Genomic DNA, 144,179 nt, shown 5'->3' with positions numbered 1-144,179 from the left:
TTTATTTGACGCGCAAATGTATGTGGTTATATTTGTTCATTGAACGCAAGAAACAATTTCAGTTTATGTGACGCTAAGTGTAATTGACTGGTAAGATAAGTAAAAAACTTGAGATAACTTGGGAAACTATACAATACACTGTCATAGAAGTGTTAAAATACCTAAACCATTGGTTAAGGATATGCGAAGGTCAACCGTACACATTCACAGAGGTACTAAAGCGTGGGATACAAGGTAAGAACGATAAGCCCTAAAGGCTTAGCCACCTACGTGAAGGCAGGAGCAAGAGGTATAAATCGACATCACGACTATCTTAGTGTGTGGAAACTTGGTTCCAACATCCCCCCATACTGCTTTGGGTGAGACTTTAGTCCGCGCTCCACGGGCTGATGCCGAAAGGGCTAGTAGTGTAGGGATTTGTTTGGCTGACTAACACTGAACCTGGGTCATGTCCCACAAAGCCAACAAATGGTTCCATTACCCGGACTAGAATCTACATGAGAGATGTGTAACATCGTATCACTGGAATCCAACTAAGAAAGAGATTGAAGACTGGTTGGATAGAAATATCCACGAATTCACGGCACAGGAGAATAGAAATCCATGGCTCACAAAGGAATAGTGGCTAGACAAGTATCTATATACAGATATCCACAAGATATTTTTATGTTCCTTTCCAGTTGGGTATAGAGACTAGAATCCTTTGAGGATAAGGTCACTCACATTGTCAATCATTGGCTCAATCGCATCATAGGAGGGTTTGTGACAATACCTCAGTCAGTTACAATGAGGCGGAGCGGTGCTTTTTCAAACATCCGCGAGATAAGTACTTGAAGTCTTTAAATACTTGGATTAATATGTTATTTTGTGAATAACGGGTTATGTAGCTACCTTGATGGTCAGAGCTATGCGAAGTGGAAAGACTTACAAGGACGAAGGAAGAAAGGGTCCTGATATAGCCCATTGATTTCACCTCCTTTGAGTGACGAAGAGGGAGTAGGTCAGGATTCCCCATGAAGTGTAGTTCAATTGATAAAACAAAGGTTCCTGTGACTACCACGTCCACCCATAGCACCTCCGCCTTCACCACCATCGCTTACGACTTCACCCACACCACCACCACCTCTACCATAGTTCAACATGGTGAATTCAGTGAAGCTACCATTGTTTAGGGGCTTGGGAAATGAGGACCCGGACGAGTTTTGGTTCATCATAAAAGTTGTATGGGAAGCTCAGTGCATCCTAAAAGAGGTTCACGTGCTAACTTGGTACATCAAGTACTTTAATAATAACCCAAATGCTAGGTTGGTAGAGATCCAAACCGCACTGAATAAAGAGTTCAGTAGCCCTAAATCTGAGGCGCAGTCGATTGTGGGATTCAAGGAAATCATGATGAAACAAGGTGAGACCCCTAGGGAGTTGGATCAGAGATTGAAGTGTAAAATCCACAAAGCTAATATGAACTTAATAGATGGACAACACCGCGAGTGGTTCGTGGCTTGGCTCCTGCCTCCTAAGGGTTGCACTATCACAACAGAAGATTACAACTCAGGCAGAGGCCTTGGAGATTGCAATAAGACTGCATGAAATGCCAATGCAAGATCCAAATCTAGGGGTTCAACAGATCCATGTGCAGTTGCAAAATATTTGCCTCGAAATGTAAAGTCTGAAGCAGGACAAAACAGTTCGGCCATAGGCATGCAAAAAGGTATGGTGCCTAAAATGTAAAGGTCTGGGGCATGACAATGACCACTTAATGGTCTTTGCGAACTATACTATAGGAGGAGGACAAATGCCTTTGAAGCCGGAAGCCCAAGCAGGGCTGAGCATGGGGCCTACGTTGTGGTGCAATATATGTCAAGTAGCAGGGAAACATACAACTGATAATTGTCATTTGCTACAGAAGTTTGTACAAACACCACAACAATTGTTCTGCAACTTTTGTAGGTCGAGAGGGCATGATGAGCACAATTACCAAAGTAATGAATTGATGATGGATAGAACACCTGCCTATAGAGTTCAGGTAGAAACACGACCTCCTCACTAGGGTACTAGGATGGCACAGATAGGATTTTAGGGGCGTGGATGAGGCTGAGGTGGAGGAGGACCCAGTAGAGGTCGGGGACAACTGATATGTTACCATTATGGAGGACCAGGAAACTATGCCCATGAATGCACTAACCCAACACATCCATCGTGAAAATATTGCACTCGGTTTGATCATGAGACTGAGGATTGTGCTAGATTAATAACAAGGATATGCGATAAAGGGGTACTACCACCGCATCTAACTCAGAACCTGCAGATGATGAGGGTTGAGCCTCATGAAGAGGATCTAAATGTGAATATCATGCTTCAAAGTGGAATTGCAATAGGCGACGATAAGGGGAAACAACCTGAAGACAGTTCATGGGTTCGCAAAGCTCTAGAGAAGGAGTCTAAATTTGATTTGGAGCGCACACGAGAACATTCATGGAAGCAACGAAGAGCTTTGTTGAGGCCTCTACCTCAGGGAGTCGAGATAAACATGTTAAGGAAATGGACCCTTCAATGCTTACAACCTTTCTAGAGACATGCATGAAGCTATTGCGTAATAGAAAGGCTATGAAGGGGTTATAGGAACCTATAAATAGACACACTGAAAACACTCCTGGTGAAGCGCGCGTGGTACAGAAGATTGGTAATCATAAGGCAAGGACAGGATGAGAAATGAGACTCATCACACAAATAGGAGAATACAAAATGGATCAAGTTATTCTGGATCTGGGGTCAAATGTGAACGTTTTTCCAAAGCAGACTTGGGAGCGGATGGGGAGACCCGCGTTGCAGTGGTCTTCGATCCAGTTAAGGATGGAAAATCAGTAGAAGATCATCCCCATGGGACAACTACAAGGAGTAAATGTAGATATTGAAGGCATAAGCACATTAGCTAATTTTGAAGTAATACAAATTTTGGATGATAGCAACCCCTACCCTGCGCTCCTTGGCATTGATTAGGCTACTGCTCAAGGATCGCGCTATAATGAACCTGTCTGCGATTATGAAAGTGATGATGATTTGGACTGCATATATAAGATAACAGTGCGAGACCAAGATTGGGTGAATCTAACAGTGGATGGATGAATTACATGGGATCATGAGAGTTCCTATAACTTAGACTCGGATGAGGAATTAGAGCACTGGCAGAATCGGCTACATGAAGTAACCATGCTGAGTTGTAACATGATGACCCAGTCACTGTGTTGTGCGTCATCAGAGGTAAGAAATCTGCCCACTTATGATGGCTTGAATGATGTGGATGTGTTTTTGGATGCATTTGAGAGGGAATTACTAGAGAAGCAGCGCTTCTAGGATTTGGACTAGGCCCTGTGCGCTATGCCCATAAGATGGTGGGGTATGCATAAGGGTAGTTTTGATGATGGGTGTGAGTTGAGGAGGATGATGAGAACACTCTTTGGGAAGCCGAAGGTACAAGTGACAGACAAGTATGATGGGAAGGATGATCCGCATGCACACTTGGCGAAATGGGCTAAGGCCTATGGATCAAATCCCCAACTTGAATGGGTGCACATGTTCTATCAGACCCTGGATATCATCCCGATGAATTGGTCCCTGGAGATAGAGCTCTGCCATGGCACAAGAGAATGGGATATTTTGTGCGAAGGGTTCATAATGACATTTAGCTTCGAAGATAGGGTTGACTGTATTGGTGAAGCACTACAAGATGTTAAATCAATGATGTTTAGGATACCGCAGGATGCTTTGGATATGATTCAACCTAATTGTACTACTCAGCTAAGCCACACACTGGAATGCTATAACGTGACTACTATAGAAGAACATGAGGACCCACAAAAGATTAATATCCCTGAAACTGAGGGTTACCACGAGGTCGAGGGACCACCGATCGAGAATCCTGATATAACTGCGCTGAAGACTAAATAGATAAATATTGGTATGGAGGTGGAGCCCAAATTCATGAAAATTGGAGATTATTGGGATGACACAATGGTAGATAAGGTCACTGAATTGCTCCACAAATACCAAGATTTGTTCCCTACCAATTTTACAAAGTTAAAGGGGATAATAGGAGACCTGGGCATTATGAATATGACATGAAATCTTGACGCAAAGCCGATTAAGAAAATACCTTACCGTCTCAATCCGAAGTATAAGGAGAATATCCGCTTAGAGTTACAAAGATGCTTGTGGAAAGCATCATAGAGCCTGTAGAAGAATCTGATTGGGTGAGCCCAATGGTGGTACAAGAAAAGAAGCAGAAGGATGAAATAAGGATATGCATAGATCTCACAAAGTTGAATGATGCTTGAGTGCATGATCCTTTCCTGACTTCATTCAGTGATGAGGTATTAGATACTGTAGGTGGCCAGGAAGCGTACTCCTTCACTGATGGGTTCTCTGGGTACCATCAGATCAAAATTGCACCTGAAGATAGAAGCAACATGACCTTCGCAACTGAATGGGGATGTTTTCAGTACACCATAATGCCTTTCGGATTAAAGAATGCGCCTAGAATTTTTTCACGTGTAGTCATTGTTGCATTCAAAGACTTCATTCATAAGTTTTTTGAGATGTTCTTTGATGACTGGACTATGTTTGGTTTGGTAAAACTCCATGTGGTCAGTTTGTGCTTAATGCTAGATACTTGTCGAAGGTACCAAATTGCACTCAATACAAATAAATGTTTGTTTTGTGTCCCTTTTGGGACTTTGTTGGGTCATGTGGTATGGAGACAGGGATTGATGGTAGATCCTACGAAGATCATGGTGATAATTAATCTGGAGGCGTCTAGGAGTATGAAACAGTTGCGCACAACATTGGGAAATATTGGGTACTACAGGAAGTTTATCAAGGGCTATGCCCAGATCACCGTGCCTATTAATAAGTTGTTGGAAAAGGATGTCACATTCTGTTGGAATGAGGACTGTCAGAAAAGCTTGGATGTGCTGAAGGGAAAAATGGTCACCGCACCGATTTTAGTCTTCCCAGATTGGAAGAAGGCATTTCACGTACATGTAGATGCGTCATGTATAGCACTGGGAGTAGTTCTGACACAAGCTGGCGAAGGAGAATTGGACCATCCTATAGTGTTCACAAGAAGGAGGTTATCCAAGGCTGAGAAGAACTATTCCACCACCGAGCGCGAAGGATTAGCAATGGCACATGCGCTCTAGAAGTTTAGACACTATTTGCTGGGTGGACATTTTAAGATGTATACAGATCATTTTGTGTTGAAATACTTGGTCAATAAGCCTGTGTTGGGGAGGAGAATCTGCAGGTGGTTGTTATTGTTCCAGAAGTATGATTTTGAAGTTATTGTGAAGATTGGACGATCGAACACAAGACCAAACTATCTATCACACATTTGACGTGTAGCTCTTTGCAGTGCACGTTGTGGATGGTCACTTTAAAGACATCATACACTTCCTAACGACTGGAACTGCCCTGGAAGGCTACACCCTCAAGCAGAAAAAGAAGTTAGTGGTGTGTGCGCAAGACTTTTCTATCATTTCCAGACATCTATACAAAATGGTTTTTGATGAAGTATTACAATGATATGTACCGGAGTTTGAAAGGAGCGGTATCCTCACAGATGCTCATGTGGGTGCCGCGGGAGGGCATTACATGGGAAGGGTGACCGCACAGAAGATCCTACGCGTATAGTTGTGGTGGCCAACCCTCCATTAGGATTCAAAAGCCTAATGTAGGGAGTGCGATGTGTGTCAAAGGACTGGTAGGCTATTGCAGAGAGATGAGCTACCTTTGAACCCACAAATGATGTTACAATCTTTCGAGAAATGGGCGATAGATTTTGTGGGACCCATTCAGTGTCAAGGAAAGAGTTGAAAAAGGCAACAAGAAATGCTAAAATTAGAAGTGCTAAAAATAGCACTGCCATAAATAGCAGCTTGGGTATCAGTGTTGGATTGAGCAATAGGGAATGAAAAATAGAAGTGCTAAAATAACATTGTATTTTTAGCATTTTAGGATGCATTCCTATTTTATTCAGTCCCTGGACTAAAAACAGGAAGTAAAATTTGAATTTGAACTTAACATCTATTTGAAAATAACTAATTAATTCTCCATGAGTTAATTAGTTGTGAAAAATCAAACATGAAGTCTATGTGAGGACATGCAACAGTTTATTTATCAATTGAGGAATTTATCCATCAGTTAAAGAGATAAGGATGAGTTCTAATTATTTGGCTCAGTTAACTGAGTCAAGTCTAGTTAAATTGATTTAAATAGTTTGTTTAAATTAATGTGAGTTCGGTTAGTTAATGCATGCTCGCATATAATTGTTGTTCTTCAGATAACTGAAGATTCTCTCATGAATAACTCATGCATGTCAGTTCAGATAGAGACCCAGTTGAGATCGGAGAAGGGACAAAGTACTATCAGTTAGATGAATATTTTTCCTATAAAGGAAGCTCATCCATGATAAGGATTTATCTCTTTCAGGACTGCGCAGTTGGACTTGAGGTTACAGTGAGTGTGATGAGACCTATTCACACATGTGACATCATTGGACCCCAATCAGAATTATGTAAAGAAATAGGAGGCCTGGAGGGCAGACCAGAGGTTAGATAGAGGCCTTTAAACGTCTATGAGCATCAAAGGTATTACAGAGAGAGCATGATAGCTTTTGAGTTGATTCCTTTTGTAATACTTTCTATATTTCCACTTGTATGATAATACAGAGATGGGGTTTTAGACTGAGGCTTTCCCTGGGTAAATTCTTCTGTGTTATGTTTGATTGATCTCTTCTTATCAGTTATGTGTGTTCTTATTGATATTGCTCATGTTCGATTAAGCTTCTGCTAAATTGTTTGTAGAAGTAGATCAAGTGTTTTGCTTTAGTACATTGCATTACCAGGTGATCTACAGGTGGGAATTTCTACATCGTATCAAAGCTAGCTGATTTGTAGAAAAATTTTACATGGTATCAAAGCAAAGGTGATCAAAGGAGAGAACAGTATACTGAGAGGAGATTTCAAAGTTTTGAGTTTTGGGCCGAGAGTTTTCAGAGAAGATATGAAAATTTCTGTACGAAATTTTCAGAAACAAATAGCAGACTTGGATTCCTTGCGAAAAAATACCCAAATTCAAAAAAAAAAATCGGCTGAATCGGAGTTCGGATGAGGGAGATACAGATGATTTAAAGTCATCTCTTTTTCCAAAATATTTCGTGACGGCAGGAAATATGAAACAGATTGGTTTGCTTGCCAAGAACTTGTATGCACTTGAGGTACAAGATGCATGAAAAGCCTTGAGGAGCAAGGAAAAGGTTAGATACATCATGGTTGAGAGGGAGAGTATATTACCTCTCAACATGCAGCACTAGAAAGTCTTAGATGATTGTGGAGGAGCCATGATTGGTGTAGCAGCTTCAGGAGGTTGTGGAGTAGCCACAATAGGGAAAGCTGAGTGGAGATCGAGTAGAGACATTTACTCATGCAGAGACCTTTAGTAGGGGAAAACTTCCAACCAGATGGGATGAGGTATCACATGCAGCCATATGTCCAGGTAGGAGGTGGGGCGATGTGGAGTGATTATCCCAAGGAGGAGGGGAAAGATCCTTGAGGTACCCAACCTCCTTGATTCGACTTGGCTATAGGAGCCCCAATGAGGAGTAGCAAGACTGACTGGTTGGGTAGAGACAGATGAAGATGGAGTGATAGAGAGAGCTACAATGAAGGAATCCCAAGACAACACAGAGCTAGTACGATGCAGCAATGCGAGAGGCACAAGTGTGTTGCGCTAGTGTAGGATGGCACAAAGAGGTGTGCAATGGTGAGAGATGCATGGAGATGTTGCAGTAGTGCAGAGGTTATAGAGGGAGCACTTGTTAGTAGCAGGTAGAGCTTCAACATCAGAGTATGTTTCTATCCCAACAGAGAGGTCAGTAGGGAGTTTTTTTTGTTCCGAGAGTTGCTGGAGCAACCATACTTGGTAGAAGTGTTGCATGCAGAACGTTTCAGAGTTATAGGATAGGGTTTGAGTTGAAGCCTTTCTTGTTGAGAGGGAGTGTTAAAAGTGGCAACAAGAAATGTTAAAAATAGAAGTGCTAAAAATAGCACTACTATAAATAGAAGTTTGGGTATCAGTGCTGGATTGAGGAATAGGGAATGAAAAATGGAAGTGCTAAAGATAGCATTCTATTTTTAGCAGTTCAGGATGGATTCCTATTTTAGTTAGTCCCTGGACTAAAAATAGGAAGTAAAATTTGAATTTGAACTTAACAGTTGTGTGAAAATAAATTAATTAATTCTCCATGAGTTAATTAGTTGTGAAAATCAAACATGAAGTCTATGTGAGGACATGCAATAGTTTATCTATTAATTGAGGAATTTATCCATCAGTTAAAGAGATAAGGATGAGTTTTAATTATTTGGCTCAGTTAACTGAGTCAAGTCCAGTTAGATTGATTTAAACAGTTTGTTTAAATTAATTTGAGTTCAGTTAGTTAATGCATGCTTTCATATAACTGTTGTTCTTCAGATAACTGAATATTATCTCATGAATAACTCATACATGTCAGTTCAAATGGAGAACCAGTCGATATCAGAGAAGGGACAATGTACTATTAGTTGGATAAATATTTTTCCTATAAAGGAAGCTCCATGATGAGGATTTATCTTCTTCAGGATTGCACAGTTGGACCTGAGGTTACAATGAATGTGATGAGACCTATTCACACATGTGACATCATTGGACCCCAATCAAAATTATGCAAAGAAATATGATGCTTGGAGGGTAGACCAAAGGTTAGATAGAGGCCTTTGACTTTCTATGAGCAGCAGAGGTATTGCAGAGAGAGCAGGATAGCTTTTGTGCTGATTCCTTTTGTAATATTGGCTATATTTCCACTTGTATGATAATACAGAGATGGGGTTTTAGGCTGAGGCTTTTCCCAGGTAAATTCTTCTATGTTATGTGTGATTGATCTCTTCTTATTAGTTATATGTGTTCTTATTGATGTTGCTCATGTTCGATTAAGCTTCCGCTAAATTGTTGTAGAAGTAGATCAAGTGTTTTTCTTTAGTACATTGCATTACTAGGTGATCTATAGGTGGGAATTTCTACATGGTATCAGAGCTAGTTGATTTGTAGAAAAATTCTACAGAAAGAAGATGAGAGCGGGGTACATTATCACTGCGACTGACTATTTGACTCGATGGGTGGAGGCACAACCTATGAAGGACTGCACAGGCGCGACCACCGTGAAGTTTCTCTTTGATTATGTACTAACATGATTTGAGTGTCCAAATATTTTGATGAGTGATTGTGGTATACACTTTTAAAACGAGATGATTAGCATGCTAACAGAGGAATTTCAGGTATATCACCAAAAAAGCATGCCTTATCACCCACAGGCTAATGGGATGGTGGAAGCATTCAATAAGGTACTAGAGAATGCGCTGACCAAGGTTTGTAATGCTCAACGAAGTGATTCGGACCTACACATACCTGCAGTACTATGGACATATCGAACGGCATGAAAAACATTAACCGGACAGACACCCTTTAAGCTTTTATATGGAGTCGATGCAGTAATTCCCATGGAATACATTGTGCCTAGTCTGCGCATAGCGACACTCACAGGTATGACGGATCACAGAGTCCTGGAAGAGAGGCTCATGCAGCTTGGTAAGCTTGACGAAGAAAGGTTTCTAGCTGGATTTCACCAATAGGTCCAAAACAAGCATGAAAAAGCATGGCATGATCGACACATTAAACTGCACACCTTTAAGGTAAATGATATGGTTTTGTTATATGATAGCAAGTTTGACAAATTTCCAGGGAAATTCAGGATGCATTGGCTAGGGCCCTATGTCATTAAGGAGATTACCAATGGTGGAGCAGTTCATTTGGTTAAATTGAATGGAGGTCCCTTCCCAGGAAAGGCGAATGGCAGCTAATTGAAGCCATACACCAATGATCCGGTTAGGTGACTATATGAAGGTAGCATATTCTTAGCACTCCAGGTAGCTGAAAGGAGGCGAGGGACTATAAACTACACTACCCAGGTTGGGGAACTGCATGATTGGAGGATTGTGTGGAACGAGGAGATGTCACAGGGTTTGTGACAATGCAGAGAGATTTGCGCCACCCGGGGAGAAATCACGCAGGTCAACTATAAAGTGACCGTTAAAGTCATTGTTTATGATTTGGCGATGAGAATGTGTCCAAATGGAGCGGGCGACCAACATTTAAGATGAAATTTATGGGTAATATCTTTGAAAATCTATCGCCAATCCAACATTAATGAACTGAATTTGGGGGGAACGACCAGATTTGAATTCAAAATGGCCTATAAATTACATGTGGCTACCCAACGAAAAACACTTGGAATTTTGATGATTGAGTTGGTAAGCTTTCATACATGCATGAACCGCGCAATTTTTGAAGAATTCCTTGACTGCCCATCATTTGATCAATTTCTAAAGTCTGACAGCAATTTCATCCTTGACATGATCCTAGGATCAGAAACTATGGATGTCGAAGCAGTGACGGCCAAGGGGCTATGCCAGAGGTTGTTATGGAGGAAAAGGGAGATGCTCTGGAGGTTGCAGAGGTATTAGCTGAAGTCCCCAAGTCACCACAGATGCCTAGACTAAATCCACCCTGACCAAGGAGAGTGTGAAGGATAAGAAGGGCAAGCAGGTTGTGATACTGGTCCATGCGTCGCCTAGAAGAAGCCACATAGGAAAAGGGAAAAACTATTAACTTGGAGCTGGAGGAGGAAGAGGTTGAGGACATTCCTAGGATGATGAGGATTTGGGGGTGGAATTAGAGGACGTTGAAGTCGAGGGTTCTGACCCTATAACTAAATTGCCCGAATACGTCCCTCCATGCAAGGGAAAGACCAAGGTGCCGAAGGACATTGACAAAAGCAAGGTCGCCTTGCACATACCTCTCCTACCAAACAAAATTGTCTTTCAAGGACCGTGCTTGGATCAGGTTCTGCTGTTAAAATTGGAAGATTGGTACTTAGCTGACACTAAGAAGTTCCCTCACTTGGTGACATCACAGCTAATGTACTACGTTGTTCACACAACCACTGGGATGACTGCGTGAGAACCACGGAAGTGGCTTAGGGGTGTAGACAAGGTAGGTCTGCTCAACCTGTTATGGGTGTTGCACTGCAATCGCACACCCATTATAGTATTGGTAATCAAGAAGCTACAATGCTTAGTTCATGATGGGTGTTTGTCGCTAGAGAATCCGATACCCATCACCGATAGGTAGATCCATAGGATCACATGGCTGCCTTATACAGGGAAAAATATGGCCATGATGTTTGGTGGAAAGGGTGGCAACCAGACCCTCATGAAGACCATGAAGGAGGAATTCAAGCTCGGGAAGAAGCTGCGACACTATGCCATCTCGAGTATCTACGATCCTATGGTCAAGGTGGTCACATAGATTTTCATAGGAAAATTTATGCGGAAGTGTCACGCAAATGAAGTGTCAGCACCTGTCATCACTCTAGCATCCAAATGCACCAAAGGAGTTTAGTTTAATTAGGCATGCTATCTCTGCGGTGAGTTCCTTGCGAACTGCCACGAGGCATAGGAGCTCAGCAAGACCTTCCACTATATGTGGCTCTTGCTCTCCATTGTGCTGGTAGCCTAGGAGCTACTTGAAGACAGTCAATTCCCCTTTGTCACACCAAACCTGCCAAAAGCAACGAAGTATGCTTCGTTGTGGGTGACCAAGGATGCTCAGCGCATCAAGAATAGCAAGATCTTCTCGATCTTTATGGAAATGAATATATGCATGGCTATCAATCGCAAGACGCGATTGTCGCCCACTGTGTTTGCCAAACTGCAAGAGTACATGGAATTCAAGGTAGACTTTTAGCACGTATCGATCAAGGCATGGAAGGACGCTGAGCAAAAGTGGCATGAATTGCCTTACTTGGAAACTAACGACGTGATCAATGCAATTCTTGATCGCTGGCCGACAGAGTGTCGCACTACCTCAGACTCGGCGATGGGATCGAGTAAGTTTGCCGCGTAGCACAAAAAGGAGGAGGCCAAGCTCAAAATGGCACAGATGGTCAACAAAAGGAAGAAGAAGGCCAGTGACAAGGCCTAGGTAGAGCGCAATGCCGAACAGCAGTTGGAAGAATAGATAGGTGGAGCAGAGCGCGGCTCTGACAAGGGTGCGAGGTCGCCCTCGCTCAAAACAGAGGAAGAAATGGACGAGAAAACAGAGAAGCACGGAGTGGACCTGCAGACGGCATCATACCGTATCAAGCATCCTAGAGGATATGAAAAAGTTGGCCCACAGAAGAGATCCAACGCTAGTAAAAACGTCGCTGGACCCAATCACCCTAAGAGAGGGAGATTTGAATGACACTAGAGATACGATGTGGCATGTCACCGCGAAGGTCCTCCAGTAGTTCGAGCAACAACAGTAGCAATTATTGGGGGCTATCCAAAAATGTCTACACGAGTTGCAGATCCGTCCATCACAGGCTGGCATTGTGTCTACTAGCCTCGCATCAATACTTCAGAAGCCGCCAAGATGATGCATGCGAGGGACTCCTGAGCAATAGTGCTACCAGAAGGAGAACTAACCACAAAGATCAAATTTGATAGGCCTATTGTTAGTTCCCTCAGGGGATTAGGGCTGAACTTGGCAGCACTTCCTGGTGAGGCGCTCCACCTACGATTAGATGAAGTGATCGTGAAGATGAGGGCCTGCAAACAATGCACTTTGTAGGTGATCAGTGAGCAACAGATCAATAATGTGCAAATGGCCCTACAGTGAGACTCTGCCATTGCCACCATGAATGATGTAACCAACTAAAATGATAACATAGTTCAGGTCATGGAGGAAGCATTCCGAATGGTCCCGGAGTTGGCCATTCCTAAGGGAGAATCGGTAGAGTTGCGCGTTCGCAAACTTGCTACAAGGGTGCGCGACACTTGCACAGAGTTGGCTAAGGTTTAGTTGGAGCTGAACCTCCAGATTGTAGAGTTGCAATTGAAGGCCCAACATTCAACTCCACCCGAAGTAAAGGAGCAGCGCACAACCGCTATCACAGAGGTGATAGAGGCAGTAGACAATGCAGTAGCAGACTGCACACGATTGTTTAAATAGTCGTTCGAGGTCCTGAATGGGCTGCAAAAGGATCCTAATATACAGAGGCCAGAGATAGAGGTGCACGAACTATAGTAGCACTATGACGAGGTAAAAGGAATAGCATGCATCGTCGCCCTCACACAGAGACTTGCGAAGCTGCAAGAGGCCAAAACATTGAAGGAACGGGTAGATGTAGCGCAGTACAAAGAGGCAGTGTTGAAGGAATGCTTGAAGCCTTGGTTGCACAAAGCTTATTTTTTCATGGCCTCCATTGAAGGCAAGCTTGCTATTATGTAGGCGACTTAGCAGAAGCTTCAGGCTGACAATTCAGGACAAGCGATAGAGCAGATGGTTGAAGAAGTGAAGCAGGCGGCTGCGCAGTGCACCGCTGAGGTTGCCATCATACAAGTTGAGTTGGGAAGTCTTTGCGCCAACATCTCCATGCCCACAGAGTGACTCAAGGGAATGTCACCATGTTTGTGTTGAGGGCCTATTGAGAATGGGTTCCCCCAAGAGTAGTTTTGGGGCTAAAATCTCATGTTTTGGGACAATTTTGTAATAAAGTTGTAAAGTCTCAGCATTTTGTGGTCATGGAGTACGAAGGTGTCAAGAGTCATAAAGGGTTGTCTACCCTTATTTTGTAAAGTGTCAAGTTGGTTGTAAAGATCTACCCATGGTCTGCGGACCATGGGATTGTATAAAAAGGAGCTAAGTAAGTAAGCTCTAGGCAGCTAGAACAATTAAGATTGGGAAGGTTTTGGTAGAAAAGTCTAAGTGTTTTCGAGTCTTAGTGTAGGTAGAGGCTCTACAGCTGAGTGTGCAAAGGCCTAGGGTGGAAGTCCACAACTGAGTGCATGGACCCCTGCAGCTATGTGCGCAGGGCAGATAGAGTCTGTATTAAAATGGAAGATATCAATAAAAAGAAGTATTCCACAATTACTGTGTATTTAGTCTCTGTTAATGCATCTGATTATATTGTGATATGGGTTTATTTTACAATGTTTATTTGATGCGTGAATGTATGTTATTATATCTCTTAATTGAACGCAAGAAAGAATATCAATTTACGTGATGCTAATTATAATTGATTGGTAAGATAAGTAAAACACTTGAGATAACTTGGGAACCTATACAATACACTGTCATAGCAGTGCAAAAGTACCTGAACCGCTGGTTAGGGTTACGCGAATTTCAACTGTACACATTCATGGAGGTACTGAAGGGCGGGATAAAAGGTAAGAACAATAAGCCCTAAAGGCTTAGCCACCTGTGTGAACGTAGGAGAAGGACGTATAAACCAACATCACAATTATCTCAGGGTGCGGAAACTTAGTTCCAGCATCCCCCCATACTGCCTTAGGTGAGACTTCAGTCTGCGCTCCACGGGCTGATGCCGAAAGGGCCAGTAGTGTAGGGATTTGTTTGGCTAACTAATGTTGGACCTAGGTCAGGGCCCACAAAGACAACAGGATGATGCAGATCCTTTGACCAATAGCTTGACCTAGGTATTTGAATGGCCTTCCTGTTGTAATTTCTCCTCTACGAAGTGGCAACTCGATGTGGATACCTCCAAAAACCTTCACAATTGAATTACTTGACTCTCCTGCTACACCAAGCATGCAGTCTCTCCCACTGTGACCCAACTTCTCCCAAACTGCATCCTTCCTCGCCAAGATAGCATTCTCCTCTGTTGGGTGATCTTCTCTCTGTCTCCAATGGGAAAGAAATCCCTCCTAGGGTGGCACTCGAAATCCACCGAGGAGAGGGACAAGATTCACTCCTTGGGAAGCTCTTGTGTTGAACAACACTTGTAGGTTAGCTAAACAACCAAAGAAACAATGAAATTCTAAAATTATCAAAAGCCCCCAAATGTTTCTCACTTCCTTCTATTTATGCTTTCTCCCTTGGGCCCCATGTTGGTCCCTCAAATATTTTGATCCCCACTTAGTAAAATTGAAATGTATTCATGGAGTGTGTATTTTGGGTGGGTTTGTGGCCCCCACAATCCACTAAAAGGCACATTGACTCCCTTTCTCCTTAGTTCTCCCATCAAATTTTCCTTAAGCCAAAATAACAAAATTTCCAAAATTGATTTTCTCCTCACCTTGGGAAAATAATTAGGAAGGGAGATTGCAATAAAAAAAGGTATTCCTCCTTTCTGTTGATTCAGAGTTGGTTCTAGAAATAAGTAGTGGAGGACAATCAAACATACAATATTAGAGAAACAAATGTGACAATCATTTCCATTGAAGACTATTTTTTTGAATATAACCCATGCTTCTGAAGTCTTCTTTTCCATATGGGATAGGTCCATCACTTTTCTTAAAAGTTGAGAAATCTCTTGACCCCATCCTTTACTAGAATATGCTCAGAGATGATACAAGTTTCTGCTGCAATATCCTTGATGGAGTGGAGCTTTGTTATCATCTCTGTGTGCTCTATCCTTGGCTCTTTCATCTTCGTCAAATTCTAGAAAACTACAAATGTTACATATTTTTTAATAAATTTAATGGAAAGTTTCATTTGGAATGATGAGTTGAGATTATCATTTATCTGTGGATGCAAAAGAGAAACAAAAAAGGGCATCAACAATAGCTCCGGAAAATTTTTGATATAGATAATCATGTTACAGTGCCAGAGCTCAGTGTTTCCTATACCCAGGGTTTTGATTTTGTTGAGAAGTATACAACCCCGTTGGCTACCACCCCACCTCTGGACCTTTCCTTGCCTTTATGGCAAATCCATGTTTTGAATTACAAATCAATAGAAGCTGAGGCCAATGTCATTCTTAAAATACATCACTGTATAGGACACTGCATATCTCTCATGTCCCTATTATTGGATTTTACCAGAAAAAATTGTCAGCCTGAATCCATGCCCTCTATACCACATATTAACCGATACAGTGGAAGCAACCTACCCATATGGAATTTAATAGGAATTCTGTAGGCATTATGGGGTGTGATGTTTGTGTTTTGGTGTACAGTTTTGCGTATTTTCCAATTTATGGTTATGTTCTTGTAGATGAAAGACAACAAAATGCTCAGAGGTCCTCTAAGAGTAATTCATCATCTAAAGACCCTTTCTCATGTCAAGGTTGATCTTGAAGAAATTCCATCGTCACAAAGGCTATTGACAGGGTTTTTATATGTGTTTCCATTCTCATATATTGCATTGCTTTTTGCCTTGTGTTTTTAAATCTTTTAGCTAATAATAACATCTGACCTGATAATCAACATTTCATTACTGTGTAGATAGTTAATGATCTTGTTATTGGGATTGTTGGTGTAGTATTTTCACGGTATTTTGACCATTTATATGGTAATTTTTCATTAATTTTGGGTTCTTATTCACATTTCATTTCAATGTATCTATAAACTATGTTACCATAAATGGGAAAATGAATGAGAAATGGGACTATAGGGTTTCATGGTATAAATATGTGTCAACCCTGTTATGGTTACTAATATTCTCCTTTTCTTTTAAGCGTTATTATAAAAAATGACTAATGCTAAATGACATACATGAATTCCCAAAAACATCTTAAATATTTTACATACCTTACAAGGCTCAAACACGTCAAAAATATTTTTCATATTTTGCGATAACCACTGTGCCAATATTTAATAGCCATGACTGCATTACCTAGAGTTCATCAGCATAATTCTCGTAGTTGAAAGGCAGGATGTCCTCATCACCAAACTTGAGTGAAATTATTCCCCAAATTCCTTCCAATATTGAGAAAACTCACCATAGCCTTTTTTTTAGAAAAATTATTTAGAATTCACTCCTTTGGTATCATCCGAAACCATAAGGGTTGCATCCATGATTTGGTCTTTGAAGATGATTCTGTGGGGAATATTAGATGGTATAATTACGTGTAACATGTCTGCGAAAGTTTGGGTCTCTAAATTTTTCCATCCACGTGTATTTGTCATATAGAAGGTGGTAGACTGGATAATCTGTGAACATATTTTCTAAAATTAATACCTTTTTACAATGCCATATTATAAGTTTGTTTCTATCAGGTTTCGAACTTTTTTTCTCTTAAACTAAAATGATTATAAAAGACTAGCATATTAAGATGATGAAATTGTGCCCAACCATTCCCATAGTAAATGTCTATTGTAGGAACTCTAATGTAATGCAAGAAAGTAAAGTCTGAGCCTCCTCCTCCTAGTCTACCAATCTGATATTCAATCATAGCAAAGAAACCAAACTAATTATAATATTATCAAGAGACTAAAATATTAAGTTATAAATTAAAGAAAACTAGAACATCAAAATATATGTATAGCATACCATAGCTGGCTCATATTTATTGTTAGTTTCAAACCAGGATTCATAGATAGTTTTGGGTGCATAATCAAGATCTACAACCTAAAAGCAAATATAGTAAGTTATGAGAAGGCAAAAATAATATACTAAAACAATTCTGACATTCACATTCAATAAGCCCTGAATAAATTCATCAGAATAATTATGATTATTTCCTCAATACCATATACTGAGAAAAGGATCAAACCTACTTGGTTGCCTCCTTGAGAAGATTATCTAGTTGGCGTGTAGCAGAAGCAATAAAACCTAGCCCTATGACTGCACAATCCACATTGATATACTCGACTTCTCTTGAGTACCATAAATCATAGGTCTCCTCTACCCAGTCCATGGATCCTACCCATCCCACATCACCAAATATTGGCTTTCAATGGTCCTTTCTTAAATAGTTAACAAATTCAAATTTGAATATGGATCCAAATTCAATTTGATACAAAAAAAAAAATTCCTCTGCCCTGTTATGGATATAATGTTTTAACAATATATACATTATGTATTATGTTATGTATATAAGTTGTTTTATGTTATGTATATAGGATGTTTTAACAATATACATTATGGATTATGTTATGTATATAAGTTGTTTTATGTTATGTATGTGTCAAGATAGGAAATGAAACTACAACGCAATGAAAAACAAGGTCTCCCAACCAAGTTTATTGTACTATGATATGTTCATAAGTTTATACATTAAACCTACTTGGTTTCCTCCCTGAGAAGATTATCTAGTTGGGGTGTAGCAGAAGCAATAAAACGTGGCCTTGCAACTACACAATCCACATTGATATATGCGACTGCTCTTGAGTACAATAAATCATAGTTCTCCTCTACCCACTCCGTGGATCCTACCTATCCCACATCACTTTCAATGGTCCTTTCTTACATGGTTAAGAAATTTGAATTTGAAAATGGATACAAATTCAATTTGATATGGAAAAAATCCTTCTTTACCCTCTTATGTATATAATTTTTTAACAATATACATTATGGATTTTGTTATGTATATAAGTTTTTTTTTGTTATGTATATAGGATGTTTTAACAATATACATTATGGATTATGTTATGTATATAAGTTGTTTTCTGTTATGTATGTGTCAAGATAGGAAAGGAAACTAGAACAGAATGAAAAACAAGGTCTCCTGATCAAGTTTCTTGTACTATGATATGTTCATAAGTTTATACATTAAATTTTTCTAACCATAAATATTTTGAAAAAGAAAAAATCTTAGTCTATTGGTTTTCCTTAACCCTTTCAAGAATTTTGAAGTTCTTAAGAGATCTGTGGTGGGTAAATTTCTCCATGGGGACTTCATTTTCTATTTTCATGTTTCATGAGTGTTGCTAGCTACAATCAAGCATTGTATATATTCTCTGCATCCAACAACTCTTAATATCATTGGTTTGTGTTTCTACAGTGGTTAAAAACTACACATATTAAATTTCTATCAAGCGCAACTATAAAATTATTTGTTCAAATTAATTAACTTCAAACACATGAAGAAGTTGAAAAATTGGACAGACTAGACCTACCCCCAAATGGCTGGTGGCTCTCCCACTTTGTTACATGTTTTTCACTCTCACCTACATACACTTTTTATTTGCTAAGCTCTCTTTCCTTGCCAATCCAAATGACCTACATGCCCTTTTTAAATGACTGACACCCCTACCTTATTAGTACCAACTTATCTACCTTCCCTTTTACCATTGGGCATCCTTAATGTACCACTACCAAGAATTACATGCCCTTTTCATGTTGGGCATCCTTACTGTAAGTGATCAAGAGTTACATGCCCTTTGTATACTTGTTTCCCTCCCCATATGGCTTAGCTAGCTATACACCCTTTTCATCTTGGGTACCCTTATGTATTGTTGGGCTAGGAACATGCCCTTTTATATTGGGAAGTGGGAACCCTTGTGTATTACTGAGCTAAATACATGCCATTTTCATGTTCGAGACTTCCATTGTACAATTAAGTTGCCACATGCCCATTTGATGCTAGACACTCTGAACACACTACTAAGATACATGCCCTTTTCATACTAGGTAGCCTTGTAAAGTTCCTTACCGCTGAGCCACATTCCTCTTTCATGTTATGCATCCTTACCATATGATCATGCCCTTAATTCTGATCACCCTTAATCTACCACTACCAGGTCAGTTATATGCCATCCTTAATGTCGGGAACCATTATAGCATAATCTAATTCCATGCACATTTCACGCTGAACACCCATATGGTACCACAACCATTGAGCTCCATGCACTTTCATTGTTGAGTGCCTTTCTATATGCCCTTTTCATACAGGGCACCCTTACTATACCACTGAATCAAACATGATAGATCAAAGTTTTATTAACATCCATGACACTGCTTGGTCTATGGGACAAAAAGTTATTTCCTTTTGAGGCCAAACCTTTATAGAAGTATGAATAGTCAAATGTAGGTATGTTAGATTAAGGAAGTAGATAAATTATATAAAGCACATTTTTAAGTATTTTTGAATAAAAACATTTGACTGCTTATCTGGGAAACCCCCTTGGGGTAGGTCATCTACTCTATTTGGGTGCTCCTATACCAATTTGTTCTTGATATGCATCACCCTTGATGCCCTTCCTGCAATGTCATCCATTTTGTTGTAATGAGATACCATTTCCCCACCAATTATTTCCCATCTCAAGCATTTTTTTAATGTGGTTATATGCCTTCAATTGGAGAAAAAAATTTTTTTTGATATCTACTTCCCCTACCTGAGGAAACAAGTTGTTAAGTTCCCAGTAAGAAGCTAAAGAATGAAAGTGTCAGAAACCTGACAAGTCCTGTTGTCCCATTCCTCTATGGGTTTACTCTATCTACTTGTCTCATACTATAACCATAACCTATGAGATTTTCCTAAATTGAGCTAATGCATGTTTCCTCTCCATGGTATATTTAATTTAGATATCTTTGTATCTCAATCTAGCATATTGCGGGGTTGAACTGGTTGATATGCTATTGTTACTTTTAGTACAGTTTAACTGTCCTATGGCAATGTTTTATGTATTTTTTCATCTCCTTTTTGTAAATTGGGAATTCTCTCTTTTATGAAACAAATTTTGATCCATTTTATACATTGTATCTCCCATTTTTTTTCATTCTGTGAATGAATTCCTTGTTGATCTTACATGGGAGATGCTTGCTACGCATATTATCCACTATTTTTTTGTAAAGAATCAACAACTTTATTTCTTCCAGTGCAAGCGAGTATGAATTTAACATCTTGGTTTATTTATGTCAACCTCCCAAGCATAAAATTTCTAGTGCTATGAGGTGGTCTATTAAGCTTCAGAGTGTTCTTGCTGCTAAGATGGCATCATCTGCACATAGTAACATTTTTAATATTACTGTGATGTTCAGCCCTTCCCCAAAAACAATGTTGGGAAGAATAGGTACCCTTTCTTCACTCCTATAACACTGCTAAAACAGTCCAACACACCCTCCTTGGTTCAAATTTTGGCCTCATCCTTATCATGCAAATCGTGAACTACTGCTTTCCCTATCGGCTAGGAAGCCTAGCTTGGAGAGTCGATCCCATATCTATAGGTACCACATTAAAATATTTTCTGAAGTCTACTATATAATACCACAAGTCATCCTTTGTTACAACTGAACTTAACTGGATTTCAAATTATGAGAATATTATGGAATCTAATGGAAAGGAATGAAGTCAATTGTTTCACCTCACTCTTGTTCATAAGATTTTGGAACATTTCCAGAATCTACAATCAAGATAAGGATGGCTATCACCTACCATGTCATCTATGTCATGTACCATCACCGTTGAGATATACATCCTTTTCATGTCGGGCACCCTTGCTGGTTCAATGTCAACGCTAGGACTAAAAAAAATATAAATCAGTAAATTGAAGAAAATTGGTTGAGTACTCTGTAGCTTTTGTTTTCTCAAAAGTCCTAAATTGCATTACTTTGGATTCCAGAGCAGATGATGTTATGGAAATATTTGTTTTGATGTTTAAGAAATATTTCTAACATCAAAACACTTGACCTTTTGTAAAATCAACAGCCAAGGATAGATCATCCTACCAGAAAGCATCAAACTTTCAAATCCAAGCACTCGTTCTAGTGAATATGAGACCGTCACTAGGACTCCATGTGAGAACACACTGCATCATGAATACTCTATTCAAATTCTTTTGCTCCTATCATTTACTTCATTCATGTTTATGATTTTCTTTTAGCAGTATCTTAAATACATGATGGAGAATCCCCAAGAAGCAAGATGGGGGAATGAATTTGCCTATTGGATGCCCCTTGTTCGATTACATAAGCACCAATAGGAGGATGTCTTCCTTCAGTATTTCCTTGTGGCAAGAGTTGAATTAAAGAGGAAGAAAGAATCTTACCAGCCTTGATTCAACTTGTTTCTCGAAGGCTTATTTCCCCATGCTTTTGGAGTTGATGTATTCACTGACCATTGCATTAAACATTATCCAATGGATTTCGTTCAGCTATTTATGGATCAAATTTCATAAATTAATAAAATATTATCAAACTATTGATGATAGACTATAATGAAGACACTATACGAAGTATGCAAGAACATGACTCTTTTATTTTCAAACGTCGTAATGGGCCCAGTGGGACCAGTTCAATTCTTTGATAATCCGATAACTCATATCATCACCACCATCACTAGAATGCCTTGGGTGGATATTTAAATTTGAGTTCCATATGTAATTTTCAAGGTTTCAGGTCAGACGATAATTATACGTGTTGTATCTTTTTTAAAAATTTTGATAATTATACCTGGTATCTCTTTTTTCATATTTTCCTTTCTGGTTTCAGGGCCTAATAGTACATTTCTAGAGTTATGCTTGGAAAGAAAAGCTTACAAAAAAGGTTACAGAGGATATTAGCACTTTTTTCCCGTGGAAAGAATCTCATTTCCCACAGATATGGCCATTATATTTGTACTTGGACTACACCCAATCCTATGTTGCAGAGAATTTGTTAAGGCCACATGAGACCTCATGGAGCCAATGCTCCAATAAGCAATGATATATTGATAATATTTTGGTATATCATACTTGCTCCCATGTATGTTGTGCTCAAATTGAAGTAAAAACTACAATGGGTAACATATATCACATATTTCATAAAGCCCAATTAAGAAAAAATAAATAAATAAATAAAATCTATCAACTTTGTGATCAGAAAATTTACCTCTGTTTCCAAGCTTTCAGGCCAAAGGTAGGGAAATTTACGATGCTGCAATTATCACCACCAGTGAAGAACCACTGGAAAAAACTCACAGAGGAAATTGAATGTGAAGTATTTAGCAAAGCTGATCCAAGTGGATATTGGTGGCCACCTGCCAAGTCCACTTGGACCCCCACCATTGTTCCTCTCAGCATTTTAAGTTTCCTTAATTATAGCGCAGTTTACTATTTTTAGCAGTTTTTCGGGTCCTAAACTTCCGGAGCCGTTTTGAGGCCATAAACGACGTTTTTTGGGAAATCTACTACCAGCGATTTTTTTGATAAAAATCGACTTTTCTGTCGTATTCCTCGGAGAGATCTTTCCAACGGGCTATCATGCGCGTCAAACGGAAATAATACGACCAATTCACGACCCCAGGAAGTTGGCTGTCCAACTCACCCTAAAACGGGGCCCACAATTTGGCATTTCATCTTCTAGGGTTAGGTTTTGGGATGTGAAGGGTTTTCGATTGTTTCTCAATAATAAATAGGCCTTCAAGCCTCATTGTAACACAGTTCAGAATAGTTCAGAGGCATGTAGCCACCACATCTCTTCTCAAAGATAAGCTACCATCGCCCTAGCTGGTTTATTTCCATTATTGTCTGTAAGCATATTTTAGTATTTTATATTAATGAAATGAAGTATTATTTCCACTGCATATCTGTGTTTATGGTTATCTCTGTAATTTGTTGCATTCCTGTTTAAATCCAGATCAGTGGTATCAGAGCGGTCTGCTTTTTCTCTGTTTTTCTTTGCATGTCCCCAACGAGGTCAGAATATAAGGAGTTAGGGCTTGAACTAGTCAAACCTTTGCAAGACCAGCCTCGCAAATCCCGATGACCTCCAATGGTGGATGAGAAGAAAGACGAGGGGGCAGGAGATCCTATCAAAATCTTGCTCGAAGAAGCCCTCGAGCGACAACGGAACACGATGATGGACAACTTTGCCCAGATCCTTCAGCAGCTACCCAGAAGCGATGCATCAGCTTCCAGCAGCTACTCTAGAAATGCCACGCCCTTTAAGGTACAAGTTAATTTTGAAATCCCCATATTCGAGGGTCAGATAGACGCCGGTGCCGTAGATAAATGGTTAAATCAGCTAGAGGGTTATTTTTCTGTTCATGAATTTTCGAGTCAGGAAAAGATTGTTTTTGCTCTTCTCAAAGCAGCCCCCCACGTCAAGGACTGGTGGGAAACCTACTACGAGCAGAAGGATGAAAATAACGACTCACTATTTTCAGCTGCACCCACTTGGAATTCATTCCGGGATGCCATCAAGGAATAGTACTACCCTGTCGGAACCTATGAGGATGAATACATAAAGTGGACCACGTTGCGGCAGGGAAGGGACCAAGATGTGTCAGAGTTCACCAATCTTTTCCATACCCTTTGCGCAAAGTTGGGTATCAAGGATACAAAGCAGCATTTGATACTCAAATACCGCGGCTGCATGCACAAGTACATCCAAGAAGAAATAGAATTCCTGAACATCCCCTCGCTTGGCACAACATACCAATATGCTGTCAAGGTCGAGCAGAAGTTTAAACAAAAGAAGCGTGACTTTGGATCTGCGAATCTGAAGCAAGGGAAAGATGCCCCTAAACCACAAAACAAAGGACAAAGCCAAGGCGGGACAACCCAAGACAACCCAATAAAGCTGCAAGCAAAGAACAACATCGCAAAGCCAAAAAAGGATACGGGAAAATGGTGTGAGTTCCATAAGAGCTCCACTCACAACACAAGTGAGTGTCGGGCCAAGCAGTCATTGGTGGCTGAGCTAAAAGTTTCAGAATCAGATGCATGTTCCAACTCTGAGTCAGAACCCAACAAAGGAAATGACAAAGGGAAGCAGATCATTGATGCGGATCCCAATGCAACTATTGCTACTGCCAAGATCCAGAAAAATGAACCTGAAGATCCAGAGGAGGAGGAGTGTCTCTTCCACTCCCAGATGTGGGTAAAAGGCTACCCGCTACAGTTTATCTTCGATAGTGAGAGCAAAAAAACCTCATTTCGGCAGAGGTCGTGAAGCGGTTGGGCTTACCGACCATAGCACATCCACAACCATACACCATCGGGTGGCTTCATCAAGGACAGGATCTTCGCGTGAGCCAGCAGTGTCGCCTTCCATACAACATCAAGCCCTTCACAGATGAGGTATTGTGTGACATTTCTCCCCTTGAAGTTTGTGATGTATTATTAGGACAACAATACTTGTGGAAGTGACATGTTGTGTATGAATCAAGGTCCTGTGCTGTTATCATTACAATGGGAAATAAGTTGTATAGGATACCAGAGGTAGCACCACCTACCGCCATCTCTTTGATCACAGCAAAACAATGTAGTAAGCTCATTTCCAAAACCGGGAAATTTGTTTTCCTGATAATACGCCCTCAAGGAAAGAAGAAGACGGTGGCCACGACCTGCAGACAGGGCCCCTCTACACGACAGCTATAGATGGACAAGGTCGTGGCAAAGTACGAGGACATCTTCACCTCCCCTGCAGGGGTTCCTCTACACTATCAGGTCAAGCACTCCATCGATCTAACCCCAAGTGCGCCGCTACCCAATGGACCAATTTATCGGTGCTCCGTTCTGGAGAATGATGAAATCAAGAGGCAGATTCAGGAGTTGCTGCAGAAAGGTCACATATGTCTGAGTTCATCGCCTTGTGGGAGCCCAATCGTGTTGGTACAGAAGAAGTATGGGACTTGAAGACTCTGTATTGACTATCGGGCGCTGAACAAGATCACTGTTCATAATAGGTACCTGATCCTGCGGATTGATGACCTCCTGGACCAAATAAAGGGGGAAAAATATTTCAGCAAGATAGATCTAAAGTCAGGATACCACCAAGTGCCAATCGAACCCTCTGATGTGTGGAAGACTGCCTTCAAAGCCAAGGAGGGCCTTTTCGAATGGTTGGTTATGCCTTTTGGATTAACGAATGCTCCTGCAACCTTCATGAGGCTAATGGATCACATCTTGTGTCCATTCACCAACTCATTTGTAGTGGTATACTTGGATGACATTCTGATCTTCAGCCAGAGTTGGGAAGAGCACCTCCACCACATCCGACTGGTACTCCAAACACTGCGGCAACACAAGCTATGTGCCAATTTGGAAAAATGCACTTTTGGCATGACCCAGGTTCTATATCTGGGATACATTATTGATGAATAGGGGGTGCATGTGGATCCAGCCAAGATCCAAGTCATTCGGAATTGGCCATCTCCAACCACTCTGACAGAGCTCCGCAGCTTTCTAGGTCTTGCCAACTTTTACCGCAGGTTCGTGTTGGGGTTTTCTCATATCACTTTGCCCTTGAGTCAAGTCACCAAGGGAGGAGCGAGAGCGAAATTTTTTTGGTCCGAATCTCAACAGAAGGCATTCATAGATTTGAAAGATCGACTCTGCACAGCACCCGTGCTCGCGTTACCAGATTTATAACAACCATTTGAGGTCGAGACAGATGCCTCTAACTATGCTATTGGGGTAGTCCTTACTCAACACGGGCATCCGGTGGCATATCACAGTGAAACACTTTCAGACACAGTCCGGAAGTATCCCACTTATGATAAGGAAATGTATTCCATTGTGCAGGCTTGTCGACAATGGAAGCATTACATTTTGGGGAAGGAAAGTGTTATGAAACCAGCTAGAGAAAAGATAGAAAAGAAAGATCAACGCCTTAGAATTCAGCCTCTTCGAGGGGGCAACCTCATTTACATTACATAAATGAACAATTCTTGGATGCTACAAATGACAAAACCTCCTTTCTATATATAGGAGTCTAAGGAGTCACAATATAATCCAGCCGACCTAACAATAATAATATAAAGCCACAAAAATAACAATAGAGGGATTCTATGGGGCACAGAAATAACAATATGGGGGTAATAGGGGCACAACAATATAAATAAGGGGTATAACTACAATAGTAATGGGGTAATCACTAGTATTATAGGGACCCAACATGCCCCTCTCCTTCAAAAAAGTGTTGTCCTCCACACTTGAGCAGTTCTGGATACTTCTGCATAAAATTCTCATCCTCCCATGTGGAATCTTCAGCGGATAAGTTCTTCCACTTGATAAGATACTCTGAAATTGATCGATTTCGTGGCTGTCGAGTTCTTGTTTCTATGACTGCTTCCGGTTCCAATATAATTTTTCCTTCCTCCTCAAGTTCTGGCAATATTGTTTGAACTGGGAGCTTGTCGCCTATAACCTTCTTTAAACATGAAACATGGAAAACTGGGTGCAATCGAGAAGCTGCAGGAAGCTCCAATTTGTATGCCATAGTCCCAATATTTTCCAACACCTTGTACGGACCATAATACTTTGGTGATAATTTATTATCCTTCTTAGCTTGCTTTAGGGACATTTTCTTATATGGTTGTAGCCGTAGGAACACCCAATCACCTACATCAAAACTTCTTTCACTGCGATGTTGATATGCCTGTTGTTTCATTCTATTTTGTGCCAACACGAGGTTATCTTTTAAGAGTTGGAGGACTTGTTTTTGATGTTTGATGTGATGTTCCACTGCCTGAACCTTAGAATTTTATCTTAAATATGATGTGATTGATGGTGGTTGGTACCCATAAAGTGCCATAAATGGGGTCATTTTTGTTGCTGTATTGAAGGAAGTGTTATAACACCATTCAGCCAGAGGCAACCATTTAACCCATTGTGTCTGTTTATCAGATACAAAGCAACGAAGATATCCTTCCAAACATTTGTTTACTATCTCAGTTTTCCCATCAGATTGAGGATGATAAGATGAGTTATGAGCTAACTGAGTACCAAGACAAGAAAATAATTATGTCCAAAAATTTCCAGTGAAAATGGGATCTCTGTCACTTACAATAATCTTTGGGTTTCCATGTAGCTTTTGAACTGTTTCCATAAATGCAGTAGAAACTGTACTGGCTTTAAATGGATGTGATAATGCACAAAAGTGTGCATACTTGGTAAGTCTGTCAACTACCACCATGATGACACTCTTTCCCTCAGACTTGGGTAAACCTGTGATAAAATCCATTGAAACCTCCTCCCAACGTTGGCTTGGAATGGATAAAGGTTGTAATAGACCCGGTGTCTTAATTTTTTCAACTTTATTTTGTTGGCAAACCAAACATTCCGCCACAAACTTTTGAATATCTGATTTAAGGCCATCCCAAAAAAATTCCTTCTTAACCCTGTGGTAAGTTTTTTAAAATCCTGAGTGCCCTCCTAAGGGAGAAGTGTGCAATTCCATAAGAATCTTTTGTTTTAGCTGGGAATTCTTACAGAGGTATAAGCGATCTTTGTACCATAATGAATCATTTTGCCAGCTAAATGTATCAGAAGTACTGGAATCTTGTTGTAGCTTTCGAATAAGTGCCCACACTTCTTCGTCATTCTTCCATTCCTCCTTTGCTTCGTTTATCCAATCTGTTGGATAATAGAAATGGCACACAACAATGCTTCCATATCCTCATCCTTTCTTGAGAGTGCATCTGCCACCACATTTTGCTTCCCTTTTTTGTAGATGATTTCAAAGTCATAACCCAACATCTTTGTGACCCACTTTTGTTGCTCTTCAGAGGATAATCTTTGTTCTAAAAAGTATTTAAGGCTATCATGATCCGTTTTTACCTTGAAGTGTCTTCCCATTAGGTAGGGTCGCCATTTCTTAAGTGCATGGAGTATTGCCAACATTTCCTTCTCATAAATAGCTTTGCTTAAAAACTTTCCCTTGATTGGACGACTTTCAAAAGCAATGGGTCTTTCATCTTGCATTAGAACATCACCAATTCCATTTCCTGAAGCATCACATTCCACAATAAAGGTTTTTGTGAAGTCTGGTGTAGCTAAGATCGGTGCTTGGCACATTGCCTCTTTAAGATGTTTAAAGGCCTTTGTTGCTTCCGGAGTCCATGAAAATGAATCTTTCTTCAATAATGTTGTTAGAGGTGCTGCTATTCTCCCATAATTCTTAACGAACTTGCGATAATACCCTGTCAACCCAAGAAATCCTCGCAGATGCTTTATGGATGTGGGGATTTTCCATTCCTTAATGGCTTTAATTTTGCTAGGGTCTACCTTAACTCCTTCATGAGATACAATATGACCCAAATATTCCACCTCCTGGACTCCAAAGAAACATTTGGATCTTTTTGCATATAATTGTTTCTCCTCCAATAGTTGTAGCACCTTGTCAACATGTTCAACATGATCCTTCCAAGACTTGCTGTAGATTAGTATATCATCAAAAAATACTAACACAAATTTTCTAAGGAATGGTTTGAAAATTGAATTCATCAAACCTTGAAATGTTGAAGGTGCATTGGTAAGGCCAAAAGGCATGACCAAAAATTCATAATGACCCTCATGAGTTCTAAATGTCGTTTTCGGAATGTCTTCAATCTTCATTCTGATTTGATGATATCCCGAACGAAGATCCAACTTGGTGAAGTAAATTGATCCATGCAATTCATCCAGTAATTCATCAATGACAGGAATGGGGAACTTATCTTTAATAGTGAGCTTGTTGAGCTCCCTATAATCTGGACACATGCGCCATGATCCATCCTTCTTGTGCACCAATACTACTGGAGCTGAGAAAGAACTTTGACTCGGTTGAATTATACCAGCCTCTAGCATTTCTGCAACCATACGTTCAATTTCACTTTTTTGGACATATGGATATCTGTACGGCCTGATGTTTGGAGGAACACTTCCTGGAATCAGATGAATAGCATGATCATGATCACGCATAGGTGGGAGACCTTTGGGAGTCTCAAATACCTTGGAATGATTGTCCAGGACTTTTTGGAGATCTGGAGAAATAGATGATTCCAATGTGGAAACATCTAGCGAACATAATTGTGCAATTACACCTCTTTGCTCCTTTTTTAGAAGCTTTGTCATGCCATTAGAGCTGATTATCTTTCCTGGTTTCCCTGCAATACCCCTTAATTCAACTTCCTTTCCTTCCACAGAAAATTTCATGAAAAGTTCTTGAAAATTAAAAGCTATTGTACCCAAGGATTGTAGCCATTGGACTCCTAGTACAACATCAACACCTCCCATTGGAATGGAAAGCATTGGGCTAGTCAATACATATTCTCCCATGGATAGCTTGATATTATGGCACTTTCCAGAACAATTTATTGTTCCTCCATTTGCAATCATCACTTGACACTCTGGTGCTGGATATAGGAAGCAATTCAATTCTTTTGCTACCCTACAATGAATAAAATTGTGGGTGCTTCCTGAATCAATCAACACTATTACCTTTTTCTTCTTGATTTGTCCTTCTATCTTGATGGTTTGAGGAGTGGTAATTCCCGCCAATGCATTACAAGATATGGTCGGATTTATTTGTTCTTCATCTAGGCTTTGTTCCTGGAATATATCCTCTTCTTTTGACCTTTCTTGCTCCTTTTCTTCTTCCTCTTCACAATCTATGTAGAATAATTTCTTCTCAGCACACTTATGACCTTTTGTGTATTTGCTATCACAATTGTAACAAAGCCCTTTTGCTCTTTTTTCTTCCAATTGTTGTGGTGTCAACCTTGTAGGTTGTGGAAGACTATGGGCAACAACACTTCCGTCTTTATAGTTGTGAATGGTATGCTTCCTAGTTGCCATAATTTTGCTTTCCATTTTTCTTGCTAACCTGAATGCCTTCTCTAATGAATCAGGTTCCCAAAGGCACACATCATGTTGGATATTATCCTTTAAAGACCCTATGAACACATCAATCCTATGCTCCTCTGGAATATCTTTTACCCTTATGTTCAATTTTTGGAACTCCTCAATGTGCTCCATTATTGAACCCTTTTGTTTGAGACTTATCAATTGGCTAAAAAAAGTGTTGCTTTTTGTATCCTCATAATGTGCTATCAATTCTTCCGTAAAAATTGCCCAAGTGATAAATTGTTTACGAGAACAAAGCCATTGATACCATACAAACTGATTTGGTTCCAAATATAAAGTTGCCATACGTACCTTTTGTGTGTTTTGCACATTATTGAGATCGAAGAATTGCTCCATCTGTAATATCCATGTGGCGGGATCCTTGCCATCAAACTTCCTCATATCGATTTTTGGAACATGGTGAGTCTTCGATCCAACATTAGAGTCTATGGAATCATGATTAACATTTCTTTTGTTCTCATCATGAGTTTCCTTTAGTACTCTTTCACCATTAGTGACCATTTCTTGTAGCAACTTATTCATATTTATCTTCAATTCGTCCATGTCTGTCTTCAAATCTATCTTCAAATCATCCATCTTAGCTTCCACGTCAATCATCTTAGCTTCTACGCCTTTCTTTAAACAGTCCATCTTAGCTTCTACACCTTTCTTTAAACCATCCATCTTAGCTTCTACATCTTTCTTTAAACCATCCATCTTAGATTCTGTTCCTTTTTGTGCAAGGGACAGTTGTTGCACTTGGTCTTGTAATTTTGATATATCATGTTGCATTTCTTCCTCTTCTTCATGAGTCATGCTAGAGCTTTCAGGTTCCTTACTAGGCGTTTGCATTTTCTTTCCTCGGGGCATCAGTTACCGATAATAATTCTCTACTATGCCCTTTGAATTCCTTCAAAATAAATTTTCAAACCAAGCATAAGAAAAAATTTAAAAAAATCTACACACCTTTTTTCACTTTGTAGGAGCTTGATATTGCCTTTGATGTATCTCTGTACTTTCCAATCATATAGTTTTTAAATTGTGACCTGTAGTAGCTCTCTGTGTACTCTTTCCAATGCCACCAGTCTGATCCAAATTGGATTCTCCAAGAAAGAGTTATGCACAATCTCCCAAGATGACCTGATTATAGACCTTTCCAGAAGAGTGAACTTGTATGAAGTTCCACGTGTACAATTTTCGACCTTTGGTTCTGAAAACGATATACAAGAAACTAAATTCCATCCTCTTTCTGTACCTTCTTATGAAATTTCAATCCGATTCCCAGAGAGAAAGTTATGACGATTTTCCACAGGTCAGCTGTTTTGAATGTAATTCAGGAGTCTGCAAAAAGACCAACTTCCTCAAAGCATATCTCTGCAAATATCGCGCGAAAAGATCTGAAATTTGGCCCAAGGTTCAGCGCGATTTCTTCTCAAATGGGTTTTTTTTTAAACTTCTGAAACGTCATAGAAAAAACGTTATAGCGAAAATTCCACGATGACCTGTTTGGAGCAGCGAAACCCTAGAATCCAAAGCTCTGATACCAAATGTTATGAAACCAGCTCAAGAAAAGATAGAAAAGAAAGATCAACGCCTTATAATTCAGCCTCTTCGAGGGGGAAGCCTCCTTTATATTACATAAATGAACAATTCTTGGATGCTACAAATGACAAAACCTCCTTTCTATATATAGGAGTATAAGGAGTCACAATATAATCCAGCCGACCTAATAATAATAATATAAAGCCACAAAAATAAAAATAGAGGGATTCTATGGGGCACAGAAATAACAATATGGAGGTAATAGGGGCACAACAATATAAATAAGGGGTATAACTACAATAGTAATGGGGTAATCACTAGTATTATAGGGACCCAACAGAAAGGGTCATCCACACAGACCATTGACCCCTGCAGTTCATATAGACCCAAGGGAAATTGCAGAATGATCGCCATCAGAAGTGGTCTACATACCTGCAACAATTCCATTTGAATATCAAGTATAAGAATGGCAGCACCAATAATGTTGCAGATTTCCTCAGTCGACCACCGATCATGGCATTAACCACTGTGCTCAACTCTTGTGGGCACGAGACTTCTGATTGGCCACATCTCTAAAAAACTGACCCAGAATTCAGCCACGCATACCAGACACTCTTGGAGGGTCGGCATGTTCCAGTTTTTCACCTCCAGGATGCCTTGTTATGCCATCTGGGTCACCTTTGTGTTCCTTCAAGCGAGCGTTCCAAGATGATTTGGGAAGCACACTATAGTCGAGTTGCTGGTCATTTTGGGGTCGAGAAAATGGTGGCAGTGCTGCAAAAGTATTTCTATTGGCCGAATCTTTGACAGGATGTTGGGAAGTACATAAGATCATGTAATGCCTGTGCCATTGCCAAACTGACCATCAAGAAGCAAGGCCTCTATAACCCACTGCCTACCCCTAGCCAACCTTGGGAATCCATCTCCATGGATTACATGTCTGGCCTTCCTTCCGCTAAGCATGGAAATGACTGTGTTTTTGTGGTCATCGACAGGTTCTCGAAGATGGCCATCATGGCAGCCTGCAAGAAGAACATCACAGTAGAAGCCACTGCTAAACTCTTCTTTGAACGAGTGTGGGTGCACTTTGGGATCCCACAGTCTATCATCTCAGATCGGGACAGTTGGTTCCTCAATACATTTTGGTCCAGTCTCTGGTCAATGTTGGACACCAAACTCAGTAAGTCCACAACCTTCCATCCTCAAATTGATGGCCAGACAAAGGTTGTCAATAGGATGATTGTACACATTCTGTGCATGTACAACTCAAAGCATCCATGCACATGGGACGAGAGCCTCCCCTATGTTCAGCACAGCTACAACTGAGCTCTTCACAGCTCCACTGACCACAACCCTTTTTAGGTGGGCTTGGGATTCCAGCCATTATGCCCCATCAATGTGGCCATGCCATTTGCAGCTACTCACACAGATTCGGCTCATGTCCAGTCTGAAACAAACAAGGCAACCAGCTTCATTGAGCACATCCAACATATCCGCCAGCAGGTCCAGGACATTCTGGAGAAATCAAATGACAAGTTCAAGCAGCGACATGATCAACATCGAGTGCCACACAAGTTCCGGGTGGGTGACAAAGTTTGGTTGCATTTGCAAAAGGAACGCCTTACTGGAGCGTATCGGAAATGGAGACCACTCCGATATGGTCCCTGCTAACACCCAGGTTGTTCCCTTTGACTCTAAGGGAATACGGCCGGGGTAACCACTAACCAATCTTTGGATTACAGTTTCTAGCCAAACTGTAATCAGAGAGGGCTCTCTCTTTAAGGTTTGTCTCTGTTCTGTGAAAATATTAGGCTAGCTATGAGGTGAGGGTTTTTGGGTTTATGTTTTGGTTGAGGGATATCTTTCTGTACTACTGGTGAGAAAATCTGCAGATGAGTTTAGTTCATTGGGCAATGGAGTTTGTGGCTACAGGTGGTTTGAAATACTGAGATGATTAACTGAAATTACAGGGCCATTTAAATACTTCATAAAACAAAGTTAGATTGTGATGATGATATGTGAACAACCAGTGAAAAGCAATTAAGAATTTTCCACTAAGCTGGGGTGTGAGAAAGAGATAGATGCCTCAGGAGCAAACTTGAATTCCTGAAACAACTATCACTGTGAGAGATATAGTGTGAAAGTGCAGCAATTAAGAATTACACCTTATTTACTCTATCTGGAAGAAAACATTTATAACAGCTTAGATTGAGTTCAGGGTAATCTGTGATTAAATCCTGGAACTATTCTTTTTCCTTGCCATTAACAGTAAAGCTCATAAACATGAAAGAAAGATGAAAAGACTGGAAAACACATAACGCAGAGTTTTAAAGAAGACTTATTGTGTTATGAAATACGCAGGAATCCTGTAACCTTCAGCTAGACACCACAGTGCATCAAGAAACACAGAGCTTTGGAAATTCCATCAACCTTTTGTATTATTTCTCTGAGACTTTTACAGCAACAGAAATCTAGAAATGAAATCAACAACAACCCTTGCAAACTCATGCGAAGGGGACTTTATAGAAATGTTTCATACAAAATATCTCAGGCATTGAGTCATCTGAGAGAGAAATATCTTCATCACTTCGTACAGAAAAGTAGATAAGAAGTTATTACAGCTTTGAATATAGCATAACTGCTCTTTATGTATGTCAGAAGATATTTTGACCTTTGGAGGCCACTGAGTCGGTTAGAACGTTCTGCTTTAACGCTGGAAAATGTGTCTTTACGGCTGTCGTGCTGTAGTCTTCTCGGCCTTGCCACCTGTGACTGTGCTTGCTGCTGTGGTGACCGAATAGCTCTGCTGAGTTGGCTCAGCTTTCATCTTTTCTTTGCATGCTGATTTTATTAAGTTTTCCTGTGCATGATCATTTATGAAATTGCAAAACTTGATTTACAGGTTCTGGTTTGATAATATTAACTGTATCAATCTAGTCCAGACTTCCTGTGTGGGCAATTGGTGCCTCAAAATTGCCTCTATGGTCTCATCTGCCTCTGTATATTTATAAAAGTTTGGAGGCACATCAAATAGATGATTGATTTCATTCATGATAAAAAACAGGTTTTCCACCCTGTTGTAGAGGATCTGCCCTGTTGCTGGCCCTGATTCTGCTGAAGTGCTGGGTTGTTCTGCAACTTGACTTGCAGCAAAGGCATTGACCCTTTTGGCATAGTTTTCATGGGTAAGCAGTTTTCCTACACTGCTTAGTATGCTGGGGAGACCTCTGTTCTGTAATGCCTGAAACCTGTCCATGAATCTATTGATCTCGGTCTGCATATCTTGGCTTCTCCTTTCCAATGTTCCAATCAGGTTTCTTAATGTCAGGACCCTTTTAACTATTGAGATGGTCTCAGTCCTGTTGGCGATTCCCATGGTGGTCAGCTGAGAGCTTGTCCTGTGATTTAATATATTGATCATTCTATTGGCAGCATCAGGCATGTTGCCAAGGTTTGCCCTTGCTCTGTGTATCTCCCTATTTGCCTTTGTAATGAGCTCTGACTGCTCATGTATGGTCTCAATGTAATGCCACTGGTCAGTAATGGACTGGCCAATGTTGGCCCATAGTACTGTTCTGATCTCAGCTGTCACTTTATCAAGTGTAAGCTCTTTTTCTAGCTCAGTTATTCTCTTTTTGAGAGCTTTTATCTCTCTTTCCTTCTCAGCCACATTCTGTTTGGATTTGTCATATCTTTCATTTATTTTAGCCAAAGATTCTTTGGTTTGATTAAGCTCTAACATTTGAGCTTCCAGGACTTGAATCTCATTTTGAAGCTTCTGCATATCCAGACTATGAGTCTGCTCTGTTGTTGGTGCAGCTACTGATGCAGATGGTGCTGTTGGCTCTGTTTGTTGAGGAGGAGGAGCAGTAGTTGGAGCAGCTTCCTCAAGGTTAATTATTTCAGGAGGAGGCTGGGAAGTATGACTTTCTTCTTTTTGCTTTAAGGCTGCCTGTAATGCTGCCTGTGCAGCCTCTGTTTCTCCCAGCTTTTCTTGGGTCTGGATTAGCTGCTTATATAGAGATAACAACAAGGCTGTGGCATCTTGATCATGTCTTTGCAGGGCAACTTCATCTGTTTGAGGGTGGATTGTTGCTGGGAGTTTGATCTTTCTCCTCAAAGCTGCCATGTCTGCATCCCTCAACTTCAATATTTCTTGTATGCCCTTGATATCTTTGGGATCATGCCCAATCTCTATGATTATGTCTTCTAAGGACCTAATTCTGTTGTCCTTTGCTTGAGAGGATGCTCTCTCCAACTCAAGCTGAGCAGCTGTATTGTTAAGGCTATTCTCTAGCCTATAATTATCCAATGTTTTATCTGCCAAGGAGGCATACACCATCTCACCTGTTTGCTTATGCAATTCAATTTCGTCCATTGGGTGGATGTCCTTGGTGAGGACCTCAAGGTTGGTCCTCAAGTAGTCAAAGGCAGATTGTGGCTGCAAGGTAGTTGGCACAAAATGACTCATGATCATCTTTCCTTCCTGCACATCATATGCAGACATGAGTCTTTGTTGATTAGTGGGAGCCATTTTCAATAAATGGTTATACAGCTGTATTTTGATGGGCTCATTCCTCTTCTTTATGTCGATGAACTGCTGTTTGATGCCCAATTCACCTTCTCTCTGCTGACTTGAGGAGCTCACTTCTCCTCCCACTGTTCTGTCCTGTTCCTATTGAAAGGAACTTGCGGATGCTTCCCTATTGGGTGGGGCCATGCCAAAAAACTGTCCCATTGGCATTTCTTCCTCTGAGAAAGGATTGATTCTTTGTCTTTTCTTCCCATGAGTTGTTGATGTTGTAAGGGGAGTCTCTCTGTCCCTTTTCCTGCTTGTATCCTCCTTTTGTGGAGTTTGGAGGATTGATGCTTCAGCTGAGGTTTCTTGCCTTGGAGGCACAGTTTGTTCAGTGGATTTAGGGGCTTCCACTGTTTGCTCTTGCTGGACAGGCTGCTCCTGTCTTTGTTCTTCCTGCTGTTGATGTTGTGGCTGTTGCTGCACTTCCTGCTGCATCACTTCTTCTTGTTGTTCCACTTGTGTTTCTATTTTCTCTTCAGTCATAGGAGGTGGCTGCTCCTCCTCCATCTGCTTCTCTTTGCCTTTGCTGGATGTCTGCTGAGTGTTCATGGCAGCTTGTTGATTTGTTGAAGATGAGGCAGCTGCTCCAAGTTGCCTTTGATATGAGAAGGAAACCTTGCAAATGGCCGATAACAGGTTGGAACTGCAGGTACAATGGAGGCGCTGACAGTCATGGAATCAAATTTGGCAGGTTGGCGCTGGTTTGAACGTAAACAGCATGCAGAAATAACAACAGTTTCTTTTGGCAAAAGTGGAAAAAACATGAAATTTTGGCCAATATATCGATTTTTGGCATATTGGCGCGTTTTTGGGATGACGTCAGCATGACGTCATCAGGTGGGGTCGAAGTCGGATGACGTCAGCATGACGTCACTGGTGAGGTGGCAGGCTGTGATTGGTCCACGGGGATAATGAGGTGGCGGACATATCAGCGCAGGGGCGGACAGAGATGCTGACGCGACGGCGGGGTGTCAGTGACGTGGCTCTGACGTGGAGATGACGTAGACCCAGTAAAACTGGTGGTAAACAAAAAGGCGGTAATGGTTTTCTCGGACCGCCTACGATACGGCGATGGTTTTGTCAGAGGGCAACCCGAGAATTTGTGAGGGCGACGCGTGGCCGCGGCCTGACGTAACCCTTCGTCATCTTCTCGGGCGCTAAATCTCCGACGTCGGGTCCAACCCGATATGCATTTGGACCGTCCGATCAAAGGTGCCTGATCGGACGGCGGACGGATCGCTGAGTTGATCGAATAATACGGAAGGGGGGCGGGATTATAATAATATATCCCTTGGGACTAGTGCTCGGCGGAAACCTTTGGGAAGTGGCGGATTTTGATGGTTTTTTAATGTATTTTCAATAAAACCCATATAGCGCCCGAACCATTGGATAACATGAAAAGTGGGTTTTTCATGTATATTTTTGTAAAAATGCGCCCGGTGCTCAGACTTTGGATAAAGGAGAAAAGTGGGTTTTTTGAGTGTTTTTGCAAATGAAGCGGGTTAGGGGGACAAAGGGGTCTTTCATAAGGTTTTCTTTAGCAAATGAAGGTTTAATGGGTCAAATGGATTCAGAAGAGGGGAGAGGGGTAAGGCTTAGGCTTATCAAACTGACCAGATGTCCATTTGATCCCTGACAGAGAACATATGGCTATAATGCCAAGGGGGGGATACTTATAGAGTGTTTGGGGTTTATACACCATGGTGTTAATAATAGTAGGGAAAGGGTAACATAGGGGAATTAATTAATAGAAGTTAATGGTTAATATGGGGGGAATGTAAGTGAGGAGTGATGTCACTAAGTATACTTGAAACTTACTTAGTTTAGGAAGTAGATCAAAATGAAAAGAATCTTAGACAATAAAAGTGGCTTTCTAATGAATAAAACCATCATCAAACCTCAAGTTTTTCTATGAATTTCAACTGATGAGGGGATGTTAGTAATAAATGGGAAAGGGGAAAATTGGGAAGTTAGACATGCTTCTTTGCCTTGCTGCAAGCTGATGGAGAAGAAGATCTTCTCAATCCATTGATTTTGCTTTTGTGAACAAGTTAGCACATATTCAATTGTAAGAAATGACATTTCTGCAACCCCTATCTGCCTACCCATCTACTTGCCTAGCATTTTTTGTTTCTTCTTGGAGGGTGCATTTAGACTTGCAGACCCTTTGTGTGCCTTTTCTTTTCCTTTGGCTTTTTCCTTTGACTTCCTATCTAGTACTGCCCTTATTCCTTCCAAGGCCCCAGATTAAATAGTTGGGAACCTTAATTCTCTACCTAGCTATTTGTCTGCCAAGATTAAACAGTTTGGACAGACTTCTTTCTCTATTCTACAACAGAAAATTTAAACATGGCATGATCCAGATTAGGCTGTTGGACCATCCATCAAAATTTGAGTAAACATGAACCTATTTACACACCTTGCTTTCTTGGAAATATGGGATCTTTGTGCCATCAAAGCAGAGCATATTTGGCTTTTGAATTTGCCAATCATGAAATATGAAACCTATTGGTATAGGTATCCAACAGTGGCTCCACATGGGAATGGTTTTTCTTCTTGAAAGACCAAGAACAGCAGGTCAGAATGCCTTGGCTTTTTGACTTTTCTTTAGCAAAACTTGGAGTCTTTTCTTCTTTTGAAACATCAAAACTGTCAACTGTCATATTTACAAGACTTGTTGAGCTACAGCCCTTTCTTGCTTCTGCAAGATCCTTGAAACTAAGTTATTCACATGCTAAAAAAGAACACTACACACAGTAAATTATGTACAAGAGAACAGCCAAGCTGTATTCATGGAAGGTGGTCAAAATAGTGCTTCAACATCCTGCCATTCACAGGACCTTCATCCAAATCAGTTTCATCAAGATTCTTAAGAAAGTAAGTGTTGTTTCCTTGTACTGCTTGGATGATAAATGGTCCTCTCCAAAGGGAATCAAATTTTCCATGTTTACCTTTATCTTCCCTTCTTGAATCCCACTTGAGAACTTTGTCACCCATATTGAAATCCTCAGCTTTGGTTCTTCTGTCAAAAGCTTTCTTCAGCTTCTCTTGTAGGATTTGAACTCTATTATAAACTTGGTCTCTAGTTTGCTGTAAACAGATAATTTGATTGACCCTCCTTTGCATATCATTGGGCTCAGCTTGACTCTCTTGCAGTAGTTTCATAACAGGAACCCCTAGTGAGGAAGGAAATTTGGCTTCTAGCCAATAGACTAACTCATATGGGCTGACCCAAATGGACCTTTTGGTTGTTAGCCTATCTGCCCATAAGGCATTCACTAGTTTCTTATGCCAATTCTTCTTGTTTTCTTCCAACACTTTCTTTATGATGTTCACCAGGCTTTTATTTGATGATTCAGCTAGGCCATTCCCTTGGGGGTAGTAAGCAGTGGAGTGGCCCAAAGTAATCTGAAATTTATGGCAGAAGTTGACCATCTTCTTGGATCTAAAAGCAGCAGCATTGTCTATTATTATCTTGTTGGGGCAGCCAAATCTAGACAATATGTTATTCTCTAAGAACTGAATAATTGTTGAATCATTTGCCTGTCTACATGGGATGGCCTCAACCCATTTGGTAAAGTAGTCTGTGGCTGTGAGGATCCATCTATGTTGGCCTGAAGATGAGGGATGAATTTCTCCAATGAAATCCAAGCCCCATTGCTGAAAAGGTCTTTCTGTTGCAATAGGCCTCAAGGGAAGTGGCAGCAATTTTCTTTTTCCCTCAAATATTTGACACTTATGGCATGAGGTAGTAAAATTCTTAACATCAGAGAACAAAGTGGGCCAATAGTAACCAGCCCTCAGTATTTTATCCACAGTGGACTTCCAATACAAGTGTCCACCACAGTCACCTGCATGAAATTCTTCCTTGATCTTGTTAGTTTCATTTTCAATCAAACAGTTTAGTAAGATACCCTCATGGTTTTTCCAAAGCAAATTGCCATTTATAACACAGAATCTTGAGGCTTTCATTTTGACAAACCTACATTTAGTTCTGGACAGTCCTGGGGGAGCACACAGGTTTTGTAACACATAGCAGATATTAGAATACCAGGGGGATTGTTCAAAGGCTACATTGATCTTTGGAGTCGCCAGCTCGGTTTCACTGTCCAGTTGGTTGATGTCTAAGGCTTGGAAATTTGATTCAGACATTAATTTGGCCAAGCCCTGCCCTTTTATCAGTTTTGTAGGTCTTATTTCAATATCAAATTCCAAAATGTTGGCAATCCATTTTCCTCTTCTACCTTCTAAGTTTTCTTGAGTAAGTATATCTTTCACAATTGGGCTTGGTACATAGGCTATAACATGGGAGTACAGGATGTAAATCCTAAAGTCTTTAATAGCTTTGACCAAAGCATATGCTTGTTTTTCCATGATCTGGTATTTCAGGGGTGCATTTCTAAGAGCTTTACTAAAGAAAGCAATGGGTTTCTCATTTCCTTGGTCATCTTTCTGTAATAAAACAGCTGCAATTGTGTGTTGGGAGGCAAAGGAAAATATGATAAATTCCCTATCGAATTGTGGATTTGTTAGCACTGGAGTTTGGGTGAGGGCCACCTTTATTCCTTCAAAAGCTTGGCTTGCTTCTACTGACCATTTTACTTTTGAATCCTTCTTCAGCATGTTATTGAGTAATCTACTCAATTCGGCCAGATTTGGGATAAATCTCCTTAGAAAGTTTATTTTTCCCAAAAAGGCTTGTAATTCCTTCACATTTCTTGGATAAGGCATTTGTAAGATGGCCTGGATTCTGTCTGGGTCAATCCTAATGCCATCTTTAGAAATAATGTGACCCAACAGTTTGCCTTCCTCCAATCCAAACAGGGATTTCTTGGGATTTAGGGAAATTCCATATTTTCTACAAGTTATAAAGATTTGTCTTAGATGTTTCAAATGTTCTTGGTCAGATTTGGAAAAAGGTGTGAGGTCATCTAGATAAATGACAAGGAAGTCATGAATCTCTTTGGCAAAAGCAATATCCATTGCTCTTTGGAATGTAGCCCCTGCATTTTTCAACCCAAAAGGCATTTTAACATATTTGAAGGTCCCCCATGGGGTTGTAAATGATGTTTTGTCCTGATCATCAGGATGAACTAGGATCTGGTTGAAACATGAAAATCCATCAAGTAAAGAAATTCTTGAGGCCCCCACTACTCTCTGCAAAATGTGATCCATCTTGGGTAAGGGGTAATTGTCTTTTAAGGAAACTTGATTCAAGTTCCTTAGGTCAACACAAAGCCTTATCTCACCAGTTTTCTTTCTTGTAGGGACTAAGTTTGAAATCCAATCAGAGAATCTGATTGGTGTTATGATGCCAGCTTTAAACATCTTTTGTACTTCTTGTTCCATTGCTGGGAGAAGCATAGGATTGATTCTCCTAAGTTTTTGTTTAAAGGGTTTTTGATCTGGTTTGAGAGGGATGGTGTGTTGAATCACAGAGGTGTCATAGGATTTTAAATCCTCATAACTCCAAGCAAAGACATCCTGGAACTCCTTGAAAAGGTCAATGTATTTAGGCTTTTGATCAGGGGGTAAAGCAGCAGACAGCTTTATGATTTTGGGTTGTTCAGCAGTCCCAATGTTGCACTCTTCTATGGTAGTGTTGAGGGGCTGCATCTTAGGTTTGCTGGGAACATCATTAGAATCAAAAATATCTTCTAAAGGAGCTAAGCCAGTGGGAAGAAAATTGTCCTTCAATTGTATAACTTCAGCTTCATCATCAGTTGTCTCTTCACAATCAATTTGTTGAATTTCTAGTATGTTATCCTTATTAAAAATTGTGGGATGTAGCATTTGGTTAGGTGTTTTAGGTGATATTGCTTTATTGTCCTTTTCATATTGTATTTGTGATTGACTTGCTCTATCAGTGTCAATACTTAGACCTGAAAATTCTTGCTACAAAGTCAAGAAGTTGTTTATTTGCATGTCATCATCAAACACTTTCCAATCTTTAACATTGTTTGGGACAAATGGTCTGTGTTTTATCTCAGCTGTAAAGCAGTGGTGGGGCTCAAAAGGTAGCTTACAGGTACTTGCAAATGTGGCCAAGCTATGAGCATGAAGGTTCTGAGTCCTAGGAATTTTGGTAATCTGAAATTCAGTGAATGAATTTAATAGTTCAGCAGCAGCAGACCTATAAGACCTCAGTCTTTTGTCATTGGTGACAAAACTACCCTTGACTTGTTGGATAACTAGGTCTGAATCTCCTAGGATTGAAACTTTTATAGCTTGTAGGGATTTTACTAGCTTGAGACCTAGTAAGAGAGCCTCATATTCAGCCATGTTGTTAGTGCATCTGAAGTTCAATCTATAGGCTCTGCCCTCTGCATGACTGTTTTGTTTATTATGTATCCAAATTCCAGCCCCTGCCCCTAACTTGTTGACCGATCCATCAAAATCCATGAGCCATAAGATCTGTTGTTCTAGGGGAGGTTTAATAACTTCTCTATGGTCTGGGATTGTGAGTTGAAGTTCTGGTTTTTCATTTAGTTCATCCTTTAGAACAGTTTCATCACTTGTTTGGATCAGCTTTACTTCTAGGACAGTAGTATCTTGTTCACTACAACCCTGCTCTTGTTCTAGTGTCTTGGTTTCATCATTATTTGTTAGACCTGAATTATCATTGAAGAGAATGTATGAATCTATATCAGAATGGACAGCATATATGGGAAAGTTTTAAGGTTTCTCTTCACTGCTGACCATATATTTCATGAGGGATTCTCTATATAGTCTCTTGGGTTGACCAAAGACTATGATTGTGGCATATGACATGTCTAACTGTAAGGAACCTTGGAGTTTAGCCCCCCATGATCTAGACAACAACATCCCATATTTGGGTGGGATATCAGCAACTACAACATCCATTAAGATTGTTTTATTTGGGTATTGGACAAGGGAGACACATAAGTCTTTTATCAAGCCTAAACACTTAACTTGGCTGGAGTCAAATGAGAATAGGTCCTTATATGGTCTTGTAATGTCTAGATTTAGCCTTTCCATCACCGATTTGGGCATGAGGTTATGAGAAGCACCTGAATCAAACATTGCATTGTGTAGTATTTTGTCATGCACATGTAAACTAACATAGAAAGGTAATATCCCTGTGACTGCTATTTTTCCATCAACCTCTGGACCGAACAGCAATTCTGGGGTGTCATCCAACATATTTACATTATCTTTACTATGAGTGAGTTGAAGGGATTTCTTGATCTGTTGTTTGTAGATATCATGTTTGGCTAATTCTGAGAGGGGAATGGCCACTTTCAGTTTGCCAATTTCAGCTTCCAAGTCAAAAGGTTTTTCAGTTTGACACTTAGTGGTTTGGGCAGCAGCCTTTTCTTTGTTCACTATGTTTTCTTCTTGGTTCTTACCTTGATCTTGAGGCTTGTTTTTTGTACTCATCTCTTGAGGAAGGTCCCCTAGATTAGGCTGCAAAGAAGGTGCAGCCAGTGGCTGGTATGTTGAGGACATTTGTTCAGTAATCTCTTCCACAATTGCCTCTGTTGAAGGTAAATCAGTTGTGTTGATTGGTTGAGTGACTATGGCTTTTTTAGGCTGCAGCCTATCCTTTGGTTTCTCAGGCTGTGTTATATTTACAGTTCTGCTCCTTAATTTTTATTGTTTATGAACTTCATAAACAGCTGTGTCATAGCCCTGTTTCAAGTCAAATGACTCACCTGATTTGGTTTGGAATTGTGCAATGTCATCATCTTGATGATCTTCTTGACTTAGGAAAACTTGATGCCCATCATTCAAACCCATCAGGTTGATGTGGGTGTCATCTTCTTGCTCATTTGAAGTGGATGTTTCAGCATAGTTTTCTTGGAATGGAGGTCTGATTTCAGGATCAGCATTGGCCTTGCCAACATTTGGGTTTGGATTTCTCCTAAAGTTTGGATTTCTAATGGGGTTGTTTTGTGGTGTTTCCCATGATGCTTTCCTCTCAACTGATTCCACCCTATCACCCAATCTCTTCATACCATTAAGTATTGCATCAAGTTTTTGATCAAAAGTTGAGGGTTCTTCTTTGTATATGTTTCTCTTTTCTAACCTTGCCCTATTTCTTTTAGCAATCAGGTTTGCTTCCACAGTGACAGCAACCTTTTGGGCTTCTTCTAGGCTTTTAGGGGCTCTTTCCTTCAACTGATATGCCATGTCAGGATCAAATCCATCAGGGAATTTGTACAAAGCCAAATCAGGAGGAGGTCTTAAGTTTTGTGGTATTGCATTGTATACATTGTTGAATCTAGCACAATACTCCAGAACGGTCTCTTGAGGACCCCTCTTGATTGTGTCATATTCACCAAGTATGTGTAAGGGATCTTTCTTCTTCTCCCATCTGTTAGTGAATGCTTGATAAAGCTCATCAGGGGTTGTGATAGTGTTTGCAGCAAGTGACCTGAACCAGGTTCTGACATCACCTGTCAGGCTTTGGACAAAAATTCTCATCCTCACACTGTCATCATCTATTTCATAGTTTTCAAAGTGATCTTGCATCCTCTTAGCATGTTGAATAGCAGAATAGGGGCCAGTGGAGTCAAAGTATGTGATCTTGGTTTGGTAATCCTGAGGTAAGGCTGCAAGATTGGCAGGTAGCTGCAAGGGTGCATATTTATTGGCCATATTTACAGGGTTTAGAGGATTAACAGGGGCAGATGGGATAATAGGAACAATGGGTACCACAGGGGTAACAAGTAAGGGTGAACCTAGAGTGTTGGTTAAGGGGATATGTGCAGTGGATGAAGATGTGAGAGGAGGACATTGAGATGAGGATGGTGAACTAGGGGAACTGGGGGTAGACCGAAAAAGAACTTTGATTGGAGTTGAAATGGGGTTGGGCTGAACTGTATCTGGGGTCAAATCAGCTGGCTGCTCCTGCCTTTGATGCTTCCTAATGATTCTAGGGATAGTGTTTGGATTATCAACAGTGATGGGCGGATTAGGGTCAGGATTTGCCCTAGTATGCCGTGGATTTTTCTTGGGAGCCAGCTTCTAAATGTTTTTAGGATTTTATAGGAAGTTTTTTATATCTGCAAGGACTGGATAAGGATTTTTGAATGGCTATATATATTTCAAAGGTGAGATGAAGATTCACTGAAAAATCTCTTCCCTAAAGCTGTCAATGTGACACAGAAATAGTTTTGAAGGCCTCCTGACTGATTTCAGGCTTGATTTGTAGCTTTGAGAGATGTATAGAAACTGGAAAATCCTAAGAAGTCCCCAGCAGAGTCGCCATTTATGTTAACACCCAGGTTGTTCCCTTTGACTCTAAGGGAATATGGCCGGGGTGACCACTAACCAATCTTTGGATTACAGTTTTTAGCCAAACTGTAATCAGAGAGGGCTCTCTCTTTAAGGTTTGTCTCTGTTCTGTGAAAATATTAGGCTAGCTATGAGGTGAGGGTTTTTGGGTTTATGTTTTGGTTGAGGGATATCTTTCTGTACTACTGGTGAGAAAATCTGCAGATGAGTTTAGTTCATTGGGCAATGGAGTCTGTGGCTACAGGTGGTTTGAAATACTGAGATGATTAACTGAAACTACAGGGCCATTTAAATACTTCATAAAACAAAGTTAGATTGTGATGATGATATGTGAACAACCAGTGAAAAGCAGTTAAGAATTTTTCACTAAGCTAGGGTGTGAGAAAGAGACAGATGCCTCAGGAGCAAACTTGAATTCCTGAAAACAAATATCACTGTGAGAGATATAGTGTGAAAGTGCAGCAATTAAGAATTAAACCTTATTTACTCTATCTGGAAGAAAACATTTATAACAGCTTAGATTGAGTTCAGGGTAATCTGTGATTAAATCCTGGAACTATTCTTTTTCCTTGCCATTAACAGTAAAACTCATAAACATGAAAGAAAGATGAAAAGACTGGAAAACACATAACGCAGAGTTGTGAAGAAGACTTATTGTGTTATGAAATACGCAGGAATCCTGTAACCTTCAGCTAGACACCACAGTGCATCAAAAATACAGAGCTTTGGAAATTCCATCAACCTTTTGTATTATTTCTCTGAGACTTTTACAGCAATAGAAATCTAGAAATGAAATCAATAACAACCCTTGCAAACTCATGTGAAGGGGACTTTATAGAAATGTTTCATACAAAATATCTCAGGTATTGAGTCATCTGAGAGAGAAATATCTTCATCACTTCTTAGAGAAAAGTAGATAAGAAGTTATTACAGCTTTGAATGTAGCATAACTGCTCTTTATGTATGTCAGAAGATATTTTGACCTTTGGAGACCACTGAGTCGGTTAGAACGTTCTGCTTTAACGCTGGAAAATGTGTCTTTACGACTGTCGTGTTGTAGTCTTCTCGGCCTTGCCACCTGTGACTGTGCTTGCTGCTGTGGTGACCGAATAGCTCTACTGAGTTGGCTCAGCTTTCATCTTTTCTTTGCATGCTGATTTTATTAAGTTTTCCTATGCATGATCATTTGTGAAATTGCAAAACTTGATTTACAGTTTCTGGTTTGATAGTATTAACTGTATCAATCTATTCCAGACATCCTGTGTGGGCAATTGGTGCCTCAAAATTGCCTCTATGGTCTCATCTGCCTCTATATATTTATAAAAGTTTGGAGGCACATCAAACAGATGATTTATTTCGTTCATGATAAAAAACAGGTTTTCCACCCTGTTGTAGAGAGTCTGCCCTGATGCTGGCCCTGATTCTGCTGAAGTGCTGGGTTGTTCTGCAACTTGACTTGCAGCAAAGGCATTAACCCTTTTGGCATAGTTTTCATGGGTAAGCAGTTTTCCTACACTGCTTAGTATGCTAGGGAGACCTCTGTTCTGTAATGACTAAAACCTGTCCATGAACCTGTTGATTTCGGTCTGCATCTCTTGGCTTCTCCTTTCCAATGTTCCAATCAGGTTTATTAATGTCAGGACCCTTTTAACTATTGAGATGGTCTCAGTCCTGTTGGCGATTCCCATGGTGGTCAGCTGAGAGCTTGTCCTGTGATTTAATATATTGATCATTCTATTGGCAGCATCAGGCATGTTGCCAAGGTTTGCCCTTGCTCTGTGTATCTATCTATTTGCCTTTGTAATGAGCTCTGACTGCTCATGTATGGTCTCAATGTAATGCCACTGGTCAATAATGGACTGGCCAATGTTGGCCCATAGTACTGTTCTGAGCTCAGCTGTCACTTTATCAAGTGTAAGCTCTTTTTCTAGCTCAGTTATTCTCTTTTTGAGAGCTTTTATCTCTCTTTCCTTCTCAGCCACATTCTGTTTGGATTTGTCATATCTTTCATTTATTTTAGCCAAAGATTCTTTGGTTTGATTAAGCTCTGACATTTGAGCTTCCAGGACTTGAATCTCATTTTGAAGCTTCTGCATATCCAGACTATGAGTCTGCTCTGTTGTTGGTGCAGCTGCTGATGTAGATGGTGTTGTTGGCTCTGTTTGTTGAGGAGGAGGAGCAGTAGTTGGAGCAGCTTCCTCAAGGTTAATTATTTCAGGAGGAGGCTGGGAAGTATGACTTTCTTCTTTTTGCTTTAAGGCTGCTTGTAATGCTGCCTGTGCAGCCTCTGTTTCTCCCAGCTTTTCTTGGGTCTGGATTAGCTGCTTATATAGAGATAACAACAAGGTTGTGGCATCTTGATCATGTCTTTGCTCGGCAACTTCATCTGTTTGAGGGTGGATTGTTGCTGGGAGTTTGATCTTTCTCCTCAAAGCTGCCATGTCTGCATCCCTCAACTTCAATATTTCTTGTATGCCCTTGATATCTTTGGGATCATGCCCAATCTCTATGATTATGTCTTCTAAGGACCTAATTCTGTTGTCCTTTGCTTGAGAGGATGCTCTCTCCAACTCAAGCTGAGCAGCTGTATTGTTAAGGCTATTCTCTAGCCTATAATTATCAAATGTTTTATCTGCCAAGGAGGCATATACCATCTCACCTGTTTGCTTATGCAATTCAATTTTGTCCATTGGGTGGATGTCCTTGGCAAGGACCTCAAGGTTGGTCCTCAAGTAGTCAGAGGCAGATTGTGGCTGCAATGTAGTTGGCATAAAATGACTCATGATCATCTTGCCTTCCTGCACATCATATGCAGACATGAGTCTTTGTTGATTAGTGGGAGCCATTTTCAATAAATGGTTGTACAGCTGAATCTTTATTGGCTCATTCCTCTTCTTTATGTCGATGAACTGCTGTTTGATGCCCAGTTCACCTTCTCTCTGCTGACTTGAGGAGCTCACTTCTCCTCCCACTGTTCTGTCCTGTTCCTGTTGAAAGGAACTTGCAGATGCTTCCCTGCTGGGTGGGGCCATGCCAAAAAACTGTCCCATTGGCATTTCTTCCTCTGAGAAAGGATTGATTCTCTCTCTTTTCTTCCCATGAGTTGTTGATGTTGTAAGGGGAGTCTCTCTGTCTCTTTTCCTGCTTGTATCCTCCTTTTGTGGAGTTTGGAGGATTGATGCTTCAGCTGAGGTTTCTTGCCTTGGAGGCACAGTTTGTTCAGTGGATTTAGGGGCTTCCACTGTTTGCTCTTGCTGGACAGGTTTCTCCTGTCTTTGTTCTTCCTGCTGTTGATGTTGTGGCTGTTGCTGCACTTCCTGCTGCATCACTTCTTCTTGTTGTTCCACTTGTGTTTCTATTTGCTCTTCAGTCATAGGAGGTGGCTGCTCCTCCTCCATCTGCTTCTCTTTGCCTTTGCTGGATGTCTGCTGAGTGTTCATGGCAGCTTGTTGATTTGTTGAAGATGAGGCAGCTGCTCCAAGTTGCCTTTGATATGAGAAGGAAACCTTGCAAATGGCCGATAACAGGTTGGAACTGCAGGTACAATGGAGGAGGAGGAGCAGTAGTTGGAGCAGCTTCCTCAAGGTTAATTATTTCAGGAGGAGGCTGGGAAGTATGACTTTCTTCTTTTTGCTTTAAGGCTACCTGTAATGCTGCCTGTGCAGCCTCTGTTTCTCCCATTTTTTCTTGGGTCTGGATTAGCTGCTTATATAGAGATAACAACAAGGCTGTGGCATCTTGATCATGTCTTTGCTCGGCAACTTCATTTGTTTGAGGGTGGATTGTTGCTGGGAGTTTGATCTTTCTCCTCAAAGCTGCCATGTCTGCATCCCTCAACTTCGATATTTCTTGTATGCCCTTGATATCTTTGGGATCATGCCCAATCTCTATGATTATGTCTTCTAAGGACCTAATTCTGTTGTCCTTTGCTTGAGAGGATGCTCTCTCCAACTCAAGCTGAGCAGCTGTATTGTTAAGGCTATTCTCTAGCCTATAATTATCCAATGTTTTATCTGCCAAGGAGGCATACACCATCTCACCTGTTTGCTTATGCAATTCAATTTCGTCCATTGGGTGGATGTCCTTGGTGAGGACCTCAAGGTTGGTCCTCAAGTAGTCAAAGGCAGATTGTGGCTGCAAGGTAGTTGGCATAAAATGACTCATGATCATCTTGCCTTCCTGCACATCATATGCAGACATGAGTCTTTGTTGATTAGTGGGAGCCATTTTCAATAAATGGTTATACAGCTGTATTTTGATGGGCTCATTCCTCTTCTTTATGTCGATGAACTGCTGTTTGATGCCCAGTTCACCTTCTCTCTGCTGACTTGAGGAGCTCACTTCTCCTCCCACTGTTCTGTCCTGTTCCTGTTAAAAGGAACTTGCGGATGCTTCCCTACTGGGTGGGGCCATGCCAAAAAACTATCCCATTGGCATTTCTTCCTCTGAGAAAGGATTGATTCTCTCTCTTTTCTTCCCATGAGTTGTTGATGTTGTAAGGGGAGTCTCTCTGTCCCTTTTCCTGCTTGTATCCTCCTTTTGTGGAGTTTGGAGGATTGATGCTTCAGCTGAGGTTTCTTGCCTTGGAGGCACAGTTTGTTCAGTGGATTTAGGGGCTTCCACTGTTTGCTCTTGCTGGACAGGCTGCTCCTGTCTTTGTTCTTCCTGCTGTTGGTGTTGTGGCTGTTGCTGCACTTCCTGCTGCATCACTTCTTCTTGTTGTTCCATTTCCTTTTCCATTTGCTCTACTTGTGTTTCTATTTTCTCTTCAGTCATAGGAGGTGGCTGCTCCTCCTCCATCTGCTTCTCTTTGCCTTTGCTGGATGTCTGCTGAGTGTTCATGGCAGCTTGTTGATTTGTTGAAGATGAGGCAGCTGCTCCAAGTTGCCTTTGATATGAGAAGGAAACCTTGCAAATGCCCGATAACAGGTTGGAACTGCAGGTACAATGGAGGCGCTGACGGATATGGAATCAAATTTGGCAGGTTGGCGCTGGTTTGAACGTAAACAGCATGCAGAAATAACAACAGTTTCTTTTGGCAAAAGTGGAAAAAACATGAAATTTTGGCCAATATATCGATTTTTGGCATATTGGCGCGTTTTTGGGATGACGTCAGCATGACGTCATTAGGTGGGGTTGAAGTCGGATGACGTCAGCATGACGTCACTGGTGAGGTGGCAGGCTGTGATTGGTCCATGGGGATAATGAGGTGGCGGACATATCAGCGCAGGGGCGGACGGAGATGCTGACGCGACGGCGGGGTGTCAGTGACGTGGCTCTGACGTGGAGATGACGCAGACCCAGTAAAACTGGTGGTAAACAAAAAGTCGGTAATGGTTTTCTCGGACCGCCTACGATACGGCGATGGTTTTGTCAGAGGGCAACCCGAGAATTTGTGAGGGCGACGCGTGGCCGCGGCCTGACGTAACCCTTCGTCATTTTCTCGGGCGCTAAAGCTCCGACGTCGGGTCCAACCCGATATGCATGTGGACCGTCCGATCGAGGGTGCCTGATCGGACGGCGGACGGGTTGCTGAGTTGATCGGGCAATACGGAAGGGGGGCGGGATTATAATAATATATCCCTTGGGACTAGTGCTCGGCGGAAACCTTTGGGAAGCGGCGGATTTGCTGGTTTTTTAATGTATTTTCAATAAAACCCATACAGCGCCCGAACCATTGGATAACATAAAAAAGTGGGTTTTTCATGTATATTTTTGTAAAAATGCGCCCGGTGCTCAGACTTTGGATAAAGGAGAAAAGTGGGTTTTTTGAGTGTTTTTGCAAATGAAGCGGGTTAGGGGGACAAAGGGGTCTTTCATAAGGTTTTCTTAGCAAATGAAGGTTTAATGGGTCAAATGGATTTAGAAGAGGGGAGAGGGGTAAGGCTTAGGCTTATCAAACTGACCAGATGTCCATTTGATCCCTGACAGAGAAGATATGGCTATAATGCCAAGGGGGGGATACTTATAGCGTGTTTGGGGTTTATACACCTTGGTGTTAATAATAGTAGGGGAAGGGTAACATGGGGGAATTACATAATAGAGTTAATGGTTAATATGGGGGGAATGTAAATGAGGGGTAATGTCACTAAGCATACTTGAAACTTACTTAGCTCAGGAAGTAGATCAAAATGAAAAGAATCTTAGACAATAAATGTGCCTTTCCAATGAATAAAAACCACCATCCAACCTCAAGTTTTTCTAAGCATTTCAACTGATGAGGGGATGTTAGTAATGAATGGGAAAAGGGATAATTGGGAAGTTAGACATGCTTCTTTACTTTGCTGCAAGTTGATGGAGAAGAAGATCTTCTCAATCCATTGATTTTGCTTTTGTGAACAAGTTAGCACATATTCAATTGTAAGAAATGACCTTTCTGCAACCCCTATCTGCCTACCCATCTATTTGCCTAGCATTTTTTGTTTCTTCTTGGAGGGTGCATTTAGACTTGCAGACCCTTTGTGTGCCTTTTCTTTTCCTTTGGCTTTTTCCTTTGACTTCCTATCTAGTACTGCCCTTATTCCTTCCAAGGCCCCAGATTAAACAGTTGGGAACCTTAATTCTCTACCTAGCTATTTGTCTGCCAAGATTAAACAGTTTGGACAGACTTCTTTCTCTATTCTACAACAGAAAATTTAAACATGACATGATCCAGATTAGGCTGTTGGACCATCCATCAAAATTTGAGTAAACATGAACCTATTCACACACCTTGCTTTCTTGGAAATATGGGATCTTTGTACCATCAAAGCAGAGCATATTTGGCTTTTGAATTTTCCAATCATGAAATATGAAACCTATTGGTATAGGTATCCAACAGTCCCTACACCATTACTAAGGCTGTGGGAGACAATGCATTTGAACTCAGCATTCCCCCATTCCTTGGCCTGCACCCAGTGTTCAATGTGGACCGCCTTTGGCCATACTTTCCACCATTGCTAGACACATCCAACATTGCAGAACAGCTCACACCCACAGAATTAAATCCAGATTGCATGGAACAAGCTGCAACTGATCGAATCATGGACACACAAATCAAGAATACTTGCCAAAAAAATATTCAACTGTATCGAGTTGTCAAAGCAGGCCAACTTCTTCACAATGGCAAGTGGCTCACCAAGGACCAAGTTCAGCAAAAGTTTCCCCATCTCATGGAGGAACTCAACGCAATGGGGACCATTGCTTCCTAAGGGGGGAGGAATGATCCAGGTGGATATTGGTGGCCACCTGCCAAGTCCACCTGGACCCCCACCATTGTTCCTCTCAGCAATTTCAGTTTCCTTAATTATAGCGCAGTTTACTGTTTTTAGCAGTTTTTTGGGTCCTAAACTTCCGGAGCCGTTTTGAGGCCATAAACGACGTTTTTCGGGAAATCTACCGCCATCGATTTTTTCGATAAAAATCATCTTTTCCATCATAGTCCTCGGAGAGATCTTTCCAACGGGCTATCATGCGCGTCAAACGGAGATAATACGACCAATTTGCGACCCCGGGAAGTTGGCTGTCCAACTCACCCCAAAACGGGGCCCACAATTTGGCGTTTCATCTTCTAGGGTTAGGTTTTGGGATGTGAAGGGTTTTCCATTGTTTCTCAATAATAAATAGGCCTTCGAGCCTCATTATAACACAGTTCAGAATAGTTCAGAGGCATGTAGCCACCACATCTCTTCTCAGAGATAAGCTACCATCGCCCTAGCTGGTTTATTTCCATTATTGTCTGTAAGCATATTTCAGTATTTTATATTAATGAAATGAAGTATTATTTCCACTGCATATCTGTGTTTATGGTTATCTCTGTAATTTGTTGCGTTCCTGTTTAAATCCGGATCAAAAGCATCTATTTTTTTTCCTACATATACATCAACAATGGCATAAAAAATATCAAATCATTAATCACATGATTTAAACACTTTCATTAGACAAAGGGATTGAAATATATTTCAATCTCATAAACACATGCTACTTCTAACTACTCTACCTAGATTCATGTTAAACTTGAATTTTATTAATCATAGTGAACAATTGGAAAAAATCAGAATCCATCTTAACTCCAAATCTATGAATCTATTAAGCATTAAGAGGGATTTTAAAAAATCAGGACCAAAACCTCTTTATATGAATCTATACCAGATCCCCCATTAGAGAAGCAATGATAAAACTTATATAAACCTTACCTTGCTAATTTGTCTCCCTGAGGTGTCTGGAAACCATTCATGAGCACAATTGTTGCAATACCACTTGGATAAGTTAGCTTGTTGTTAATAATCAGTACTTGAAACTAGTACAATCCATTAAATTCAAATAATCTGGCAATGCCATTCATAACCAACATTAATATGTTGTGAAAACTGAGTTCATGGCTAGTAATCATCATCTTTCTTAGAGGTACCAAAAGTAAAATACGACCGAAAGTGACCAGGAAAAGGAATCCAACCATCCAGCCAATGTTGGGCTGCTTTATGGTATTGGGAGGATTCCCTTCAACATCAATTCATGCTTTTTCATATGTCTTCCTATTCATTTCCAACAAATAGGATCCAAATCCACCTAAGATCTTCAATCAACAAAGGTTATCATGAGCCTCAAAAATGCTTTCACCATTATCTCAAATTACTTAAAATTATGTGTTCAACAAAAATCTAATCTTAATATGAATGAGTGTGGTGAGCCCAATGGCACACCTCCATAGGTAGTGCTATAACATGCCACAATGCAACTCTGTATAACAGTGTTCTCTTGTCTTGTGAACAGAGCATTCAATAACACAGTCTTGTCCAATACTTTGCTCCAAGTTCTCATGAAAACAAAACCCAACAATCCAATAAAGATATTAAACATGACTAAATCAAAATGAACACTTTCACCTTTCCAAGTTGCCACCCTATCTTTCCAAAGTGAATGTATGCATTTGTTTGCATCTTCACCTTTGGAGGGTGACTGCAGACATGTCGTCGATGCTTGTAGCATGTCTAGATGAGCATATCTAAATAGATTTTCTTGAAATACCGTGTCCTCCAACTTGAACACGGTTTATAAGAAGCCTATTAGGGTAGGATTGGAATGTCTAAACATAACTGAAAATATAATCCCTCTACCATAGTTCAAACCTACTGAATTCTCCCTCAGTTCGTACAATATCTCATGCATTTGGAAATTGCAGGGAGAGTCTTGATCAAGACTATTGCTTTAATGCCCCTTCTAGGGACTTCTAGAGCATCTTGTGCATGCTCAAAAAGAATATTCCATGGTGCAAATTCCTTGCATTTGAGTCAGATGTCATATTCAATTTAGATCAGTGCCATGATGCTCTAAATCAAATACAAAATGCAAAGAAGAAGGAAATTCTAATTAGATTTCATGGTAAATGTAAATGAGCAATGCCACAATGATCTGAATCAAATACAAAAGGTAAAAGAAATGGAAAAAACAATGTTACAGAAACATAAAAATTTGGCAAAGGTTTTGGATGGTTTTGTTAATGCAAACCTAGAGTGCTCCCTTTTGTGGAGATAAAACAAGAGGCTAGATCCTCCATTTTTCAATTGAAACATTGCATGATCCTGAAAGGAAATGAAACTAGGTCAAAAATGTAGGCCCCTCTCAAATAAATAATGAATAGCTAAATCTTCTCATTACTAATATCATATAAAATATCAATTGTGAACCTTTGTGCCTTGAAATCTTTCATTACTTCAAGAAACTCATCATACTTCTCCCTCCTATCCTTAAATATTTCTTTAACTACTTTGAGATAGGCCATAGCAACATCAGTTGTTAGCTTTTGTGACCCTCCCAAATGTTGAGGTGGTCCAGAGCTATTTCATATCACACAAAGACAATAGAAAGTTAGTAATACTATCAGTCTGTAATATACTACATCTATACACAATAGGGCCATATTTTATAAATCAACGACTGATATTCAAAACCTATCATGCACTTAAAGACTCACAAATTTTAAGAAATAAAAGATGTAAAATGTAAAAATGTTGTGAATGAGAAAGGTAAAAGGACTATCAACTTCACAATAAAAATTGATTTTGACTATAAAAAGAAATGGTTTGAAGATAAATCTATCAAAACTTAGATCTCTTCATTTGATTGAACAGATCCATTTGGCTAGCAATGAACTCTAGCATCTTATAGGAGGATTGTCCTCCATTCTGTAGGTCAACACCAAATCAAATACCTCTATCATGGAACTAAATATATCACAAAGCCAAAAGTCCCTCTCTACGGAATGGGCCCTCCTCACCATGAATATTCTTAAATCCATTCTCATCATTTGTATTGCCAATCGACACCATCATTAAAATATGGAAGAATACACCATATACCCAACATGCTTCTTGATAAAAACCTACAATAGAATGAAGGAAAAGGAATGAGAAGAGTATAAAAATAGAGCATTCAACACAAAGGGAAAAAAATACAAGCAAGAGTGAACATAGACCTTACCTCTCATATATTCAACAATAATGAGTATGGTATCATTTAAACTTCGAGCTCTCCATAAACCTTGGCTAGGAATTGAGTGGCTATTAAGACCTTCCCTCAGGCCTCTCATGAAAAAATCCCTACAAATGTGAAATTTTGTAAAAGAAAATTCATTAAGGATAAGAATTCTTTCTGAGCATTATTTTAATGGTGAGAGCACTCTCAGTCACCCAAGGAAACCTCTAGGCTCACCTAGGGAGTGATCTTGTGTTCACTCCAAAAGCAATAGAAGAGTGCACTTTCTAGAGTGCCTCCCATGGAGGATGGAGCACTCCTTATAACCCAAAGAGTGCTCCCAAATAGATTCATTACAAGAGTGTGCTATCAAAGGTGCTTCCAAATCTATGACACTCAAAGCACTCAAAGAGGTCAAGAATCAACAATTGTGGGACCAATTCATTGAAGCAAAAACAACAAAATTCAAACTAAGCAAGTGGCATGAGGTAGCAACCATGTATCCAAAATGAAGGAAACCATAATGTAGAACAAGGTCGTTGTATCTCAATTATTCTACCTTGGGCTCAGATAGTCAAAATCAAGGAAAAACTATATGACTAGAACCAAATGGCCACAAGTGACATGTTTTCACTTCTCCAATGGGTGGAACATACCATAACATCAATTGACCTACTATGCAACATTGAAGACATCAAGGTCCTATGTGAGAAATAGAAGCACAAAAGGTAGACATCAAAAAATTCATTCATAAAGGTTCAACTACTAACAAACAATATGAGAACCACCATTAAGAATGCCATGAAATTTGCAAAGAGAAATAAATTACCATTTTCAGCTTTTGTAGTGAACAAAGCAACAATGTGATGGGAGGAGGAAATCCAATGATGTTTGAAATTGAAAATAGAAAAATTCATGCAAAAGGGAATCAAAATCTTAGTAAAACAAAGATTTCTTTGCAAGATTTTCTACCATGACACTACAACAAATAGAACAAATTAGTCAAACCAAACAATGATTGTGCAACACAATCTTTAAACTTGCTAAATAGAAATTATACAATACTAACTCTAGATTTGTGAAAATTATCACAAGGCTATCGAGACACATGCACAACAACCACCAATAGTAATCAATCTCAAGGAATTAACAAAGCAACTCAATTTCTTGACTATGGAATCTACACTAACTTTAGCATCATTTACTTTCAAATCTACAAATCATGCAAAGCCAAGAGGCCTTCAAACTTTGCAAGATTCATAAATCAATGTTTAACAAAAAAGAGTTGGGAGCAAAGCATTCCTAGGGACATTCTAAAAACATATATTTATATATTATAATGCATCTATTTTCTAATAAAAAGGGCTTGTAAAACAATACCTAGCTCATTGGTAAACCAAGTGTGGTGATACTTTGTCCACCCCACCCACGCTAATTACCAAAAACAGAAACAAAATAACATGTTATCCCCTTATAAACCATCATGGTTGTGAAAATGGAATGAGTATTATGATGAATGGAGTTCCTAGCCTTAGTGACAACACCTTTAGAAAATATATATAATTCCAAATAAGTTGTCAAGAATGTAGACTTTAATGCTAATAATAGGAAATATGATATTATTAAGAGCTTAGAAATGTGATTTATAGTACATTAGAACATCAACAATTTGGTACAAGCATCAAGACTTTGTAACTAGTGGTAAACTATTTAGAAGTTACAAAGTCAAAATAAATAGCATGAAGTATAATAGGAAATGAAGTTGAACCAAATAACATCAGCCATTTAACAATTATAAAGTTATGAACCAGATTGGAAGGCATAGAATATGAAATGTAATAGGGCATCATCACCAAAGAGTTATAGCATGTATAGAATAATGTTTACAAAATAGGCAATGTGCCTAATTTATAAGAGATATTGGAAACTGAAAATATAAATAGAGTTGAAGTCTATGACAAGCTAAGAAACCAGATTCATCCCCCGCCCCCCAACCCTCATGTTCCAAATCCCAAAAATTGGACACAATTCTTTAGGAAACGTGTGTGATTCTTGTGTCCAACGTGTCATGGAGCATGTCTAGACTCCAACATGTCCTAGAACATGTCCAGTGTGTCCTAGAGCATGTCCTAAAGTACACCAATTTATCATTGTTGAAGATTGCATATACACGGTTTGTCTCTTCATTTGTCATGTTGAAGAGGTTAAGGGAGGTCAAGACCGCTCTTGGGGCCATGGTTATTTTAGATTTTTTGTCTTTTATGAGAAAGACAGATCAAGTGCCCTCAAAAATATTGAAGGACACAATGTTAAATGATGCTTGGTGGGAGAGGGTAGACCTCACTATTAAGATCAAGGAGAGAAAGCACCAATAATTGGTTCAAAATAATGTACCATAAAATGTGTAGCATAAGCCATGTACAACTTGGGCAATATAAGTATTTTGTCCCATTACTTAGCCCATTTATAAGATATTTACATTGCATACATGATTGCAACCAATTGGGGCTATCATAGTAATTATATTGGATATTTTCCGATAATAACAGGTATGGAAACTCCATAAACTGAAGCAACATGAACCTTTTTTTATTACAAGCTCGTAGTAGTGTTGTTGCAATATTGCGATTGGAAATATCTCAAAAATTTTCCAATAACTCCCGAGTTTAAAAAAAAATTATTTAGTGAGGAATATTTTCAAATTATATGATGAGCATGTTGTTGTAGGTGATCTTCATTACATTTAATTGAAGGAAAAATCATCATTTAAATAGTGCCCATATGAAAAGAATTTAACTCAATTTCTCTCTTTATTAAACTCAAAATTTTATAACATTGCACCAACAATAAGAATACTGAGAGATTCTTCAAATTCTGAGAGTTGAAACATATCTATACTATTATTTCAAAGTAGTATATGAACTTGGTTATAACAACACTGTGAAGAGACTTCTCTGAGAAAAGTTATGGCATTACAATCCACACAATCTGCCCTCTTGAAGCCCATGAACAGAGGTGCAATTTCTGATTGGTTTCAACAAAATTGTTTCCAAAACATTCAAGTACTTCATTGACATCTTGTAGGTTTAGTTTTTTCTATTTATACCAAGAAGAAATTCACGTTACCAAAAATAAGACTGATAACCACTACAAATCAGTGACACATGTTTGCACAATGCTCAGGAAATGCATAGACTTCACAAGTAAATAAGCAACCAGAAATTGATGTCTTTCATTGTGACCCAAGCCATTAATATGGACTGTTATAATACTCAATAAATAATATCATTCCCCTTCAAACGTTTTCAACAACCATACACATGTATTATGAGCAAAGTTTAGAGGAACCTGGCATTCTTCTACATGTAAATACCATTCCATTTCAGAGATCATTCCAGCAGTACTATAGGAATGAATAAATTGCCCATAATTCAAATTTCATCCTCCAAATGATGGCATACACAACCAGTAGTAATGGTATGAACAACAGGGTTCTTGGCCTCCAATATTCACTGAAATATCCCCTTGGAAACTTGGTTTTGCTCCTTGCTTTTGCACAAGTCACACAACCAGCTAATTGGATGCCTTTGGATAGTTATCAAGGTCACTACAAACCCCTGTGATGAGAGAAATTTTGTTCACTAACCCTCTTGCCTTCATGCCTGCCTATAACATTCGTGAAAAGATCTAAAGGGCTTCCTTTCTGTACCCATTCTGGGTATACATTGTGATCATAGTATTCCATGATACCACATCTCGTTTTGGCATATTATAAAAATGTTAGTGGGTATTCTCTATACTGCCAAGAAGAGCACTCCCTACAAAGGCATCCAACTCAAATCCATTTCTAATGACATGGCCATGAACCTACTTACCTTGCTCCAAAGTTTCCAAGCTAGCACAAGCACTCAGAATTACCAGAAAGGTAACATTGTCTATCTTAGTATCAATCCTTTTCATTTTAAACCATAATTTTAGAGCCTCTTCACCTAGCCCATTCTGTGCATATCCTGTTAACATTTCATTCCATGAAAATACATTCCGTTCAAGAATTTGATCAAAAAAATGGTGTGCATCTTCCATATTTCCACAGCAAGCATACCCAGCAATCATGCTTGTCCATAACACTACATCTCGATCACGCCGAGCATCCTCAATGCATCCACATTTTTCATACATGTCAACAAGGGTATTCTCCAAAAAAGTGTCCGACTCAAAACCCCCTTTCATCACAGAAGCATGGATCTACCTGCCATGTTGTAGATTAGGTAAGCATGCATAAGCACTAAGTACACTCATAATAGGATACTCATCTTGTCTTACAACCAAATGTTGTATTTTCCGATGAAGTTTTAAGGCTTTTTCAGCCGGTCAATACCTCGCATAGCCAAAAATCATCACGTTCTAGGACACCCCATCTCATTCATTCATTTTGTCAAACAACTCACGAGCATTCTCCAATCGCCCATATTTCACATACCCTTCATTTTTTCAAATACTTGGCACACATATTCCATTCTTTAGCACTTGGAATACATATCACGTAGATGATTTCCTAGAGATAATACAGTGGCTCCTTCGGCTCTAGTTTTAATGATATGGACATGGACACATTTCCCCACAACCAAAGTCCTTTTTCCAATGTAGTGTTGCAAGAGACCAACATAGGGATTGGTGTTTTCAAAGCTCTTGTTGGTACGTTCCAAAAATTGAGTTGCTCTTGGCTTTTCCTTGAGAGTAGTGACAGTACTAAAACCAATGAATTTTGATCTAGTCCATTACCTAAATTCAAAATCATCCTGCTATTCTCTACATTCCCCAAAAAACTCATGATATTTTAGCTCACTTACATATTTCTATGTATCTAAAAAATTATGTGAACCTTTTCGATCTGTAAACAAGATTTCATTCATGCCAAAAAAACGTAAGGTGGAGGCAAAAAATTTTGGTGGGAAATAATGTAGGTTTTAACCCTGTACAGAAATTACCTGCATACGAATTCTTAAACAAAGAAAATAAAAAATGCGAGAGCATAACACATAAAACACATATGCACAAAGATTTTCCCAAAACCGGGACTACCGGCTTGATTTTTCATTATATTCCTTTCAATGTTACAATACATATTTATACACACCAAAGCATCCAATACCACAGACCGAAAAACCATCGCGTCCAAAACCATGGACCAAAAACCATAGGTAGGTTCACCCAACTTAATATAGGGTCCAAAAAAAAATTTCCCATGGCGATGCCCCGGACCTCGTAGAGGGGGCCTACCCGCCCCCCCATGACCCCCCCAGTACGTAGTCGATGCAACGAAGGGGGGGCTCCGCGCACCCCCCACCCCCCCCCCCCCTCTAACCCCCCGGTTCACTACATGGGTTATTCATGGAAAGAATATAACACAACCCAACAAATAAGGGTCCAATAACATAAATGTGTAGCTATTCAAATTACCAAATATTGTACCCCTATCATCAAATATGATATTTATTTGAGTAAAATTATGAAATATCATGAAACAATTATGCTTAGCCTATTTATAGCCAAAGCATCTAGAGTTATAATAAAATGATTAAGTGGTCACAATAAAAATAATACACATTGAAAATATCATATACACATATATCATACATACAAATCTAAATGTGATACATAAAGCAACCTCTTCCTATACATAGTGTCTTAGATGGGCAAGGGAAGGTTTCATCAAACCTCTTCCATAAAAAAAATTCCAATAAAAAAAATATCATTTTTGTATTAATATTAATTCCAAGGTGTAATTTACATCATCTAATGTATACTAAATCTATTTCACTTATATGACGTGATATTTTAATATGTGCAACATCTAATGTTTGAGAAATATCAAAATCTCCATGGGATTCAAAAAAATTCATAAGAGTCTAATTTTTTTATGTTCATAAGGTATGTTCAAACTAGATAAACAAATTACTTCTAAATGAAGCTTTTCATGCTCAAAGGCCATGAATTTGGGATTGGAAAACCACATAGATCCACTCTAAATAATCTTAGGGATATATAAAATATTGATTCCATTAGGATTTTCTTTTCACACCATGGATAGGATTCAAGGAATGTACCATGGATAATGGAGGTAAAACAAGGGAATTAGGCCTTGCAAGAAGCTTTTTAGTCTCAAGGACTATGAGCTAGACTTAAAAACCACATAGATCTTCTTTAATGGATATTTGGTCTTAAGTCGGGATATGGGCACCACAGGAAGCATTTATCACCACATATGTGGTGGGCTCCAGTATTGCAGCAATTATGCTGCAACTCCTGGGACTCCCTTCTTTACTTTTATCAACCCGGTAGTTTGTAACAAACTTGGAAAAGACGGTGTTGTATGCACAAGTACTAGCTCTTGCCACAAGCTATCACTTAATTAGCTGGCACAAGTTCACTAGGAGCTTAAGCCAAATTCTATGAGCTCTTAGAAGAAGCTTTTAAATTTGATGGATGAAATCTAACTCAAGAGAGGCTAATCTACTTGCAGAAAGAAGCTGAAAACAGAAAGGAAATGCAAACCCTAGCAAACCCTAGTTTTACCAACTAACCCTTTTGGTGCAAGAAAAGAGATTAAAGTTGCTGAAATGGATACCATTGACTCTTGGAAAGGTAAAATGCATGTGACTAAGCTACTTCTGAAGGAAAATATGGAAAAATTATCTTTTTGTATTTTTGAGTAATTTTGCAGAATTATTATGCATGTTCTTTAACTATTTTTTATTGTGCAGAGATTGATTGGGGAAAGGAAATGGAGTGGGTGCTTGTAGGAGGTTGGGAAGGTGAGAAGATGGCCTAAGGGGTCCCTAGAACCCTTCTAGAGAATTCCACAGTAATCATATCTCAAAAAACTGCTCACGTGAACTTCTACAGGAAGTCTGCAGGGGTTCTACACAGAGTTCTATAGGAACAGCCGAAAGAGGATTTTAGAGGGTTGATGGTGGAAAAACGGTGGGAAAGTGGAAATGAAGGATGGATAAGGATGTTAAGGGGTCTAGGACCTGGTAAATGAAGCTAAGGAGTGATGAAGGTGGTTGGATTTGTTCAAGGATGGAGGGAGCAATGTTGCACAAAAATGTAGAAATTAGGGAAAATTGGGAAAGTGTGGCAAATGAAGGGGAAGAATCTTGGATTAGAGGTTGGAATAGGTTGTATGATGGAGGAAGGGTAGGTAGGGATGTATTACAGGTGCTTTGCACACTATTTTCCAAAATTGATCGAACAAAGACTAGAAAAAAACAGAGATCTATCTATTTTGACCTAATCTGACCTAAAAACCAAAAACATGATGAACAGAAGTTTATAGATAGGAAATCATGCAAGATAGCTATGGAAACTAAGAAAGAATAGATATAAACATGCAAGCACAACGGATATCAAATTTTCCAACTTAAAATCTAACACTAGCAATTGCATTGAAAGGCAAAAAAAAGTGTTTTTGTGGCAGCAAGTATGCCTTGGTCTCAGCTCATGGTCCCAAGGAGGGAGAGATGAGATCAAGGATTGCTTGATGGAATTTTTGCAGACCTTTTCTGTTACCAAACTATTGAATCAACCTGAAGCATGAAAAGCTATCTTAATCATCAAAAACAACCTAAGTAACAAAGCAAGATCTTAACCTAAATAATAGAAATTATTCTAGGAATGCAAGGAAAACACATAAAAGTACAAAAAGGAGGTACTGGCACTTGGGTTGGGCCCAACCCCAAGAGCTACAACCTCCTAAGAAAGCTAAGAGCTGGTGCAAACCGAAATTCATCTCCATTACTCAAAAAATAATCATGTCACAAAATTGTTTACAGCAAGAGCTCGAAAATGAGCTGAAATGCAGAGCTGTACTAAAGTGCGAAAAACAATTGTTCAATAGCTAAACTATCAAGGCTTGAAGCCTTCCTACTTATGCAACATGAGGAATCCCAATAGTCCTCCTTAACTTTAGGAGCTTGGTTGCTCAAGACTGTAGTTAATCACCCACTTCACAAAACTTGCTTGGTTTCCCCTTGAAATCATCTTTGGTGGGTTGTTGAACTCCAAGTTGATGGTGGAGAACTTGAGGAAGGGATCATTTAGTGCAGGAGACACCCTTCCTACAAATCCTCAGCCTTGTTTCTTCATATTTGGCTGTCAACTTGCTCATAAATGCTTGAATTTGGTCCAAAAGATATAAAAAAATATGCAAATATCACGTATTAGACTTTGTGGTCAAGTGACTATTCTCATTCATTCAATTAACATAAATATATTCAAAAAGCATGCATAAAACTATGAATAATGGTGGATTAATCGAGAATAATAGGAAAAATGAGCCCATAAAGTTACCCATTTTTGGGGCTCATCATCACCCCCTTCTGAATGTGTTGCTCATCCTCTGAGCAACTAATCTAGCTCATCATCTTTGATTGCTTTGACTGCCTCTCTGACATCCTAGGCATCTAACGTGATGTCTTCTTCTCGGTCATGAAACCCTACTTTTCTCTCTACCTCCTCCCATTGCCTGTGTTCTTCTTCTTCTTTGACCCCTTCCAGTAGTCCCAAAAGAAATGGAGGACTGAACTTTAGGCCAATCCAGTTGGCCTTCAAATTTTGCATTGACTATTTATAAAGTGGCACTCTTGCCAAAGCCTCCCTCATCCTTGTTGGGGAGTGGTACTCTCTTATTTTCAGACTGTGGGACAATGTGTTCCATCTCCTTGTGCAAGCATGAATGCAATTATCACCAAACAGTCTTTCCATGTCTTCAAAGTGAGCAATGGCCTGAGCTTTCCTTTCAACGTAGTCTGGGAGAACCTGAGGGTTGTTGGCAAGGTGCTGATGGGCATATACTAAAGCTAAGGGATCTTCTGGTTCTGCTCTAATCATGAGTGGCTCACTTAGCTCCCTGTCCATAACTTTCTGAATTTCTGTTGCCCTCTTTTCCTTATGGTTTAACCAAGAGGCCATGGACATGAGTTGCACATCTCCCAATGCAACATTGGGGTCCCATACATTCATGTTTCGAAGTGCCAAGTTGTGTAAATAGAATTCTGCTAATTTTGCCTTATCTTTAGCTGAGCTATTGTCACACAAATACATAAACTAATTGTAATTCTGAAATGGAATGGTGCCCCTTTGGGCCAGTGTGTTAATTTGAAATTGCAACCATCGATCTTTAAGATATAATGCATAGGACTTAGCAGGTTCCCTACATTGTAAGGCTTCTAATACCCAGCTGGCCATGTAGGCCATTTGGGCCTATTTTTTTTGCAACTGTTGTTTTAAACCCTGTATTTCTTCTGCTGCTTGAGACTCCTTTCCTACAGTAGTTTTTTCAGCAACTCAACATCAGCTTGCAACTTTTCCTCTCTCTGTTGTTTCTCAGCTGTTTCCTTTTCTGCTGGAGGTCCTTCTTGCTACTACTGTTCTCCCAAAATGGACAGCCTATCTTCCTTATGACCCTCATGTAGCTGCAACTTCTTTTTCAGCAGCTCATTCTCCTCCTATAATTTGTCTCTTTTACTACTTTCTATGTGCCTCACCATGGCCAACTCTTTTCTTTATTCTTTTCGTTGTTCTTCCAGGTGGCCTATGTTTGCAACACCCTCGGATTTGGAAATTCTTATCCAAATGTGAGTCCTAGCCCGTTCTTGTTCCAATGCAAAGAAAAGTGGTACAACAAACTTCTGTGGGATGATCTTCCCACTTTGTAACAAGTTGTAATATGATCCCAAGCTAGGTTGAGGGCTTGGTTCCAGTATCTCCTCGGTCTTTTCTTCTCCTTGTGATTATTTGGCTGCCTTCTCCTCCAATTTCTCAGTCTCTTTTAACTTAGCTAGAGTTCCCTGTAGAGATGTTTCAGCTTCCTGTAGAGCTGACTTTGAGTCCATCATCCTAATTCTCTCTTTCCATGTGGAGGTTTTTGGGCTTCCTCTTTCATAGGTGATAGATATCTTGGAAGGAGACTCTTCCTTCTGTTTAGTGGTTGTGTCCTCAATGACAATTGGTTCCTTTGATTGTGGCTGCGGTTTGCCCACTTTGATCCTTGTGCTTCTCCTGGCTTTAAAGTACATGGATTTTTGCCTCTTTCTTTTTCCTTTTTGTTTTGTAGGTGTGCTTAATGTAGCAAGCATAACTGCTACCTCCCTTGCCAATGTCTCAGGGGATTTCTCTTCTTCTTGTTCTTTTCCCTCGCTTCCTATAGAAATCTCTCTATCCACTATTTCTGTCTACGTTACTGATATCTTAGGGTGTGTCTTTCCCTTTTCTTGCTAGGTGCCTGCTTTGGCTGCAGCAACCTTATTTTGGGCTTTCTCGGCCTTTTCCTTTCCAATCTGTGTCCTCTTTTCCTTCGTTGTTTTTGCTATTGTTTGTTTCTTTGTTTTAGGCTCAACAGTCTTTTCAAATTCTTCTTTTTATTTTTGTTCTTCCTCTGTTTTTCCCTCTTCTTGAATGTCTTGTGCTCCCTCATCATTTTTCTTCTCAATTTCTTTAGTTTTCTCCCCCTCCTCACTGTTGGATGGGGTGATTTTCTCAGCCAAAGTTCTAATGTCATCATCCGTGGACATGTTTCTGAAGATTTCCCAAGATATGGGGACAGTATAGGTGTGTAAAGCATCTTCCACCAATAGTTGATGAGCCCATGGTGGGCCAACTGATCTGGGATCCATTCATTTAGCTTTGTACCACATTCAATTAAGGACTGAAGGAGGAAATATGGGATGCTCAGTTTTCTGGCTGGAGGCAAGTCTATCCCATACCTTAATTCATGTAGCAACTTGAAATGGTACCCATAAATGATGTTAAACCTCCCTTCACATGTGATATACTTCATTATTTGATAACTAACTTCACTCTATAGAGGAGGCAAGCTTGTCCTTCTAACCCTGTTTTTGTCTTCTATAGGATGTTCCTTAGGCAGAAAAAATGTTTTCTTAGCCACTTGTCCCAATGATCTCTCTTCTTTGCTCCAAGGGAGCCCCAATGGTAGACCAATAATTCTACTGATGAGCTCAGGTGTAAGTTCTAGGGTCAAACCGCTAAAACTAAATGTGGCATGTGTCTTCGAATGTGGTCTGAGGGACAGCAAAAACTCTTCAGTTATATCCTCATCATAACCCTGAATTCTATCAAATAAGGATATCTAGTTTTCCCGGGTGAAAATGTCCACCACCTCAGGGTGCTCATGCAACTTGCTAGAGTCTAAGGGTTCCTTCCTTATGAATCCTCCTGGCATGGTGTTGAGTGTTCTTTTTATGTTTCAATCAGAAAAGAAAATGCTCAGGTGGAAAAAACAATCAATCACTGAAACAGAGGATAGCTGAATTCGGTTTCTTCTAAACCCAAGAAGGAATTTCTCGTGTGTTCCTCACAATATCAAATAGCAATAATTCCCCTGTTTTAAAACTGCTATCACCCAGAATTTTACTGTCTATTTATGAAAAGAAAAATTTTGTTTTTACAGAACAGAGCATAAGGACACAAGTTCTTTTCTCAAAACATAGATAGATATGTAAATTCGAGTTTTTTTCCACACACACAGGCTGGCCTCTACTACTGCATGTATCTTCCTTACAGGAGAATTTAAAAATGATGAGGAGATTTCAGATGCAGAGAAAGAACTGGGTAAACTTAGTGAAATATGCAGGCAGACCTTCACTTTTTTTCTCAATGCACGGGAAGACTTTTACTCTCGTTTTTCAATCTAATGTTGTGTTCAATTCACCACCTTTCATAAACAAATCAAGCACAGAGAAGTTTTCCTGAGCCTACCTCATTTTGATCTTGAAATTCGATGATAATTCTGGGTTTTCTTTCCACAGAGTTGTTCTTTGCCTTTCCTGTAAAAGTCTCCCGGCTCCTGTAGAATGAAACTATGCTTCCGATAGAGCCCGATAGGTGGGAGATTTTCGAAAATAGGCAGAAAACTAGTGTGGGAAATAATTACAGGGAATCATGACCTTTTACAAAAGACTTAACTCATATCTACAATTTCCTTGAAAACCCCAAAGTTCTTTTCCACCGTTAGATTCAATAATAGAATCACAACAATCAAAAATTTGTGGGAAAAATAACCATTCCAAATCACATGGGCCAACCTTATATCGCATATATCGCTTTCTGCCATGTGGCTATAATGGGTTAAGCATAGTACAATATATCCCATATCTCTAAATTTGAACCAAGTGTCAAGGTTTATATTGGGAACAAATTTTCCATCATAATATGTATGATATGGTAAATATGTTTAATATTATATGATCATTGACATACATAACGAATTGGTTCAATGGAAAAATAAAGAGATTGTACAATTACCATGTGTTAATAATCTACATATGTATAGGTTGAGTAATTGTGAATACCATGAGATTGTAGATATAAATTGTGTTTTTACCCTAGCATTATTAGTATGGATTAATTATGGAATATATATATATATATATACATGGAACCATTACAAGTCTATGTGAATAAAATAGGCTATTAGTAAGTGTCATGAGTGTATATTGAAGTTATGTGCGATCCTTATAGAGTGGAAGGATTCTCTTAAATCAGAGAAATAAATTAATAGTAAAATCTTATGAGTACCATAATGTAAATAAATCTTATCATTTATTCGTTTTGAAATGATAGATATAACAAATGGGTATCAACTTGTTGGACAAATATAGTGTAAATTAATTTCTTTTTTTTTTATATCGAATTGAGATATGTTACAGTTATCATGCAATAAATTTAAACGATTAGAAATACAATAAATAATTGCCTCAATTGTGTATATAATTAATTTATTTTTCCGTAACGACCACTAGTTAAAATTTCATGTAATAAAATTAATAAAGGAAAAATAAGACCAAGGTCATGGGATACGTATTTCAAGTTGAATGTTGGGCAAAACATCATATTGGACATCACTTGTTGTTTATTATGGCTAATGGAAATTTGAAAAGGAATTGGCAAAGGATTTGGAAAGGAAAAAAGGCATTTATTGGAATTTATTTATGAAAATAAAGAAAAATAGGAGAAAAGGAGATGAAAGGTCACAAGTTTGCGTGAGAGGAAAATTGAAGGAAAAATAGAGGAAAATGAAGAAATTAGAGGCATCACTGATAAAAAGGATTCTAAGGATCAATTCACAAAATTTTGTCAACATTTGCTTGAAGCGTTCTCCATTATGTCGTACTCTTGCATACTTAGATCATTCTTGGAGTACTATAGAATTAGAGAAAGGAAAGAAAAGGAAGGAAAAGGAAGCAAGGGACAAGCAAGGGAAAGTTGGTCAAGCATATTTAGTGGGAATACTTACAGGCAGTAGGTTGCATGTGTGATTTTCTAGCTATTTTTTGAACACATGGTACATCCATGTATGTATTGGGTTTTGTTGTTGTCATTGGCATAGGTTTTTCTATGTGTTACAATGGTTTCAACCTTGCCTTGTCATTTACAGATAGTCATGGTGTGATGGGGTTATTTTATTTTTTTTAGCTTTATATTGATGGATGGTTTTGGAACCAGGTGAGGTGGTCTCAGGAAAATTCCGACAGGGCCTAGGAATCCCTTGACCAATTTTGGAAGGATAACAGTAAGGCTTGAGGGTGGAGATAGGAAACTTCCTCAAGGTATTGGCAAAGAAATTCTAAAGCATCCAAGATTTTTTGGGGCCTAGTGATCCCTCGACCAGTTTTGGTGGTATTTCGATAAAGCTTGGTTGTTTATGTACTTGTTTCTTGCCTAATGATCCCTCGACCATTTTTTGCAGGATTGTAGTAAAGCTTGAGGGTGGAGGTGGTTTAACCTCTAGGATGCCCTCGATTTTTATGTCTTGATATCCCACATTCATGCTTGGAATATGGCACAGAGGTGATTGGGTTAAAGAAATATTCGGTTCAGCTTAATCTATGGTCAGCTAGTATGTGGAAGTCCCTGACTTGGTTGGCTTTTGCATATGTTAACAAGAGTTATTTTCCTCTTGTATTTCATTAGTACTGGTACTTTGTTTTATGTGGATTTGATGGTTGTTCTATCATTATTATTATTCTAGTTATATGTTGGTTATAAGCATGGTTTCATAATAGGTTCTAGTTATGGCTCTTGACATGTTTGATTAGTTGATGACTGATCAATGAATGCATGAGCTAAAAAAATGTTATTACAACTATTATTAGAGAGAATTAGACCTTCTTGGTGAATCTTAGATAAGTTTTAGACCCCTATGTTTAGATATGCATTCATGACTTGTAATTTACATGTTTTCCATGTGTTTAACGAAATGTCTATCATGTTCCAGGCATTCTAAGTCAAGTTCTGCCTTAAAATTTGTATGTCTAACATTGTTATCATGTCATTATTTATTTCAAGAAGTTACAAAAATTTACGGGTAGTGGTCTAAACGCTGACCTAGAATCTAAGCTTACATATCAAAACCACGCCCTCTAAACTAAAAATTTGGTTTGCAATCACATGTATACAGGATTTTGCATGTGATTGGAGGCTCCCAACCAGATGAATCAGTTTTTATGGGAGAGGTTGAGGGCCCATGGTAGAGAAAAGGGAGTCCATCTTAAGATTTGGACTCCTAGGATGGATGCTCAAGCTTTGAGTGACCTGTATCCCCTGTAGGATGTTTTCAAATGTTTATTTTTCGTCAGTAGTTAGCCCCACTTCCTTAATAGGATGTATGAGGTTGATTCAAGTTATCGTAGACCTAATCTCATGTCTATCCTAGTAGGTCAGTGAAACTAGGTAAATGTGGGAGGGAATTTACGGATTGGTATCAGAGCTCCTACGTTCAACACTTGGACTAGATGGGTGGAATGTGTTTGTCATGCATTCAAGTCACTGCCTATATGGTTGTTATGCATGCATTGTAATGGTTTTAGTTGTCATGCATGAGGTCATTGTATGAAGTTATTTTTGTCATGCATGATTTCAATATATTGATATGATTTTATATATATACATCTATATATATATATATATATATATATATATATATATATATATATATATATGTATGTATGTATGTATGTATGTATGTATGTATGTATGTATGTATCATTATCATCTGGACTGATTTTGCAGATGAGATAACATCCCCTGAAATTCACTGAGGTATGTTGATTATGTTTATATTTGGTTATTTGACATGGCATTTTTGTAGGAGATAGAAGATGAGAGATGACTAGAAAAATGGTGGATTACAACTCAATAGACTCTCCCTATAGATCAGATGAGTACCCATGAGATGAGTACCCTCCTCACATAGTAGACACCTTGAGAAGTCTAAAGGAACAAATATGAATTTTCAAAGTAGATAATTACAGGATCATTCAGTCATAGGAAATACTTGTGAGGGTATAGGAAAAACAAGCAGAGGTCGATGTAGTTATCCTTCAGAGTTTGTAAAGCTTGCAGAGACAGGGACAGCCACAAATCAGTTAAGAGCAGGAAGAAAGTACTAATGGTGGATATGGTAGCAGGCCTTGTGGTGGGCACATGTTTGAAAGGAATGACATGGTCAGAGATGGTGGGTTCTTGGATACACCTAACAGGATAGACAATGGCTACAAGTTCTATTCTAGTTTTGGTTCAGACAAGCATCATGGTCATCATCGCTATCATCCTTACAGGAGGAGTGAGAGGGGATACTTTCCAGATGAGTTCAGGAAAGCCAAGCCACCTAAATTATATGGAGACTTGAATAAATTAGAAGATGCAAAGGCATGGTAGCTTGGCATGAATAATTTCTTTGAGTTTCATGATTATAAAGAGAACACGAAGGCCAGGATAGTTATTTTTAGTCTCAAAGGGAAAGTGAACATTTGGTAGGAACATGTGAAGCATGCCAGAGACATCAAGACAGATGAGTTGAGTTGGCATGAGTTCAAAAGGCTCTTCCGAAAGAAGTATTTATCAAAGAGGTACTATGATGGTAAGGCTAAGGAGTTCTATGAGTTAAATATGGGATCTATGAAAGATGAAGAGTATATGACTAATTTCCTAGAGTTTTTGAGGTATGCGCCTTATATGAAGGATGAGAAGGAAAAAATCAAATATTTGTCAGTGGACTACCATTATCATTCAAGGATCAGATTGAGTATGATGAGCCGCGCTCATTGGAGGAAGTCATTGGGAAGTTGAAGAACTTTAAGGAGAATAAGACCGAGTTGAAGCAGGACTAGAAAGGGAATGACATGACTAAATGAATTGAAAGCAAAGTGGGCAAGACCTAAGGATGCAGGTGAGAAGGAAAAAAAATTTCCTTACAAGAATTTTAATGCGGTATAGAAGGGACATGGGCCTTAACCTAGAGAGTAGCAAAATAGAGGTCATGGTAGGAAACAATTGTAGTGTTGTATATGTCGAAAGGATCATCTCAAGAAGGATTTTTTGTCATATGATGGTGATGGAATCAGTAATTTACTTAAACCTTTGAAGAGTATGCTGAGATTCCTCACACCATCCAGGACACACGATTCCTTCAGTCTTCAACTCGCTTTACAATCTAGACTTAAGGTGATCTTGGAACAAACTGTTCTCAGACAGGTGGCCCAACAGGCTTCAAAATTAATTCAAATAAAGATGTTACATACCAAGTTATGCCTCAAAGTAGAGCTCTCTAGTCTCTGATCTCTTAAAGCACAGAATACAAACACTCTATTAGACACTCACACTCAAACGTATTCTTTACATACAAACACACTCTTATTTATAATTCCTAAAAGCATATGAGAATTATTGAGGGTCCTTGTCAGACATTACTTAGTCTAGATAGTGTCTGCTCAATATTCTCGAGTACAATAATTAAAAAGAAAACACACTACCAAGCTCCCATCAGACTTCGATCACTATCATAATCTGAACCGAGATCATGTGCTTCGGATGAGGAAGAGGGAAGCTTTTGATTTAACCAAGATTGATTTAACCATTTCAAATATTTGTCTTCCCATGTGGGGTCATGTTGCCCTTGAGCATCTTAGTACAGATCTACGAACACAGTTTCTTTTTCCTCAGATACCTTCTCTTTTCCTTTTGTTGTAGCTACTTTTTCTTTTGTTGTGACTATAGAAGATTCCCCTTTTAGTGGTGCTCGTGAGGATTGTCCTGTATCAAACTTTATCGTGTCTGTCGTGACATAGAGATTCTTTTGTGGAAAGATGTATTCATTATCAGCTTTTGTCCATCTATTAACATAGGCAAATGGGTCTATTTCTATGTCAAGGAAGGAATCCTTTTTGCTTCTACGGAAATCAGGCATTGTCTGAACAGACATTTCCACTCCATCTAATAATTCCCATTTGAAATTTTGGAACATGCTGACAAAGCATTCGATGGCGCACTGGACCCACAACTTGCGATTATGATTGATATTTTCTTGTTGTTGCCAACCTAATTCAAAAATCATGGATGAACATACCTTAGTTGACAATAATAAATTTATCAAACAAACTATGTCATCACTCCAATTTATGGCCATAACACTAATAGTAATTAATGCCTTCTGATTAATCAGTAATTTAATTACTCTGAATCTTCCTTGAAGCCTCTCTAACGTTCTAATCATTGATAATTTTTCAGGCAGCCTGAGGGTATGGAATTCCTTGAGCCAAAGCGTAATTTTCTTGATTTCTTCTTGATTGTTGGCTATCACAGATGCAGCAACTCTGTCGGGGCCATATAACTGTGCAAAAGGATTTGGTACAATAGGATTTCTAAACTCTAAACTTTGATAATCCCATGGTGTAGAGAAAGTTCTCAAATATTGTAATGTCCTTTCAACACATTGGGAAGCTCGTGTCTGTGGCTTCTTTTGACAACGGCCATCTCTTATTTCCCAGTCTGCAAATGGTTCAAACAGTTCATATTGGGGAAATGAATCTGTACCTACAAAATTTTCATCATTTCTCTGTAGAAATGCAGCATCAAGTTCTTCAAACAGATCAGGAATTCTTAAAGACTTTAAAAATCTTCCCACTCTTTCAGTCATATTAATTTCATCCAAATCTAACATTTTAGCAGATGTATAAACAACAAAAGAGAAATCTATTCCTCCAATTATCTGGTAATAATTCAAAGTCTGCAAAACTTTGATCATGGCTTCAGTGTATTCTTTGGTCCAGTAATCATCAAGAGTTTTGAAATAAAGTTTCACTTTCATATTAGGTAGAGGATATACCTTTACCAGTTCTTCATCTAGACCCAACAAAACACCAACATTTTTGGACTGCCAGGCTTGACATCTTTGTATCCACTGATTTCTTCTAAGTCTCAGTCCAACAACCTTTTTGATTTCATCAACCAAATCGCCAAGAACTAATTCAAGAATCTGAAATCTTTTTACAAAAGTTTCAAGATTATCATCTGCAGGAGTCTTACCAGGAAGATTAAAAATATCTGTTCTTTGCTGGTGAACATGTACTTTGTTCATTTCTCTGGTAAGAGAGTCGGCCAAATAATTGGAATTACCTGGAACCCATTCAACATCAAAATCATACATTTGAAACTAGATTTGCCATGCCAAGAGTCATCCTCTTGCAAGTTGCTTTGATATTTTTGCTGACAAGAAATACTTGAAATTCATCGAGTCTGTTCTTATCAGAAACTTGGTAGGGGCTAAGTATAACTCAAATTTCTGTATGCCATTGAAAATGGCAAGAGTTTCTTTTTCTGCTGGAAAATAATTTTTCTGGTGAATTAGAAATTCTCCAGATGCATATGCACATAATATTTCTTCTTTTTCTCCCTTTCTTTCAAAAAGGACTGCGGCCCAAAAATTATCAGAGGCATCAGTCTGGAGGATGAGGAATCCATTACCTGGAGGTTTAAGCTCGGGGAGATGTTGACATTCAGCTTTGAGTAATTGAACTACTGTCGTGGCTTCTGGTGACCATCCAGAATGCAAATGTTTTCGAATTGGAGCAGTTTTTTCTGAAAGTCTAGGAATATATTTATGCACATAATTGAGTATTCCTAGAAAACGCTGAATCATTTTTGTATCTTGCAACTGATCAGGAAATTCAGATATTTTGGTCAACACGTGGGGCTGCATCTGAATTTTTCCATTGAGAACATGAATACCCAAAAAATCAATACTGTCTTGAAATAGAAGCATTTTCTTTTCAGACAAAACAATGCCATGTTGTTTTGCTTCTTCAAGGAATATCTGTAAATGCTTCAGATGTGATTCAAGATCTTGACTGTGAACCAAAATATCATCAATATATACAACAATAAAATCATATTTACCAAAGATATGATCCATGCGTCTTTGAAAGAACGCTGGAGCATTCTTCAAACCAAATGGAACTACTCTCCATTGGTAAAAACCTGCGGGACATGTAAAAGCAGTTTTGTGCCGATCTTCTTCTTTGATTTGTATCTGGTAATAACCAGATTTCATGTCAAACTTACTGAAGATCTTGTTGTTCTGAATCTTTTGCATAATCGTTTCCTGGTGAGGTAGAGGATAATTAAAGCTCTTTGTGATTGCATTCAAAGGCTTATAATTAATGACCATTCTATCTTTTCCTTTGACAATTTCAGAGTGGTTTCTTACCAGGAAAGCAGAACAGGAATAATGTGACGAACTAGGTTCAATCAACTAAAGATTGAGTAATTCTTCAATCTGCTTTTTTATTTCCTTTTCATCGGATGGAGTGCAGGGTATTAATTTTCCTTTTACCCCATTGTCATGTAGAGTAATTATGTCCTGCTGGGGGCTCTCTACACTCCAAAATGCTTGAGGATTTTCAGAACAACAATTCATCAAGAATAGTCATTTGAGCAGGAGAACAATCAGGATTTCTATTTTATTTTTGTTTGGTATTTTTCTAATTCCTTTTCTCATAAATCTGCAAGACTTCTTGCCAATCATGAGACTCATTTTGGGGTCTTTTCATGCCTACTTTCTTTTGGCTATTTTCTCGTCTAGCTTCTGAATTAGCCAAGGTCAATCTTGGAACTGAAATTGCCTTCTTTTTTACATTCAAAATTATTTTGTCTTCACTAATGGTAATAGGCAATACATAATTGATAAATGGAATTCCAAGAAACAAACTTACAGAGGCATCATAATGTTGAATTGCAGAGAATTTGACAATACTCCCACCAACTTTTAAAGAGACATTATCAACATAATGGGTGAGATTGACGGAGCCACCAATGGTCTCGGAAATCAAAATATTCTGTAAAGGTTTCCATAAACCTTTGAATAATGATGGTCGTGCCAAATTGTTGGAGCCACCTGTGTCAATGAAAGCATCCACAGAGATCCATTCTCCTTTGACGAGAATTTCAACAGGAATATAAAGAAGATTGTTAGTTTTAACAATCTTTTTGAGGAACGAGCTTTCATCAGTATTAACAGAGGTATGAACAGGCAAAGATGAGGATGAGGGAGAAACTGTCTTTGGATAAGGGCAGAAAGAATTCAAAGTGGATTGTGGAGGCAGGGAATTTAAAATGGAGATTGAATTCTCAGTACCATGAACTGTAGAGACAGAGGGGACAGTATCATCTGAAAAATCTTCAGATGTCTCATCTGTATATTCATCTGAGCTATATTCATCACTGAAATGCAGTTCAGTGTCATTTTCTGATTCAGAACAATTATAAAAAATATTCTGACAAATGTCCAGGACTGATTCAGTATTGGACAGGGAAGCATTAGTTAAAATATATACATCTGATACTTCATCTTGAGAATCAACTATGGACCAATTATCTACAAAATCATCAAGTTCTATACATGCTTTCAATTTGTTCGAAGTGCTTTCGGACATTTTCGGGCAAAGTGACCTTCTTGCTTGCATATAAAACATGCATTGTCTCTTTTGGGTTGCCTGCGCTTTTTCAAATATTTGAATTTTCTAAATGGCTTTCTGGGATTTTCTACTCTCTTTGGTCTGAATTTTCCATACCTTTTAGATCTTCTCTTCTTAAAGGGTGTCCATGGTAATACAGAACGACAAACATCAAGACCAAGAGAAAAGTCTTGGGCTTTCTTCTGCCAACAAAGATATTTAACTTTCTCTTGACACCTAAATAAGAGATCGATCCAATAAGTCTGATCAATCTTTTTCCCTTGAACTTCTAGATCTTTCATTATCATGTCACCTAAATTTCCAGGCAACTTTGACAGGAATGAAATTTTTTGAGTAGAGTCATTGGTAAGATTAGCTTTATAGATCTTAGCCATATAATCATTACCAAATTGATCTAAAAACTTTAAATCCTTTAATTCCATTCTTGTTAGATCTGTTATAATTTGTTTCCTTTCATCTGCTGGTTCAGGGACAAACTGAGTTTTGAGTAGCAGTTCTAATGTAGCTAATCCTGCAGCAGCTACATTCATTCTTTCTTCTTCTGATGGTCCCATCCACCAGTCATGGACAATTCCAGCCATTATTTTTTCTGCTAAGGCAAAGATAGAAATATTATCTAATCTAGAGACAACTTGCATTTGATAGAGGGCACCAATCCATATTCTAATAGATTCAGCGGGATTTGTGGATTTGTCTAAATCTAGAACATATCCCATGGAATTGGCGGCAAACAAATCTTCTTCAACCCTTGGGTACTTATGGACTTCATGAAGTACATTGGCTTTTTGGAGGGATGGCAAAATGAAGGAGGGGAACTTAGAGGCAGCATTTTCTAATGTGGCTATTTCACTCTTTGGTTTCTGAAAATTGATTGACTTTGCTGGCTCTATTCTGTGTTCAGCTTGAGCACTTGACTCAGCTTCACTTCCTTCTTGCTTTTCATCTATATCCCAATAATTAGGAGCATCCATTGCAATAGAGAATTTGGGAGTTTTGGATTCTCTCCTTTTCCTTTCTTTCTTCTTCTTTTCTTTGGCTTCTCTCCTGTGTTTTTCTTCTTGCTGTTCATCATGGAGAAGCTTGAGATTAGCTAGAATCAACTCACTCTGGGATCCTAGATCATCCAGAACTTCTTCAGCATGTGCACACCATGTAGTAAGATAGTTACCAATTTGGTAAGTCTAGTCTAAATCCGTGGTGTTTAATGCATTATGCTCTATTAGAGGATCACAATCATATTGTGTTGCTGGCTATTTGGACATAGACGAGGTGTTGCAAAACTTTGTCTTGGGAGGCCATTTCCCACCTTTCACAAAACGATGATTGGCACAATTCCATTCATCAACAGAAGGATATTGAGTATGAGAAATACGGTGCATATTATTGACAGCTAAAACCAGACCTGAGATTTACAGTGCACAGGAAGCCCAAATTTATGTAGCATTTGACAACAAATAGGTAGATAACCAAGCATCCATTATTTAGATTGAAGGTAAGCTTTGTGATCGAGTGGTTTCTATTTTTATCGACCCTAGATCTAATTATACTTATGTTAATCCTTCCCTTGTGGATAAGTGTGGTTTGAGAAAAAAAAGTGCATGCAAAGTCTTGGTTGGTGCATTTGGTTATAGGTACTAAGAAGAGAGTTCATCATTGGGTAAGAGCTTGTACATTGTTGAAAATAGCAACAAGAAAATTCTTATTTAATTTTTTCCTTGAATTAAATTAGGAATTAAATTGTAATTATAATGATCACAGCAAGTTGTAATAGTTAACTAAAGTCTATCTAAATTCATGTAGAGTGGTTCCTAAATTTTAGGGGCCTAGGTTGAGTTCTTTTGAGTTGTAATTATTTAATTTAGTTTAACTGAGTTAAATTGAGTTAAACTAGCTCCAACTGCTGGAGGAATTAGCGGGAGATCCAGTAGTGGGGTGTAACCAGCACTGCTAAACTAGTAAAATGAAGATTCACTCATAATTAATGCATGAATGTCATATCAGAGAAAGACCCAGTTGAGATTGGAGTTCAGGGATAGTGTACTATCAATTGTATAATCATTTGAATTGTACAGATGGTGCATGCAATCAAAGTAAAGCCTATGTTGGATTTCGTAGTTATGGATGAGGAATTTCCCAATTAAATATGGGCTAATTCCCTAGGAAACTGTGCAAGGAAATAGGAACTTGGCAGGCATCAAATTTGGCTGAGTATTGGCTAGAGCTTGTTTGTGAAGTGGTGAGATAGATTGTGATAGTAAAGAGTTTGCTCGAGCTTGAGAAAATCATTGTAATATTCTTTAATTTTCTGATTAATGTAATATACATATAGCAGGGATTTTTAATTGTGGATTTCCCAAAATATTGTTGTGTTATGTGTGATTGAATTCTTCCTTCTTCTGCTTCATGATTTCATCGATCAATTATTGTTTTTGCTGATGAGTATAGTAGATTCAAGTCAATTGTTTTAGCATATTACAATCTGTAGTTTGAATATACAAGGAATTTATACATGGTATCAGATTTGAAATCAGTATATAAGAGGATAATACGAGTTTGTATTTTGCAGGAGAAATCAAATTTGCAGTATCATACTTTAGAGCTAGCAGGATGTTGTTCTACGAATTGAGGCTCAATATTCCCTTGAGGCTAGTTCAAACTATATTTCTTGGAAGGATAGGATTGAGGTAGCATTAGAAGACAATGAGCTTAAGGAATTCATAGACAACAATATTCTTAAGCCTCCAACAACTGACGCTCAAGATCTGGCAGGAGAATATGTGTGGCAAATGTAAGAAGGATTATCCTAGAAGGAGTTCGAGATCATATTGTATCGAATATCCATGGTAAGGAAACTCCATTTGCAATTTGGAAGACCTTGATGTACCTATTTCAAAACAGCAGTGATCACAAGAAGTTTGCACTGAAGGAAAAGCAAATAAATATCAAGATGGAAAAGGGCAACACAATATCAAGTACTTTACCAAGTTCACCCAATGTCAGTATGAGCTTGGAAGTGTTGGTGTTACAGTTGTTAAAGACGATCTGGTGAGCCTAGAAATTCTATCACTTCCAAAGTGCTGACACAACTACCAGGACTCAGTTAATGGGAGGGAGAAGCTACCAAAGTGGGAGCGATTGTGGTCTGACTTGGTACAAGAAGAGATCTGACGGAACACTAGAGATGGATTCTCATCAAAGTATGATGATGAGGATAATTATTCCTTAGCTGGAAAGGTGAAGAAAGGGAAGGGGACATCATCCCATTCCAAATCAGATTCCAACTAGGGTGGAAAGAAGAAGGACATGTCAAATATTAAATGCTTTCATTGTCATGAGCTAGGATACTATGAGACAAACTTTCCGTACAAGAAGGCCACTAAGAAGCCCTCAGGAGGAGCGAAAAGTGAAGCTCTTGCTTCACAAATCAAACTAGATTTCACCCTCATTGCTTTGATTGGGACATCGATGATGAGTAATGTGTGGTACCTAGATAGTGGAGCCTCATTCCATATGATCGACAACAAAGAGTTCTTCAATGACTTAGAGGAGAAGGATCTATAGATGCACATTGATATGGGAGATGATGGGAGGTATAGCACGACCAACATCAATATTGTTACCTTTCAAATGGAGTCTACTTCTCCTCCCACATTAAAAGATGCCATGTATGTTCTAGGTTTGAAGAAGAATTTTGTTGAAGTTTCCATGTTGGAGGACCATGGCTATGATGTCATATTTAGTAAGGGAAATCATTTTATTCGTCACATAGCCTCAAGAAAAGTGAAACAGATTAGGGTTTGGGTGAACAACCTCTACAAATTGGATGTGGAAGATTGTTTCTTTGAGCACTAAAGTAGAGAAGGTGTAGAGTCGAGATATTGGTGAGTTATGGCATAGAATATTGGGTCACTTGCACCACGAAGCATTGAATATTATGCAGAAAATTTCTGAAGGACTTCCCAAGGGTACACTAGAGCAGAGAGACACATGTAAAGGGTGTACATTAGGGAAGTACACCAAAGCTTCCTTTCATGATAAAGGCAGTCGAGTGCAAGCAATCCTTGATTGATTTCACTCAGATGTGTGTGGACCATTCTCAATAGCATCCATGGCTAAGCATAGGTATTATGTAATATTTGTTGATGATATTTCTCATAAGTGTTGGATTTTCTTCATGTAGAAGAAATATCAAATGTTCGGTAATTTTTTTGAATTTAAGGCACTTGTTGAGAAAGATACTGGAATTAAATTTAAATCTCTCAGAAGCAATAACGATAAATAATATGTGTCGAATGAATTCAAGAAATTTTGTGCACATAAGGCATTCGACGAGAGTTAATAGCACCTGATAACCCATAACAGAATGGGGTGGTTGAAAGTAATAACATAAGTATTGTGGGAGCAGAATAGGCAATGTTACATAATCAGGTCCTACTGTTGCACTTGTGGGTTGAAGCATGTAACACAACTATTTATTTGCAGAACAGAAGCCCTCATCGAATTTTCGGGATGAGTACACCTGAAGAAGCTTTTTCAGGTAAGAAACTAGATGTGGCACACTTCAGGATCTTTTGTTCATCAGTCTACTATCATGTTACCAAGGATGCACAGAAAAATATAGAGACAACAGCTGAGTTGGGCATATTTTTGGCATACACTGATACACCTCACAACTATCAAGTGTACCTGTCATCCAGCAGGATGACAGTGGTTCATAGAGATGTGAATTTCGATGAAGAGAAGGCCATGAGATGTTCCATTGAGAGGGAGATTTAGTTACATGTAGAAGAGGAGATTTTAGCTTCAAAGGAGGAACTTAAGGATGATGTGGAGAAGCCACTTGTTGATCAGTGAGTGGAAGAACCCTCTCATGAGGAGACTTCCAGAGATGGGAGGAAGTGCACCAGAGAGGTTGACTGATTGATGCATGATGGTAGAGAGAATGTGGGATCACCCACATCATAGCGTAGGCAGAGAAGGTCACCAGATTGGTACACTGGCTACATGGCTCTGATGAGATAGAGTGTAGAGGTTGATCCATCCTCATTCGAGGAAGCAACGCAACAACTAGTATGGGATGATGCCATGGTTTAGGAGTATGACTCCATTATCAGAAATAGTGTTTGGGAAGTGGTCCCAAGACCAGCAGACAAGTCAGTGGTGAGTTATAACTGGTTTTACAAAGTAAAGAAAGCAACAGATGGGAGTGTGGAGAAACACAAAGCCATATTTGTGGCCAAAGGGTTCTCTCAGGTGAAAGGAATTGATTACGATGTGACCTTTTCTCCAGTATCAAGGTACTTTTCAATGAGATCTATTCTAGCACTGTCATTGCAGATTAGATGGAAGATACATCAGACAAATGTGAAGACATCATTCCTCAATGATATGATTGAGGATGAGGTGTATATTGAGTAGTCAGAAGGATTTGAGACCTTCAACAGAGAGTCACATGTGTGTAGACTCAAGTGCGCATTGTATGGAATGAAACAAGCACCTCGTGCTTGGTACACCATGATTGAAAGCTATTTTACCGGGTTGGGCTTCACCAAAAGTGAAGTAGATGTGAACCTTTACCATATTGTGGTTGAAGGTAAATTTCGTATTATAGTATTATATGTCGATGATTTGATTCTGACAAGTGATGAGAAACTGATAAAATCTTACAAAGCAGATCTTGCAAGATAATTCGAGATGAAGGACTTGGGGCTCATGCATTACTTTCTTGGTATAGAATTATGGCAATGAGATGAGGAATTTCTTTTCTCTCAGGGAAAGTATGCCAAGGAGATACTGAAGAAGTTTCACATGGAGAGAAGAAAACCCATGGAGACTCCGCTGGCAAGTAACTGGAGGAAGGAAGATGCTATGTCAGGTGAAGTAGTGGAGGCTAATATTTATATACATCTTGTGGGTTCACTTATGTAAATTTTGGTGAACACATGACCAGATAAGATTTTTGCAGTCAAACAACTTAGTCAAGCCATGGTTAAGCCAACCAAAAATTATTGGAAGGCAGTTAAACATGTGTTGAGATACCTCAAAGGCAACGCTAAGTTTTGTCTTTGGTAGAGACAGATAGAGGGAGTGAAACTTCAAGGCTTCATAGATGCAGATTGGGTAGGAAGTCCATCTGATAGAAAGAGAACATTAGGAGGAATCTTTAGTATTGGGCCAACAACATTTTCTTGGTACAACAAGAAGCAGAGATCGGTTGCACTCAATTTAGCAGAAGAAGAGTACATGGTTTCTAGTCAAGCAGATTGTGAGGCTATCTAGATGACGAAGATATTTGTGGGGTTATCTTCTCGGAAGATCGATCCTATAGTGATTTACTATGACAATCATAGTTGTATCAAACACTATGAGAATCCAGTTTTTCATGATCGGTCGAAGCATATCGACATCTGGTATCACCATCTACGAGATTTTTTGTAGAGGAGAATCCTGTTATTGGAGTACATTCATACAAAGGAGAAGGATGCGGATATTTTGACAAAGGAATTGTCAAGATGTAAATTCAAGTTTCACAGAGGCAGGATCAGGGTAGCAGATAATCCCTTTCTTTTTTGGGATTCAACTGCGTTAAGTAAGTCATTCAAACGTATGACCATTTCCATGAGAGGTAGTCGTAACTGACTAATTTCTCATGATTTTTGAATAGTTCACTTAGCACTCATTGCATCGGGTGATGCTCACAGGGGTGAAGAAGTGGGATTGAAACTAGTGAAATGTGGAGAACGAATCACATAGCATCAATCATCACTTCGTTCTCCACATTTCACTAGTTTCAATCCCACTTCTTCACCCCTGTGAGCATCACCCGATGCAATGAGTGCTAAGTGAACTATTCAAAAATCATGAGAAATTAGTCAGTTACGACTACCTCTCATGGAAATGGTCATACGTTTGAATGACTTACTTAACGCAGTTAAATCCCAAAAATGATATCTAATATAATGCACTGCGTAAATCCCCCATACTTAAATCCCTTTCTTATTGAGAAGGATTTTTGAAAATAACAAGAAAACCCTAATTTTTTTTCCTTGAATTATATTAGGAACTAAATTGTAATTGTAATTCTCATAGCAATTTGTAATAACTAACTAAGTTAATTTGACTTATTTGGCTCAATAAATTCGAGTTGGGAGTCTATCTAAAGTCATGCAGAGTGTTTCCTAAATTTTAGGGGCCTGGGTTGAGTTCTTTTGAGTTGTAATTATTTAATTTAGTTTAATTGAGTTAAAGCTAATTAAACTAGTTCCAACTAATGGAGAAAGTAGTGGGTAAACTAGTTCCAACTGATGGAGAAATTAGTGGGAGATCTAGTAGTGGGGTGTAACTAGCAATGCTCAACTAGTAAACTGAAGATTCACTCATAATTAACTCATGTAGGTAAGATCATAGAAATACCCATTTGTGATTGGAGTTTAGGGACAATGTACTATCATTTGTATAATCATTTGAATTGTACGAATGGCGCATGCAATCAGAGGAAGGCCTATGATGGATTGCACATTTATGGATGGAGAATTTCTTAATTAAATATGGGCTAATTCCCTAGGAATCTGCACAAGGAAATAAGAGCTTGGCAGACAACAGATTTGGCTAAGTATTGGCTGGAGATTGTTTTTGAAGCAGTGATATAGATTGTGATAGTGCAATGTTTGCTTGGACTTGAGAAAATCATTGTAATATTCTCTAATTTTTTTATTAATTCAATATACATATAGCATGGGTTTTTAGCTGTGGCTTTCCCCAAAAAATTATTGTGTTATGTTTGATTGAAGGGCTAATTCCCTAGGAAACTGCACAAGGAAATAAGAGCTTCGCAGGCAACAGATTTGGCTAAGTATTGGATGGAGATTGTTTTTGAAGCAGTGATATAGATTGTGATAGTGCAATGTTTTCTTGGGCTTGAGAAAATCATTTTAATATTCTCTAATTTTCTGATTAATTCAATATACAGATAGCATGGGTTTTTAGCTGTGGCTTTCCCCAAAAAATTATTGTGTTATGTTTGATTGAATTCTTCCTTTTTATTCTTCGTATTTCATCGATCAATTATTGTTTCCACCGATGAGTAGAGTAGATTGAAGTCAATTGTTTTAGCATATTACAATATGTAATTTGAATCTAAAAGGAATTTCTACATACATTTGATTTGAATGGTATGCATACAGCATCACATCTAAATGTGCTTCCATTGGGATCATATAGTATACTTACGGGTATGGATTGGTTGTATCTTCACAAGGCTAAGGTGGATTGTTATGAGAAGGCTATTGAGTGCTTGGATGATGATGGAGAAAAGAGAATTTTGCATGAAAAGATGAATCCTACATCGGTAAGAATGGTTATAGCTATGAAGGAAAAGAACAATCAATATCAACTAAAAGACTAAAGAAAGGAAGAGGGTTTTAAGCTTCTTGTCACAAAGCTAAACAAAAACAAAAAATCTACACTATCAAGAAACTAAGGGCACACCATTACCTGGGTAGAAAATAGAGAAAATTAGGGAATACCCCCAATTAATAAACCTAGAACCCACAAAAGGAGACAACAAGAAACTGTGTAAGAATTATCTGGGTTGAACACAAGTTGTTGGAGCTATGCCCTATCAATACCAATTCGAACTAGTGAAATTAATGCCTTAGTACATCGACGAGAATTCCCTGTGAGTGCATATAATAATGTAAGTGAAAAGTCACACGAGAAAGAGAGTAAATGAAAATTCTCTGGATTTAAAGACAACAAGTAGAATTCACTAGAAATTATGAAGTGTCGATTGGTAAGTATCGAGTGAGCGAACTATATAAGGTCTGGCATAATGTCTGAAGATCACCCATAATAATTGTAAGAAAAAAATCGACACAAAATCTGTGAAGTTGTCACAAGATGGAGCAGTGCTTTGCCTGCCGTAAATGAATCTAAAAATGACCAAATGATTCTCAGGAGTTAGGCTTTCATTCCTTAAAAAACCCATAGTTATTTTCCATTGTTAGATTCAAGAATGGAATCATGACCATAGAAACTGTGTGATAAAAATAAACATGTGAAATCACACATGGGCCAACTTTATATGGCACATATCGCTTTCTTCCATGTGGCTATAATGAGTCAAGCAAAATACAATATATCCCATATCTCTAAATTTGAACCAAGCACCCAAGTTTATATTACAAACAAATTTTCCATCATAATATCATTTTTATGGAAAATAGGTTTGATATTATATGATCATTGACATATATTTAACGAGTTCATTCCAAGTAAAAATAAAAAAATTGTACAATTACGATGTGTGAATAATCTACATACATATAGGTATATGTATAGGTTGAGTAATTGTGAATACCATGAGGTTGTAGATATAAACCATGTTTTTACCTTAACATTATTAATATGGATTAATTATGGAACTGTTGTGCTATACAACAACCCTCCCCATTTCAAAAAATTTCTTATAAAACTTTAATAAGAAATGGGTCCCCTTTAGAATATAAATAAAATCAATAAAACATTTGAAAATAAATTTTTATAATAGGTCATATAAAAATTTCCTTTTAAGGTACTTAGGATCACAATCGCAACTTGCTAATCTATCGAACCCATGAAAGTCATTTTAAGAAGGTCCGATCCGATTTGAGTCATAACAAAACCTTATCGTAAAAATCTTTATCAAAGGAAATAATTATAAAAGAGAACTATCGCATCGCACACATCCTTTATCTCAACGGCGGACTTAAAGTGTTCCATTGAGATCCGTCGATGCGATAACTCTATCGGAAATCGCATATCACTACTCATTAAGAAATTGCTCCAAGTGTTCCATAGAAAACAACTGATGCGATAAGTTGATCACAATCGCACATCGCTAAAATCATAAGACACATCCCAAAAGCTCCTTTGAAATCTTCCGATGCGATTTCATTATCGTATAGCGCACTTTCGATAAAGGTAAAATATGAAGTATTGTGAACATGTGCAGTTCAAAGTTATGAGTCAAGTATAAAGAAAATTTAAATGATTTATCAACTTTAAAGCATGTCGCCTCCCCATGCTAGCTCACCACTGATCGTAATTGCAACCATGCAAAGGAAACATTTAAGCATGGCACTTGTAACTCCCGATTTGAGATATGCGATTATCGCTAATCAACGATTGGGAAGTCACGATACCCATTCAAAAAATGACCGTTATAAATTTGCAATGCAACATACCATCATGGCATTAAATTTTCACATTGGAAGTTACGGGGAGATCATTAAGAAGTAGTTATGGTTGAATCCTTCAAAGACTTCATCCGTGGTGGCCTAATATATCCTAGATTCGTAGCATCTATTACGCTTAATTGTTGTTAGTCTTGTGTGTTGTTTATTAGCTTTTAACAATTTTTTCCACTGTTACGTCCTTCTATTTCATTTTGCAGAGCGAACTTGAAATCATCAATCCAGTGAAAATGTCTAAGAAATATCGGAAAGTAAAGGTCCCCGTCATAGCGAAAGATGAACCAGCAAAGTTGGTGTTGATAGCTGATGCTACATGTCTAGGCCTTGGAAATACTTCATGGGAGGGCATATATAATCTACTCGAAGCCAAAGGTCCAACTGAAATTGAAAAAGAAGCAACAGTTGATTCAAGTGATAAATCAAAAAATACTCTTAAGGATTTGGCCAGCTCTTTCCTCCACAAAATAGCAGCCCGTGCAAAAGTGTTACCATACAATGACTTGGTGAGATGGGTAATAGAGAGTATCAACATAACTGACAGAGCATTCTTTACAACCGATGGAAGGATGTTTGGAACATTCAAGGCAGAAGATGTCAAGAAGATGTATCATTTGTCGAGACCCAGAAACATTACAACAAGGCATTTTTAGAAGCTTTTTCCAAGGAGAATGAGGTACACTCGGACCCTATCAAGCAATGGAGACATTTCCCAAACAAGCATAAGCATGAATCCTCTGGTATGTACTCCGTGGACTCCTTAGCATCTCTCTATTACTATGCTGGTGCTATGATATATAGACTCTTTGGAGCCTCTGATTCAGCTATATTTTCCATAGAAATGGTGCCTTTAATGGAAGAAACAATTAACTATTTTATCATGGATTGGGAAACCATTTTATTAGATAAAATGGCCAACCAAATCCTTGATTATAGAAGAAATATGTATGTAACTACCTAGATAGTACCCCCATTCTATATGAGCACCTACATTATGGATACCATCTATTTTAATTATGACTTCCCCATTCTAGGTTGGAAATGGACTCCTCAAGACCCAACTTCTATTCACATTTATCATAAGTAGTTTTGGAAGGCCCATTATAAAGATCATATATATAGAATTTTCAATGGTTTTGTTTTACCCCTCCATCAAGCCATATTCAACAAACCTACTCCTCAATTATCCAATGAGGCTAGCATTGACCTAACATCAATCGGCAGTTGGTTCGGTGAAGAAAAGTTCACCTATGTCAGACTTTTTGGCAGCATCACAGATCCACATGTTCTCCCATTGTACATTCTTGATAAGCTATTGGCCATAGAAATAGCTTACTAGATAATGGAGAAAGGAATGTCCAGGAACCTAAAAGAGTCCAAGAAACAAATGTGACCTACATTTCCCCTCCGTTGTGGTACTTACTCATTGCATGATTTCAAACATGCTGAGAAAGAAGCAAAGAAGATAAAAATTCTGAAGTTAGCAGTCGTCCCTAAGAGACAATATGACCCAAACGAAGTGGCTTACAACTTTACCACTCAGGTGGAAATTTCCAAATTTGAACATGAGAAAGATGACTATGATGACTTGTTCGCTTCGGCTAAGTCATCTTCACACGTAAAGCATCTAACAGGGATCAAATTGGGAGCAGGGGAGATCGATAAGTTCATGCAGTTCAGGACATAGAGGTTACAAACAGTACCTCTAGATCTATTGAACACTACCCCTATGGTGCAGCAAGCAGGCCACAGTGAAGAACACACTACTGAAAAGAATCCCAAAAAGGAGTAGAAAAATGAAAAGAACAGCGAGCTCCTAGATACCGATGTGCATATTGATTCCAACTTAATCAAGGAATGGGATAAATTTGATCAGCATATCAAGAACCAGAATGACTCCCAAAACATCATTATACCATAATCGCTCGCAACACAGGAGCCTATTGTTACTAGTATTACAATTGAAGGGGCAGTTGGCTCGGTCAACACTCAACATGATATTGAAATAATTCCAAAGAATCCTTCGAAAGATATTGTATTGAAGCTAGAGGAAATACCACCCCTGGATGTATTTTATAGTCCAAAGCATAGGGTTGTGGTCAAAAGATAGAGAAAAAAGAGAAAAATTGACCAGGGACCATTCTCAACTCCTCAAGCTAAACTGATGAATGTGGTATGGAAAGACTCAGAAGTCAATCCTTCTGAGGATTTAACTAAGTTATCTCAATATGCAGGTGCTTGTACAACCGCTACAATGGATAAGGCCTCCGAAGTTAGCCAACTAGTCAAAGAAAAGGATCTTAGGATCACCCAGCTTGAAGAACAAATGGCGGTGGAACAACAGAAGATCAGTCAACTTGAGCAATAGCTAGCGGAGCAAAAAAAATAGAATGAGCAACTGAAAGAACAATTAAATCTAGAGAAACAGAAGATTGATCAACAAGCTCTCCAGAAACAATAAAATTTGTCTCAAGAACTCAGCGAGCTTCAAGTGGCACTTAACCAAGAAAAGAAGGCCAAAGAAGAAAAAATCGCACAGCTACAATTATAGGTAGAGAAATTCAAAGGTTATCCGAAGATTGATGAATTCAAGAAGGAAGCCCTGGAAGTCACTAAAGCCTTATCTCGGCAAATGAATATCCTTTTCCATAATATATCATTTATTGACCCATTGTGCATCATCACTACATCACTCATTGAACAGGTAGTTGAAACCAAGTTAGAATTTGAAAACGCAGATGATAAGGTCACAAAATTTCTCTCTTGGCAAAGTACAAAAGAAGGCATGGCTACTAATCTACCTAAAATCCAAGAATCACACAAAGAATTTTTGTTTTCGAAGTGGCAATCACAGTTAATAAAGGCCGAAAGAGATACTTCCAGAGCCAAGGCTACAACGAATAGTGTGATCAAGTTGGTAAATGACAGCTTATATGGAGCTAACTTGATCTCCAATTGCTCCCTATGAAAGCTCCTGAAAGCAAAAGCGCTAGAAGAGCAATGGAGATAGGATCTGGCCAGTAGAGAAGAACAAATCGGCAAAGTGAAAAACTTGACTTGGGATGCATTTTGGTTTTTCCTAGTCAAGCCACATAGCTAGTATATGGCCACCAAATTCCTTGTCGATGTTGTCAATCACATGGTTCCCGAGCTTTCATATGCCACATACGCAGGTCAACTACATTCCAGGCTAAGTCATCCTCCGGAAATTCAAGAAATTCTCTCAATTTGTCAACTGCAAGTGCAAGAGAAGAAGTAGATACAATGAATCAGTTCAAAGGATATTGCATTGTTATTTTCATAAATCGAATCCCATATTTTCATGTTTACAGTTTCAAAAAATCAAAGCGATTTTTATTGACAGTTAGTTTTTATTTTATTATTTAAACCCTTTCATGTCTTTTAAGAAAGGGTCCTCAATTTGTATAGAACTTGACTTGAGAAGTTACACTTTTGTACTTCTGAATATATTTTTATCAGTAGTGGATCAAGGTTCTACATTTTTGTGAAGAAACGTTTTCAAAACCTGCACTTTTGTATCTCCTTGAAGTTTTCTCAAATAAGAAAGTGGAATTAGAGAGTTATTTACATTGGAAAGACTCAAATGCATGCGGTATTTCTATCACTATTCTTTTGTCTTGTTTCCTTATGTGATGAAGCATTCCTTTTAAAATTTGTTATTGTTGATATATGTATGCTCTTCAAACAATTCTTTATCATGTCATTTCTAAAGATTTAGAATTGCTATACTTTAAAGATATATGTCAGCAACATACATTGTTATGAGTGCGATATGTTTTTTTTAATAATTACTTTGTTTAATTTCTTAAAGAAAGTAATCATTATACATGAATGCATCTTTCTATCGATCAGTAATTCATCTATATGATTATTTCTCTGTTAGGAATAATCAGAAATCGCATTTTTAATACATTCCCCGGGTTAGATAAGTATATTTGTATATTTTTGAGTAATAGGTTAAAGCACTTATCATCTTTATTATACATTATAAAACAATCATATATCAAACCATTCATTATATGGGAAGCTGGTCCATTAATATCCAATTGGAGCCACCATACCAAACGGAAAAGGAGTTGTACTAAGGTCCAGACCAGGTGGTTATCCCCAATGTTGGTGCTAGGATTTTAGAGGCATCAACATTTTTGGTGCTAGAAGGAGGGCCTGAACTGTGAATGGCAAGTGAATCCAAATCCATAGGCCATTCTAAGAGTAAAACTCCCTCACCATCTCCTTCAACTTCTCCTTCACATTCTAAATCTCCTATTTTTAAGTGAGAAGTTGAAAAGGAAAATAAAACACCCACTGCTGAAACCTTAAACACACTTCACAATTCTTCTCTTGAACCCCTTGAAGTACAGTCCTTGATTCATAAGCTCCAAGGGTTTTTGATATCCCAAGAACAGTGTAAGTTATCCCAAGGCAGTGTGACTTCACAATATATTCCATCCCAGCCTCTTACTAGAGCACAGAGTGAAAATCTTGGTATTCCACCAACTGAATTTCCTCTGCAAAGTTGAAAAAGAGCTAGGAAGACACCTTTAGAGTTTGACAGTCCAAAAGTCATCCATCCATTCCCCAACTTCAGATCACAGTCCAAAAGGGTACAGGTACTCCAACATCCTCTACCCAATAACTTTCAACTGCCTCATCACCTTCTTCTACCATTAGCGCAACAATGTCACAACCTCAACCAAGGCCATGGACCAATCCATGAGCTGTCACAATGCCTGCACCCTTGATTCAATTACCATCTCACCCTGAAAAATGGTTACCAATGTTTAATTCGGACATTGGAATATTAGCAGAAGAAATATAAAAAATTTCATGTTGTTAATAAACTTGAATGGAGTAACACAAGAAGATGTTTTTGCTATACTATTTCCATACACTTTACAAGGAGCAGTTGGATCGTAGTATTTTTCATTACCACCAGGATCCATCAATAGCTGGAATGCTTTTCAAGAGCAATTTTTAACCAAGTTTGGAGATGACAGGTCCACAGCGACTTTGATTAATGATCTCTCCAATCTGAAATCTCAATTAAAGGAACCCATCAAAGACTTCAACTCCCGATTTAATAAACTATTGAATAAAATTCTGTTACATAAAAATTTGTCACCATGACTATTTGCAGTCAGTATGGGTCCATCAATAACCATACTTTCCTCCTTGGCAAGTCTTATACCTCTGCTCCTCATGTCAAACTCCAAAAAAGAGAGAAAGCCTTTCAAAAATCAATATAACTTTGGTTCCGCACTTTCTCTTACTCTTACCTGCGGTCCCGCACCTGAAGTTCATAATACCTACATACTTGTATGCTCTGTCTGTAAAGGGTTGGGTGCGTACCCCTGTAAAAGTCAAAAGGCGCAAGTTTTACTTCAAAAAACTTACTTGTGGTCGATTCTAGAGCATTCTAGAAGATGGTTTGACGTGGATTGAGCGCCTCCAGATGGTTCATGCATCCCAATGAAAGAGGAACTTATCCCATGAAGAGGGGAGCTATCCCTTTGAAGAAGGGGCTTATCCCATTGATGGTGTACCTGCTAACTTCCTCCAAAGAATTATAAATAAAGGCATTGGGCAAGAGGCAAAAGAGGTTGAAAGCTTAACATTCCTAAGTGTAGATGCTGCTGAAATTAGGACTCCCTTATAGAGCTTGAGAGGAGAGATCACATTCCTTTCTTAGCTTCATTTGGAAGTGGGTGAGCTGATCAAAGTAGAGGAGAACTCTTGCTGGACCCTGGGAGGGACCTGCACAACACCAAGGCATTGGTTGTAAGGTTTCTTTTGTTTCAAATTAATACAATTAAGTTCATTTTTCTCAACAAGTTGTTATATATAATTTGTTTCATAAACTCCTTGGTCTTTATGATGAATATGTTTTATTATATGAGTTATTCAGGTGCTATGTAATCGTTTGCTTGTTTGTGTATGCAGTCTTCAAGGAGAGGAGCTCATCTGAATCGAAGAGGCTTGGCTGCTACAAACCAGCGTTGGACTAAAGGTAAGCCTTAAACACCTGGTTGCTTCTATTTTAAATACATATTTAGGGAAAGATAGTGTTTGACTGTTTTGTTTGTCACTAGAAAAGCCTTAATTTCTAGGGAGGTCGGTTTTGTCTGCAAAATTGACTCTTTCTGCATGACAAAATGGTGACTCCGTTGGGGAATCCATGGATTTGATTGATTTCTCTTTTGATTGATACTTTGATTTGAGAAACGTTGATTTCTTTCTAGTTTTTGACTGATTGACTGTGAATTTGGTTAGAGTTGTTTAGGGTTGAGTTAGTTTTTTATTTTTCTTGTTTTTGAGAGAAGTACGCACCCTTTGAGTTAAGCACAGTGCGTACCTGTACGGACTTTTTCTTTACACACAGAGCGGGGCCACACTTGTGCAAACGGGCTGCCTGCATACCCTGTCAAAAGTTTAGAAAATTTCAATTTTTTCCTTTTTTACCTATTAGATCTTGTTGATAGCTTGTTAATTGCTGCCCAGATCCACTAGTTACCTATCAGAAGTTTTCATCTAGACTCATTTCATTAGCATCAAGGGTTTTAGTGAAGTTCATAGAAATTCTAGCCCTAGGTTTGATTTTTGTATTGGTCTTGTAGTGACTCTGGATTTAGAAGTTGTAGAAACCTTGGATATCCCTGGTCTTTTCAGTCTTCTTAGCAGTTAGACCATTCGTAAAATCCACCTTTGCTTGAGAAACCTACCTTTGTGTTGTCTCTTTGCAGAATTTCGAAAAGGCTTGTTTGTTAAACTGTGAATTTCATTCTTAAGAAAAAGAACAAGAGCTTTTTGTTTTTTGTTTTTGACTGATTTATGATTCTGCATGAATTAGTCCTTGGTTGAATCATAACTAAGTAAAACAACCTGGAATTATATTTTGTAGGATTCTACCTCATTAGATTTGCTTTTGGATAAATTTTTCTTAGATTCTCATAGATCTTAAAATTGATTTTTGTTAAGTAATTTTGTATGTTTTGTTAAAATAGAAAAAATACAAAATCTCTTTTGAAGAAAGTTTGTTTTAGTCGCGTTTGAAGTCTTTGAAAAGAAAAAGGAATTTTTTGTGAAATAATTAGTGGTCTTGTGTTGTGTGCTTTGGAAAAGATAAAGAGTTTTTCTTTGATTTTCATTGTTAAGAAAGTTGTCTTTATAAATTTTGCATTCTCCAACTCTCTTAGCTAGGGAATTCATTGAAAAGGAAAGATTGTTTTTTCATCTTAGGTGCATCTTTATAGTGGATTTGAGTCAAGTCTGTACATCATAAGTTTCATCTCCGCTACCTTTTGTCCTAAAGAAAAGCCATAAAAAATAACGCTTAAAGTAAAATTAACTTAGTAACTTTTTATTTACTAGGGCTCTGATACACCAACATAGATCAGGCTAGTGTCTTGGAGTAGGAGAGTAATTAACTCTCCAAGATAGTAAAAACAAACAAGTAGCTTATCTTGCGGTAGGATAAATCCAATTGTTACATTTATGCTCTGGGAAAGCTCCTCTTAAAGGAGAAGCATGAGATCGTGTCCGAACCAGTGAGGGGATCAATCCTCCTTCATTGGGAACGACGCCAGATATGCATGTACTAAAAATGGTAAACCTCGGATTAACCATTGTCGAGGAGCCTGGGGTCACTTGTCGGTAAACCTTGGATTATTGTCAAGGAGCCGACAAGGGGATTAAGCTTGTTACTCTGCCCTTGCGTGTGTATCGGATCATAGACTGTTCCCCCAGGTATATTTGTTGTTGTTGGTGACCTTAGTGACTATTATCTTTAGGATTCTTCCTAAGGTGACGGTGGAGGGAAGATCCCACTGTACCTAGAGCAGATGTCGGCTATACTCACTTGGATTTTCTGGGGGGTTCACTTCACTCGAGATGGTTTTTAGTGGAGGAACTTGTGCCAGTCTATTCATTAAGCTGGTTGCCGGGGTAACTGTTCCACCCGCCATTTCTATATTGAACTCTACGATGTTGGATTTCATCACCAACTAGCGTTTTCAGTACGGAAAGTTACTGTTTGTGTGTGGTTTGACGCCCTAGATTCTTTAGGCGTTTGATTCGAATTTGTTTGGTTCTTTAGAGACTTTAGGCGGTTTGCTTTGAGATTTTACTTTTTTTGCGCGTGTAGTAGTTAAAAGTTTTTAGCTGTGGCTGAATTACCAAGACAGTCCCGTAGACTTCGGGGCCAGTCTCCTGAGGTTGTAACCGTGGCTGATTTGTTGAGGAAGTCCCGTAGACTTCGGGGCCAACCTCCTGAAGAAGTCCCGAGCCAGCTTGAAGGCTTGAAAGTCCTTGTAACTCCTAGTGAAAGTAGAGTTGGATCACCTGAAGAAGGGGAATCTTCTGTGATAGTTCATCCTGATTTTCAACCATCAGTAGCAGAGTATAATCCACAGTCAGTGTCTGTCTCTGAAGTAACTGTTAGCTTTTCGTCTACTAGTGATATAGGTGAAGAACCTGAAATATCAGAACCTAAAAGTGAATTTGCTGCTACTCCTATATCGTTGGTAGCTTCTCCGACTTCTAGTGCTCCTGATTCACCTAGGGTAGAAAGAGTAATTACCCAAGATCTTCCTTTTGGGCTTATTGCTATTGAAGAACTTGCTACTCTAGAAGAGGAGGAAGGTTTATCTATCCCTGAAAATCAACCTATTATCAAACTAAGGGAGCATGAATCAATTTTTTACAGTCCACCAAGGAGTACTACTTGGTATCTTCCTTTAACGAATTTCTTAGAAAACCCAGGGTTAAGTTTTTCACCACCTCGAGCTCCTTTTCACCCGACACCTAGAAGTTTTTATCCTTCGTCTAATATATCGATACAGTCATCCGTGATGTCTCAATCTTCAGAATATTTTATTCATGGTGGTCCTTCTGTTCCCGTTGGGTATCAGTCTCTTGCTGGTACTTTTTCGGGAGCGTCTCCTCAACCTAGTCAACAAGGGTTATTAACTGGAAATGACGGAACTAAACCGTTAAGTGTAGAGGACATTCTTATGATGTCAGGTACCATTCCTAGTCAGCAACCTCAAGGTGGTCAGTTACCGCCTGGGGGGCAGCCTCAAGGTCTTCAAGTCATGCCTGGGGGGCAACCTCAAGGTACTCAATTTGTGTCTGGGGGGCAACCTCAAGGTCAGTACATACCTACGGGACAGTACATACCTCAAGGTCAACCCCAAACCCAATATGTACCTCAAGGTCAACCCCAGTATCAATATGTACCTCAAGGTCAACCTCAGTATCAGTATATACCTCAGGGTTATCAACCCCAAGGTTATCAACCACCTTCCGGTCAATCTTTTGTTCAAGGAACCGAAAATGTACCTTTGAGTTATCAACCCTACCCTCAACCAGGTTATGGTCCTCAATATGGTCAACCTGCTATGAGTCCATACCCCGGAATGACGTTAGTGTGGAATCAACCTCAACCGATATTGCAACCGAATGTGCAGTCGTCATCTTCAACTGGACAACCTTTAGTTTCTGGTTCAACCCAGCAACCTGTTCAGTCTACCGTTCAAACCTATGCACCTTCTGTGGTTTCACAGCTAGGGCCTAGTACACCTCGTACTCTGCCCCAAACAGCTGCCACAACAGTTGCAACATCTATTCCATCTACCACACTTACGTCCGGAGTGTAGAAACGTTTTCTACAAATCATCTAGCTCTGATACCATGTAGAAATTTTGAATAATTTAACACATATTCAATGGAGATTATCCTGATCATGTACTATTGCGGAATACATACACAATACATAAGCTCCTCTACGTTGATCATCAATTTACAGAAGCAAAAACATTCACAGGCACACATAGAAGCATCAATCAAACTCATAAACACAGTATGTATCCCGGGGAAAGCATCTCGCTAAAAACCCCAACTATCTGTATATTATATTGATTGAATCATGTAACAATACAAAGCATAATACTTCTCACAAGTATCTCCACCTGTTACACACAATACAGCTCAGATTTGATCTCCAAATCTCCTCCACTGCTTGCCTGCCTCCACTGCTCAATACCTGCTCAAGAACTGATGAGAATGGCTTCCCAAACTCGTTTTTCACCTGCAAAATAGTCACTCACTCTTTGTGGACGTGAGCATAAGCTAAAATGTGGGCAAATACGTGGTCAAACTCATTGGCATACTCAATCCCTTGATTGTGCAAGATCTGGTGCACAACTATAGTCACAACTGATAGCAATCTGATTCTCTACCACCTGTCCCTGTTGAACTGAACATGCACTGACATGCAACTGAGTTAACTGATGTATTCATTAGTTGTATTATGAGTTAATAACTTGTGAATTAATTAATAAATAATTCACCCAACTCATCTTTAGTCTATTGATCAGTTAGACTAAATACAACCAGTTTAACAAGGTTAAACTGAACACAACTCCATCAACTGCACCTCTAGTCCACTAAACTCAACTCACTTGAGTTCTAACTAAAGTCCTGCATGCAAATATTAGTCATCCCATAGGTAACCATGTATTTCCTTCTGGGATATGCATGTACCACATCCGTAGCTCATCCTCAAGTGCTCCAAGAGAATAAGATTAAGTTTATAGTCCAAATATTATTGTGAGATAATAATATTTGACTTTTCTATTTTTGACAGCCAGTCTAAAAATAGACTTGATCACTCACACTGTGATCACTCACACTTTCATCAAAAATAGAAGTCCATCTATTTTTCCCAACTTGATCAATCATCCATAAACAGCAACCTGCAATCCATAGACATGATCCATATGTCTAAAAATAGACATAGTCTAAAAATAGACTTGCGCCAAAAATAGCCTGCGGGCCCACTTAGTGAAGGCGACTCTTTTCACTAAGCTCCATCATCTTGTTGCATTCTCAACAAGCATTTCTTGTTGCACACTTTTCAACACTCCCTCTCAACAAGAAAGGCTTCCTCTCAAACCCGATCCTGTAACTCTGGAATGTTCTCCATGCAACACATCTGGCTGGTCCACTTTCTCTGTCATCAAAGTCTCTGACTGCTATTGCCTCTGTCGACTGAAACTCTGCATCTCTGTGCTCTTCAGTATCTGACTACTCTAGCCTCTGTCACTTTGATCTCTGACTGCATCCGTGCTGCTGCTGGTTCTATCTCCCAGCATTGCATCTGCACTGCACCTCCCAACTGACCTCCCTGTTGGGATAGAAACACCCTCTGATGCTGAAGCTCTACCTGCTGCTGACAAGTGCTCCCTCTCTCACATCTGCGCTACTGCAAGATCTCCATGCATCTCGCACCATTGCACACTTCTCTGTGCCACCTAGCACTGTACAAAACACTTGTGCCTCTCGCATTGCTGCAGCCTGCTAGCTATGCGCTGTCCTGGGATTCCCTGCACTGTCGCTCTCTCTGTCGCTCCATCCGCATCTGTCTCTACCCAATCAGTCAGTTCCTGCTACTACACATCAAGGCTCCCGTAGCAAGGTCTCATCCAAGAGGTTGGGTACCTCAAGGATCCTGCCCCTACTCCTTGGGAAAATCAATCCACATCACCCCACCTCCTACCTGGAGGTATGGCTACATGCGATCCCTCAGCCCACCTGGCTCGAAGTTTCCCCCTACTAGAGGTCTCTGGATGAGTAGATGTCTCTACTCGATCTCCTCTCAGCTTCCCCTGTTGTGGCTCCTCCACAACCTCCTGAAGCTGCTGCACCAATCGTGGCTCCTCCACAATCGTCTGAGACTTCTTCTGGCTCTGCATGTTGAGAGGTAATATACACTCCCTCTCAACCACCAAGTCTCCATCAGTTGCCTTGCTGGTCAAGGCTTTGCATGCATCTTGAACCTCAAGAGCATACAGGTTCTTGACCCGTGAACCCTCCTCATGACAACGAAAGCATCGCACTTTCGATTTGTCAACCTTCTTCCCAACATTGGAAGAACAAGATTCGGAAAGAGAAACCTTCTCCTTCCCCTTCTTCACCTTACTCGCTAAGGCACAGTTCTCCTCATCCTGCATGGATGAAGAACTGTCTCTGGTGCACCGTCTAATCTCCTCCTGCATCAAATCCGACCATAGTCGTTCCCAATTTGGCAGTTTCTCCCTTCCATTCACTAAGTCCTGGTAGCTATGCCAACTCTTAGGAAGGTCAAGGAGTGCTAAACTCACCATCCTCATCCGACAGTCACCCCCACACTTCCCAGATCATCCCGGCATTGGGTGAACTTCGTGAGATACTGGGGCATACTGTCTCCATTCTCACACTGAATGTTTCTGAGTTTTATCTCTTGCTTTGGAATTAAATTCGAATTCCACCAGCTCAAAACTCAACCGCTTCCGATCTAGAATTCATCAGAACAAAGTATTTCTTGTACAGAGATCGACTGTATGGGCATTCACCGGATATCTCACCTTCCAAAGGAAGGATGAATCCAGAGGCTACCTGGCCCGATTATAGACTCTGCCTGAAGAAATAAAATGTAAACACTTCCTGAATAGTAGATCTGATGATCAATCCTCGCTTTGATATCTTGTAGAAATCTCTTCTACAAATCAAGCAGCTCCGATACCATGTAGAAACGTTTTCTAAAAATCATCTAGCTCTGATACCATGTAGAAATTTTGAATAATTTAACACATATTCAATGGAGATTATCCTGATCATGTACTATTGCGGAATACATACACAATACATAAGCTCCTCTACGTTGATCATCAATTTACAGAAGCAAAAACATTCACAGGCACACATAGAAGCATCAATCAAACTCATAAACACAGTATGTATCCCGGGGAAAGCATCTCGCTAAAAACCCCAACTATCTGTATATTATATTGATTGAATCATGTAACAATACAAAGCATAATACTTCTCACAAGTATCTCCACCTGTTACACACAATACAGCTCAGATTTGATCTCCAAATCTCCTCCGCTGCTTGCCTGCCTCCACTGCTCAATACCTGCTCAAGAACTGATGAGAATGGCTTCCCAAACTCGTTTTTCACCTGCAAAATAGTCACTCACTCTTTGTGGACGTGAGCATAAGCTAAAATGTGGGCAAATACGTGGGTAAACTCATTGGCATACTCAATCCCTTGATTGTGCAAGATCTGGTGCACAACTATAGTCACAACTGATAGCAATCTGATTCTCTACCACCTGTCCCTGTTGAACTGAACATGCACTGACATGCAACTGAGTTAACTGATGTATTCATTAGTTGTATTATGAGTTAATAACTTGTGAATTAATTAATAACTAATTCACCCAACTCATCTTTAGTCTATTGATCAGTTAGACTAAATACAACCAGTTTAACAAAGTTAAACTGAACACAACTCCATCAACTGCACCTCCAGTCCACTAAACTCAACTCACTTGAGTTCTAACTGAAGTCCTGCATGCAAATATTAGTCATCCCATAGGTAACCACGTATTTCCTTCTGGGATATGCATGTACCACATCCGTAGCTCATCCTGAAGTGCTCCAAGAGAATAAGATTAAGTTTATAGTCCAAATATTATTGTGAGATAATAATATTTGACTTTTCTATTTTTGACAGCCAGTCTAAAAATAGACTTGATCACTCACACTGTGATCACTCACACTTTCATCAAAAATAGAAGTCCATCTATTTTTCCCAACTTGATCAATCATCCATAAACAGCAACCTGCAATCCATAGACATGATCCATATGTCTAAAAATAGACATAGTCTAAAAATAGACTTGCGCCAAAAATAGCCTGCGGGCCCACTTAGTGAAGGCGACTCTTTTCACTAAGCTCCATCATCTTGTTGCATTCTCAACAAGCATTTCTTGTTGCACACTTTTCAACACGGAGTATCTATAGCTCCGGTTTCTACTACTCCTGCGTCAGTCCCTCAAGCATCTTTGCCTCAGTCTAGACCTACAGTTCAGACTACGGTTCAGATACCTGTTAGGCAACCTGGTCCAAGTACGGTTGTGACAAGTCAACCTCAGTTCACTTATAAACCGTACCAGGGGTAGTACCAATACGGTCCTGCTGTGCAACAACTAGTATATCAATATCAACCGTACCATTGGTATATATATCAACAACCTCAGCAACCCCAGTATGGTCTGGTTAATCCTGGTTTCCCAGGAGGATATAATATCCCTAATGCGATTCCCATTCCTAGTTATCCTGGATATCCTCCTCCTGGGGCTGGTATAATGACTCAGAGTTTTAGGGACCCTAACCGTCAGTTACCGTTCATTGCAACTTTGGATTTACCTGACTTGTCACGCCTAACGAACGATCCAATCAATTATCTTCCGTTCTCGCCGACAATGCCGAATAAGTTGCCTAGTGACATACCCAAGTTCGAAGGTAAGCCAGGAGAGGACCCATCAAATCACGTAATGACTTATCACCTCTGGTGTGCCTCTAATTCCATCTCGGATGATTCGATCCGCTTACGTCTTTTCCAGCGCACTCTCATTGGTCTTGCGGCCAAGTGGTATATTGAGTTACCACGAGCCTCTTTTTATAATTTTAGTCAGTTAGCTACCTCGTTTTTAACTCATTTTCAGTTGTTGGTCAGATATGATAATGGCACAGAGTTACTAACTTCATTAAAACAATCGATGTCTACTTATATTTCCGATCATATTCATGAATGGAGACGTCGAAGGCGGTTAGTGAAAGTTTTTATCCCGGACCAGATCTTAGCTGAATGGTTTGTTAAATCATTGTTACCAAAGATTACTGAAGACGTAGCTAAAGCCGGAGTAGTTACTGAGGAGCAAGTAATTGCTCAAGCACAGTACCTTGACTTAGTTTATACTCAGTCAGGTACGTTACATGAAAAAATCCCAGATTTTCCCAAGGGAAATCAAATAGCCGCAGCTCCGTCAGGGTCTCATGCTGTTGATGGCATGATTGGTACAGTCAACACTAAAAGTAAGAAGAAATCCTCCAAGAATTCTTCTCCTATTATAACCTTACCAAATTCCCCAACAGGAGATTCTTCCGCTGAACTCTCCGCCGATATTCATGTTGTAGAGTCATCTACAGCTAAATCAAAATCCGGTGGCAAGAAGAAAGGGAAGAAGAAGAATAAAGCAGACAAAACTTCAAAGGAGAAAACTGAAAAATCGGAAACCAATGACAAAAAATGCAAACCTTGTTATCCTTGTCTTATCTGTGACGAGGAATATTTTACATGAGACTGCCCTCATCGGGCAGAAGTTGCAAAGATTGTCAAAGGTTCCCAAACTCCTGCTGTCTTGAAGGATCCTTTTCCAGCTCAAGACAGTAAGATGATAGGTTCTTCCTCGAATGCCAATGAAGAACCCATATTGATGATGTCACATGTTAGGATTGCGACTCGATCGCATGATTATGGTAGTAAAAGTCCTGTTGATGGCAAAGAAGCAGAATCTTCTCAATCGAATCCATCAACCTCAGCTCCCGGTTCCGATCCACTACAGATCGAGAAACCTAATCCAGACTTGGTAATCAAACCGCCCACCAAGGTTATACTTTGAAAGTCCGCTTTCAATCCACATGCGAGAGCGGCTCAGAATTATAATATTGTTGAGGACTTAGTTGTTTCACCCTCAGCAATGTCGGCTTTGGAGGTGCTGCAATCATGTCTAGCACAGCGCAAATTACTCTTGTCGGCTATAGGAGATGTTGACGTTCAGGACCCGAACCTAATAATCTTTGATCTAGAAAATAGTACACTGCGCTTACCTCATCAAATGGCTTTCCAGATTCCAGTGATAGTAAAAAACAGGCCTATTCATCAGATTGTAATTGATGAGGGAGCTTCAACGTGTATTATGTCGATACAGTGTTGGAGATCTCTTGGTTCTCCTTCGCTAAATCAATCCCCGACGATTCTTAAGGCCTTCGATGGCCGTGGGTTTCATCCTTTTGGTATTCTACAGGACTTACCTATAGGGGTTGAAGGAAAAACCGTTAATCTAGATGTGGAGGTGGTTGATGCCCCTCTAGATTACAACCTTCTCTTGCATCGAAGTTGGTCTTACGCTATGACAACGGTCGTTTCATCGATTTTTCGAGTAATAAAGTTTCCACATAATGGAAAGATCGTAACAGTAGACCAGCTGGCTTATTTTTCATCCGACCCAGCCTCTTCAGAGAGTATTCAGCATGTTGGTAAGACGGTTATCCCGTATAAGGATGTTGGAGTAGGACTAGTTAAAGATGCCGGTTTACTGGGAACTTTTCCTTTTCCTCCAATCAACGCATCGTCTTCATTTGCATCCATTCATATGATTACATCAGACACCATTGTTTATGATGATCCTTGGATCATTCCTTCTGAATCTGAGATAGACTCATTTGGTGATGCTATGCCTTTGAGTCCATATGAAATTGCCTATCAAGCTGTGCAATCGTTTACCGACTCTTTTTCAACCAAAATCGACTTAATGAATGTGGTCCGTGAGGAATCACTTTTCACATCAACCTCGGAATTAATAGCGTTTCCCGAAGTTGTTCAATCTGACGAGCAACTTCGTGAAGGCCTGTGTGTAGATGATTTACCATGGGACGATCTCCATCACAGATCTTTGGTTTTACCCAAGAATGATCGTTTTGAAAATGATTTCTCATCAATTTTTACAGCTGAATATGTCAAGGAAGCTCAGAATCCCATGAAACATCCTGATTCAGAGTTGAATTTGGGAAACATTTCTCAAACCATTCCTATCGACATTTCGCTTAAGCCCGGAATTATTGAAAACATTCATATAGGTGCCTCGTGTACAGATGACGAAATTCAAATATACAAGGCCCTATTTCAAGAATTCCGCGACGTGTTCGCCTGGTCCTACGAGAAAATGCCAGGAATTGATCCCGCGATTGTTGTTCATGAGATCAAGACTTACCCGGATGCTAAACCCATCCGGCAACGTTTGCGTCAAATTCACCCAAGAAAGGCTGCTGCAATTAAAGCAGAAGTTGAAAAATTACTAAAAGCAGGGTTCATTTATCCGATCCCGTTAACAGATTGGGTATCGAATATTGTTCGGGTTAACAAAAAGCAGGGAACAATAAGAATATGCATCGATTATAGGGACATTAATCGAGCCTGTCCAAAAGACAACTATCCAACTCCTTATATCGATCACATAATTGATGATTGTGCTGGCAGCGAAATATTTTCTTTTATGGATGGATTTTCTGGATACAATCAAATCAATATTCTACCTGCCGATCAACCAAAAACGACTTTCATTTGTCCATGGGGGACATTTTCTTATTGCAAATTACCCTTTGGGCTCAAGAATGCCGGGGCAACTTTTCAACGGGCCATGTCTTACGCATTTCATGACATCAAGCACATTGTGCAACCGTATCTCGATGACTTGCCTGCTCATTCGTTACATCGAGCTGATCACCTTGTCCATTTACGAGCAATGTTTATGAGGTGTAGGCATTATCGGATTCGGTTGAATCCACAATTTTTTTTTTTTTGTATAGAAATGGGTCGATTGCTAGGATTTGTAGTTTCGAAAGCCGGCATTCGCGTCGATCCCTCGAAGGTCGAAGCTATTATCAAATTGCCTCCTCCTTCGAGTCTTCGCCAACTCCAAAGTTTGCAGGGGAAAGCAAACTTTTTACGACGATTCATTCCTAACTACGCCGAGGTTACAAAGGGTTTTACCCGGTTGTTGAAACAGAATATTCCATTCTATTGGGATGAGATAGCTCAGAAATCTTTCGATGCACTTAAACACGCGTTGACCCATGCGCCGTTATTGCATCCTCCCAACTACAACCAGGATTACTTCTTGTACCTCGCCGCCTCTCATTCCACCATCGGGATGGTCTTAGTTCAGGAAGATGAATTCGGAACTGAACATGTGATATATTACCTTAGTAGAACTTTAAATCCTACCAAGCTAAAATACTCACATGTGGAGAAACTGGCATTGGCAGCTGTTCAAGCTGTCCAACGATTTCGTCACTACATTTTACTACGTAAAACTACAGTCATTTTGGATTTCAACCCTATGACCTATATTTTAACTAAACAATTGCTAGGGGGCAAGTACTCTAAATGGATCATTATCCTGCAAGAGTTTGAATTGGACTTTAAAAAATCTAAGTCTAATAAATCTTTAGTCTTTGCGGAGTTAATGTGTGACTTCCCGCGTGCTGATACGGAAACTGTGGCGGAGGAGCCCATTGCAGACGAATCCTTGTTTCTAATCAGTACTTCAGATCCGTGGTATGGAGATATCATCGTTTATCTCCAGATCCAATCCTTTCGGCAAGAGCTTTCAAAGTCCGAACGTCGAAAAATACGGTTTCAGTCCCTACAATTCAAGATTATTGGAGATACTCTTTATTGCCATGGGGCGGACTCTGTTTTTCGCCGTTGCTTAACTCACAAAGAAGCTAAAAGGGTTCTAAATGACTGCCACTCTGGAGCATGTGGCGGTCATATGTCTGGGTTTGCCACAGCCCAAAAGATATTGCGCGCTGGCTACTTTTGGCCGTCTTTGTTCAAAGATTGTATCACTGCGGTCTGAAAATGCCACAACTGCCAAATATTTGATCGAAAGATGCGCGCTCCACCTGCTCCTCTCCACCCTATAATTGTCGTTGGTCCTTTTTCCAAATGGGGTATCGATTTTATTACATGTAACCCTCACTCGGCCGGGGGCAACGCGTATATCATCCTTGCGGTAGTTTATTTTACCAAGTGGGCCGAGGTGATGCCTACATTTGACGCAGACGACAAAACAGCCGCAATTTTTGTGTTCAATCATATAATTACTAGGTTTGGTGTCCCACAAGTGATAATCACTGATCATGGGCATCATTTTCGAAACGTTATGATGACCGAACTTACAGGCCAGCTTGGTTTACGGCACGATAGTTCAACTCCTTATTATCCACAAGCGAATGGTCTGGTTGAATCTATCAACAAAGTTTTAGTCATCATGATTCGACGAATCATTGGGATTCATCGATCGAACTGGCATAACATGCTATTTTCAGTGCTTTGGGCATACCAAACTTCAGTAAAAACATCAACAGGGTTCACTCCTTTCCAACTAGTTTATGGTTTGGAAGCAGTGTTGCCCATTGAATGCGAAATCCCGTCACTGCATATGGCCGTCGAGTTACTTCTAGCCACTTTCGAAGAGGAAAAGCGTTTATTATACTTAGCTCAATTAGATGAGAATCGACGTAATGCTGCATTGGCGATCGAGACTCACGCAAAACGCATGAAAGCTCAGTATGATCAAAATGTGACCCCTCGAAATTTTTCGGAAGGAGATCTAGTCTTGGTTTACGATCAAGCTAATGATAAATTAGGAGCTGGAAAATTCGTTCCTATGTGGCATGGTCCCTTTGTTGTCAAACGAAAGTTAGAAAAAGGGGCCTATGAATTGGTAGACTTTGAGGGAGACTCTTTGTGTAAACCCAGAAATGGACTTTACCTAAAGAGGTATTATGCTTAAAAGATGGGTATGGAGATTTTTAGTTAGGATAATTTTTCTTTCTAGCTGGTGTGTTTGTTAGTTTAGACAGTGTGCTTAGCTTAGAGAGTGTGTTTTCGTCATTATCCCTGCTTATCTTGGTTTTACTCTTGATGTTGCAGATGTCGATGCCTCTCCAAACATACATTGGTTTCGCTGATGGTGCTTGTCGTAGTACACGGAATATTTCTTCCGCAGCTTGGGTTATCTATTCGCCCTCTGACGAGTTAGTATCTATGCATGGGGTGAGCCTCGGTCAAACAACGAACAACATTGCCAAATACAGTGCAGTGATTGAGTTATTATCTGAATCTATTTCATTTGGGATTCGGAGTTTGATAGTGAGGTTAGATTCTGAACTTGTTGTATTACAGCTTAATAGAGTGTATGCCATTAGAAATCGAGTGCTATTAAGATTTTTTTTGAGAGTGCGTCTCTTGGAACGTGAGTTTGATTATATTAAATATCAACATATTCCAAGGTCTTTAAATACATTAGCAGACGCAATTGCTTCTCGAATGTTAAATAGACATTTGCAATAATCATACATGTAAATTCAAAACCATTTCATAACATGATTTACAAGATAAGCCAGTAATAATGATATATATATATATAGGAGTGTGTCAAAAAATACATCGTCTTCGATCATAGGTTGAAAAACACCTTATGATCGGCAAAAATGATAAGTACAAAAAACCAAAATATCACATGTGTCTACAAAACGACCATCCAATCACTGGTGATGATCTCTATATGACACCACTGTACGGGCCACCCTACACAAGAACCTCCTAAAAGGTCCTGGGACCCCGACTACATAGCGCTGAAGCCTAATTGGAATATCATCTATAGTAGTCTCCGGTATATCTGCTGTCAGATGCTCCAGATGGCTTTCCAACTCAGCCAAAGTCTCTGTGGCCTCGTCCTGTGGGGCCGGTGCCGCTACAGCTGGTAGTCTCCTCTCGTAAGGCCGGAGATTGGCTGGACGCCGTGGGCCTACATCTGCATTTTGAAAATTATTACTATCAGTTTTGAGACGATATAAAACAAACAAAAATAATAGATAATTTAAAAAACTTGTGAAAAATGAAGTTACCTGTATCATCCCATTGTTCTCTCGGTGGAAGAACCATGTCCGGATCTCCATGAAAATCAACTCCGGCATAAGGAGAATCCTATATAGAAAAGACCTGGTTTTCTAACCAGCGAAAGTACTCCAGAGTGAATCGAACGACCTCTGTCCCCTCATCAGGATGACGGGCCATAACGGCAACCCATCGCATCAATTTGGGCTCTCAAGGAAGCCCAACCTCAACAGTGAGCTGCTGCGGGATCAGCATCGGAACCCTCTCTAAACCAAAACTCACAACTAAAGCCCCATAACCAAAGGTCTTTAGCTGTCCATTTTTAGCTCTAGTCAGTTGGCCTTTTACGTTGGCCAACACAGCATCACACCAGTTGAAAATGGTACTTCTATAGCAATCAACTGCCATCCGCATCTGGGATCCAGTGGCAATGTGTAAAGCAGCAGCCCCGCAAAGTCTGGTAACTGTAAAGGCAATCAACATAATTTCAGGAAGGGATATAGTTTTGATATCTATCCCCTTCTCCTGAGACTGAGTGTTACACCACTCTAGTCGGAGACTAGCGATAGACTGGCCACCTGGCCTAGTCCCGAGCAGAGTCAAGTGTTCGCCTCTCTTGGGCAAACCAGTGATAAAATAGATATCTGTCGGCTCTATCTCAAGCTGGTGTCCTCCAATGTAAAAACACTAGTCCTGAACGTTCCATCTTTCTACCAGCCACTCTAGAAAGCTCACTTGGGCCCTCATGCCAGGTATGGCCCAATATTTATAAAGGCCGCATGCCCTCAAAGCATCAATTGATGGTTGATGATTAATGGCGGCCAAATCAACATCTTCTTGCTTTCTCTCGCGCCAATCGAGCATGGTAAACAATCTACATGCAATAAAACATCTATTAGAATCCATAAAATTAAAAAAATTTGGTCCATTTTGGAGAATTTAGGTTTTAAAAACTCATTGTGTGGGGTACGCACCCCGCCTTTAGAAACAGAGCGTAGGTACGCAGCTTTCCTGAAGGCAGGGTGCAGACCCCTGACATTTTTCTAACTGCGAAAATGTCGGGGTCCGCGGGTCCCTAGTGTTGCACCTGCGTACCCCGGTAGGCGGTTTTTAAAACCACAAAACCTCCCAAAAATAAAATCAGAGGCCTAAAAATGAATTCTAAATGGATGAAATTGAAGAGGAGGATGTTGTAGGTTACCTGGAAGAGATGACGTTCGGTTTCGACAGTCGGATTCTCCGCAATGTCCACGGGAAGTTTCTTACCAAAAGCCCTTTTTCTCTCCTCAAACAGTCAAATGGTAAAAATGAATTGGTAAAAGCCCTTTTTATGAGTTTTTTGGGTAAATAAATTGTGAATTTGTTTATTTTTCACCATGAAAAGGTATTTTTCAAAGTATTTTTATCTATTTTCAACAGGTATGAGTAATGTGCTGGTTTTTGTGCAGGATAAAGGATCTTTCAGGGAAAATTTCGTCATTTTTTACAAACAAAAATATCAGATTCATCTTTAAGCTCTTTTCTGACTCCAAAAATGTGAAAATATTGTCGAGCTTTTCTTTTTAGCTCGTTAAAACGGAATTAAAAAGACGGTCCTCTTACAACCCTTTTCTGACCTAAAAAACATGAAAAGATTGTCAGATTTTTGTCGTTTCAAATTCGATATTGGAAATAAAATGACGTGTCCTTGATCGCTTTCTACTTTTCCAATCAGAGACACTACTTATGAAAGTACTCCTTGGTCATAAAGATCAAGCGGTTCTCTCAAGTATTATTTTATACTTTTTTGGGCTTGGGAGACACAAACTTACGAAAAAGGTCAACCCTAGAGTCTCCTTAAGTTTTTCAGACTCTCTAAAATTGAAAAACGTCGAGTTTCTCCTATACTGGACTCGTTAAAATTTCACAGTAAAGGACCTGTTCGATTACAAACAGGAACGGACCACTCCTTCTTAGGGTTCGAATCTAAACTAAGTTGGACTCATCCGAAGGATGAGCTTATAATCAAGCAAATGTTATCCTCCTCAAGCTTGTTAAAAATAAAGAGGTACTTGCCAGAAATGGTGGGGGAAAAGAGAGGAAAATGAGCCTATTTGTTATACTTTGTCTCGAAAAACCTTATCACCACTCTTGAACACGACACTTTTTATTCACCTGGGTTGGGAAATCCTTTGCCTAACAGTTGATCGAACCACATTGAAAGTCTTCAGCCGGTTTCTGGGTATTAACTTTGGGTCAATTGTCACCAAACCATCTGCTGTGTCGTTATGTGTTCAAGAGGAGTCTTGCAAATAAACCATTCATCTGCAAAATATCTGTCATCCATCTTCGCCATCCCTGAGTTAGTCCTTACAGCTACATTTCTCCAACTTGACATATGATTTCGTGTTGAGAGCTTGCTTGCAACGGATCTCTTTCTATCGACTTCAACTCCTTATCTAGAAAGATGATCTAGAAATCGTCAGTACCTTGGGATCTGCATGCCTCAATGGCAGGTTTCTCGCCTTTGACGACAGGATACATCAATGACCTTCGATCAAAGGATTCCGTGACATGTTCGACATCAACACATTCATTCACATCTCATGGATTGTACTAGGTACTTGAGATCCATTGACATCACTGGTGGTTTCTCTCACACTTGTTAACAGTTTGCATCATTGACCGGTAATCAAGTGGTTTCTACCATGTTCGACATCAACTCATTTATTTGCATGGATAGAATCATACTATTTCGGGAAGAAGAAATGAAGACCCTGGATCTAGTTTCCGCCATCCAGGATGCGAGGAATTTTGTATTCATTATACAGTAGACTAATTACAAACAGATGGCTGCGTCCATACTGTGTCTACATGTGTCTATGATTATGATGTATTGCAAAATCATTCATGTATCAGAGCAGTAGTTAGTTTGTTAGTTAAGTTTTTGATCTGAGTATGGGAATGCCTACCTCAACGATGATATGATCTCATATATGTATTTTTTGTTGAATATTTGCAGGTTCCGACCGGGCTCTCCACAAGATAATCCTCGAAATGATAAAGTGCTTCACCCTTCCTAGATGATATAAAACCCTGATCTACTACAGAATTCGCACTTTAGGGGGAAATCTGTTACATAAAAATTTGTCACCATGACTATTTGCAGTCAGTATGGGTCCATCAATAACCATACTGTCCTCCTTGGCAAGTCTTATACCTCTGCTCCTCATGTCAAACTCCAAAAAAGAGAGAAAGCCTTTCAAAAAGAAATATAACTCTGGTTGCGCACTTTCTCTTACTCTTACATGCGGTCCCGCACCTGAAGCTCATAATACCTGCGTACTTGTACGCTCTGTCTATAAAGGGGTGGGTGCGTACCCCTGTAAAAGTCAAAAGGCACAAGTTTTACTTCAAAAAACTTAATTGTGGTCGATTCTAGAGCATTCTAGAAGATGGTTTGACGTGGATTGAGTGCCTCCAGATGGTTCATGCATCCCAATGAAAGAGGAACTTATCCCATGAAGAGGGGAGCTATCCCTTTGAAGAAGGGGCTTATCCCATTGATGGTGGACCTGCTAACTTCCTCCAAAGCATTATAAATAAAGGCATTGGGCAAGAGGCAAAAGAGGTTGAAAGTTGAACATTCCTAAGGGTAGATGCTGCTGAAATTAGGACTCCCTTATAGAGCTTGAGAGGAGAGATCACATTCCTTTCTTAGCTTCATTTGGAAGTGGGTGAGCTGATCAAAGTAGAGGAGAACTCTTGCTGGACCCTGGGAGGGACCTGCACAACACCAAGGCATTGGTTGTAAGGTTTCTTTTGTTTCAAATTAATACAATTAAGTTCATTTTTCTCAACAAGTTGTTATATATAATTTGTTTCATAAACTCCTTGGTCTTTATGATGAATATGTTTTATTATATGAGTTATTCAGGTGCTATGTAATCGTTTGCTTGTTTGTGTATGCAGGCTTCAAGGAGAGGAGCTCATCTAAATCGAAGAGGCTTGGTTGCTACAAACCAGCGTTGGAATAAAGGTAAGCCTTAAACACCTGGTTGCTTCTATTTTAAATACATATTTAGGGAAAGATAGTGCTTGACTGTTTTGTTTGTCACTAGAAAAGCCTTAATTTCTAGGGAGGTCGGTTTTGTCCGCAAAATTGACTCTTTCCGCATGACAAATTCCAACAACATCCAAGCCTACTGAAGAAGTGTGAAGTGAATGGTATATCTTTGCCTTGCCTTCAAACATAGCCATCTTCGTTGATAGGGTTGTCAAACCCACATTAGCAGAAAATATGAAGGAAGTGATTGTTGTTGAAAAATGTATCATTTCTTTGGAAAATAAAAACACTCTTGAAGAAAGAAAATCCAAAAAGGTTACTTCGAAAGATGATTCAAAAAATAAAGCAGTTAAAGACCCATATGACATGGAAGGTTTACAAAATGTTCTGAAAACTATGTCCTATGAAATGGTGGAAATAAAAACGAAGGTAGCTAAAACTTCTACTAAAAATCCATTTAGAAACTTTAGAAGAAATCAGTGAACTGAACCTAAACCACCTAATGCTATATCTAATGCAAAATGAGATCTAGATGATGATGAAGATGAAGACACAATTTTATCATCGGAGGAAATGGAAGAAGATGAAACATTTGAATGTCATGGAATGTGGGACTTTATCTTGCTTAACTCTGATAATGAAAGTGAACAAGAAGCTCTCCCAGTAAATACCAGAAGTAAAAATGCATTAGAGCCAGTTCAAACAAATCCAAAGAAGAAAAATTCAACTCCTGTTACTAAAGACAAAGCTCCCATGAAGAAAACTCCAGTTGTGCCTACCTAAAATCAACCATCATCCTCTAATCCTCCCTCATCATCTAAAACGATAGTAGTTTCCAACTCTATGGATTACAACGTTATGGAAGACATGAAGAAGACTCGAGAAAATATTTCTTTATATGAGCTTAGCAAGCTCAAACATTAACATAAGTTGTTACTTAAAGAGTTAAATGTAGTACCTTATTCTCCTCTTCCAACCGGTGTATTATCCAAGGTGGCTAAAGGATCAGGTAAACCACCATCAGATAACGTAGATGCTACTGATGCTATTTTGATCGGAGATAGGTCTAATTCTCATACTCCTCCTTTTCTCTTGACATATGATATCTATAATAGAAATTTGCATAACTACCTAATAGATTTAAGGGCTTCATCAAACATAATACCAACCTCAGTTTACTCCAAATTAAACATTGAGCCCCAGAAATCTGTAGTTCATATTGTTTAATTAGATCGGACTAAAGTGAAAATTTTAGGAGAGATTAATTCAGTTACTATTAGGTTATCGACTGATCCCAGAGTAGTTCAAAGAATTGATATATTGATAGCTGACATCCCTGAGTTTTATGGTTTAATTCTAAGCAGGGATTGGTTTGAGAAACTCCATGGTTACATTTCCACTGATTGGTCTCACATGTGGCTTCCCTACAAAGGGAAACCAAATCAAATCAAAATAGATCGAGAAAAACACATGAATCATACAATAACGGAGTTTGAACAAGGAAACCAACCTATAGCTTTCAATAACAACATTCTCATAAATTACTCAGCTGAGTCATTCTTTGGAAATTTTAATGCTCAACAATTGCCTTTTCCTGTTAATAGTTTCACATCACAAATTGAAAATTTCTCTCATACTGATACCTCAAGATGTGTTAGTATTGCTGATGAACTTGTAAATAAATATGTAGATAAGCCTTTATTTTGGTCTTTATATTTTGATGGATCAAAATCCAATGACGGTGCAGGAGCGGGGTGTATTTTAGTTAGTCTCGAAGGGGAAAAACTATGCTATCATGTAGACTAGAATTTGAGTGTACCAATAACACTGTAGAATATGAGGCATGGATTCAAGGGCTCTATAAAGAAATAGGCCTGAATATCCAATATCTGAAAGGTTTTGGTGATTCTGAAATTGTCATCAAACAAGTAAGGAATACTATTCATTGTCTTTTAGGTCATCTCAAACATTATCAATCCCTTGTTCAAGATCTCATAACTCATTTTATGGCATTCAAAATTTCTCTTATTCCTAGATCTCAGAATGCAGCAGCTGATTTATTAGCTAATGTTGCTTCTAACTCCATCCATCTGAGGATTATAGTCCAGAAAGGTTTTCAATTGAATTATATTTTTGGCCATCTGTCCCAAACAATGTCACCAATTGACAAGTATTTAATCATGATGAAGACATCTTAAATTTCTTGACTTCTGAAAAATATTATGATGATCAGATTATCGATGAAAACGATTATGATCTTCAACTAAAACAAAGACTAAATGAGAATTCTATTCCTAAATATGTGGTCAAGCTAAAATATCTCTATGATATCAAAGGTAAATTCAAAAAGGTCGCTAATGCAAAATTTCAAAGTTCTACTTTAAGGTTTGAATTAGTAAATCTTGGCACTGAGGCAAAACCACAAAATGTCAATCTAGGACTTGAACTCACATCAGAAGAAATATTTGCTTTCATCAGATTATTAAACAAATACAAAAATATTTTTGCTTGGAATTACGAAGATCTGAGAACTTATGATACTTCTATCATTCAACACACAATTCCAATGATTTCTGATGAAAAACCTATACAACAAAAGTTAAGGAAAATTCACCCAAATATTGAAAGTCAAATCAAAGCAGAGTTGAATAAACTTCTGAAAGACAAAATAATTTTCTTAGTCATACATTCTAAATGGGTTTCAAACTTGGTACCTGTAAGGAAAAATAATGGTGATATTAGGATTTGCATAGATTTTAGAAATCTCAATAAGGCATGTCAAAAAGATAATTTCTCATTACCAAAAATGGAACAGATACTTCAATCAGTAGATGGTTCAAAGTTAATGTCCTTTCTTGATGTTATTTTAGGATACAATAAGATACTGGTACATCCAGATGATAGACTAAAAACTACATTCAGCACTAAATGGGGAACATATGCTTATCAGAAAATGCCTTTTGGTTTGATAAATGTTGGAGCTACTTTCCAATGAGCCATGGATATAGCCTTCAAAGGTTTGATCAATAGATCAATTGTTGTTTACTTAGATGACATAACTGTCTTTTCCAAGAAAAGGGCCAATCATCTACATGATTTCAAATAGATCTTTGAACAATGTAAAAGGTATGGGATTTCTCTAAATCCCAAGAAATCATTCTTTGCTCTTAATGAAGGAAAACTCTTAGGGTTTATTGTATCCAAAGATGGCATATGTATTGATCCTGACAAGATAAAATGGATTTCTGATATTCCTTTGCCACATAACAAGAAATCAATGCAATCATTTTTGTGACAGATAAATTTTGTAAAAAGATTTGTTCCTCATTTTTCTCATATAGTCTTTCCTTTGAAAACTATGATTAAGAAAATTTCAGTTTTCAAATGGGTACATAATGAAAAAGAGGCTTTTGAATTGATCAAACAAGCAATCATTAATGGTCCTGCATTGAATACTCCGAATTTTTCTAGTCATTTTATTTTGTATACTTTGGCCACTGAAACATCATATGTTGTTGTCTTAACACAAATCAATGATCAGCAAGTAGAAGCACCTATATCCTTCTCTAGTTCCAATTTGCAGGGTGTTGAACTGAACTATTCTTAAGTAGAAAAAAAAGCTTTTGCTGTGTTTAAATCTATCAAACACTTTAGACCATTTATCCTAAAAACACACACAAAAGTAATCGTCCCATTCTCCGCAGTGAGGCAATTGCTAGTGCAAAGAGAAATAGGAGAAAAGGGAGCTAATTGGGTAACAGCTTTACAAAAGTATGATATTGATATTAAACCAGCGAAAATTGTTAGAGGACAAGGTTTTTGCAGGTTATTAGCAGGAGCTTCAAATATTCCAAAGCATGAAGATTCAGATAATACTCTTCTAGTGAATGAGATAAGTATCATAAATTATGAATCTCAGTATGCTGATCTGATCTTTTACTTAAAAAATGGATATGCTCCCCCTGATTCAATTACAAAAATAAATGTGCTTTAAGATTAAAAGAAAAACACTTCAAAATCATTGATGATGTGTTATTTAGAAGAAATTATGATTCAATTTTATTAAGATGCCTTGAAAAAACTGAAGCACAAAAGGTTTTGTAGGAATTACATGATGGTCTAGCAGGTGGACATTTTGGAGGAGATACTACAGCGCACAAGATAATACATGTTGGATATTATTGGCCCACTTTGTTTAAAGATGACCATGACTATTTAAGGAGATGCAAGATATGCCAAACTGATAGCGGGAGACAAAGGGAACCAACCTTTGCTTTACAACGAATAAACATTGAACAACCATTTGAATAGTGGGGGCTTGATATCATAGGAGAGATTGTTCCACATTCTTCCAAGAAACACAAATATATCCTTGTAGCCACGGACTACTTCACAAAGTGGGTAGAAGCAATTTCATTAAAGGTAGCCAATTCTGATGCAATCATTGAATTCATTGATCAATTCATCATTACCAGGTTTCGTGTACCTAATGCCCTTATTTTCTATAATGCATCTTATTTTTCTGGAAGTAGTATAGTTGAATTTACTCTTAAGAGAGGTTTTAAATTAAAATATTCTGCAAATTACTATCATCAAGGTAATGGTTTGGCAAAGTCAACTAATAAGAATATCATTAAGATTATTTGACCAGTTGAGCTAACTCTTGGGGCTCATCCCTTATTCTATATAATAGAAAATCTTAAACATTAACTGTAATGGAAAAAAAGTAATAATTTTTTTTCCTGTTCACAGTTGGACATTAAACAATTAGCATGGGTAGAGCTACAAGGAATTGCGACCTTTTATAAATGGATTCAATGTAATATGACCGACAAAGGCACAAATTTCTATTTTTTATGTACTAATTTAAATTAACTATTTTTTACATTAACTATTTTTATGCAAGTTAAATCCTTACTATCCACCTAATAATTTAGATAGAGGTGGAATGACCTGTTATAGAGTTTTATGAACCCAACGTTTCAGACTACCAAGTGAGTCCATCATCAGGGGATGCGTCAATAGATTTAAGAAGATACTAATGATGTATTGAGGAGCTAAATTTGACAATATATATATATGGATTATGAAAAGAATAATATAAGAAATTTAGTCGGCAAAAATTTGATTAATCTGTTAATATATTGAAAATTTGAAATTTAAAACATTAGGCATTTGATTAATTAAATTCACTATAATCTATTTGTTAATTAGTTGAGATTTATTTATAATTAGAATTATGAAATCTTTATTACCCTTTTTGATTTAAAATTATAGATTACTTATAATTAATAAATATGATTATGATGTATGTTTTTTTTAAGAATTCTTGATTTTAGATTAATAAATGAATAATTATGAAATTTATGTTGATGTCTTATATTGAATTATTGATAATTAAATGAGAATTTTAGAGGTCCTATTCCAAAATAGAAATGTGTATCAACATAATGAAGATCCACTCTGCCAATTGTAAGTCATGAAAATTGATCTTGTAGAAGAATAGAAAATTGACTTACATAGTCTATTGAAACCCACTAAATATTCACCTGTCATCATAAGGGAAAGCTTTCAACTTCCACATGAATTAGAAGCTACCTTTCACAACCAAAAACTTTTAATCTCAACAAAGATGACCATGGAAAAAACAAACAATCACACAACACAATGTCGAAAAGAATAAGGCTAAGAATCCTACTCACTTAATATAACAAGCCCAAAATGAAAATCTTGGAGAGAACCAAGTTCCTAGTTGTTTCAAAAAATATCCATGACCCCATACAAGTAAAACCTTAGGAGCAATATGGAATAAATAAGACCACAAAACACCTTTCCATAAACACCATACAACTACACTAACAAGAGGAACCCTTCAAACATATAGGGTTATAGGAAAAGTAAGATCAAACACATCATTCCTCTTTCCCTAAATAAATAGATTTCTATTTATGCTTGTGCAATACCTTTTAGTGCTCTACTATTATATTTATTGCTACTTGAAATCTGGAATTTCTCAAGCATTGTAGTTACAATATCTTATTTATTTTTATGTCATATTGTAGAGTTCACCACTAGGAATGACTAGTTCTAAAAGAGGGGATGATGATGTGCCCTCAACTTTTGATTTGTGAATACTACTATGAATATTCTAAAATATTCCAGTATGAGAAAGATGTGTAATTATGTCTATGCTCAACCTCAAGTGGACACATGTACTTTTAAAATAGATATATTCTTGAAATTTAAAAAATATTGACTAGATATATATATATATATATATATATATATATATATATATAGATATATATATATACATATATATATATATATATATATATATATATATATATATATATATATATATATATAGATAGATAGATATACATGTTTTCTCTCATTCTCAACTATAAATAAAATACTTTGATGTCCATATGAAATATCATAATATTATACTAACTTTATAGAGAAATAAAGTAACTAAAATTATATATATATATATATATATATATATATATATATATATATATATTTGAGTAGGAGAAATTCGTATAATTCTTATACTTTCTAAAAATATTTTAGTACATCACTTAACTAAATATTTTTAAAATATTTCAGTACATGACTCAAAAAATGTTTTTAAATATACATGTTGGCTAATTTATTTCAATCTCAACTTCATGCATATGTACATAGAGAGAAATTAAATGAAAAATTATTTTAGTGTTGATCATAATAAAAATTTTCAATGCTTAAAGAGGAGTAATTAAAAATAAAAAGTTTAAGGAGATATATAATCCATTTAATGCTTAATAGTAAATTCATATGTACCATTGAAAAAATATTATTAATAATAAAATTCCTAAATAAAATATTTTGATATGGAGAGTTAATTAATATTGAAGTGTATTTAAAAATATATTAATAACAAAAAAAACATATTAATGTGGACAATATAGACCATAAATAGAACATTTCAAGAAAACTATATATATATATATATATATATATATATATATATATAAAGTAATTGAAAAAGAATATTTTTTTATTGCTAAGACATTTTAACTAGTCTCATTGTGGCCCTTTTCTAAGTATATTATCTAGTTAATTTTGTTTGAGATCAAGCAAAGACGTCTTCGAATTGCAAGTTTAGGTTGTGTAGTGTACACCATCCAAGTTCCCAAGTAAATTTTAAAGGCATAAAATCATTTTATATATATAGATATATATATATATAGATATAGATATATATAAAGTAATTGAAAAAGAATATTTTTTTATTGCTAAGACATTTTAACTAGTCTCATTGTGGCCCTTTTCTAAGTATATTATCTAGTTAATTTTGTTTGAGATCAAGCAAAGACGTCTTCGAATTGCAAGTTTAGGTTATGTAGTATACACCATCCAAGTTCCCAAGTAAATTTTAAAGGCATAAAATCATTTTATACATTCAAAAATGTAATTTAAACAATGAAAAATTACCATTAGAGGAATTTTGAGGTCAAAACACTCATTGGATGTGGAATTCAATTTTGCATCCAAGATGTAAACATGTTGCATATTTTCGATGAAACCTACTACACGAAAAATGTGAAATACATGAAAAAATGTGATTGCAATCACGTTTTTTCATGCATTTCACTTTTTTTGTGTAGTAGGGTCTATCAAAAGTATGCAACATGGGTAATACTTGGATGAAAAATTGAATTTTGTATCCAACAAGTGATCTTGCTCGAAATTTGAGTAAAATCATAGCAAGATAAGTTGAAAATACAAAGAAAATGTAGTTGTTTTATTTTTATTTTTTTATCTTTTTATTCCAAAAAGAGTGAACTATTCCCCATGGTTGACATCATCGTGTTGAATCTTATTGGTTCTTATAAATTGATTTTGTAGTACATTTTTGTTTTGAAGCCCCTTTTTACCTCAAAATTTCTATAATTACGTGATATATATATCATGTCTATTTTTTCATTCTTTAAATTACATTTTTGAATGTATAAAATGATTCAATGTCTTCAAAATTTACTATATACCCTAATGTGGGTGGTGCTGGGTACCAAATTGGCCTATCTTTTCCCGGCATTTCCTCTCCTCTTTTCATCCATTTTTGTACTCATTCGCGTACATTTACTATGCAAAACTATGAGGCAATTCTCCTTCATTGTCTCTTGGGATATTTAATTAATGAAGTAAAGTAATGAGGGTTTTGCCTATGCAAACCACTAAAATGTGTTATGACCGCAGATTATGGAGCGTAGGTGTTGACCTCACGGCATATCGTAGCAATTCTGCGATCCATAGCAGTTGATCATCCACGATGAAATAACATAACTGATTTACAGTTGTTCTCAGCCCATTTTGGATCATTCTTGTTCTTGCTCTCTCGGCACTAGTGTTGTGGTTGAACTGATGTATATCTTTGGGCATATAGTTGCGAGGTTTTGGGGAGAGATGTTATTCCCGTTTTTACTGTATAAAAGATGGGGTTGTTCCTGTATCGGAGCTAGCTAGACCCTGCATTGTATTGTAACAGCATTGTTCAGATTAAAAAAATACAAACCTTTTTGCTAATTTATCTTTCGTTGTGAGTAATGTAGCCCTGATCAGAGAGTTGGGCCCACTCTTCTGATCAAGTGCTACATATTTCCTTGTTATGTGTATATTGTTTATTGTTGTGTTTATTTCTTGATTGTTGTTGCAAATTCTTTAGATAATTGTGAATACCTTTTTAAGTTTTGCAGTTGAGTTTCTATTTCTGTTTCAGCAATGCTTTGATTCGGTAATCATGAACCCTTGGTCGATGACAGATTGTAATCTTGCCCCTCCATATACCTTGCATGTTGCCTTGAAAAGAATATGCTCCTGGATTGATACATTAATGTATGAAAGGGGTGGATAAATTATTCATACTTGGACACCAACATTTTGGTTCTGTTGTCAGGGAGGCTAATGAGGTGCAAGACACGATCTGTATCAACCAAAGGGTAAATCTCTCATCTTGGGGAGAGAACAGGTTTTCTCACTCTGCTCCAGGTCCTGAGCGTAGGTATTTCATTTGTTTTTTGCTTTTATTTCTTTCTTGTTTATTAGGGCCAATCTCTTGCCCTAGGGAGGGAGGAATCCTTTGACACCTTGCTCCAGGCCGTGAGCTTAGATTTTCCTAGCATTTTTTTTTGTTGTTTTAATTTTGAGAAACCCAATCTCTCGCCCTGGGAGGGAGAGGTCCTCTGATGCCCTACTTCAGGTCTTTAAGTGTTAGGTTTTCTCATGTGTGTATTATTTTTTTATTGGTTTCTTGTCTTGAGGAGGGAGGAGTCCTTTTACGCCGTGCTCCAAGCCCTGAACCCTAAGTCCCTGTTTTATTTTTTCTTTTTTCTGTTAACCATTCTCTTTTCAACATGATCTCTCGCCCTGGGGAGGGAGGGGTGTTTTGACGCCATATTCCAGGTCTTGAGTACTATGATTTGGTAGCACATCTTTCATCACACCAACTTGTATGAATAGAGAGCCAAATAAAAGGGGCAGAGGGAGAGCCCCAAAGAAGGGAGGACAGGATTTGGGAAGGAATACTTATATCCAGCTAATCATTGCAAAAGCTGAATCAGAGGAGTCTTCCCGTGCAGCCGTGAGATCGGGTGCGTGAACAAGATCTGAGGAACAATATGTAGATCAACCAGTGCTGTCCTCAACACCCCTTGCTGATTCGATACAACAGGCCCTTCCAGTAGCCGGAGAGACAAGCAACAGTATGCCTGATAAAGGGATCTTGTTGCTTGTAACAGAAGAAGAAGAAGTTGCAAGTAAAGTGTCCGAAGGAATGGTCCATCCTAGTAGGGAAGAAGGAGTTGCAAAGAGGAGATCTGAAGGGTCAAGCCACTGTAATAGGGAGGAAGAGATTGTAGAGAAATTCTTATCACCAAAGGATAGAGTGAGCGATGTTAGGGCAACTCGAACCCCTATCATAAAAGCCCTTCCTGCAGAGCCTAGTGAAATCCCTAGTGAGTATTGGAGGATATTCATGGCACCTACAACCTCTACTATTGACTTCCCAATTGGGGATCTGGGGACTGGCACACCAACAAAGCCCATTCCTTTAACAGCTTTACCTAGTTTCCATGGGCTCACTTCAGAAGACCCCGACATGTTTCTGTTTGAATTTGACATTGTGTGTTGAGGATATGATTATATAACGAATGCTTAGAAATTGAAAATCTTCCTTGCTACACTAAAAGGGACAACCCTGCTGTGGTTTATGGGTCTTGGGGGAAGGACTATTACCACATGGGAAGAGATGAGAACTGCTTTCTTGGGGAAATAGCAGGACTACTATAAATCACGGGATATTAAAGAAGAACTTTTCAAATTTGCACAGAAGGAGGACGAAATATGGAAGACTATGTGGAACACTTTAAATACACATTGCAAAGATCGGGTCACTCTGACCTGGATAAGGATATTTTTAAAATTATCCTTCTCTGGGCCTTCTGAGAAGACTCTTTGGAATTGTTGAATATAGTCAGAAAGGGAGATATATCAAAGGATAATTTTGACACCATCTGTGAGTTGTGTATCCAATGCTCAAGAGGAGTTGCAAGGAATAAACAAGGGATATAATCAACAAAAGTATCTAGTGGAGGTGTTACAAAAGCATAAATTGGGAATCTGTTGGATAATTTGAGCACTGATATCCTAAGTACCTTGTTTGAACAAATAGACATGCTGCGGGCAAAACAGAAACAGCTAGAATTGGAAAGAACTATGGTCGTATTTTGCTCAACATGCAGGAAGAAACACCCACAGAGGGAATGTCCATTAAACTCCGTAGAGGAGTGTGCAATCTGTGAATTGAATCATATGACAAGTTCATGCCCATCCTTGCCAAGGCTAAAAGTTGTTTTTCAAGGGACAGGCGAAGAGATGGAGCAGTTTTACTTTATGGGACCTAAAATCCATGCCAACCTTGGCCATCAATGGGAAATCAAGGTATGTTTCCAGATCCATCTCAATATTTTAGCAATTTTAATATGGGTCCCTAGTCCATGCCTTATCCGCCCATTTGGCCCTAATACTAGTTTCTACCTGGGCAGCAGTGGGCTCCTAAAGCTAGTTTGAGTTCCTTGTGGGCTCCAAACTAGCAGGGACCTCCTCCTCCTGGTCAGTTTCCCCAGTCAATGCCACAATAGCAACTTCAGCTACCCTCTAATGTGCCTCCTGGTAATCAGCCTGTTCATCCCCAACTTCCCATCCAACCCAATCTGAATCCTAACAATAAAGGGGCTCAACAAGCTGACACCCTCAACCTACCTTCATACAGCATCTCTACTGTAGAATTCTATGAGATGAATTTACAATCTGGGTGGACAATAGATGCTCAACCCTCACCAGTTATTATTGAACAAATTGACAGTGAGGAAAAAGAAACAGAAATGGTTGAAGAGGAATCAAACCGAATCAACAAAAATCATACACCTCCTCAACCGCCAGGGACTCAAAAACACCAAGCTGAACCGCCCTATCCAGAAAGGTTGGCCTTGAGTAAACCAACCCCTCAAGCTGAGTTTGATCTATTAGGGGAGTTGCGAAATTTAGTTGTCAATATTCCTTTGTTCCATGCTATGAGAGATGTACCTATATATGCAAAAACTCTTAGGGAATATTGTGCTAAGAAGCCTAAAAAGAAATCAAGAGACCCGCTCACCATTCACATAATGGGAAAGTTATCAGATCTCATGATGGGAAGGTCCATGCCTGTAAAGTATGGGGATCCTGGGAACCCAATTTTAACTGTGAAAATCAATGGGGTAGAAATTTCAAATGTACTGGTAGATTTGGGTGCTGCCATAAATCTCATCACTGCTAAAAATATGCATGCATTAGGTCTTCATAACTTGAAACACACACCTACAGTGTTAGAGCTGGCAGATCGATCTACAGTGAAACTGGTAGGAAAGTTAGAAGACATCACAATTTCGGTTGATTCATGGCACTACCATGTGGACTTCCTAGTACTCCAAACGCAATCTCCATTTGGAGGACATCCCCTGATTCTGGGAAGACCGTGGCTGGCAACAACAGACTCTTGTATTGGGTGGTGGTCTGGACATATGATTATTTCAAATGGACAAAATACTAAGAATATAGTGTTATATCCTCCCGCAGAACCTAACCCATCAGTAAAATGAGTAGGCCGCAAGAAATCTTTATACAAGAAAGAGTTTGAATTAGAAAATGAGGAGTTAAGACCAGTTCTTACTATTGGACAGGCCTTCCAGTTCAAAACTGAAATGGAAGATGACGAAAGTCAAAAGGTTGAAACGGCAGTTGACCCGGTATTGCCTTCAGAAGATTCATCTTTGAATGACTCCATCATTGAAGAGAAGAAAGATGACACCATCCAGATTCTTTTCATCAACACAGACTCCGACGAGCAAGGGGGCACCCCTCCCATTCCTTTATCGCAGGAAGGAAGTTCGTCAGAGCGATATCCGGCCGTCTATTCGGTCCCACCACCAAGCAACCTGGTTATGTCCTTTGACTGGAACCAACTAGGCAGACCCCGGTTGCCAGCAAGCATACCATTTCGAATTATAGTCCAAATATATAGAATGGTAATGGCTGGCACTATCATTGATGAGGGGGCATCTATGAGTATCCTTTCCTCTATTGCTTGGAAAGCGCTTGGTTCGCCAGCGCTTTTACCTGAGATGAGAAATCTATCAGGTTTTGATAAAGGAACCAGTCGACCTTTAGGGATCCTCCCCAATGTGCCCATTACATTGAAAGGGAAGACCGTTCAAATGAACGTGATGGTCGTTCAAGGACCCTTGGATTATAACCTACTCCTTGGACGAGACTATATATATTGCATGGGAGCCATTGTCTCCTCACGCTTTAGAGTAATGTGTTTTCCACATGAAGGAAGAGTGGTCAAGCTCGTAGACCAACTTTCATTTCTAGGATCACGCATCGCAAATAGTCAAATACCAACCCTAAATGGTCTGTTCACATGAGAAATGCCTCCACCCCCAGTTCTTCTTCCCGATGAGTGCGAGTGATTCAGAAAGATGTAACTGGAACCCAGGGGGCATGCATCCTAGTCTGCTTTGGGCAGAGAAAACCTTGGGTATAAGGTAGGTTTCCGCGGGAGAATATGACTAGTCCGTACCCCGTCCAAAATTGGAAGAGGGGTTGTTCTAGAACAAGATTCTTTTGTCAAAGTTATGTGTTTGACGGAACAAGGTCACTCACCTTTGTCTATTTCGGTAGACATCGCCGAAGATGTGTTCAGTTAAAAAGATTAACAGAACAATCTTTGGGTAATGAAAGAGGTGGCTTTTCCTGATAAAAAAAATGTTCTATTTGCAGAGAGGTAACCTTGAAATCGTACTTTATACCTGGGGGCATGCAAACCTTTTGGAGTGCAAGCAAAGAGGGGTTATTTATCTGTTTTTTTTGGACTAGTCGTTTCCTAACTTGCATAAAGAAAGGATATGGAGCATAGCTTTGTGAGGTGAAGCTCCATAAAAAATAGAATCTCAAGGAGACATTTCTTACCTTATGACTGGTATAATCGATCAGTTTTTAGCGAAATAGTTCATGCTCGTTAAAAAATAAACATATGGTCGAGTAGTTTTAGCACACAGTTCATTCTCGTTAAAAAATAAACGCAAGATCCGAGCAGTTTTTAGCGAAATCGTTCATGCTCGTTAAAAAATAAACATAAGGTTGAGCAGTGTTTTGGCGCATTCAAGCTCGTTAAAAAATGAACCTATCTCGGTAAATAACCATTGTAAATGTAACCTTATCATCCATAAAAGCCTTGGTCGTGTTTGCACCGTCACCTCCACTTTTCATTTGGCCGATCGTTCGCCTCCATATGATTGTTTACCCATTTTGAGGAACAGCTGCGAAGAGTGATTTCACTAAGCCATCCTTGTGACACTTCCGTGATTGGAATATTCCAAGCCGTACCTGGAATCTGCTACTGCCCTCTTCATCACTCGTTCCTCAAAAGACGAGTCTTCTTTAATCTCTTTTCAACTGACTCGTAAAATATGAAAAGATTGCCGAGTTTTGGCCTACCAGCTCGTTAAACGACCGGAAGAGCTATCCCTCCTCTAGATTTTAATCTTTTTGGACCTGAGGGATTATTGCACAAAAAGATCGAGCGCTTGTTTAGTTCGGCTCGTTAAAACTATCGAAAATTCATCCCTTCTGTATCGTTTTATACTTTTTCGGACTTAAGGGATTAGATGACGAAAAAGGACTTTTGGAGTTAACTTTATGTACCTTTTCAGACTCTCTAAAAATGAAAAGGACCGAGTTATCCTTGTCGTTAGACTCTTTAAATGCATTAAATAGCGACAAACTTGTCTTTAGACGAGAACGAGTTTCCCTATCGCTAGGCTCGTTAAAACATAGCGATGGGCTTGCCCGAAGGGCAGGTTATAGAACAAGCATATGTTATCCTCCTCAAGCTTGACAAAAATAAAGAGGTACTGGTCAGCAATGACTGGGGAAAAATTGGGAGAAACAAGAAAACTTTGATGGTAGCAAGTCGCTCTTGAACATGACACTTTTCCTCCGTACATCGGGTTGGGTTGTTTCATTCACCGGTCTCATCACCATGGTCTCGCCAATCCATCCATTTGGGGTAATGCTACCGATCCATCGCATCAGTGTCGCCATATGTTCAAGAGAAGTCATTCAGAAGAGTCAACCGGGTCCCATCCACTGCCATACATTATCCTTCATCCTTTCATGACCGCCACCCTGAATCATATGTCACAGATCGTTTTCACCTCATCAAAATCATTAGCTCCGTTCCGTTTCATTGATGTGGGATTCATTAAGGCCCTCCTTTGATGGATCGCTTCTTGTCGACATCAGCTCATTATCCAAGAAGTTGATCTAGGGACAACCCCTTCAGTACTTTGAAGCTTGCATGCCTCAATGGCAAGTTTCTCACTTTCGGCGACAGGTATACATCAATGACCTTCGACCGAAAGATTTTGCGTGGTGTTCGACGCCAAGTCCTTTATTCACACCACGTGAATTGTACTGCAGTACCTTGAGGGTCATCATCCTTATCGGTGATTCCTCTCGCGCTTGTTAACAGTTTACATCATTGACTGGTAATCAAGCGATGTCTTTCCATGTTCGACTTCAGGAAATTCTCACATGGATCGACTTGTACATCGAGTGAAGATCGGATGAGATTGAAGACCCCGGATCTAGTTTCATCCATCCAGGCTGCAATATATATTCAGGAAATAAAGACATGGACATGTACAGCATTGCAGAAGATAATCATCCTACAAAAAAGGATGATGATTTCATCAAAATCATCAGTCTACCATCAGACGATTGTCTATTCTATGTACAGAAAAATGTATTTATAAAGCTGAGCATGGGAATGCCCGACTCAGCTAGATCATGAAAGCAGTATGAAAAATAATGTATTGTATTGTATTGTATTACAGGTCTCCTCCCGGCAATGAAAAACTTCGGATCCCCCTGATAAAGCATTTCGGCCGATAAACAGCCTCATACTTTAGGGGGCAACTGTTATAGACATTTTTGTGCGAGCATGAAATGTCCATAATCTAAGGGATCCAAAGTCCCTAAACATGTTGTTCCTACCCCTAGAGGAACAAGGTTAACAAACTACAGCAATTCACAGAAGTTCTCCACCAAAAAACACTCAAAACAAGTCAAATCAGGATCATGTCAAGTGCTCCACTGACCATCTGTGCTGAATGTCAACTGCTACACTGGCTACCTGCATTGAATGTCAAATGGAACACTAGCTACCTGCGCTGAGCGAGATTGGACATGTGGCAGGCTCATTCCTCAAGGTGTCAGAACCCAGGAAGCTTCCAAAATGACACTTGCCTCAGGGAATTCGACTGGTGATGAGTAAGAGGTTCCAAATCTCCAAGTGGAAGCAAGAACCTCCAAGTGGAATCAAGAACTGACAGAGGGAGAGGACACTAGTCAGATCTCAAGCTGACTCATCCTCTCTCCAAAAATCTATATATGGATCTCTCCTCAATGAGATCTAGAGGCTGGAATGTTGTGATTGCAAAGAATTGCTACTAGTTTGAGATCTGAATCATTGGGTGCTTAATGCTTTGAAAGGGGGTGAAGATAGGAATTTCATTTGCTAGGAAGAGGCTCTGGATTGGAACCCTTTGGGTTGTATCTCTTCTCAAACCCTTGTTATTCATCAATAAAGCTATCTTGTTTTCTCCTATATGCTGATGTTTTCTTGATGTATGATTGCATTAGTGTATTTTATTTATCTAATTCTGAATCATTTGTGAATATGAATATCTATCTTTGAGTTGTGTTCTTCTCTTGTCGCAAGTAGCTGTTCTCTTGTGATCTCGCAGGTATCAAGTAGCTGTTCTCTTGAAGCTGGGCAAGCGAGGAGGCAAGTAGCTGTGAACACCCAAAGAGAAGAGGATCTAGATCGAGGGACAAATGCAAGACATCGGTAAGTCCATTGATCTCTCCTCTCTTTCAATTCATAAAGGAAGAAATACTTAGATAGCTGTCTCTATTTGTTGCTAAGGCACTATCACACCTTAGGTGGATAGGATCGTCCTGCATAGGCATTTTTCCCCACAACAAATTGGCGACTCCGCTGGGGAGATTTGTTTTAGTCATTTTATTTGTGTCTCCATCATTTGTTTGTTTCATAGACTCAACAGCAACAATCGAACTGCATCTGTTTCTCAGATTGCAAAGTAGATAGTGCTGCCTTGATCCAGCCTTTGGATGTGTCTATGATCTGAACAATAGACTCACAAATGATTTGATGATCCTTGTGATAGATCTTAGTACCCCCCTCAAAGCATCCCTTTGATATTACCTTGCTTGTGTTTCTGATTTGGCCTGAAACAGTTGATTTTTGAGTAAACTGTGACCCAGAACCTGAGGGAAACGAGAGTTTCTCCTTTCAGCGCAGACCCAGTGAAGGCAGTCTGCATTTCAACGCAGTTCCCGAAGGGGCTACCTGCGCTGAATGTCAAACTGACTGTGTTGAGGTTGCGCTGAACCAGTTTGGCCTTGTGCTACTGGGGTTCTCTGCTCTCTGTTGCCCTGTTTTGATCTCTGTTTTTTGCAGCCTTTAACCAGCATAGGTACTGATCTGAAAACTCCTTTTCTCTGCTTGCATTCCGCCTCATTTTTGTACAAAAATATTATGAATGTTTTTATGTGTTTGTGACTTCGTTCATAGTTTTCCTTTACAAGAGTGAAGTAATCATCCTGTAGCCCTTGATTCAGATCTGATTGTGATCTTAGGAGAGAGTTCATTGGCTGTTTGCAGATTGATTATACATTTGCTTTTGTTTATGGTTTGAGTTTGTCTCTTTTAAATTGTCAAAACAAGTATTCATTTCAGAAATCGTTAAGTGTTGTAATCTCTTCTACCCTCTCTGATTTCGAAAAAGTGAACTTGTTTGTATTTGTCATTTAAAAGCAAATTCAAAGTTGTACAAAAAGCTTTCTTTGTAGGCATCAATACTAAGAAAGCGGAAAACAAACACCTGCATTGTGCATATTGCATTTTGATAGTTTGCATGTTCGATTTAGGAAAAGTGCATTAGAGTGTGCTGATTGCTCATTGTGAAAAGATGATGTCTTTCTTTTCCCTTTGTAGTTAGGATTTTCATCTGTTGAAAAGATTATAAAGCTTGCTTATCATCTTTAGACTGCATTTAGGAAGTTGTACCATACATCTCGTGGTGATCCATAAAGGCAAACTGTTAAACAAGATCAACCTAAAATAAATTGAATGAACTTAACAACGCTTTGTAACATAACGCACAACATAGAGGTCTAGGCTAGAGACGTGTTCCGGCGTCGTAAAACCTAGTATCTTACCGTTGAGTGGTTGGGTGATTCCTCCACGGTGAAGCGATAAGTATCAGTATGGATTTGTGCTCCCACGTACCGTCGCGTATATATTGGGAGACCCCTATAGGAATAAAGCCTTTATCCATAGGAAGCCGTGTCGGCCGCCCTACGATTCGCAATGCAGTGAACACAGCATTCACGAAGATCGACCGCCCGTACCCTAAAAAGTATTCTGCGGTTTTGCGAAAAGTTTGGCACACCCTCTACCTAGAACTCCAGAGCAGTTCCTTTTGGCTTTTTCAGACTCTATAACGGAAAAATTCCATCCGAGCATTTGTCACTTCGGGCTCGTTAAAACATCGAAGGAGACTAGAGTCATCTTTAGCTTTTTCTCGACTCTTTAAAACTGAAAAAGCAAGTTGTGTCTAAAGCGTCGTTAATAAATATATTTTAAATGGAACAAAATCACCTCCTATTCCTGCGTTGATCTTTCGGTTGAAAAATGGAGCACACCAACCAAGGAGTTCCCCTTGGTGGAAACCCTAGTCCCTTCTCCTCTTGGGGAGATGTTGGTGTGCCCCACATGGCCACATTGTCGCTTCCAGGACTGATAATTGGCCTACCTGTCTAGCTTTTTTCAACCAATGTAGTTCAGAACACCACAATTCCTGAACAGTCGAATCGACAGCTAGATGAGTCTAGAGTTAACCTCCAGCCTTCTACCTCTTCTAACTCTTCCTCTTCCCCTTCCTCTTCGCTTGAAGGAACTAGTAAAGATAAAAACCAAGTTCCTAAGGAGAAGAAGGAGAAGAAGAAGAAAGAGAAGAAGAAGAAGGAGCCAAAGGCGACTGGGGGCAAACATGAATCATCTAGAAAAAATCCACACACAGCACTGACCGGGCCTAAATCGCCATGTGTCATATGCAAAGGAGACCACTTCCATCGAGATTGTCCCTGTATTCCCTGGATACTAAGGGACTGGTCCCCCAGATTGCACAATCCGGTAGCATCAACCTCTGATAGCCATGTTGAATGTCTACCGTCAACTAGCGAGAGTGAAGGACAAAGAGGGAGAGCAAGATCTCCCTGCAGACTGTGTGAAGGCGATCACGCCATCCACCGTTGTCCCTTTCTAGATGAGGCGAAGAGAGTTTTGGAAGACCGTCTGGTTTCACCATTACGACTTCCTCCTGGATACAAAAAACTCGTGCCAAATCCCTCGTTAGTTGAAAATCCAGCTGGCCCGCTCAAGTGGTCAGCTGAAGTGCCGGTCATTGAAAATGAACCTACTGAATCCGTACCTGACGAAAGTCAAAAGGTTGAAATGGCAGTTGACCCGGTATTGCCTTCAGAAGATTCATCTTCGAATGACTCCATCACTGAAGAGAAGAAGGATGACACCATCCAGATTCTTTTCATCAACACAGACTCCGATGAGCAAGGGGGCACCCCTCCCATTCCTTTATCGCAGGAAGGAAGTTCGTCAGAGCGATATCCGGCCGTCTATTCGGTCCCACCACCAAGCAACCTGGTTGTGTCCTTTGACTGGAACCAACTAGGCAGACCCCGGTTGCCAGCAAGCATACCATTTCGAATTATAGTCCAAATATATAGAATGGTAATGGCTGGCACTATCATTGATGAGGGGGCATCTGTGAGTATCCTTTCCTCTATTGCTTGGAAAGTGCTTGGTTCGCCAACGCTTTTACCTGAGATGAGAAATCTATCAGGTTTTGATAAAGGAACCAGTCCACCTTTAGGGATCCTCCCCAATGTTCCCATTACATTCAAAGGGAAGACCGTTCAAATGAACGTGATGGTCATTCAAGGACCCTTGGATTATAACCTACTCCTTGGACGAGACTATATATATTGCATGGGAGCCATTGTCTCCTCACTCTTTAGAGTAATGTGTTTTCCACATGAAGGAAGAGTGGTCAAGCTCGTAGACCAACTTTCATTTCCAGGATCACGCATCACAAATAGTCAAATAACAACCCTAAATGGTCTGTTCACATGAGAAATGCCTCCACCCCCAGTGCTTCTTCCTGATGAGTGCGAGTGATTCAGAAAGATGTAACTGGAACCCAGGGGGCATGCATCCTGGTCTGCTTTGGGCAGAGAAAACCTTGGGTATAAGGTAGGTTTCCGCGGGAGAATATGACTAGTCCGTACCCCATCCAAAATTGGAAGAGGGGTTGTTCTAGAACAAGATTCTTTTGTCAAAGTTATGTGTTTGACGAAACAAGGTCACTCACCTTTGTCTATTTCGGTAGACATCGCCGAAGATGTGTTCAGTTAAAAAGATTAACAGAACAATCTTTGGGTAACCTGAAAGAGGTGGCTTTTCCTGATAAAACAAATGTTCTATTTGCAGAGAGGTAACCTTGAAATCGTACTTTATACCTGGGGGCATGCAAACCTTTTGGAGTGCAAGCAAAGAGCGGTTATTTATCTGTTTTTTTTGGATTAGTCATTTCCTAACTTGCATAAAGAAAGGATATGGAGCATAGCTTTGTGAGGTGAAGCTCCATAAAAAATAGAATCTCAAGGAGACATTTCTTACCTTATGACTGGTATAATCGAGCAGTTTTTAGCAAAATAGTTCATGCTCGTTAAAAAATAAACATATGGTCGAGCAGTTTTAGCACACAGTTCATGCTCGTTAAAAAATAAACGCAAGATCCAAGCAGTTTTTAGCGAAATCGTTCATGCTCGTTAAAAAATAAACATAAGGTTGAGCAGTGTTTTGGCGCATTCAAGATCGTTAAAAAATGAACCTATCTCGGTAAATAACCATTGTAAATGTAACCTTATCAGCCATAAAAGCCTTGGTCGTGTTTGCACCGTCACCTCCACTTTTCATTTGGCCGATCGTTCGCCTCCATATGATTGTTTACCCATTTTGAGGAATAGCTGCGAAGAGTGATTTCACTAAGCCATCCTTGTGACACTGCCGTGATTGGAATATTCCAAGCCGTACCTGGAATCTTCTGCTGCCCTGTTCATCACTCGTTCCTCAAAAGACGAGTCTTCTTTAAGCTATTTTCAACTGACTCGTAAAATATGAAAACATTGCCGAGTTTTGGCCTACCAGCTCGTTAAACGACCGGAAGAGCTATCCCTCCTCTAGATTTTAATCTTTTTGGACTTGAGGGATTATTGCACAAAAAGATCGAGCGCTTGTTTAGTTCGGCTCGTTAAAACTATCGAAAATTCATCCCTTCTGTATCGTTTTATACTTTTTCGGACTTAAGGGATTAGATGACGAAAAAGGACTTTTGGAGTTAACTTTATGTACCTTTTCAGACTCTCTAAAAATGAAAAGGATCGAGTTATCCTTGTCGTTAGACTCGTTAAATGCATTAAATAGCGACAAACTTGTCTTTAGACGAGAATGAGTTTCCCTATCGCTAGGCTCATTAAAACATAGCGATGGGCTTGCCCGAAGGGCAGGTTATAGAACAAGCATATGTTATCCTCCTCAAGCTTGACAAAAATAAAGAGGTACTGGTCAGCAATGACTGGGGAAAAATTGGGAGAAACAAGAAAACTTTGATGGTAGCAAGTCGCTCTTGAACATGACACTTTTCCTCCGTACATCGGGTTGGGTTGTTTCATTCACCGGTCTCATCACCATGGTCTTGCCAAACCATCCATTTGGGGTAATGCTACCGATCCATCGCATCAGTGTCGCCATATGTTCAAGAGAAGTCATTCAGAAGAGTCAACCGGGTCCCATCCACTGCCATACATTATCCTTCATCCTTTCATGACCGCCACCCTGAATCATATGTCACAGATCGTTTTCACCTCATCAAAATCATTAGCTCCGTTCCGTGTCATTGATGTGGGATTCATTAAGGCCCTCCTTTGACGGATCGCTTCTTGTCGACATCAGCTCATTATCCAAGAAGTTGATCTAGGGACAACCCCTTCAGTACTTTGAAGCTTGCATGCCTTAATGGCAAGTTTCTCACTTCCGGCGACAGGTATACATCAATGACCTTCGACCGAAAGATTTTGTGTGGTGTTCGACGCCAAGTCCTTTATTCACACCACGTGAATTGTACTGCAGTACCTTGAGGGTCAGCATCCTTATCGGTGATTCCTCTCGCGCTTGTTAACAGTTTACATCATTGACTGGTAATCAAGCGACGTCTTTCCATGTTCGACTTCAGGAAATTCTCACATGGATCGACTTGTACATCGAGTGAAGATCGGACGAGATTGAAGACCCGAGATCTAGTTTCATCCTTCCGGGCTGCAATATATATTCAGGAAATAAAGACATGGACATGTACAGCATTGCAGCAGATAATCATCCTACAAAAAAGGATGATGATTTCATCAAAATCATCAGTCTACCATCAGACGATTGTCTGTTCTATGTATAGAAAAATGTATTTATAAAGCTGAGCATGGGAATGCCCGACTCAGCTAGATCATGAAAGCAATATGAAAAATAATGTATTGTATTGTATTGTATTACAGGTCTCCTCCCAGCAATGAATGAACTTCAGATCCCCCTGATAAAGCATTTCGCCCGATAAACAGCCTCATACTTTAGGGGGCAACTGTTATAGACATTTTTGTGCCTTACAACATTGAGCATGAAATGTCCATAATCTAAGGGATCCAAAGTCCCTAAACATGTTGTTCCTACCCCTAGAGGAACAAGGCTAACAAACTACAGCAATTCACAGAAGTTCTCCACAAAAAAACACTCAAAACAAGTCAAATCAGGATCATGTCAAGTGCTCCATTGACCATCTGCACTGAATGTCAACTGCTACACTGGCTACCTGCGTTGAATGTCAAATGGAACACTAGCTACCTGTGCTAAGCGAGATTGGACATGTGGCAGGCTCATTCCTCAAGGTGTCAGAACCCAGGAAGCTTCCAAAATGACACTTGCCTCAGGGAATTCGACTGGTGATGAGTAAGAGGTTCCAAATCTCCAAGTGGAAGCAAGAACCTCCAAGTGGAATCAAGAACTGACAGAGGGAGAGGACACTAGTCAGATCTCAAGCTGACTCATCCTCTCTCCAAAAATCTATATATGGATCTCTCCTCCATGAGATCTAGAGGCTGGAATGTTGTGATTGCAAAGAATTGCTGCTAGTTTGAGATCTGAATCATTGGGTGCTTAATGCTTTGAAAGGGGGTGAAGATAGGAATTTCATTTGCTGGGAAGAGGCGCTGGATTGGAGCCCTTTGGGTTGTATCTCTTCTCAAACCCTTGTTATTCATCAATAAAGCTATCTTGTTTTCTCCTATATGCTGATGTTTTCTTGATGTATGATTGCATTAGTGTATTTGATTTATCTAATCCTGAATCATTTGTGAATATGAATATCTATCTTTGAGTTGTGTTCTTCTCTTGTCGCAAGTAGTTGTTCTCTTGTGATCTCGCAGGTATCAAGTAGCTATTCTCTTGAAGCTGGGCAAGCGAGGAGGCAAGTAGCTGTGAACACCCAAAGAGAAGAGGATCTAGATCGAGGGACAAACGCAAGACATCGGTAAGTCCATTGATCTCTCCTCTCTTTCAATTCATAAAGGAAGAAATACTTAGATAGCTATCTCTGTTTGTTGCTAAGGCACTGTCACACCTTAGGTGGATAGGATCGTCCTGCATAGGCATTTTTCCCCACAACAGTCCAGCTGTTAGTCATGCCTGCAATCGGCCGACTTAAAATTCCATCGGAAACATTCAAGGATTCTACAGAGGAAGAGATAGCAGCTATTAGATCCGATATAGAAGAGGAACCGGAAGCGATGGAGGAAGGAACTGGAGCAGAGGATGAATACATAGATCAAGAAGAACCGGAGGAAATGGAGATGGAACCCGAGGGGTTGGAACAGAGCCAGGAGCATGAACCAGAGAGGATAGTCGAGGTTGTTTGACAAGAACCACACTCGACTGCAGAACCGATGGAAGAAGAAGTGTTGCAGCAAGGGGCCAATAAAGAAAGGGTCACGACCATGGAGCAAGTGGAGCAATTCAACAGCACTGTAATAAGCGAAGAGGGACCACATCAGGCTAAGGTGGAGAAATTCGTTAATATTGCAACCTAGGCTATCCTACAAGAACCACCCTCAACTGAAGAACCAATGGAGGAAGATGAACCAAGACAAGAGGGGCCTAAAGCTGGAAGAACCGTGGGGCCGACAGAAGGAGAGGCTATGGGAAAAATGGATGGAATTGACGTGAGGATGCAAGAATCCATTTTTATCAATAATGTGCTAGGAGAAATAATGCCAACATCATCTGTTCAAAGACTACTGGATACGGAAGGTGGTGTTACATAAGAACCACCATCAACCTATCTGACCGAGGATATTGCAGAAGAATTAAATAGTGAGACTGACGCTACTCCACAAGAACCAGCATCAACCTCAAAACAGGGGACTACACAGGCAGAGGTTTCAAACCAGAGCAGAGACGCTGCAGATAGAGGGAAAGAGCCTGGATCCACAAATGGGGCTGAGACAAATCAAGATGGGGTCGAGACAGATCAAGTAGGAAAATTCTTTCAATTTTCCTCTTACTTCTCCATTCCAAAGGGGCAAGGGAATCTCGCTCTTCCTAAAATGCGGAGGAGGATGTGGCCATTCCACCAATTTTGAAGTTTGTTGGGTCGAATAAGGAACCAGTTGCCATAGGTTTGCTAGCCACAGACCTCCACAGAGACCTTTCCCAGGAACCAGGAATAAAGGAAGAGGCAGATGTTTTTGAAACCAGGGAACCCGGAGGGGAAATTTTGGCTGAACTACCGATGGACACCCATCAAGTGAGCTCACCACTTGTCGAGATAGCTTCACAACAGGATGAGGCAGGAGTCAGTAAGGAAGCGACTGCTCTCCAGGAAGAGAGGCCAAGCAAAACAGTCCCATCAATTAACCCTATGGATACTCCCTTGAGTAATCCACCACCTGTTGAACCGACTGCAGTACCAGATGAGGTGGTGGTCAAACAAGAATGGGTAGAATTGTGTGAAAAACGAAGGTTGCCTATGAAGAAGAAATATTAGCTGCAATTCAAAGAAACAATGCAGCTCAAAATAGAGATCAAGAAGCTGAGAAAGCAGATGAACCGGATGAAGAAATATAAGCGTCAAGCTAAGAGGACCAAAGCCACAATGGTCGAAGCAGGGACACAGGTAGATGGAGTGGAAACAACCTCGGTTGCCACTCAGATAAACCCTATAGAATATTTTTTTGAAGGTTGTGAGTTTTCTTTGACAGTTGAATTACAAACTTGGAAATCTATTGCGGTGCGATATCATAATGAAGTAAAGAGAACCCAAGAACGAGCATCCACGGATATATTTGAATATGTGGAGTGCATTGATATAATACGATTGAGGTATGCCAAGCAACAACTCAAGGTGGAGCAGCTGGAAAGGCAAGTGGCAAAGTTGAAAACTGACAAGGAGCAGATGCTCCATTTAGCACAAGAGGTGATGGCATGTCGCCATCCCGCTTCCAATTATTCTTTATTTTTGCATGAGAATTTTCTTTTATTTTGTTTGGAAAGCATCCAAAAATAAATTAGTCATGATATTGAGGATGGTGTACAGTTACTTCGGATAATGAGAGCCCATGATGTGCCAACTCAGCATTTGATGTGTGAGCTTTACATGCACGGGTATCTCCTATGTGTTGAGAGAGAATTTAATCCGGTTCCATATGTGGGGGACATTCATTTAAGGGACCTCACCTCTTACACTTTCAATCAGATAAGTTGGCAGAAGGCTTCTGACACATTCGAGTCAAATCAGGCCACGAAGCCTTTTATGGTAAGAGGAGAACCCGAGAGATTAGTGACTATGTATAATAAGCACACTACATTTTTAGAAATTATGGGAAATAAGGAATGGATGCTAAGGACACAAAAGTGGTGCATCGATCTCTGTGTCAAAAAATTGGTCATGTTTCAAGTTGAGGCCCTGGATAGTTGTCAGAAAAGGTGGATGATGTCACCCACATCTGTCCGGAACAGAGAACCATTTGGAGCACCAAATTTTGCATGAGCACTCAGCAGGGTGCCAAGATATGTGGCATGCATCCAAACATGTGGGGTCTGGTGGATGGGAATTCGATTTCAGTACCCTGTCCTATGGTTGCCAGCAGAGCACTACACCCCATCCTATAATGTACCAAATGATTGGTGGAAGGAAGTTCTTCTTTCAAAGGGGTTTAAGGTCCCAAGAATAGAGATGGCCGAGGAATACGATCTCACCCGGCTTCATGAAGCACACAGCTCATCCAACCCAGACCTGCGGAGACGACGATCTGCATGAGGGCGTGCAGAAGGCTAGTTGGGGGGAGATGTTGGGTACCAAATTGGCCCATCTTTTCCCGACATTTCCAATCCTCTTTTCATCCCTTTTTGTATTCATTCGCATACATTTACTATGCAAAACTATGAGGTAATTCCCCTTCATCGTCTCTTGGGATATTTAATTAATGAAGTAAATTCATGAGCATTTTGCCTATGTGAACCACTAAAATGTGTTATGACCGCAAATTATGGAGTGCAGGTGTTAACCTCATGTCATATCGCAGCAATTCCGTGATCCATAGCAGCTAATCGACCACGATGAAACAGCATAATTGATTTGCAGCTGTTCTCAGCCCGTTTTGGATCATTCCTATTATTGCTCTCTCAGCACTAGTACTGTGGTTGAACTTATGTATATCCTTGGGGAGAGATGTTATTCCCCTTTGTACTGTATAAAAGATGGGGTTGTTCCTATATCGGAGCTAGCCAGACCCTGCATTGTATTGTAACAACATTGTTCAGATTAATAAAATACAAACCTTTTTGTTGATCTATCTTTCACTATGAGTAACACAACCCTGATCAAAGAGCTGGGCCCACTCTTCTGATCAGGTGCTATGTATTTCCTTGTTATGTGTGTATTGTTTATTATTGTGTTTATTTCTTGATTGTTGTCGCAGATTCTTTAGATAACTGTGAATACCTTTTTAAGTTCTGCAGTTGAGTTTCTATTTCTGTTTCAGCAATGCTTTGATTTGGTAATCACGAACCCTTGGTCGATGACAGATTGTAACCTTGCCCCTGCATATACCTTGTGTGTTTCCTTGAAAAGAATACGCACCCGGATTGATACATTAATGTAGGAAAGGGGTGGATAAATTGTTCATACCTGGACACCAATAGGTGGGAGAGCAAGAGGCACAATGCTTAACTCTAGATGGGTGAAATGAATTTATATGACACTCACCTGTAGGTGAAGAAGAGGCAACTCCAAATGGCACCGTAAGAAATGAAGCATTGTGAAAGTGAAGAGTCTCTGTTGGGTAATTTAATTGATTGTTAAATTACTTGTCATTATTCGTCAAACATCGGGTTCTATGAACTTGTGAAGCATACTTGCACTATATATGATAGGGATCAACTTTCAACTTTTAAAAAAATAGTTAATCTGTTTCAAATGATGACAAGAAAATGAAACGTATTTATGAAGATCACAAAGATGAGTATGCACATGTTCTTTCCCAAAAGCTAGAGAATTAAATAAATTCAGAACAAACTAAGATAATGTTCAAGATTTATTCTATGAGACAAAAAAAAAATGAAATCTTTTTATTCTATGGAACTTTGAAAGACAAAACTATTCTAAGATTCTTGAAAAGGAAATCTACACTGAAGAAGCCTATTTTTAACAAATCTTGAAGAAAATTTATGCTTAATCTATTCTAAGAATTCTTGAAATAAATTTAATCTGAGTTTTAAAACAAAATCAAAATTTGTTTACTTGTGAAGGCAAAGTTATTCTATAGACTTGAAATTACTCTAAAGAGAATTGTTAAAATAGAAATGAACATAGCATAAGATTATTGATGTGCGTATTCAAAATCAGAGCTGAGACCAAGCATAAAATAAATGTTTTTGGCTTCTTTTTTTATTGTTAAGCGCTCAACCTATGATGGATCAAAGAAAAATAAACAGATTTCATATTCAAAATAAAATATCATATCATCTAAATGGAATCACATTCGATCAGCAATGTAAAGCATAAAGAAATTAATTCAAAATGAAATGTATCTAACTATTCTCACACATCTTCAAGCGGGCTCATGATGAGTGTGATTTATTGGAAACTCAGATCACATGAAGAAGATCACCAATAAAAATTATAGGAATTCCATAATAGATATTTGTATTAACTAGAGTGTGCAAAGAAAGTTTTCTTCACAATAATAATTCTCTGCAATAACATAAAAATATGAATTGTGTTTTGCTTCCAAATGAAGTGTTTATATAGATTTTAAATTGTAACCACATTGAGAATATTATGGCTAAGAATCATAACTGAAATGACACCTTATTTCCATGAATTCGCTAAAGCCTAACTCATTCCAACTTCATTTTGCTTGACTCAACATTGATTGACACATTGGCACATTGTTTGTTAATGAAATTTGGAAAATAGGGCTCCAAAGAACCCAAAAAATATCTCAAATGCTAAAAAGTTTGAGAAAAATTCTAATCAGGAACCTAATTGGGCTCGTGCTGAAAAAAGCCCATGTTTTCGTTTTCCAAAATTCGTTTTCATTTGATCAAAAAACGTATTTGAAGTTGACTGGTCAAAATTGTTGCGTTTTTCTTTTGATTTCTCACTAGCATTCCACACATGTGAGTTGGGTGGAATTTGACCAATACAAAACAATATTGGAGATTCTAGAAACCAAGTCCAAGTGTTAGATTTCCTTCTAGATTGTTGCTATTACCTTAACCATGGAGATAGCTACAAAATTTAACTTAAGTTACAAAATATTGAACTAGCCAAGCTGTCATTAGTAAAACCAAGCACAGTTCTTCTTAATTCATTAAAAATAATGGAAATAATAATAATAAACCATGTAAACATGTACGCGAGAATTTGGTGCGTTTATGGATAAATATGGTTAAAAGTGTTGACAATGGGTGAATGCAATTATGTGAAAATGGATGGTTTCATCAATAAAATCATGACAAGTTAGAGGCCTAACATTTCCCCACACCAGAGATTTTGCATGTCCTCATGCAAATAAAGTTTTTTCATAATCCAACTGGTTCCTGGCCTTCCTTTATTTTCGCATTTCAACTAAATCCTTGATGAAAGCTCCAAGAAATCAATATTGACCATATATCACAATAAGGTGCACTTTTATCTCTTTGTTTTTCAAAATTACACATCTGATAGCATAACTCTTTGTTTCCACATTTTCTTATTGTGTCATTAGAGTAACAAACAAGACTTACCCATCCTCCTTTGAAAGTCAAACAACTTGAAGTCTTCACATACTAGGCTGCTCATAGATGTTATAGAGGTAGAAGTGATGTCTCTTGATTTGTTCTTTTCTTAATAAAAACAACCCTTCATTATTTATTATATGCAACTTGTGTGAAAGGAAAATCTGCCCACATAGTAGTATATCCAAGTAGTTTTCACTACTTAATTGTTCTCAATTGTTCAATACTTGGCAGAATACCATATTGTGAACAACACATCAAGAATTTTACTCCATCTATAGAATTTTACTCCATCCTTGTGAGGTTCATCCCATTAGCATGGTTGGAAATGATCATATATTGCATCCCATAATGCTTGTCTTCTTATCATCCATGCATAGAAAGGTTTTTCAAAGAAACCAACCGTACTTCAATAGTGTTGTCAAATAGTTTCTTCAAGAACTCACCAACTAACGAATGATATTTATGTGAAACGTGAGTGTTGTCTTGTTAATGCAAGAAAAATTCCCACTATAAATCTTTGACAAGATGAATTTCACATAACACGAAATAAGAGTTGTAGGTGAGTGTTATCCAATTTATCAAAGAGAAAATATACTTCCAAGTGATTTCAAGAGTGTGTGAACAAAGCCTTGTTGCAACCTTCTTCTTCTTGTGGCTCTATACTGATCATTTCTTGGCTTCCATTAAAAATCTGAAGATGAACAATATGAAACATAATTTAAGTGCTCAATGTACTTTTTGATCATGTGCTACAAACATGTACTATGACGATTCATTAAGAAAAGTGTATTTGTATTTTGAATTAGTCTCATATGAAGGAAAAAAAAGGTCAAATTGTTCATCATGGGAGTATGAATCAATTTATATTGCAACGAGAAGAGAAAGTTAGACAAGATAATGGTGGGAGACAACATTATTACCAAGGAAAACATAAGACTTTATGAAGGAAAAGATTATGCAATCATGGTATGGGGTTCAACCATAACAAGGTTTGTAGAGTATCCAATAAGGTATGTGGGTCGAAAACAATTATGTGGAATTGATTATGCATGCAAAGTAGACTAGGAATGAATTATTGATAGAATGGTTTGAAGAATATGGATATGATAGGGTGAAATACATAGATCACATGTTTTACAATAGTTTTCTTATTACAATTTCCAATTTTTTTAACAAATTAAAAATTTTGAATCTAGTTTTACCTCAAGCTTACCTTTTGGAATCGGAGAAGAGAACATGATCTGATGGATAATTTGGTGTTGATTTGGCTTAGGTACTCTACTCCAAGATGCATTGACCATCACTATGATCTTGCTCCACAAAATGTATCTTTTTCATGTAGAATACTTGTTTTCCCTGTTGGCATTATGATACAAGTGTTGTCCTTAATGGAAACTCACCCTCAAGTCAGTTCAATCTTGATGAAAGGAAATGCACAATTTAACAGGTCGAGTCGGATGTAATAGGGCATTGGTACAGAAGAACAGGAAGATGAAACTAAGGTCTACTGATCAGAATAAAGAATTTGAAGGAAAAGGTTGATGAAAAGCAGTTTAAGAAGTATATACAGGTCCACTTAGTCAAAACAACGTATACACGCTGGTCCACAGAACAAAAAGAGTGTATATGTATACATGCACTCTCACAAGAGGAAAACCATGTACAGGTTGGAAAATCAAGGAATTTAAAGAGTATAGAATACCAGGGGTCAATACCATGGTATTAGCCTACAATATTGAGCGAAATAATGACTATTTGATCCCGTCCAAGAATACCACGAGTCCTAAGTGATTTTGGTCTGAGGTATTGAGAAAGGCCAAAATATATATGAGGAGGAGAAGATCATAAGGCTAGGGTGTGCAACTGAATGGGTTTCTAAGGAATACTTCTATCGGAAATATATTTTATGTTGCAGGGGCTATGTTTGTGATTTGATTTGAAATATTTTGTGCATCTTGCATTCAATGTTGGATCAAGATCATGAGACCTGAAATGACCTATCAATGAATTATATGATATTGGTTGGGCTAGATATGATTATGTACACCTGTTTTATTCTTTAAATGTCATGATTTTGTTTGTCTGAAGTTTGGAATTGCAAAAAAGTTATGATTTAATATTTGCAGATCTATAAGCTGGTTTACCTCGGTAAAAGCGCGTGTACACGAAAGTTATACTCTTCCAAGTAGTGTATACAAAAGAAAAGCATTTTCTTAAGATCTGACTGATCTATCTGATTAGTTCTGTTGTTTTACTATTGTATGTCAATGAAGTCTTCTTAGATCTGAATGTAAAACTGAATGCATAAGGGTTTTGGTATCTGATTGATTGATATTAAGAAGGGTGATCTCTACTACTGCATGTGTAAAGCTCTTTAAACTAACAGTAGATGTTCAGTATATTGCTGGTTGGTACAAACTTGATTCAGAAGTTTTATGTTTCCGTAGTTTTGAAGGTATATGCAAGTTTGATTAAAGGAAGTAGTGTATACATGCATGTTGAGTTCAGTAAAGTAGCGTATACATTCTGATGCATGATTTTTAAGGTTATAGCTGGTTCTGAATGATGATGCAGGTTTCTGGGTTTAGCACAGTGTTCTGGTGACAGTGATCTGATTGTTCAGATTAACTAAATGTTGGTTGATGCAGTTTAAGCTTCAAAGTTTCTGATGGGTCCAGTATGAAAATTTGATGAAAGGAGGCCTTCATTTGTATTGTAGTGTATTAGGATCATCCAGTCTGAAAATTTATGAAATGTGGTCCCTGGAGGAAGATAGAAGGTTGTAGCCTTCTGTAGGCTAGCGCCTACATACTAGTAAACGCATTGGCTAGTACAAGAGCTAGGGTGTTGCAGCTCCCTTCCAGTAGAAGTTGGAAAACAAGAGAAGGTTGTAGCCTTCTACAGGTGGGTACCTGCATACTAGTATGAGTCTGCACCAGTACAAGATTGTAAACAGATTTTCTTATCATTAAAAGAAGACAGAGATGACAGCAGCCGGTGGTTTTCACCCACATTGGGTTTCCACCTTAAATATTGGTTTTCATGTGTGTTTCTTATGTGTGACGGCTTATTCTATTTTTACTGCACTGTTTAATGAGTTATTAAT

Source organism: Pinus tabuliformis, chromosome 2_2 (assembly GCF_031772625.1).
Source record: "Pinus tabuliformis cultivar Carrire ecotype Pingquan chromosome 2_2, CPIR1, whole genome shotgun sequence".
Taxonomy (NCBI): domain Eukaryota; kingdom Viridiplantae; phylum Streptophyta; class Pinopsida; order Pinales; family Pinaceae; genus Pinus; species Pinus tabuliformis.
The sequence above is the reverse complement of the archived record's forward strand: the minus strand, read 5'-3'. Positions refer to the sequence as shown.